Source organism: Trematomus bernacchii, unplaced genomic scaffold (genome assembly GCF_902827165.1).
Source record: "Trematomus bernacchii unplaced genomic scaffold, fTreBer1.1, whole genome shotgun sequence".
NCBI classification, from domain to species: Eukaryota; Metazoa; Chordata; class Actinopteri; order Perciformes; family Nototheniidae; genus Trematomus; species Trematomus bernacchii.
The window spans coordinates 373,685-512,811 of record NW_022987409.1 but is presented as its reverse complement, the minus strand read 5'-3'; the positions used below and the strand labels follow the sequence as shown (position 1 = coordinate 512,811).

The 139,127-nt window shown below is 40.3% G+C and overlaps 16 protein-coding genes across 27 annotated transcripts in view; 5 read left to right on the top strand and 11 right to left on the bottom strand.

The window, feature by feature from the left end:
* LOC117487462 (neuronal acetylcholine receptor subunit beta-2-like) overlaps positions 1–1,328 on the bottom strand; it is a 15,108-nt gene extending 13,780 nt beyond the window's left edge. The window contains exon 1 of the mRNA XM_034136088.1: positions 946–1,328. Coding sequence (XP_033991979.1) covers positions 946–997 — 52 coding nt within the window. The 5' untranslated portion in view covers positions 998–1,328. The remainder of the gene's footprint in view (positions 1–945) is intronic.
* A 13,446-nt stretch (positions 1,329–14,774) lies between these two features.
* Positions 14,775–26,937, bottom strand: LOC117488597 (E3 ubiquitin-protein ligase RNF38-like). 2 transcript variants are annotated; one of them, XR_004556538.1, is made up of 13 exons: positions 25,612–26,937; positions 21,810–21,862; positions 21,461–21,642; positions 20,429–20,885; positions 19,733–19,870; positions 19,447–19,635; positions 18,795–18,956; positions 18,594–18,697; positions 17,927–18,008; positions 17,704–17,825; positions 16,582–16,681; positions 15,627–15,973; positions 14,775–15,490 (listed from the first exon to the last, which is right to left on the bottom strand). XR_004556538.1 is itself a non-coding variant. In XM_034137598.1 (12 exons), exons 1-12 carry the CDS (start codon positions 25,886–25,888, stop codon positions 15,911–15,913), a joined length of 1,929 nt encoding a protein of 642 aa, XP_033993489.1. In that variant the 5' UTR covers positions 25,889–26,937; the 3' UTR covers positions 14,775–15,910. The 2 variants fall into 2 exon arrangements, 1 of the variants encoding a protein (XP_033993489.1); XM_034137598.1 differs by having other exon boundaries at positions 14,775–15,973.
* A 471-nt stretch (positions 26,938–27,408) lies between these two features.
* Positions 27,409–32,435, bottom strand: LOC117489477 (zinc finger CCHC domain-containing protein 7-like). 2 transcript variants are annotated; one of them, XM_034138782.1, is made up of 8 exons: positions 31,501–32,435; positions 31,290–31,342; positions 30,926–31,036; positions 30,380–30,553; positions 29,487–29,522; positions 29,127–29,231; positions 28,815–28,932; positions 27,409–28,357 (listed from the first exon to the last, which is right to left on the bottom strand). In XM_034138782.1, exons 1-8 carry the CDS (start codon positions 31,895–31,897, stop codon positions 27,873–27,875), a joined length of 1,479 nt encoding a protein of 492 aa, XP_033994673.1. In that variant the 5' UTR covers positions 31,898–32,435; the 3' UTR covers positions 27,409–27,872. The 2 variants fall into 2 exon arrangements, with proteins under 2 accessions (XP_033994673.1, XP_033994681.1); XM_034138790.1 differs by having other exon boundaries at positions 27,873–28,357; positions 30,380–30,550; positions 31,501–31,897.
* Positions 32,436–33,050: 615 nt separating this feature from the next.
* On the top strand, positions 33,051–35,509 carry LOC117487681 (paired box protein Pax-5-like). The gene is made up of 7 exons (XM_034136327.1): positions 33,051–33,093; positions 33,260–33,425; positions 33,910–34,107; positions 34,186–34,226; positions 34,316–34,420; positions 35,224–35,349; positions 35,425–35,509. The coding sequence occupies exons 1-7, from the start codon at positions 33,051–33,053 to the stop codon at positions 35,433–35,435; spliced, it is 690 nt and encodes a 229-aa protein (XP_033992218.1). The 3' UTR covers positions 35,436–35,509.
* Positions 35,510–37,674: 2,165 nt separating this feature from the next.
* Positions 37,675–39,306, top strand: LOC117488694. The gene is made up of 4 exons (XM_034137732.1): positions 37,675–37,909; positions 38,322–38,409; positions 38,609–38,649; positions 38,736–39,306. Exons 1-4 carry the CDS (start codon positions 37,709–37,711, stop codon positions 39,030–39,032), a joined length of 627 nt encoding a protein of 208 aa, XP_033993623.1. The 5' UTR covers positions 37,675–37,708; the 3' UTR covers positions 39,033–39,306.
* Positions 39,307–40,154: 848 nt separating this feature from the next.
* LOC117488770 (signal-transducing adaptor protein 1-like) lies at positions 40,155–46,021 on the top strand. 2 transcript variants are annotated; one of them, XM_034137868.1, is made up of 10 exons: positions 40,155–40,502; positions 40,637–40,708; positions 40,989–41,105; positions 41,230–41,286; positions 41,539–41,798; positions 42,492–42,623; positions 43,485–43,554; positions 43,627–43,729; positions 43,806–43,985; positions 45,870–46,021. In XM_034137868.1, the coding sequence occupies exons 1-10, from the start codon at positions 40,407–40,409 to the stop codon at positions 45,938–45,940; spliced, it is 1,158 nt and encodes a 385-aa protein (XP_033993759.1). In that variant the 5' UTR covers positions 40,155–40,406; the 3' UTR covers positions 45,941–46,021. The 2 variants fall into 2 exon arrangements, with proteins under 2 accessions (XP_033993759.1, XP_033993751.1); XM_034137860.1 differs by lacking the exon at positions 45,870–46,021 and adding an exon at positions 44,542–45,082.
* ankrd13d (ankyrin repeat domain 13 family, member D) lies at positions 45,307–54,686 on the bottom strand. The gene is made up of 16 exons (XM_034137848.1): positions 53,893–54,686; positions 53,657–53,792; positions 53,445–53,569; positions 53,017–53,062; positions 52,025–52,168; positions 51,745–51,934; positions 51,318–51,384; positions 50,849–50,930; positions 50,424–50,485; positions 50,194–50,324; positions 49,942–50,099; positions 49,170–49,283; positions 48,805–48,977; positions 48,625–48,704; positions 47,903–48,136; positions 45,307–46,138 (listed from the first exon to the last, which is right to left on the bottom strand). Exons 1-16 carry the CDS (start codon positions 53,974–53,976, stop codon positions 46,075–46,077), a joined length of 1,890 nt encoding a protein of 629 aa, XP_033993739.1. The 5' UTR covers positions 53,977–54,686; the 3' UTR covers positions 45,307–46,074.
* Positions 54,687–55,673: 987 nt separating this feature from the next.
* kdm2ab (lysine (K)-specific demethylase 2Ab) lies at positions 55,674–68,317 on the bottom strand. The gene is given in 24 exon segments (XM_034139114.1): positions 55,674–57,220; positions 57,423–57,638; positions 57,766–57,912; positions 58,120–58,283; positions 58,811–58,947; positions 58,949–59,854; positions 60,318–60,347; positions 60,539–60,757; positions 60,866–60,952; positions 61,093–61,221; positions 61,408–61,653; positions 61,975–62,052; positions 62,188–62,462; positions 62,589–62,715; positions 63,389–63,504; positions 63,604–63,757; positions 64,155–64,248; positions 64,441–64,547; positions 64,824–65,002; positions 65,296–65,342; positions 65,524–65,602; positions 65,730–65,868; positions 67,664–67,704; positions 68,131–68,317. Coding segments are annotated over 23 exon segments (3,894 nt in total). The 5' UTR covers positions 67,700–67,704; positions 68,131–68,317; the 3' UTR covers positions 55,674–57,038.
* A 2,677-nt stretch (positions 68,318–70,994) lies between these two features.
* Positions 70,995–90,847, bottom strand: stx3a (syntaxin 3A). Of its 2 annotated transcripts, XM_034139123.1 has the most exons (11): positions 90,457–90,847; positions 80,949–81,023; positions 80,764–80,863; positions 79,559–79,633; positions 79,348–79,418; positions 78,957–79,065; positions 78,809–78,882; positions 77,409–77,543; positions 75,526–75,636; positions 73,697–73,816; positions 70,995–73,392 (listed from the first exon to the last, which is right to left on the bottom strand). In XM_034139123.1, exons 1-10 carry the CDS (start codon positions 90,484–90,486, stop codon positions 73,727–73,729), a joined length of 870 nt encoding a protein of 289 aa, XP_033995014.1. In that variant the 5' UTR covers positions 90,487–90,847; the 3' UTR covers positions 70,995–73,392; positions 73,697–73,726. The 2 variants fall into 2 exon arrangements, with proteins under 2 accessions (XP_033995014.1, XP_033995021.1); XM_034139130.1 differs by lacking the exon at positions 73,697–73,816.
* A 2,185-nt stretch (positions 90,848–93,032) lies between these two features.
* On the bottom strand, positions 93,033–96,953 carry ran (RAN, member RAS oncogene family). Of its 2 annotated transcripts, none has more exons than XM_034138365.1 (7): positions 96,789–96,953; positions 95,850–95,907; positions 95,612–95,696; positions 94,156–94,281; positions 93,838–94,025; positions 93,554–93,724; positions 93,033–93,411 (listed from the first exon to the last, which is right to left on the bottom strand). In XM_034138365.1, the coding sequence occupies exons 2-7, from the start codon at positions 95,892–95,894 to the stop codon at positions 93,367–93,369; spliced, it is 660 nt and encodes a 219-aa protein (XP_033994256.1). In that variant the 5' UTR covers positions 95,895–95,907; positions 96,789–96,953; the 3' UTR covers positions 93,033–93,366. The 2 variants fall into 2 exon arrangements, with proteins under 2 accessions (XP_033994256.1, XP_033994264.1); XM_034138373.1 differs by lacking the exon at positions 96,789–96,953 and adding an exon at positions 96,742–96,765.
* Positions 96,954–98,289: 1,336 nt separating this feature from the next.
* ndufs8b (NADH:ubiquinone oxidoreductase core subunit S8b) lies at positions 98,290–102,887 on the bottom strand. Its single transcript, XM_034135883.1, has 7 exons — positions 102,808–102,887; positions 101,460–101,522; positions 101,306–101,371; positions 101,108–101,197; positions 99,787–99,959; positions 98,904–99,032; positions 98,290–98,713 (listed from the first exon to the last, which is right to left on the bottom strand). The coding sequence occupies exons 2-7, from the start codon at positions 101,506–101,508 to the stop codon at positions 98,582–98,584; spliced, it is 639 nt and encodes a 212-aa protein (XP_033991774.1). The 5' UTR covers positions 101,509–101,522; positions 102,808–102,887; the 3' UTR covers positions 98,290–98,581.
* Positions 102,888–103,348: 461 nt separating this feature from the next.
* tbc1d10c (TBC1 domain family, member 10C) lies at positions 103,349–112,016 on the top strand. Of its 2 annotated transcripts, XM_034135817.1 has the most exons (10): positions 103,349–103,433; positions 103,790–103,924; positions 106,030–106,129; positions 106,302–106,409; positions 106,504–106,610; positions 106,889–107,003; positions 107,287–107,352; positions 107,547–107,736; positions 108,410–108,567; positions 108,712–112,016. In XM_034135817.1, the coding sequence occupies exons 2-10, from the start codon at positions 103,794–103,796 to the stop codon at positions 111,100–111,102; spliced, it is 3,366 nt and encodes a 1,121-aa protein (XP_033991708.1). In that variant the 5' UTR covers positions 103,349–103,433; positions 103,790–103,793; the 3' UTR covers positions 111,103–112,016. The 2 variants fall into 2 exon arrangements, with proteins under 2 accessions (XP_033991708.1, XP_033991715.1); XM_034135824.1 differs by lacking the exons at positions 103,349–103,433; positions 103,790–103,924 and having other exon boundaries at positions 106,054–106,124.
* rad9a (RAD9 checkpoint clamp component A) lies at positions 111,237–117,194 on the bottom strand. Of its 3 annotated transcripts, none has more exons than XM_034135855.1 (12): positions 116,810–117,194; positions 116,637–116,707; positions 116,437–116,519; positions 116,306–116,354; positions 115,446–115,560; positions 115,170–115,269; positions 114,767–114,873; positions 114,114–114,220; positions 113,802–113,866; positions 113,623–113,721; positions 112,256–112,502; positions 111,237–111,682 (listed from the first exon to the last, which is right to left on the bottom strand). In XM_034135855.1, exons 1-12 carry the CDS (start codon positions 116,841–116,843, stop codon positions 111,572–111,574), a joined length of 1,188 nt encoding a protein of 395 aa, XP_033991746.1. In that variant the 5' UTR covers positions 116,844–117,194; the 3' UTR covers positions 111,237–111,571. The 3 variants fall into 3 exon arrangements, with proteins under 3 accessions (XP_033991746.1, XP_033991753.1, XP_033991762.1); XM_034135862.1 differs by having other exon boundaries at positions 111,398–111,682; positions 116,446–116,519; positions 116,810–117,192; XM_034135871.1 differs by lacking the exons at positions 116,306–116,354; positions 116,437–116,519 and having other exon boundaries at positions 111,398–111,682; positions 116,810–117,190.
* Positions 116,626–124,308, top strand: zgc:113229 (uncharacterized protein LOC550612 homolog). The gene is made up of 7 exons (XM_034135834.1): positions 116,626–116,714; positions 118,000–119,457; positions 119,542–119,681; positions 120,757–121,159; positions 121,300–121,435; positions 121,553–121,749; positions 122,702–124,308. Exons 2-7 carry the CDS (start codon positions 118,612–118,614, stop codon positions 122,942–122,944), a joined length of 1,965 nt encoding a protein of 654 aa, XP_033991725.1. The 5' UTR covers positions 116,626–116,714; positions 118,000–118,611; the 3' UTR covers positions 122,945–124,308.
* Positions 124,309–126,690: 2,382 nt separating this feature from the next.
* p2rx3a (purinergic receptor P2X, ligand-gated ion channel, 3a) lies at positions 126,691–132,658 on the bottom strand. Its single transcript, XM_034135843.1, has 12 exons — positions 132,537–132,658; positions 131,087–131,222; positions 130,751–130,822; positions 130,146–130,215; positions 129,450–129,552; positions 129,264–129,341; positions 129,027–129,168; positions 128,393–128,529; positions 128,215–128,308; positions 127,664–127,729; positions 127,492–127,569; positions 126,691–127,344 (listed from the first exon to the last, which is right to left on the bottom strand). The coding sequence occupies exons 1-12, from the start codon at positions 132,656–132,658 to the stop codon at positions 127,216–127,218; spliced, it is 1,227 nt and encodes a 408-aa protein (XP_033991734.1). The 3' UTR covers positions 126,691–127,215.
* Positions 132,659–137,136: 4,478 nt separating this feature from the next.
* The window catches only part of ssrp1a (structure specific recognition protein 1a), a 14,204-nt gene continuing 12,213 nt past the window's right edge, over positions 137,137–139,127 (bottom strand). For 2 of the 4 annotated variants that reach the window (XM_034137534.1, XM_034137549.1), the window contains one exon: positions 137,137–137,687. In XM_034137534.1, the coding sequence (XP_033993425.1) occupies positions 137,619–137,687 (69 nt within the window). In that variant the 3' untranslated portion in view covers positions 137,137–137,618. The remainder of the gene's footprint in view (positions 137,688–139,127) is intronic. The other 2 variants (XM_034137542.1, XM_034137555.1) reach the window with 1 other exon arrangement.

Sequence of the window (139,127 nt, the reverse complement as noted above, 5' to 3'; positions counted from 1 at the left end):
CATTGCAAACAATATGCCTTTATTACAATAAAAACAAGTCCTGTGTATTGCATTGTGGTCCACCTACCCACCTACACAATGGGTGCTGGCCTGGGGCTCTGCCTTGTTGAGCGATGCAGCAGATCATGCACTGACACATTTATTGAGATCCCATTTCATCACCCTGGACAGCTCCTGAATGGGATTCCCCTTCAGGGCCTGATTTAGGACCGTGGACAGCTCCTCAATTTAAAGAAACAGAAGTGAAAAGACGTGTACGGTACATAATCGGATATACGCGTTGACGTTCTCTGTACAGAGCCTCTTCATTATGTCCCTGTTATTATCATCACATCACCTTGGCACACACTGCAGGCCATTAACGCACGTGGTGGACACAAAATATCATCACGAGATGTCATCAAGTGTTCGCAGTCAGAGCCAAATCATCCGAGATTGAAAGAGGGAATGTGTACAAAAGCAATGCACCAGTCACCTACATCAAAACCATGTGCGTAAAAAGCAATAACATTATGACTCCGTGGGTTTGTTGTTTAAAGGATGGGCAAGTTAGTTAATTGAGGCTTTCTGTAACATCACGTGCTTAACGGTCTCAGGCAAGGAAATGCAACTATTTTCCCCACCGGCCTGCTTTCCGGTATCACGTGCTTCTGTTAAGTAAAAATGTGGCTTTAACATCTCCCCAAAACTGAAGAACTCACTTCTGAGCATTACGATTTACCTCAAATGAGCGGAGTGTTGGTGTTTCTGTCAATAAGCACATGGTATTACCTTCAAATTCATGATATTCATAACACTTCCCAGACCTATCATATTCATTGGCATGCTGAGAGCCCAGAGAGTGTGCTATTTTCTAATGGACAAGACCGTGATGATTAAAGTCCCATACGCAGAGAAGCCCCCCTGTCCCGTCCCGTTGTAGGAGGATTTAAAAGGATTACTTACTTGCCACGGTGAGAACCAGAAGAGCCAAAGCTGCTTTCACCGGGGCTGCCATCGCTTCCTCCCCTCCAGTGCGACACACGCGAAAACTTACAGATTGAAGAGTGCGTCTCGTGTTTCTCTTCTTTTTCTTCCCCCGTTATGAATTGAGTCAAGAGTGGGACAAAGTAGAACAGGCAGGCTGGATTATAGCTGTTTCATTGCAAAGGCTTCCGCTAATGACGGCGGGTGGCTGGGTCTCGGAGGCATGAGAGCAGCACTGACTGCGTTCAGAGAGGAGGAGGCTGGATGCTTTCTGCCAGATCGCACCGACTCCTCCGCTGCTGCTGGAGCTGAGATTGCGCGCAGTGGAAAGCGGCTGTAGAGAGCACAGTCTCCGTTAATTCTTCTGTAAACAACGTTTTCTTTTGGGAATATGGGTCAGGAGCTAGTGGGGATACGCCAATCCTGTTATCGCCGAACCGGCCATTCTTGAGATAAAAGATTTAAGCACCCGGGTCCTCACTTCGCCCTGCCCGCCCTGTGCGCTCCCCCAACGGGCGTCAGTTTCACTCCCAGCCCCCTTGATCGACACAGTGTGACATGATAACAAACAGGAAGCAATTACAGTGAGAAAAACCCCCTAGGGAAAACATTTATTCTCAGAAGCCGATGAAACTAACCTTATCTTCAACAATCAGGTGAAAAAATGAAATTTGAGTTAATTAAAACACACTTTTAAGAAGCTCAGAAGGGAGCAGCAACAGGAAACCAAATCAGTGTTTTGGGGGTTGGGCCATGGCAAGAAAACATTGATCTCTTTAAATTATGCACATTAACTTATGAGAAAATAAAAGAATCAAACCCAGGGACTGAAGTCTTTTTCCAAACAGGCTGCCACCAAGGTTTTATCTGCATTAAGCATTTAGTTGTTTGTTCCTTCACCGAGGCTGCAGGAGGGAGTGTGGAGGTCATGGCGTTTTATATGAAGACCTTAAGGTGTTAGCAGCTGCTGTATGAAATAGAAAAAATCAGCGAAGGTGATGTTTCATTGATCCTCGTGGGGCATTGGTCCACTGTGTTTCCTAACCACCATCATCGAGGTCAAAGGTCAGGGTTAGCTAGAGGACAACCATGGAGCTGGTGAAAATCATTGTCTTGACACTGCAGCAGCAAAGACAGAAACAGTCTTGTAATCAAGAGGATACCAAAAGCTGATAGCTGCAATCTCCACTAGTCATTGCACAACAGATATATATTGTTTAAATTCATCAGAACACAAAAGAAGGCAGGGTAAAAACAATAAATGGAGAAAGACAATAAATGCTTGGAAATCTGCACTTCTGACGCAGACCAATATCAGTTTTCCTTTTCTCTCCATATGAGCCGTGACAGGTGGGAGGTAGGGGAGCCATGACAGGCATGACTTTTTATTGCACACCCATAAAAAGGAGGGATCAGCCTCAGCTGTTGGATCATTGGTCTCATTCATTAGTGTGTGTGTGTGTGTGTGTGTGTGTGTGTGTGTGTGTGTGGTGTGTGTGTGTGTGTGTGTGTGTGTGTGTGTGTGTGTGTGTGTGTGTGTGTGTGTGTGTGTGTGTGTGTGTGTGTGTGTGTGTGTGTGTGTGTGTGTGTGTGCGTGCGTGCGTGCGTGCGTGCGTGCGTGTGTGCGTGTGTGTGTGGTGCTGTGAGCAGAAGAGAGAGGGAAGGAGGGAGACATGGCCTTAGATGGGCTCCAAAAGGAGGAGGAAGCAAAGAGGAATTAAGCACAAAGCTGAAATAACATGAGGTTGCCCATCAATGATTTGAAAAATTGACTTCAAACATTTCGTGAGACTGTGGTCCTTTTTTGGGAAAGTAGATAATACATAATACATGTGGAAAAAAGGATGAAGAGACTGAGGAGGAAAAGATCATTACTAAAAAAATAATAATGCTTTCACTGCGTTACCAAGACTTATGAGGAGATGGATAGCTTATCTTATTCCCAAAAGTATGTACGGGTATTTCCATAACTCCTCCGAAATGAGTCATTTAAACCTCACACAGGCATTGTTACTGAGAGTTGGAAAAATAAATAGACTAACCGACTTCTAAACAATCGCACACACACACACACACACACACACATTGCGTAATATGTGACTTTTCAAAAGTGCAATTAAGAGAAGACGCAGGAACGTGATGTCTAACTTTTCCTGAACGTTTGCCTCACTTCCCTTCAACAGAGGCATGTCACGGTTCATCCATTCAGGCACACACATGCTCTTTAAAATTAGCCTCTGGTCACAGCTCCAAATGCGACCAAATTGTATTACCCTCCCATCACTTCCCATTAAAGCCACACTTTCGCAACATGCGAACATCCGCCTCCCAAAGTCTCCGCTAATGACCATTATCTCTGCATCCTAAAAGCAATGGAGAGGAGCAGAGGGAGTCCAAATGTAATCAAAGCTACTTAGAGCTCGCTGTGGGGTCTGCTGGAGATCTGAAGAGCAGGCAAACACACATACACACATTCAAAGGATAACATCTATGAACACTTTGTTCCTGTGTTTGTAACTGATAGCTGTATGATTAGCAACATGATTTTATGAACACCCGCAAACACACCAAAAGACACATACATAAACATGGTCTCATAGAAGGGCTTTACATTTCTCTCTTTTAATAATATGGGCGAGTCAACAACACATGCCCTATGTCAGTCAAGTCCAAATGTAATGTATATAACACTACATTGTTGGTGTACAATATCATAAACCGTCGCACAATGACCTCTGCGATGACACACACATATTGAATTGTCTCGTGATGTAAACCCTCAAGTCATAATAAAGGAAATATTGTTCACCTTTACCATGCATCAAACGAGACAATGTTTTAAAGACCTCAGACTAAATCAAAGTAAGGGGAAACACCTGTGAGTGTGTAGGGCATTTGTGTAAAATCCAATAAAATCTGTACATAATAATGATATCTGCTATCCTTACCAATCCTCTACACATACAGTAGATCACACTCAGATACAGGTTCCCTATGAAAGATAAGATATTCAAATCTATTTGTAGATAAACCACAATTAAATCCTTGAGCCAAACTTTAAAAACACGCATAGACCATAAAAACATGAGATGTTTTTTGTAATTTGGTCACATTTGTTCCTCGTGAAATGCATACTGTTAGTTCAGTGTTTCATTTCAATAATCATTCATGAATTCACTTTCTGCATCATATTAGTCTGAAACCAACCAAAGCCAGAGCTCAATCTAATCAACCTCATATTGTACACAGCTCCTTATGTGTGTGTAACACACTCCCACACACAAACACACACATCAGACTTCTCCTCCTCCACACACTCTGCATCACAACAAACTCACAACATCTGCATATGTGTCCCAACAGCTGCAGCATCTCATTGCATATCATTTCAGTGGGTTAACATTGTTTTCTTTCCTCCTCTCCAAAGAGCCTCCTCACCAGCCTCCCGCCCATCTAACATTGTGTTTGTTTGCCTCCAGGCAGCAGTCACAGACATTGCGCCCCAATGAAGTGGACGATTCCAGGTCGGCATTATTGTGTTCATAAATTCATATCATTGGGGGACATTTGTGTCTCAGGCTGACGGTATGAGATTTGGCTTTCTCAATTCCAGACTAGTAGCCTGTCACAGCTGGTCATTGTCTGCCGTGCTCTGTTGGAGCAATGACAACACCCTGATGGGAAGTCCCGGATGTGCAGTGATGAACGCATCTCATCCTCTATCTATTTCGGATTCTTTCTTTATCGGTGCCTTCAGTCTTTGTCTCCTTTATTTGTAATCTAACTCCCCTTAAAAGGTCCCCTATTATACTCTTTTTCATCAATATCGGTCTCAGTTTTATACAAAACATGTCTCTGAAGTGTTTGGCTCCAAATACCAAACAGAACACCCATTGCAGCATCCCATAAACCCCTCTGTTTCAGCCCTGTTCCAAAAGTGCTGATTCTCTGTCTTTTACTTTAGATGAAATTAAGGAGCCACTCCCCACGCCCAGGGCTCCAGGGCTGGTTTGGAGCTAGAGCCTGAAAAGCACCGTTTTGTCCTGTTCACACCGCAGCGGAGCAGCCTCTAAGCTCCGGAATCCGGTTCGTTTCAAGCACCAAAGAATTGTCCGTCTAGAAGCAAGAACCGCATACGTCACGCTTGCGTCGGAGGGGGGCGAGATTAACCTGAGCTAACAGTTAAAGGCCAGTACAGCAAATACAAGTTGTAACAAGCAGTAGCGCTGAGCAAAGTGACTAGAACGCAACCACACCTATAAAAAAAAAAACACTTTATAAAGTCAGGCAACACTAACCAGTAACCAGGCTTCGTGTGATTCTGTTTATTTGTACCATCCGTTTGCTGTTATTGATCATTGTGGAGAGCAGGCAGACATTTTGTTTGGTATTATAGCAGCTATCGGATGGAATCAATACATGGGCTGCACAGGTTATCATGTCCGACTATCACAAGTAGAATCATAATAAAAAATACGTAGTCAAGATAGTCAGTTTAGCTTCGGTTGCTATGCTAACATCACCCATTTTATACCAGAGAAACTTTCATAACAGCGTTGTGATGCCAAACAGCGTCAGTTCAGACGGACACACATTCACTTAAGGGGAATTGGGGATATGTATCAGCTGCTTGTGTGACAGTCAGACAGTGAATACTTTAGAGCGGCCGCTGCCGTGTGAGCTAACCCGGAGCTAACGGGAGAATAAACTCAGGTGGAAGAGCAGCACTGCAGCGGTCGGTAAATGCCGCTGAAACACATTAATAAACAATGAACCACGGCACTCTGGAGAAAAGTATAAGGTTGGAGAAGTAGTTATTTAATTTAATCTGGCTTCGTATGATTAAAAGCAACACGATCATCGACCCGACGCAGTCCCCCATTGTTGTTGTAGTGAGCGCCATTGGGGAGAAAATCAGCGACGTAAACGGTGACGTCATGACGCAGCAGCGGCAGCACCAGCCGGGCTCTGGGCGGTGTGAACAAAACGGGGGCTGAAAAGAAAAACCGGTTCCGAACCAGAAAAGCTCTAGCACGGAGCTAGAACGGGAACCGCGTTGGTGTGAAAGGGGCATGAGAGATATTTGGTTAAGAAGAACACAATGGTGCTCTAGGAGGAGATTCAGGTGATAAAGTGGGGGGGGGGGGGGTTACCTTGGTTGGTGATTGGCTAATGGTTACACAACCCAAAAAAATCGTTATGACATCATAAAGTGGCCAATTTCTGATCAGCTCATTTTCAGACAGGTTTTTATTTAAATGGATCAAAAAAGTGAGCGAATCTTTAGTCCTGAAACTTTCAGAATCTCTTTACACATAGGGGACACATGTTGATGTGTAAAATACAGGTGACCTTTAAGTTCTTTTTTTCCATTCATGTGCTCCTTTTTTCACCTTCTCTTATCTGCTCCCAGTTCTTCTCTTTCTGCTTTTGCTCTTGCTGCTTGAGTCCTCCTCATACCCTATCGCTCTCCTCTCCTCTCTCTTGAACCAAACAGGGATATAAACCCTGATGGGCTCCCAGTGGGTGGGATGGAAATGTTAGGGAAATGGCAGGATTCTTATCAAAGGCTGAACTCAATTAAATGTTCTGTCGGAGCCCACAGCCTCAGAGCATGTCTCCCTGCTGCTCTGCTACATCCTGGCTGATTTGGTTTTCTGTAACATTGGAAGGAAGGTGGGTTTTTGTGGAAGCCCCAAGTTTGCCCTCTAAATCATTTCTGGAAGTCGAGGAAGTGAGCAAACTCAAGTATGTTCTAATGTTCAGGATTTCACATGAACGTGTGTGCAGGGCGGTGTGTACATGCATGGCTGTGCTGTCTTTATGTTAGCCCCTCTCCACATAAAGCCTTGGTCACGTCATCTTAGCTGCAGGCCAAGAAGATTCAGCTCATAATCCTGAGGCAACAGCAAGCTGACAGCCGGGACCCAACACACATGTTCTGTTGAGGAAATATGACAGCGTTACACAATCCAGCATGTTGCTGTGACACAGTCACGTTTCCTGTTCAGAGAGGAAGATGAGGAGGAGGAGGAGGAGGAGGAGGAGACTTTAGGGGGAAATAGTTGGCGGTGAACGTTGAAATTAATAAAGACAATGTTATTTAATGGATTTTATAAAAAACATTAAACTGCAAATATTTACAAAAAGACTAATTTAAAGCTACGATTCCAGCTGGCGATTTTAGAAAATAAGTCACTTACAGGTTTTGAGTGATGTGTATAACAATGTGATTCCCTTCACACATAACTCCTTTCATTCACCTGTGTTCTCCTCAACTCTGAAAGTTACCTGTAAAGGACACAGAAGTGCAATTTACACACTGACATTTAAAAGAGTTCTCAAATAATCAGCAATTATAAACCACAAATAAGACTGTTGAGAAAGAAAAACACAACTTTTGTGACTTTACATTTTAAATGAAAGGGGCAAATCTTGTGTGTACATCACTGTTACTTAGAAAATAAGCGGTGGCCAGTGGAACATTAATAGGACCCCGTAAATATCAGAGAACGCTGACTGACAGCGTGCCCATGAAACCAGCAAATATCTGACACTGACATCCGAACAATTGAACTCTTTTGATATCATATTCAGTTTCCATGCTTTAATTGATTACTATAATGTTATTCAGCCCTTATGCAGGTCAGTGTTTTGTGTTCAGTGATCGGTGAAAAGGTTGCAAAACAAATTCATAAACTGAGTAAGTCTGTATTTCATTTGACAGATGAAATATGGTATGGAAGAAGATTAATGCACAAAAGCTTGAAAACACTATTTCCACTCACACACATTTGTGTCTATCTGTCTATATGCACTTGTAGTTGGCTTGAAAGGCAGGTCTGGCTTTACATTTTATATTTCGAGGTGCACTCCCATGAACATGAACACTCATGAATAATAAAATGGTTTATACTATAGCGTTTCTCCTGGAATGACTTTCGTCCCTCTCACTTTCAACAGATGGAACCAAGGTGAAGCTGGATCTGTCTTCACTGGTAGGTTTGTTATTCACACGTTAATAATTTGCTTAAATAGAAGATGACAGTATAGAAATAGCTTCAAGCAACATTTCACCTCTCATTTGCAATGCTTGGATTGTAAATGAGCAACAGCTGTTACAACAGGAAAGAGATCCTTGACGTTAGTATAACACATTTTAAACAGTCTGAATGTGAACTTAATAAAGAGTTTATTGGCATTCATGTTAAGAAATTATTTTTGTCTTGAGAAAATAGTTTTTATCAAAATGTGGTTAAAACTCTCCCTGCATTTGAATGAAAATCTGACTAGTGTCATTAATAATTAATTGGCAAAGCCATTCACTACTGAAGAGGATTTTATACCACGAAATGCTCCAAAACAGATAGTTAATCGACCTGGAGGCAAGTTGTTTTGTCAAGTTCAAATGTTCTTGTGTTTGCTTCTGCAGAATAAAGTAATTGAATTGGCTGCCACACTCAACAGAGCTCACTTCAATCCACTGTGTCAACAGTTTGGATTAAGTTATACATTGCACTATATCACTAGCCAGTCTTCTCTCATTGATTGAACAGAAGGGGAATGAAAAACAAACAAAGACATGGCCTAATTCAAACCTTCTGTTACCCCACAGTCCCTATAGGGTGGACTAAGCTTGCATCGCAGCGTAAAGAACAAGATGTGAAGTACTTATCTGGGGCAGAACATACAATGTGTTGTTGAACACATGAGCCCTATGGGATAGGTAAGATCTGGAGCATGAAAAGGTTGCTGCAGCCCAAAGCATCAGGGAGACTTATGGTGCTTCGCTTTGGGGTTTTATGATACTGGGAATGATAACCGATCTCATATTTACAGTATCAGCCGACTGTTGCCCCTTTAGTACAGTTGTAAGAAGCTTTTTTATAAAATACAATAATAAATGAATAAATAATAATAATGACAGTCGAAATATAAATGCACTTCGACTACTTTGTATCTAAGAATATGGTTAAACTACAACTTTTTTCCATACCAAGGAACGACTGACAAACATTGTACAGTAGAGGAAAAAACAGAAGCATTCGGGCGGCTGTGGCGCAGTGGACTATTGCATTGGTGTTCGGATCAGGGGAGTACAGGTTCAAACCCCACTGCAGTCAGCATGTCGTCATGTCCCTGGGCAAGACACTTCACCCCAAATTGCTCCTGTGGGGATTGCCCACAGTATTGAGTATGTAAGTCGCTTTGGATAAAAGCGTCTAACAAGTAACATGTAATGTAATGTAATTCGACAGAGATTGAGCTCCAACCCTCAAAGGAGACTGCAACCGAGGGCAAATTAGTTCTTTTTTGGCCAACAAATCAGACACAAGTCAGTGAACAGACAGCAGTGTGTGTGATTGTGTGTGTGACTGAGAGCACTCCATTAAGTGTTATGTCACCATGACTCAGTCCATGACTGACCTCACACCTGACTCAGGCTGCTGCACAGGCGGCAGTCAACACCTCATCCTGAATCACCACATAAACAAATAGATAAACAAGCATTGCACACACATCATACACACACACATAAAGAAAGAGTACAACAATATGGACACAAAAAGCTGTTTTGTTTTTTTAAATGGGCATTTATATGGTAGCATTTCTTATATAAATACGTGGTAGAAAGCAGAAGTGTTTCCTGTAAATAAAAATGTAAATACTGCAATGTCCCTGGTTAATCTACCCAGGGAACTTTCTTACATGAAATCACCTCTAACCCATTTTGTGCCTGTAATTCTTAATTAGCTACCATTAATATGTGAGTAAGTGACATCTTGTTGAAGACGTCACTCAACAAAACATACAGTTTGAGAGCATTCATAGACTTAGGAAGCCATGCCATACCACCAACCATATTACAATTTACTAAATCAATACCTTTTCAAAGGTCCATCAGTGCTACTCGTACACACTCTATTTTCCTCTTCAAATTAAAATATAATTTTGTGTAAAGTGCAACATATTTCTTAGTCATCCTTAGTTGTGTTTTGGCAAAGAACGGTTTTAAAGTGGTACCAGTTGAGATTTATTTAGGTAAATAATCACATTTGATTATTCATTTCTGAATATTAAAATCACAATCTATAAATAATGTTTTAACTGCTTTGGAGGTAAAAAGAAAAAAAGCTGAAAAGCTTAGTCTATCACTCCTTTTCGTGTAACTTTTCATGACCCGACTTCATTATGGATGTGCATTTTGTGAGTTTACTGCATCAGATAATACAAAATAGCAGTTGGACCAAACATCTCACAGACCACTGGTAAGTTATGGCACATGACTGTCAAAGGGTGACTTATGTGACTCATATTCACCCATTTATACTCTGACCTGTTGGTCAACCCTTATTTCAAACAGAAAGCAATACTTTGCAATTGTCTTTGTTTAGAAACAGTCACCTGGATACAGCAATGAATCTTATTCCCATGACCTGACCTGTCCGACTGGCAAAGGCTGACATTAAACGCCTGAATAAAAAATTGCCCCCTCAAGGAAAATCACCAAGTCAGCTGCCATCAGTGGCATCAGTGGAGAAAACTGATGTAACACCATCACCATAGTGGATATAATATAATAACCAAAGGGAGGGAGAAGGGAACAACACAATAAAGCGATGGCAAATATGGCCAATGTTGTTTATATCGAAACATAATCCGTCTATTTGAACATCAGTCATATGTATTGCACCACTAAAAGTCTACTTCATGGGTCTGCAAGTCCAATTTTGTGTCGTCAAAATATTTATCAAAAACTATATTCCTTTTTCTATGACTTTGGGACAGGCCAGTTTTGCAAAGAAAGGTGATTTGAGTCCCCATAAGTACAACGTTAATTGTCAGGAGTGAAGAACAATCCTGGAGAAAAGTTAGATAGTCCAAATCTGACTTCCAACCCTTAACTGCATGTGTCCTCTCTCTCCTTCCCTGTTCTATCAATTAAACACAAATAGCTTCCTAAAACACGGACACATCAAAACTGAAAACCTTTAAACGTACAATGTAGTCCCCCTCCAAGCTCGCCTCTCCTCAACGACTCAGTGTATCAAGTGGAAAGCCTTCGTCCTGACGCTCCCACTGAGCCCCCAGTATGCACTATTTCCATTTCACACACACACACCTACACACACATCATGACAGTGATGTCTGCCGACAGCTCAGAACATGATGACATGGCCAGCAGCAGCTATCCTGTATGCAGTGGGGGAAATCCCTATGAAGTAAATGTTACACACACACTTCACTGCAGAGATGAGCAGGGAACAACATGCCCCGTCGATGCTTCCACATTTATTAACCCTCACACTGCTGAGTGCCTCGTGGAGAGGGAAGGATACGAGAGTGAGGGAAGAGAGGGAACATGGGAGAAAAAAAGATAGAGTGTCTGCAAGTGTGTGAGCCTTTGTGTGTGTGAGTGTGAATATAAGTGAAGCAGGCTGATCTCAGTGCCCTCGTTTTCTTTTTATATACCAGCAGGATGGAGAATCCATGTACCCTGTCAGCTTGGGACAGTGCACAACACACACACATTCTTGCAACTGCATATTAAAAGTGTGGGCTGCCTGAAGAAGAGCGCTGGAGGCAGCAGAGGTGTAAAAGCCTTTCCTCTCTTCCTCTAGGCATCAGAGATAGGAAAGAATGAAAATGAATGAAGAAGACATTTGTTTTGTCCTAGGATGAAAACACTGGGGAAAAGCACAGATGGCCAAAATGTCCTAACAACTTAAAACGTCAACTAGCTTCAGCTGGACGCCACATACAACGCTGCTTTTCAATGTCACAATGTGTATTTGCAGTGTCCTTTATAAATAATCTAAAAAACTAAAAATCAATATTACTTTGTCCTTGCAAGAGGACAGACACACACATTCAAACACTAACATGCACAGATGGCTCAGTTTGAGGCAGCAAGTGATGTCTTCAAGCTCTGATTCTTTTAGAGGAACTACTGCATCCTAAATGCACACTCACATGCAACCATGTATTGTGAACACACGTTTTCAGGAGGCTATGTGTACATAATATAAATTCAATAAGTTGAAAAATGAATCTTTTTTTTGCTTTACCTTCTTCTTGCAAGTTGTTTTCTTCTTCCACTCTTATTGACCTGCAACTGACAGACTCCAATTAAAGATTGTCTTCTTCACAGCCACTCGGTAGGATTAAGCTGTCTTGTCAACAGTCTGGGGACAGGTGAAAGACGGGACAGCCAGTCACAAACAAGTGACTGGAGTGTAAATAAAGAGGACATTCACACTCAAATGTAACCACTGGACTCCTCTTGAGCAGCTATAATGACACTCCAAGAGCTATCTGACTTACAAAGCAGTCACGAAGTAAATGTGAGATAAAAAAAGCCACTGCAGCTTCCTTTATGCGTTCGATCTCAATGTGAATTTACAATATCAATATGGCTCACCTGCCATAAAAAAGGGCAACTTGTGGCCTCGTAAAACCCTGGTTATGAAATGTGAAATACTCCCGAGTTAAGTAACTGGGCCGACAGTTTTAGGCAGAAATCCCCCATCCCTTCCACCTCACTGCTCTGCAGCGGAAGCGGGTTAAAGGAGTGGGTGGTGATCAACGCAGAGGCAAAGAGGAAGAGGAGGAGAGTGGAAGAGGAGATGCAAAGTAAAAAAGACAGGAAGAGAGGATGGACAGAGCGGTGAGACAGTAGAGAACGGAAAGAGGGAGTAAACAGAGGAGAGTGCACAAGGAGGGTAGGTGAACAAAGAGAAGCAAAGTCACTGAAGGACAAAAGTTGCAGAGGACAGGACAAATGTAAAAAAAAAGGCAGGTGATAGACTTCAGGTCAGGGGACTGAGATGCGTATTACAGAGAAAAGGGAGGGGGTAACGCAGTGAGTTAGTGGATGGGGTAGAAAACAAAAAAAACAGTAGAAGCAAACATTGGACAGCACAAGAGACAAGGATGGAGGTAAAGTGCGTCATCAGGCCTCTGCCAGGAGGTTTTTCATTTAATTAAATATGAACTCCAAACATGAATACATCCTCTCTGCCCGTAAAAGGGAAGCCGTTATTGGAGGTTTTAGATGGAATAACCCTGCATCACATGTGTGGTTTTCTACAGCTTTTTTGTCTACAATCAACACTTTAACTCAGAAAGGATCAAACTGTTCTTTAAGATGTGTTGGGAGCATATTTTTGAACTGGTTATACTTACATGGCATGTTTCCTCTAATCTATTGGTCGGATCAACACACACTGCAAACCTCCAACATGCAGTTTCATGTTAAAAGCAAATGTGAGGTTTTTAAGGTTGAGAGGCTAAGAGGGAAAGAGGAAATAAACAGCATGGTATTGTAACGATTAAAGTCAGTATTCAATGAGCCTTTTATAGCTTTTCATCGTCTTGGACAATGATGATCGAATGGCCTGCTTCAACACAAACAGTGAAGCGTTAATTAGAAGTCCTTCCAAAACCATTTCACAATGTCCCATAAAGTTGAAGAATATGAAAACTGTCCTCAGGGGTTTGTTCCCTCTTCGTCCCATTCTTTGTGAACAGGCTGTGTGAACTTTCTCCGGTGAAAAACAAAGACATGTTTTGTTCTCTGCACCTCAAGCAGCTCCATGAAGAGGATCGCTAAAACCATTTGAGCGGCAAACCATAAGTGACGTTTGCCTTTGAACCTTCAAACATGGATACTGTGTTAGCATGTACAGTAACAGACGGCGCTAGACAACAGGCGTGTGCTGCTAGGGAAACAGATGAGTGCAGAGAGGGAAACAGACGTGTGCTAAAAGGGGGGGGGGGCAACCAGGCACCCGTCTGTACACTAGCTGTATGCAGACATGTATTTAAATTGCATTGTAGGTGTAAAGTTCACTGATTAATTATTGGTTCATTTAATTACTTTGGTCTTTATCTGATTGGATTGCTAGTTCTTATAACTTAAGTTATCTCAGTTTCAGATTTATATTCAAACCTCAGTTCCAGCACTCATTACGTCTTTGTTTATCTTAATATACCTGCACCTATATGTGGTATTTTTAGTTTGAAGGTTTCCACTACATTGTTTTGGACTGCTGTAGAATAGTTTTTTATTTCATGACTTAATTTATGGGGTTATAATTACTTTTTCAGTGTTATTACATCAATCATCCATGCTCTTTTGCTTCAGAGTCATTTTAGCACCTACTTGTCCTTGTTTTAGAGGAGATAGTTGTTTGTTTGGCCTTTTCGTCAGCAGCATTTCAGGTAGGTGGATAGAGGAAGAACCCATTACATTTCGGAGCTGAACTGAATGACATGGGGAATACATCCATTATCTTTCTCTTAGGGAAACAGCCTTGGCCGGTGACCTTCGATTGAGTGTGACAGAACAATAACAGGTGTATCAGCAGAGTCCAGAATCTGAGGGGAACCCATGAGAGCGAAGTTGCGTTTCTTTACTGTCTTACCATGTTGGCAGTGATTCAAGGAAATCACACTTTTGACACACAGCCCAGAGTGACTGAAAAATGCTACACATTAAGAATTTAGAGTTACAGGAAGTTAGCGTTTTGAGTAACAGTCACTCAAGAGTTGCTGACGATTCTGTTATGTGCATGATTTGTTAAACATTATAAAAATATGTAGTGAAATGTCTTGGTTGCATTTGTCTACCCATGAACCAAAGAGTAGGTTACGGTAGAAATAATATAAGGGCGGACCGCAACCTGGAGATGTGGAGGGAGGGGTGGTGGTCTACAGAAGAACAGTAAGGCCGCCTAGTGGCAGCTTGTAGTCATTGCACCTCCAGACCAAAATCTGAAAAGATGGAGCCACCCAAAGCAGCACTCGGCAGTCAGTGTCATTTTTAATAATACCACCACTTCAAACCTAACACAGAGCACAACCAAACCTTATTATCACTAGCTCTTAATGTGCTGTTTAAAAAAAGAAAAGAAAAGAAAAAATATATATACAAAAAGCTAAGTTTAAAAAGTTCATATCAAGCCTTTTATTTGGTATACAGATATTCATAGATTTATACAGTATATATAGATATATGTATATATGTAACACATGTGCCACCGCAAAGTCACAGACAAACTTATTTCCACTAAGAAAAGAAAAATATATAATGTGCTTAATTTCAAAAGGAGTGCCGTGAAGCGCTTTAATGAAAGATGATCAAAACCGGAATGATGAGGTAACTGCCAGGCAGGAAAACAATCACTTATAATGGTAGAGTAATAATAATAACAACAATAATAATCTACTGAAACAAATGGATCAAAGAGGCAACCGAGAAAATATAGTGGCAGCATGGACCCTTAGTGTCAAACTAGAGAAAAAAGATTTAAGTCTATAACATACATACACACAGAGTATGCATACAGACAGACAGTGCATTAACATACAAACAGGAAGTAGAGTCAGTCACTGAGAGCAAAAACTCTCCCATGTCGTTACTCAATACACAACAGCAACTCAGGCATGCTCCAAGACAGCTAAAAATCTCTCTCTCTCTCTCTCTCTCTCTCTATCATACACACACACACACACACACACACTAAACACACACACACACTCACTCTCTCTCTCTCTCACTCAGACACACAGTCATGTACCACAGCCCGGCATTACAGGGCTGACCGAACAACGCTTGCACAGTCGTGGTGCATGCACGTGTACACACACACACACACCACAGCAGTATAGTGGTCAGGCGTGGTGAAAAGAACGGGCCTGAATTAATGTGAACAGACAGTAAAATGAAGAGGGAATCTGATGAAAGTCAGATAAAAATGTCAGGGAGAAGGGATGAATATTGAAAGGTTATCAAACGAGCAGATCGTGCTGCACAGAAACACAAGGAAGTGGTGTGTGTGAGTGTGTGTGTGTAAGCACGTACATGTGTATCAATACATCAGGAGCAGGTAGTGCTGAACGAGTTTAACAGACAATAAGAGCATGTGGCTCCCTCATGTGGTCACTCCGAGTCTCTCTGGACCTCCGAGGCGTCCGCCCGACAAATGGGACACGTCCTGTTGGCCTGAGGACGGGAGAGGAAACAGAAAGATCTGGTTAGGGTTTCAAAGGCAGTCACATCTTCAGGCAGCCTATCAATCGCACAGAACTGACAATTCTAAAGCTGCATATTAGGACAGTAATTAAACCCACCACTACACTCTTTCATGTCTTTGTTAGATTTGTTTCAATCTGTAAACACTATAACTCGATTTAGACTAAGGCTTTGGGCAATGCTGCCATGCCTCTAAATCATAAGACTATATTGTGATTAATGCAAGAACTTGGTGATCGAGAGCCTTTTTTTTTTGCATTGTGGGAAATAAAATGTTGAAGTATGTGTACAGCTCCTCAGATGTTCCAGTCTTTGGGTTTGCTGTGGTGTACTGACTGTTCTGTGCTGGATTTACATGTAGACACAAGCCCGGTGCTTCTTTCTGTTATCAAACAGGTGTCTTCTCACTACACTTCTATAATTAAGAGGTGCCAGAGTGGGTCTATAAAAGCTGCATCAGCAGAGCGCTTACAGCTAGGGGTGTCAAGGTAACGGATACTTCTGTACAAAGTCGATACCAAAATTCTGGATTTGTGATAGCACCAAAAGTACAGTAGACTAATGGCAAGTGTACTTACCCTCAGCCACTTGTCGACACACTTCCCGTGGAACTCGTGGCTGCAGGGCAGGACTCGTAGCAGTTGGCGGGACTCGAAATCACTCATGCACACCACACACCTGCAACACAACAGGTATCAGCATGTAATGCACAACAACACAAGAGACATGCTGTTCAAGACCCTCAACGCTGTAATCACTGATACACTCCATGTGTTTTCTCACACATCTACTCTCACGCACAATTAGGGAAACCTGTGATTGCTTTTGGATGTTTACCAAACCTTTGAATACATTTCTTACAATGGCTAACCCAAAAAAACAGAATGTATATATTTGTTGTATATGCCTTAATTTGACAATCTTTTAAAAACCTAGTTGAGCTTTTATAACTAGCCATTTAGAGTTTTGCAATTATGTTTTCACTAGATTATCGATAATGAATGACAGCTAGTTGAAAACGCTGCAGCCAGCGTCTCGACCAAAACATGGAAAATGTATCATTACCTTTCTGTTGAAGACACTGCATCTTTTAAAATAGATTTCCAAGTGATTTGACTTGTTTATAAAGCTTTTAATGACCTGACTCTGTCATTTCGGCCCGATCACTAAAGGCCTTTCCTGATGTGTCCCATAAAAGTATCAGTGAGAGAGCTTTCTGTGTTATTGTTCGTAACCTGTGGAGCCCACTTCCTCCAGATATCAGAATGGTTAGCTCTTTTGGTATTTCTAAAAGGAAATTAAATACCCATCTCATTAATCCGTCTCTTTATTTGCTATGGCTTTGGTTTTTAATGTAATACTTTGTTTAATCAATTTGATTGCTGGGTTTTTTAACATTTTCGTATCCCCGGCTATTAGATTTATTAATTGCTTATTGTAACATTAACTCTAGCAAATATCATGTATTGTTGTTTTCTTTTAAAAAGGTGCTTTATAAGTAAACCATTTGAAGTTGAGTTAAAGAAGTTTTAGGCTTTCTGTTTCTGGAAAAGCAAAAATATGATGAACAACTTCACACACTGATTAACATTAGCATCTGTCAGGTTATCCACATAAATCATTCATTTGGTGATCCTGAGGTTCCTAATTCACCGTACCAACCAGTGATGAGCTGGTGTCTGCAGAATGACGGCACTCACAGTGTTTGTTCAGACTGATGGTTGTTTGGATTGAAACGATAGGAAGGAAGCTGTTCGATGTCTCCCTTAGTCAGTCCTCGGAGTTTAGCCTCTCCCAGACGCTCAGCGAGGTTCAGGAGGGCCTGTGAGGGGAAATAGAACCATCAGTAACAATTTGAGAATCAGAGTCTGTATCTAGCAAACACACAGACAAGAGAATAAAGAAATAAAATAAAAGGCGCACCTCGTAATTTTCCACTTCTCCATCGTCTACATCCAGCTCTAGACTGATCGCAGGACCTGTGGGCTGGACTGGCAGCATTGAACTGCAGAGGGGAAGATTTAGGTTCAATTTATCGAAGAAGCAACTACATTGTGCAATCGTAGCTAACTTTCTTTTACCACAGACATATTCAAGTTAAATAGCTAACAATCCGCCCTGTTGTAGTCAGACCTTTCATGCAATATATCTCTTGCTCAAACCTTTTAAGTTTTCTTTCGAGGTTAAACTTATGTCTAAATAAGTAAGACCTCTCAAAAATCCCTCATCTTGAAGAATATATCCAATATCCTTTTCAATGTACTCTTATTCTGTAGTTTAAATGAAATAAATGTTACTGTTCTCTTCTTAATACCAGGAAATATATCATTCTTAGTGATTTAAAATGGCCGTCTCTTGCATTCTCCAGGTATAACTCATCCAAAGGGCAGGTTTCAAATAGGTCAAATGTATCCTGATGATTACAAAGGAGGTGTGGGGTTGGTTGGGGGGGGAATTCTCTTTTCTACTATGTTTGCAGTAATATGAGTGACCCATATTGAAAATAATAAATATCAGGTCATCTGTTGTGCGATTAATAAAAAGTTGAAACTGTTCTTATCTTAGTAGGTTAATGGCCTGATCTACTTACAGGAAGTAAGGCAGGAGGCTGGGGTGGTAAGGCGAAGGTGGCAGTGGCTGTTGCGAACGGTACCGTCGCCCCGGGAGACGCCGAGGAATAAAGTTTGGATAGGACTAGAGGAAAAGTACAAAGAACATACGGGAACAAATCAGTCACATATAACTTCCTCTAAAGGAAAACTAATGTTGTTGAAATATTCATATTGCTCACCACTCCGAAGAACTCCTGTGGCAGGGGGTCATGGGAGAGGAAGTGAAGCTGGGTGGAGTGTGGCGTGAGGGCGGGGTGGGTGGCGGGGGGGTAGTGGAGGCCCGCACCCAGAGACAGATGTTCTCCGAGCAGCTCCACGTCATTCTCTATCCTCTGTAACGGCTGCGAGGGTGGAGAAGAACAGGAGGACAGACACATGTTACTATCGTAAATAATCACAGCAACAATAAGGAACATTTCAAACACTAGAACAGAGAAACGTGAAGAAGAAGGCGAGGTGGAGGAAGAGAAGAGATCCAATCCTGTTAATGAGTGCTTAGGACACAGGCTAGAGAAATATTATCAAACTGTACAAATATTTTATATAATAAACAATCATTGGAATTGATTAATCCAACTTTTGTACTTCATTATCTACTTCACTTCTGGCATTTATTTTTATTTAATTCAATTCTTCAACGTCCTTGTTTAATTAGCAGTAAATATTCATCAATATCAAAACCACACACAATTACCACTCTGTACTTTTTAGAGATTCAAAGAATAAAAAAAGTATATATATTCAATTGATCAGACTTTAATTCAAGTCCACAAAAGCTGCATCAGATAGCCAATCACATTTTAAAGCAAGCATGAAATAATTGCTACTCACAGATCGGGCCTGCTGTGTCGGATAAGGTCCAAATTGTCCCGGCTGGGGCAGGTGAGGAGGGTGGTGGGAAAGGTGTGCTTGGGGGTGGGTGAGGTGAGGAGGGGGGAGCAGGAAGGCCGGGTCACTGGACAGCAGTGAGGGGAACGGGTAGGGCATGGGTAAGTGCTGCACAGAACAAGTCTGAAGGACCTGGCAGGGAAAAAGAATTCAGTATTTAATTTAGTAAGGGATGCTGCAAACTGTATTTTGAAAACTCATCAGTAACAGAAAAGTCAAACACACTCACAGGAGGAGGGACACTGCAGACGGGATAGTGCTGTCCACTGAAGACCACCGAGCATGCTGGGATCTGCTGAGGGGCGGAGCGAGGCGGCAGGCCCGGTGGTCCCGGAGGAGACAAAGGATACGATACAGGAACTGAACCCTAAACATGAACAACAGAGGGTAAGAGGCAACTCTACGAACACAGAGTGTGATTTTAAGGCGAGCAGCTGGGGACAGAAGGTGATAGTCCACATTGTCTGAAAATAAAAGCAAAATAACAGAGCAATGACTTTCTGTGTTGTATCTGGTGTTAATATGAATTGTTGTGAACTTGGTTGAGTTATTATCCAAGCTTCAATAGCCTTCTTGAAGTCTCTGTCTGAATTTTAAACATTTTTCATTTACAAGTGGTTGATTTATTTCCTTGTGAAAAGACAGGAAATTAAATAACTGCTTTCAGGATCAAACTGACTACAGTAAAAAATAAAAAGTAATTCTCTATGCATTCTGACAACTTCAACTTCAAAAATTGTAATACACCCATTAGCAGCTGGTTTTAATTTTTAAATTGCATTGCTTTAAAAAAAAAAGTGTCACACTGCCAGTCATAAAAGGTCAGTCATATTATGTTATTTAGAAAAGTCTATTGGAATCATTTCAGTCTGTTCTCGGTTTTTTTTCTGTTTCACCCCAACAACAAGGACACATAATAAGTCACCTGCTCATGGAGGTCCAGCACCATACTGCTCTGCTGGGATGGGTGTGGGTGGGGGTGGGGGTGGGGGTGTGGGTGTGGGTGCTGTGGATGGGCCGCAGGGTGCAGCATCCTGGGAGACAGGTTGGGAGACTGGTGGAGGGGCCTGGGGGACGGATTTGGGGGATGGTGACCTGGGCGCTCGTCCAGCCCGGGCCCCAGCCCTCGGGGAGGTTGCTGGCTGTAGGGGGGGTAGCCCTGGGGGGCCTGGTGACGGTAGTTCTCATCCTGGTGGCCTGGCGACGGGCCGTGGTGGGAGTGCAGGTGGTGGTGGTGATGGTGGTGTGGGTTGGGGTGGTGATGGTGGTGGTGGTGGTTGTTGTTGTTGTTGCTGTTGTAGTGGTGGTGGTTGTTGTGGGCGTGGTGGTGGTGGTGGTGGGTCGGGCGGTCTCTCCGGCCGCGCTGGCGTCTTATTGGAGGGCTGAGGGGGGACGAAGAGCAGCAAACGTGAGCCACAGGAGCATCGGTAGTACTAGCATGATGATGATGTTTTGATATATTTAAGCGTTTGTTTTTGTGTTAGCTCAGGCTGGTTTAAGACCAATGCAGGACGGATGGATTATTTATTTTCTTTATCAATTCATCTAACAATTATTTCTTGATGAATCAGTTAATCATGCGCGCTATAAAACGGCAGACAATTGTGGGATACCTGTGAGAATTTTCTAAAGCCCAATCATTAAATATCTTTTTTTGTGCAACCAATATTCCACAATCCAAATATAGTCAAAAGAATTATTTGAAAACATTGCCTCCTGTGGACCGGTCCTTTTAACACACAACTCAACTATTGCTTTTGATTAAACTAAATAAACAGCCATTTCTACAACTGATTATTTCTTCTATATGTCAATTATTTCAATAAACAAAAAAGCTACATATATAAACAAATACACTATGGCTCTTGTCATTACTTTTGACATTTTACTAGCTTCAAATAATTAATAAAGATAATGGCAATATGTTTCTGTCACACACACACACACACACATTTACCTTCGTCTGTTGCGGACAGGCGTGTGACATCTCTCTGGCATGTAGTGGGGGTGTGGTCTGCGGCTGGGGGGCAGCTCCCAGGGACGAATGGGGGAGGAAGGAGTGGAGGGAGGGGCGGAGTTTAGATCCAACATGGTCTGCTGGGAGAGACGCTGCCTCTTCGGGCTTGGGCTGTCTTCCATCTGCACAAAGAGTTAAATGAGGGGGGGGGGGGTTAGGGCGATGGTTGGTCAGGAAAATAAAGAGAAGGACTAAAAAAGGAAAGAATGGATAATAAAAGCAAACAATGACAAACAAATCCTATTCAAACCAGGAGCAAAGCAGAGCCGTGCTCATGTTTCAGACTTACTTTATCCCGATCCTCACTGCACACATTATCTGGATGAAAATGAAGCAATCCTCCTGCAGGCCACAAACAGGGGGAAAAAAGGATTAGATAAGATAGGGCGGAGGATAATATCCACATCACAAGAAACATGGACATACGCTTGCTAACCCAACAGAAACATAACAACAGCAACAACACTGGTTGCCTTTGATTTGATTTCTTTGTACCCACTGAAAGTACATTCCACCCTTTGGCTTGACTAACAAGATTTACAGATCTCCCTCCTCAGCAAGGGTCTCTCTTCTAAACCAGCTTTTGAATGTCCTGCTTTCAACAAGCGGACAAAGGATGAATACTTCCCTGGAAGACGCAACACTGAGCAAATCATTCCCTCTGATCTAAGGAGTGTCGGAGCAGACTCACAGAGCAGAGCATCTGATGCATGCACACCACAGCAAATGCCTGGTATGGGTTAACATATTTGGCAATCAACCTGTTTCTGATTCTGATTTCTGATGTTGTTAGTTTTGCACTTTGTTTGAATGACTTTCATCTCCAGTTATCAGATTACCTTCACCGTCACTTTTTTCTAAGTTACTTGTAAGGATAATAGTTAATCCACAATAGTTGAAGTCATTTGTAAAGCAATAACTGAATCTGTTGGATTGTTTCAGCTTTCAAATGTGAATATTGTTGCATTATTCTCTTATATACCCTTATAAATTGAATATCGTTTGGGTTTTGAAGTGTTGGTGGATAACACCAGATATTTGAAGAGCCCCTTGTGATCTGAGAATTTGTGAAATGCTTTATTTCTACAGTTTTCCGACATTCACTTGATGGATTCATGAAAAAATAATCAAAAGTTGATATTTTCATGAACTGGAGTGACTGTAGAGCACAAACAAACCATCATTCGAAAGACCAATTTCAAGTATTTGTGTTGACATGCATTTGTGTCCGTAATTGAGAGAGTGAACAATTATTAGCTCGGCAAAAACAGCTCAGTACCATCATTCTTCTTCCTGTTTTTTGTGGACAAGAGATACAAATCTCTAAAAAAAGATCAACAGAACAGACTCTTCAATGACAGGAGATTATTAGTGTAAAAAAAAACTAATACCATAGACATAATCTCAGAAAAACACAATGCTCTCCCAGCTGTTTATCTGACAGACCACATGTGCAATCTGGATGCAGCATGTGCTCACAGACATTTCAGCAGCTTAAGAAGGATGTCCTTGAACTCGACTGACAAGAGTTTCCTCTAAGCAGTCCCCCAAAAACCTTTAATCACAAAAAGAGGGGAGGGAAAAAAAACTCTCTTCCACTCATCCCTTTATATTTATTCTTCTATGCCTCCCTCATACAAACAGCCCTTACTGTCTACCCAGAAAAAAACAGATCTAAAGGCTACCCCCCACCCCTTTCTTGTCTTTGCGACACCACTCCAGTGCCATGTGAAGCCTGCAGATAGTGACAGCTCAAAGACGCCCTGCTAGTGGCTGTGGAGAAAAGCGGGACAGTGAGTTAACCGACTAGCTGACAGTAGGGCCAACACGCTGGCTTACATCTTTATTTATCCACCTTGCCTCTTTCTACAGACCTCATACCGTTCTGAGCCTCAGCCACCCATGTGTTTTGCAGAAAACTAGGTCTGTTAATGCTGATACACCCCGGGGGCGATAGGAGAGGGTATGGTGAGCCAGACTGGACGGGTGCTGTTGGCGAGCAGATACAACCTTGTTTCCTCCGAGCACGGCTGCTGGGGAAGACTGACACCAATTATTTTACGATTGACAAACAAGGCAGAAAGCCGGATGGTGAACTTAAGAGTATCAGCTGGAATCAAGTCGTAATTTGCTCACGTTCTTAAACAAAGACCTAAAGCATTGTTTCAGAGAGACAAGACAAAAAAGAGAGAGTTATTGTGCACTTAAACATGCACAGTACTGTTTTGCATTTTCACATACATATTATACACACAGACTCAGAAGGGGCGTGTGCAGCTGTAAAGAGGAAGGCAGACCACACAGCTGGGAGGTGTGCCGTTTAAGTCATTCACACAAACCCCTCTGTAGTCTCTCAATTTGGGAAGCATGTGTTTTTTTAGTCCCCTCTGAGCCGGTTATTTTGGCAACAGTGCTAGCATTACGACAGAGACCCATTAAAAGCCAGCTTTCATTCATTCACAGCACTTATTTAGCTTTTCAGGGAATCCAATCTGGTATTACTGAAGGTTTCTCCAGTTACTTTTCCAATACTCAGTGCTGGAAACCTGCTGAACACTAAACAGGCTGGTGTCAATTCAATGAAAGGAGGCGGGGGTGCAGCCTCACTCTGAATTTCCCCACTAGCAGTTTCATTTGCTTCTCATTTGTCTCCTTTTTTCCTCTAAAGGTTTTAGGTTGATGTTTTATTGTCTTTTTATTGAGTTTGGGTTGGCAAAAAAACTTTTGACGTTGTATGCATTAAAAGCCTACTTAACAGTGTAAATGATACTGGGGAAATCAAATAAGATTTACTTCATAAGGTGAATGAACCAACATCATGCCAACACACCGTTTTTTTTTGTTTTTTTTTCATTCCTCAGTTTCTTTGTGTTTGGAAAGTGCTGTGAAACTATTACACCTTCTCTATCTTTACTCTATCCTGAAACATTAGATAAGAAACATGTTTGACTACTTTAGGACAATATAGAGCTTTGCACAGGCTTAAATTGAAGTTGAATGAAATAGAGGCTTATGGATGAAAGGGTCGATGGGGAAATACAAGGAAGCTTGTACTATGCCAGGCTGCATTGCAGCAGTAAGCAATCTCAAACCAAAAGATAGAAATGCTATAAAGGCATTTCATTTTCAAACTATTTCAAGGCTCCAAACTGTTCTTTTAAATCAGACTCCTCTCATGCATATTGTAGGTTGTGTGAAGTCTGAAGCAGAGTGTGTAGGATGTCTAAACCACCAGGCGAATTCAGGTCTCTGATCTGATGATGAAGTGAAAACATATTCAAACTAGCCAGCAATATTACAGTTTGAATGCACAACACTTGAACTGAAATATCAGATTTGTTTTATTTCATTATTATAGAATATATCTCAACACATCGTTGTACTTCGAATAAAATAGTATTATTTTATTGAGCTACTTAAATAATTGTCTAATGTTTCTCTCCTCATGCCTTGACTACATCCACAGGAGTAACATAATATGACCGGCAGGCCCTCAGCACCACCCCGCCTGGACTATCCAAAGGAAAATTCTGCAGTGTTAAATTCCTACTGATGGCCTGTAGAATTTGCACCATGCAATGACCTACACTACATTGCATTTATTTAAATGACATTTATATTCTAAGTGCATTTTCTATTTTCGTCATGTTGAATGTAGTGTATTCTATCCCTCCACTCATTCAGTAAAAAATACAATCATACAACAGAACATTTATATTCTAAAGCGACTTGGAAGAAGTTTAACTATGTGGATGCAACCCAAAAACTGCAGGTACTATGCAAGTACTTACACATATGCAGAACTGCTTCCAGCGCTGAATACTTGTAAGAAAAAGTTAGACGACATGGCTTGTCCTATTTACCCGAGTAAATGCTATTCAAACCTCTGAAGTAGAGACACCACCCGACATGACATATAGCTGGCCTTTCAAGCAACAGCTGGCAGTGAAAGCACCAAGCCTTTTAGTTAAATATCTCAAAGCCTGTTAAGCTGCTAGTGGTCTGCCTTCAACCCTCAGGGGGTGTATCCTGTGTGTGTAATGATGCATCTAGCCCGGCTGCAGGCCCTGTTTTTACTGGAGCTCGCTTACCGGCTCCGGGGTGTCTGTGGGCTCCGTGTGCAGAGTGGCGCTGCGCCCCCGCGGACAGGTAGCTCCCCTGCGCGTGCTGCTGCTGGCTCTCCGGGTAGCTCCGACCTCCGTGGTGCGGCGCCCAGCCGGGGTTGCTCTGCGGCGGGTAGTTCACCCCTCCTCCGCTGGCGTTCATCATGCTCCCGTTTCCCACCGCGTTTCCACTGCCAACGTTACCGTTCATACCGAAATGATAGAAGCCAGACCGAGACCGCGAGCGAGTCCTCGGGGGGTCCATGGCTGGGGAGGGCGGCGCTGGATGGACGTGATGAAGCGGAGAGATGGACGTCCAGAGACGGGCAGGAGCCTCCCTCTTCACACCGCTTCTACGCGTCTCTCTATCCGCCTAGTTACCTCTGATGACCACTGGCTACTGCGAGTGTTTTCTGAGGCATTTAAAGCTGTTGTTCGGGTCTAATGAGTGGAGATACCTGAAGGTTCAGGGAAGCACAGCCCTCATATGTCGCAGCAATCTGTGCGGGTCAACTGAAGGGAAACCGCTTGTTTATTTATAACTATCGATTATAAATGTACACAAGTATAGAAAAATATTGTACTTATATTAGGATTCGGTATAACAAAGCAGTTATCAAAAATAGTATTGTCTCTAAGATAGTTATCTGTGGTTTTAGCAGAACACCAGCTGAACGAGTCTCAGGTTCTCTATTGTCTTTTCTCAGCAAAACACCCCAAGAAAATAAAGTATTTTAAGGCATTAGTCGCACGCAGTTGAGTCCTACACGAATAATAACATGCAGCTGAAGTTAATATAGCTTGCCCTGTGCCTCCAAAAGCTTGTCAAGTTTAATACTTAAATCCCCCAACACAAGCAAAGATGGCTAGCTGACGAGCGCTAGCAAACTAAAGGAAACCAGCTGCCCCGATAGCTGGCAGCTAAACAAAGTTATTAGCATAGATTTGCACATAAATTCCAACTAAATTTCCATGGGTATCCTACGGTAAGCATTAACGTCACACCCCTTTGCGTTGGTTAACTATACCTGCTCGTTCATTAGCATAATTTCGATTTTCCAGTTAGCCAAGGCTAACAGGAAGCGGGGTCTAGTGGGGAAAACAAGTCCAACAGTGTCGACATTACAAGCTAGCTAACGTCGCATTGGGTCACTGTTAGGATAGTCCGTGCACAATGCTAATAGCGGATTATCTCGGACCACATGAGAAAACAAATAGCTACCTTATCCGTCAAGTAGCGAAGACAATATTTGTCCAATTTAAATCCCCTCTCGCATTCGCTATCGAGTGTTTTCTCTGGTCAGCGGGGAGTGTGTGAAGATCAATCAATGGGAGTTTCACATCTCTGTCAAGGCCACACTAATCGATCACAGAGTAACATGGCGCTCCACACAGGCCTGATCTGCGATGTGCTTGTCAGTAAATAACACAAACAAACAGGTGTGGAAACGTTAAAAGTCGCTCAACACCTGTAAGATAAAAATGTGTTTTTATCAGCAGATAACCACAATTTTAGTAGCAGCTTGTTATCAAACTTGACTACTTTGGTCTGGCAAACCCAGGGCAGCTGCTCAGTTCATTAATAATTCAGCAGCTTCATACCAGAAATACTATAAGACAACGCATTGAAAGCCACTGGCTTCATACGGCTTTTCAGGTAGACGATCTATTCATATGTTGTTGCATACAAGCCTTCTCCGATGAAGCATATACAAATAAACCCCCATCCTTATATGGCTGTACATATCAGACGTCACACAATAATCCTCTATTTTTGAAAACAAATGATATGGAAATCCATGTTTATTGTCCTGGTATTTTCAATATAACTATCACTCTTTATAAATACCAATCACAGTTTTATTCCTTTGACCTGATTTCAAATATCTTAATGACTGAAATGATATAACAAAAAAACTAGTATCATAACATATAAGCCCCTACCACATGATATATGAGCAAAAGAAAGCAGACATAGCATGTAAATATACATAAATTACAAAATGCCATGTGTTGAAATCGATCTTTACACAAAATGTGGCCCAGCTAGTATAAAGAAGTAGCAGATGAACTTGCAAAACAAGGTTCAAGTAAAATATTACATTCATACTAGCTAAACTGAAGATAAGCACCTTTAATTTGTTTTATTTGACAATAAATACATGAAAGAAATTACAATGTTTTTTTTTTTCAGTTTCAGGAGTAACTCCTTGAGAAACATTTAAACAAAATATCAAAAGAATCACACTTTATCTACGTCTGTGGCGTACTCTTTGTTTTGGAGAAAGAAGGTTTTCAGCACCAATATCTGTGTCAGCATGAGGATATACATCCCCCCGTTTTATCCCTCCTCTCTTCTTCCACCTCTCGGTCTCTCTGCTCTTCTTGCTCCTTCCTCCTTCCTCATCCCTCCTCTTTTTTTGTGGAGAGGGTTTGGTCTGCTTGTGACTGTGGAGTGCAGCCCCGAAAGGGTTTGCAGGGCAAACTTCTTGGTCAAAGTTCCTCCCAGATGTCACCAGTAGTCCTCCTTCTCGTCTGATTTGAGCCTCTCTCCTGAGCTTCTTCACCTCCCGTCTCTCTCTGCGCCTCTCTGGCCACTTCTTACTCCCGCTCGCCCGGCCACATGCCTCCTGCCTCCCCCCCTGGACCGGCTGATTCTCCTCACTGCTCTTGCCTGTTGCTTCAGACACGGGCTGCTGGTCTGAGAGGGGCAGGGGTCCAGCGCTCAAAAGTCCTGAAAACAAGGCAATGACAAAGTTGAAGAATAAGTTAAAAGATTATGTTCTTTGCCTCCCAACAAATATATATTATTTTATATAAATGATAGGTTAAATGTAATTCAAGAGGATTTGCTTACCAAGACAAACTCACAGCAAATTATGAATTGGCTCTTCAGCTCTATGGAGCTTTTTTCAGCTCTTTGTGTTTGTTACAAAATGGTAGCTAAACAGCCAGGAATTCAGTGTCTGATGTACTCAGTTTGTATAGCTAAAACATACACTTTCTAATACATCAGTCCTGCAGTCAATTCTATTTTTATCAAAGTTATCATAATGAAACTTAATCTGTTGATTTAACAGTATAATCAATTTGCATATATGCATTTATATAACGTTAAATGATCACAGATAAACATACAGAATTATATGTGATTGTTTACATTATTGAATGTATAACAATTATTTTGTTACCTTTGGCTCTTTTCTGCTTCCTGGTATGAAGTTGGAGGACATCCTTCATGGTGTCATAGTGGCAAACATAGGGCAGGGAAGGAAAAGTCCCACTGATCATCCTCCTTTTAGCGCATTCCTGATTACAAAGAGTAGAGTATATACAATTGAAAGTAAGAATAGCAAGTACAGTAAAGTCCAAGACAAAAAACATACGAAAGCAGAGAGAAACAACAGAATGAACAGGAAGGCAGGGATACAATTTCAAAGCAGGCAAGAAGGAACGGATAGGTGGTAAAAGTAAGAACATTATTATTTGAATTGGCCACTCACATAACCATAATGTCCCCTCATGGAGCAGTTGTAACAGAAAGCGGGGCATTTCTTATGTTTGAGGGTGTGAACTGTCCATGGCCTGACAGGAAGCTCTAACCGGATCTGGAAGAAAAGCAAATAAAGAACATTTTTAAAAGTGGAAAAAAAAAGACATTAGTTGATTTAACAATAAACACCCAAGCATTCAAGTCCTATAGTTTCAACAGCCTAATAAAAGCATGATTATGATGATCCTCTACCACCTACTCCCTGTTTAAGTTATTTATAATTCTTGTTTAAAGTAGTGTAATCCATCTTGTTTTAGTATAGAAGGCCAGATGAAGAAAAACATGCATTGAAGTATAAACTTCAACTCACTGTCAGGTGGTTTTGTCTCCATGTATCAGGGCAGACCTTGGGAAACCAAGAAAACAAAAGAGAAAATTACACCTTTGAGGAAGAATGCAGAAAGATGCATTTTGCAGCTGAGGATCTGCAGAGGTCAAATAACACTTTGTAAAAGAGGCCCACACACACCTGAGGCTACAGATTATCAACACACAATGGACAAATCCTTTCAAAGTTTCCTTCAACACAGAAACTCACCAACCAAGCCTTCTGCAGGTTTCAACAAGATACATTTTAGACATTTTCAAACCACATAGAATTACATTTAATACCCGTTTGTAATGTATTGTGACTCATTTCATCAATACACATTTCCCTTAAAGGTGGGGTAGGTAATTTTGGAGAAACCAGCTCGAGATCGCTAGAATTTGAAAATACACAGCCGGAAAAAATCTGCCACTTCCTTACAGAGCCCCTCCTCCAACACACACGAACGCGCACATGACCAATGAGGGCACGAGATAAGTTTGTGCACAGATGGAAGGCTGACAGGCAGGTAGGCCATCCAGTTATTTTAGCCGGGCCGGCTAAAATGATTGGTCGTGCTTTTTACAGTACTACGGCTTCCACAGATGACATTTTTTAATGGATTTTTTGTCAAAGCACTTAAGATATTCATTGCTATCGGGATGTTAAGAGCATTCCATGGAATATAACAAAAAGTGTATCTCGAGCCGGTTTCTCAAACTTACCTACCCCACCTTTAATACAGGCATAAATTAAAAATCAGTTCTAGAACTACTTTAAGCACATCAATTATTCCCATGTTTTCAGAAAATTGAATTAAGACTTTTAAGAACTGGTAGAGACCCTGACTAACAGATTTACAGGAGCCAGACCGGTGGGCTAACGGACAAACTCACATCAGAGAGGTGACCCGACGTCCCACAGCGCTGGCAGTGTTGGTTCCACAGCGGGGGCCTTTCACAGCGCCTGAGGCCATGGGAAGGGAGTCCACAGCTGGGGCAGGGGCGGCCAGGACAGTCCCTCTGGGTGTGGCCCTGGATCCCACAAAGGATACAGGTGGGACATTTCTGCTGACACAAAGACAAAATAAATATGGGTTTTAGGATCTTTTCAGTCAACAGGTCAACAATCAACAAGTGTCTCTGGTGCAATGTTTGGCAGTTTATAAGACAAAGAAACATTAAAGACTGGATAATCTAGTTGGTTTGACCAGAAATCATCAGAAACATACAGGGAAAATTGATTATATTAATATAAAACATCCATGTTTTGATATGTATTTCGACAGCATAATTTGGTTGAAGGACACAGCAATATTTTCAACGTTTGAGCAGACGCAGGGTAAGTGGTAGGATATCAGCTGAACTCCAACTCTTACCGACAGTATAAATGTTTATTATATGTACATAAATAAAAAAGGGTGGAAGAGTGTGTTTCTTTACCCTGTGGTAGTAGCAGCTTTTGGCAAGGTGTCCCGTCCTGTTGCAGATGTTACAGGTCAGAGCACGACCAGCTCCAAAATATCGACTGGGCAGAGACTGATCCGCCCCAGACTTGATAATGTGAGAGGACAAAAACATAACAGATCATGTTTAAAAAAGCAGTCTTGTAGAATCATAATACTGATTTCAAATGCAATATTACACCAGACAGGCAAACAGAAAAAATGTATTTCCTTCTTTCGCCACAGATTTCTATATTAACACCAAGAATGTATTCCTCCGAGATTATATTCACAGTTTATTCATTCTTAACAATTAATATAATTAAAACAGTGAAAAGTTGCATTTTAATATCCCAAGTTACCTTGTCTTTCTCTGACACAGCCCAGGTATCCTTCACTGATTTCACAGTGTGATCTATGAGCGAAAAATGAGCAAGAAGAACATCAACTTTTGTAGACGTAACTGTATTCCACAATTATTTATATTTAAATTCAAGCCGTTGTAAATACTATTGAAATAGGACAATGGACAGCATCACAATATTAACACAGCGTGAGATCAAGTATCCTAACCTTCAACTCCAGAGTCATCCTGTGGGCTGTTGCAGTAGCTCAGGTTGAGATGGATGCTTGAGTCTCCCACCTGCTCCTCTCCTCCCAGCATCATCCACTCCTCGACGGGCTGATCACTGTCCTTCTCCTCCTCCTCTTCCTCCTCCTGTACATTTAAACTGGAAGCAGGACTCTGGTTTCTGGGCTTCAGGGTCCGTCCAGAGGTGATGTTGAAGAGGATGAGGGGGGGAGAGCTCTCCCTGCTGATCCGTGCAGCTTGTTTACGGCTACTGTGTTGTTTCTGGCGACTGAACTTCATCTGTTGTTCTCCATCTGAACTATTGGAGTCCTCAATAAAGAAAAAGTCGTCTTTGCTGTCTTTACCACCATTATCTCCATTTCCCTGGCTGTAGTCCATAGTGCAACAACCTCAAAACAGCTGCTGAACAGCACCACCCACGGGCGGCTCTCTGCACTGCTACAAACAGCGGTGGATAAAGGCTCATTTACCACTTCCTTTTCTTAAAAACGAATTAGCACTTGGGAGAAGTCCAACTTATTGGTTGTGTTTCTTTACTACTAAGACATGTAATGGTGATTGCAGATTGTAATCATTCTAAATACACCGACACGTGGGTTAACATCAGACTAACCGGCGCTTTGCTAAAGTGAGCTAACATTAGCTCTGTTGTAGCCCAGGCAGCTAATGTAGCTAAGTTAGCGTTCAGAACCAAGTGAAATAAAATCTATAATGGCACTTCAAATGGCGCTTACCGTTTCAATACCTAACACGTCGCTTTCGAGTTCACACAATTGCACATATGGATATTTCTCTCCATACAAATGAAAGGGTTATGACGGTTATGACTTGCATTCTTGTTTACAATTTGTTGAAGCACTTTACCGGCGTTTCCGGAATGTAAAATGTTGGACAACCAAAACTGCCTACAGCGTTAGAAAAAAAACGGAGTTTGACTACAAGTTCCCTCGTAGTGTAGTATGTATCGCCTATGTATGTAATTTTTGTCTCCATTTATCAGAAAGTACTCTATTATTTATAGACAAAACAGTTATAAATCACTAAGTTGACGATGGCAGCTTGTTAAACAGTCGGCAAGCTATAATGTATTTGTCAGATATGTGGCGTTTTTCATACTTTACATGTATGCCTTCTTCTTAGTTACAGTTGACCACTAACGCTAAAATGTTTATTTTTTACAGCAGTTTTAAGGTGAATCGATAACTGTTAGACTGGTTGACCAAAAGACAAAAAAACTCAAATCTACAGTTAAGTCCTGATCACGAGAACTGACTGTAGTTCCTTCACTACAAAAAGCAAAAAGATAATGGAGCGCGTGCACCCTTGCGTGTGTGCCCAATCAAAGGCTCGTGCAGCTATCCACCGCTCAGGTGCTGAAGGCACAGAGTCCTTGCGCACCACAGACGAAAAACCACCGGGACAAACTTCTTATCTCAGATTTCTTTTCAAATGAGTGGGAAATGTCGTCCTCGAAAACAAATACACTTTAGTCCGAACAGTTTGTAGAAGTTAGGACTACAGTCAGTCTGTGATGGACGCGCGCTTTGGACAGGTGCCCCTCAACATTACCCACAGTGAGTAACAATTTTTCATATAAATTAAAGTTGCCTCCTGTAGTCAATCACCTAGGCGTATGGACCTTCTTTTATCCACTTAGCCTACGTTCAGTACATTAAGTTGTAATGCTGTGTGTAGCCATACGTTTTGATTGGTGTTTCTCCGAACCGTACCGGTGCTCAGGGCTCGGCGGGGTGAACCAGCTCGGCGGAGTGTTCATTAACGGCCGCCCGCTGCCGCACGCGGTGAGACAGCGGATCGTGGAGCTCGCTCTGCAGGGCGTGCGTCCCTGTGAGATCTCCCGCCGCCTGCGCGTCAGCCACGGCTGTGTCAGCAAAATACTGGCCAGGTAAACTCTTTGCGGTCAATAATATAGCCTTTTCAACATTGTATTAGCTAATAGGCTATATAAATAGTTATTTGTATTGAAGCAGATTGTGTGTGCCCTTAATGATGATAACCTATATTTATTTAACAATGCAATGTACACACCACTTAAATCTACATCATTTGGAAATGTTTCGTAATATGTTGAAACTGTATTTCATTTTTATTTGCATGCCTTATATGTGCCTATCCTCACATTTTTATTAAATTCAATATTTATATGTTTTTCAACCCAGTATGCATTTTTTAGAAATAATGATTTTTCATAAAAATGCATCTCAAGACTATCCATCTGTACTTTGAGCATACTGATTTCCTGTGCTTTATCTCACTTTATTTCAAATAGAAAAGTATAGATACATAAGTCACATCAGCGCCTGTATTTATGAAACTTTCTTCTCAGGTAAAATGTTTCCCCTGCTGACAGCTCATTATTGTGAGTTTAGGTACAATGAGACAGGCAGCATTAGACCAGGATTGATTGGAGGCTCTAAGCCCAAAGTGGCCACTCCCTGCGTTGTGCAAATGATCGTGCGTCTGAAACACACCAACCCCAGCATGTTCGCCTGGGAGATCCGAGACAAGCTGCTGCTGGAGCGAGTGTGCGACCATGACAGCGTGCCCAGCATCAGCTCCATCAACAGGTAACAGAAGACCTTATGTGTGCTTGACTACGCAGATCATCAGAACAAGAATTGAGTGAAGTCCCTCTGTCTTTACAGGATCATCAGAAACAAAGTCAACTCGGAGTCTTGTGAAGTTGGTAAGTCATTTGTGTCTTAGTAATCTTTTCTCTCTTAGCCTAACTTGTGCATCTCTGATGTTTCCTGACGATGACCTCTGACCCTGCAGTGTCATCAGCTTCATCTGTTTCCACGGGAACCGCCTATTCCTCTGAGTCCGCCTATTCCATCAGTGGGATTCTGGGAATCAGGAAGTGCAGCAAACACAAAGAAGGTAACAGCAGTGGTGTAAGAGTACATTTACTTGTGAGGTATTTTCATTTTAGAGGAAAATGTTGTTCATTTTATTCAACTAACTTTTTTTCATAACTTTTGTCAGATGTTATGTTGCAGATTTACAAAATAAAAATATTGAAGCTTTTTATTTTCTAAATTAACATAATGAACAGATTTAAAATTACTTGTTCCGCCTAGTGGTTACTTAAACTTTTAAGTATATTTTGATGTCAATATTTTTTCTTTTACTTTTACAGTATTTCTATACTGTTATTTTTTTATTTTTTTTATATAAATAACAAGATCAGTGTAGGTTTCTTCTTCTAACTCTGGTGATACGTTTATTTCTTTTTGCTTAATAGGCCTTTTTCACATAAGATGTTACCATGCCACTGTAAAAGAAGCACAAGTGTAGATGGATGTTTTTGCAGAGCAGACACAGACATTGGTTCCAGACCACACAATGATGAGTAAAGCCGGTGTAAACATTACTCTGACTGAAACAACCTCCGCAGCAGGAGATCCACCCCCCTCCCCAGGCTTCTGTCCTCTCAGCCAGCAGGCTCTCTGCTCCCCCCCGCCTCCCCCTCACCTCCACCTCTCATTACAAGCCCGCTTACTCCTCTACTCCTCCATCACTTCAACCATTAGAATAGGAGATTACATAGATATACATGCATACTTATGTATGCTAGGAACACAGACATGCATGTCATTTTTCAATTCACTAATTAGAACAAGTGACAATTGCATTGAAGACAAATTAAAGTGATCCTGGACAGAAACTGGTTTGTTTCCAAGGAGGTGACGCCCCCTGCGGCGTTTACCACAAGCAGCCACGATCCTGTAATGATGCCTGGGGATGGTCCGACCCCTGCCTCACCTTTTACCCTGGCCTGCCAGCTAACCATAATCCAGACCACTTAGGTGAGTTTGCATCAAAATATGATGACTTTTGTCTGATATGAGTTCAGTTTTAATGTGTTCTGTCCTCTCTTTTAGGGCCTCCGTGACGAAAGAACATCATCCTTTAATCCCACAAATAGGATGATTTCAAAACTGAATTCACTGAAATTGTAAGATTACAAAATGAATGACAAGATAGAAACATAATTTACAAACATTTTGAAATAAATATGAAATTACTTCACGTGTCATGCTTTATTTACATTATTTAGAGTCAAATTACATATGCTGTTGTTTCAGAGGCTTCATCAGTCCAACATATTATCCCCCTTCTCTGTCACCCCTGTGGCCATTTTCTCCTCAGTGAGTGGTTGAGGGGGGCATCATTAGGGGCCCCATGATGGAGAAGGCTGAATCTTTTCTCTCCTTAGTGAGCGTCTCCCTGGCCTCCTCGCCAGCATGAGGGATTTAGGGAGGAGGTGGGAGATGCCACAGGCAGCAGCGGGGTCAAAGCACACCGCTGAGAAAGAAATCTGTGGCCAGCAGTGGGCATCAGTCTGAAGGAAGCATCTAGAGAGCAGATGCATGGTGGGGGCACATTGTTTTTACTGTGTTTATATACATACTGGATATAATCAGCAAACCTACTATTTATTACATTCAAAGCACGGCTTTGGTTGACGTTGCAATGGTTTGAATCATGTAAGGATCAAAATTCAAGTTTACCTTAGAGGATTCAAGGTTTCAAAAGAGAGTAATCAGAATGTTCAAGAAACTATTAGTGAGGTCCAATTCAAAAAATCTTTTCATTTTGAAAACAGTAATACAATGATAACATGTAGAACATTTTGTAAGTATTAACACATTTTTAAAAACACAAGATTAAATGGATCTGAAATGGATGAAGAGGGGAACTGACAGTAAAACAGGGTAGCATTTGTGGCTTGTTTTTTTATCTGTATTGTTTGTTTTTTATTCTGATTGAATTGTTCTTATTTTGTTTTGAATACTTCATTTTTGTTTGATTTGGTTGAGTGTGGTCTTTCTGGGGAGGAGAGTTAGAATAGGTAGGTTTAACATTAGTGATTTGAATGTTATGATGTTCAAAATAAATCTGATTAATCTAATCTACAACTACTAGGGTAGTGTTTTATGTTCAAACTTCTTAAAGTAAAGTCCAACACCTTTTACGAGGGCCTTTACAGTCCATTAACACGTGTAGTAGAGAATTGCATCATTAGGGGGCAGTAGTTGTCAGTGCTTTGCTTGGTTATAGGAAATAATATCAGCAAGTTTGTACAGAGCTGACACTTGCTTAAACTAATTAAAAGAAAACAAGGTCCCCTGATTCACTTTTATCTAAAACACCACTTGACTGGCTGCTCACCACCTCCAACAGTCTCACAGTAATGAGCTGTTTTGAGGCATCAGTTTTCCTGCAGCCAACTCTCTGGTGTACTTTATGAGACAAGCTGTGGTTGCTAAGTGAACAGTGACACAAGTGTGAAGGGGTTATTTTTGGTCTAGACAACAAAACACAGAGGGTACTAAAGACTTCAGGCTCTGTTCTGTGATATGAGCTAGGCCTGTGGAAGTCTAAGTTTAATTACCATGTGTACAGTATATGCAAAGGCATTCAAAAGTTGATATCATGTTCTTTTCATTTTCTTTCACATGGCTTCCGAAGATGCTTGAATCCTTAACTGTATGAATTAGTCCTAAGAGGGAGACATACATATATGGTTGGCACACAGAGAGACTTTCAGTATCATTTTATTTAATGAGAAAATATTCGTCGTACTGAGTCCTTCCTCCACACAGGAGTTATTTACTGAATGCTGTTACAGGAAGAGGAGAGATTTAAATGTTTTCACTCAGTGTTGGTATGTTGGTGTTGTAGGTGCAGCAGCAAAAGGCGTGAAAACCACATCTTGAATTGATTAACAGCATTTAGCTTTACTCACCTCAGGGCATCACCTTTAAAAAAAGGGAAATGATGGCCTTAGATGGCGAGCTATTTATTTGAAAATTGGATAATGTATAAAATATGAACTTACCAAAATTACCAGCAACTAAAGCTGTCTAATATCAGTTAAATAACAAAAAGCATTTGACACAGATGACATTAAGTTGGAAAGGATTTATAAGTAATTTTGATAATTTGTATGACAAACATTAGAATAGAAAGAAGAAATGGCTTTTAAATCTTTTATTCATGTATAAAAGTGAATAAATGTTGACACAATTGAACAAAAGCAGCATGTTGAGGTTTGGTACAGCAGTGTGTCTGCGAGCCGGCAGTTATTTTCACCGTCACACCCTGTTGGCACACACGGGACAAACTTGCTCAGTGACTCCTGGACGATCCACAGCAGGAACCATGAGCAGCCGCTCTCTATCCTCCATCAGCCGTCTCAGCCACCTGAGGGGCTCCGATGGCAGTGAGGGTGATGATGTTTGGCACTCGGCATCACCATCACTCAGAGGCTCTGAAGAGTTGAAAGACCACCACTCTCTTCCAAACATGATTCTCATCTGCAGGAATCAGAAGCAGGCAGCAGAGGGCCTCTTCTGCTCACAGGTGAGCTAACGTAAAGGGGCTTCTACTGCTGCTGAGATTATATGTATTGTTAGATATTGTAGCTGGTGATGCAACAAATACACTTTTTTTATTTTATTTTACCTTTATTTAACCAGGATAGGTCTCATTGAGATTAAAAATCGCTTTCTCAAGAGAGTCCTTTTTAATACTGATGTTAGTTTCATTGCATGACAACAGTAGTTTTGCATTAGTATGTGACTTGAACTATGTGACTTGGGATAAAACCATATCAAAGAAAGTAGGCAGTCTATATATAACCAATAACAAAATCACAATATACGAGTTATATTACAATTAATATTTATTTTACAATTTGACAACAGATCACTTGTTGTGTATGAGGTAAAAAGTACACAGTAAGAGAAGTCTTTTTTTCTTTTGCTATAAATAGGTTGGAGCACAGAGAAGGAGCCGAGAGAAAGTGAAAATGCTGACAATTATCTGTGTGCTACTTGCCTTACTGGCTTTCACATTCCTCAGTAAGTGACATAAAGGTTGATCATGCATGTGCTGAATGAATGAAGTGTACAGCCAAATGTCCTAATGTACCAACATATAGTAGAGTTTGTGAAGGGGATCTTTTATTAGATAAATTAATTATTAATGCCACTGTTATATCCACATTTTCTCTCCCTTGCATTGTCATATTTCTACTTGTTTGTCTCTTTCTTTCTCAAGTGGGATCAGTGGGCCGAGAAGACAACAATACACAAGACTATGTAAGCCTACATTAACCCCATCCCTCTGTAAAACATCCACAACTTCCTGATACAAGACAAAAAGACTCTCTCTTGCTGTTTTTTAGGATGCTGATGTCTTCCTCCCGTCCAAAGCTCTGTGGCTGTTCGGCTGTCTGCTGTCCTGGACTCTTTGGTTACTCCTCCGTCTCCTCCAGATGTTCCTCTTGTTGATCAAAGGCCTGCTGTGGTTCATCTCTGTTACTGCGTCCCCGCTGTGTCGCTGCGCCTCCTTCCTCCTGTCCTGCGTTCTGCTGCTGCTGCATTACACATGTGAGGCTGTGTTTTATACAACCACCAGTCCTGTGTATGTGTATGGCATGCTTCTCAGTGTTGCCATTTCGCTGTACTTTTTCACCAGGTGAAAGCTGAAATCAATGTTTTAAAATCTGAAGTGGATCATCTTTATACATCATATATATGTAATTTATATACTATCATATGCATATATTTTTTTACATTTTTTCTGCTACTGCAAAATATTGTAGTACCATCTAAAATGTCTAACCTTTTAGATTGAGTATTCTTGTGGTTCATGTCCCTTCTACTGTAGTTATGTATGTAGACTTTTTGCTGTTTATTATTTTTATTTTATTCCACTTTATTTTATTATATTTATAAATGTATAAATATTTTAAAGATTGTAATGCCTGAACACACTGCTGCTACTGTAACTAAATCATTTCCCAATTTGGGATCAATAAATGACCTATCGATCTATCTATCTATCTCTCTATCTCTCGAATAGATAGCATGTGGTTGCTAATGTTAGCAAACATTGGAGAGGTTTTGCTGAGTCAAACAAACAGTGAGTCAGTTTGATAACTTGATGGCTCCTCTCACCTTGGGCTAGCCTCACACAACTTCAATAGGTTTAAGCAATTCAAATAATCGTCACTTGTGACCACAGTGGCATCTATTCAGAAAAAGCTACATTTGGAGACAGATAAATTAATAATGTAGGCTATATCAGTATATTAGGTAATACTTTACATACAAGAATATTCTTAATTATTTTACGTATTTACAAGATATATGCAATAACCTTTTTACCGCACAACTTCTTATCTAATGCACTTTAGATGTGTGTGTTTTTTTTATTCATGTGACTTAATGTAAATACACACTATTTATGATTACATAAATACGTTAAAACATCAACAATAATAATAGAAAGTAAGCAATATGCTAATATCTAATTTTCTGCTCTGTTTCTGACGGAAACAAAGACACCTCGTACATTTTAAAACTATAACAAAGGGTATTTAATATCACATTTTTAGAAATGTCCCAGAATGCATCACGCTGACATTGAGCCTCCTGTCTGCACCATGTTTTAAATGGAAATCATTAATCTGGCTTGCACATTAACACTGATTTTTAATTTAGTTCCGCCTCGGTTCAAAGTACAAAAGTGAATATATCATTGGAATATTTTATACATCTACTTCCTTCTTCATAAATCACTGCAGTGTTTCCTTATTTTCAGAGTCAAATCAGGACAAAGATTATAGGTTAGAAGATCTTATCAGTGCAGGTTTATAGACCAATAACAGTCTGAGATATACTGAATACTCATCGTGAATCCATCACTGCTTTGAGAGCTGCACGAGGAAACAACCAGGACCTTTATCAGGACCCAACTGAGCTGTTTATTCAACACTGATGACAAACAGAGGTACAGTGAGCCCGACCTGAAGAAAACCAGGCCAGGATAAGCAAACAGACTTCTATGGACGATGTCTAACAGAGTCGTCCACAAGAGGAGGGCGACCATCACAGATCTGCCTCTCTACTACTCCGGACACCTGAGGAAGAAACTCACCAAAGAGAAGGTGAGAGCGAGGGGGGGGGGGGATTCAGGCAGGCAAATGTGTGTGTGAGAAGAGAGGACTAATAAATGATAATGTTTTACATCTGTGTTAAATTCTGCTGCCGCATATTCAAAACGCTGTTTTTTGATTTTCAGGATTTCAAGAAATACTACGGAGAGCTCCGAGGAGCCACTCTGTTTCTGTACAAAGATGACACTCAGGATACAGTAAGCAAAATGTAGATTTGACAAGTGGAAGCAGAATCGTGATGTACATAACAACAATTAAATAAACAGTAGTTCATCAAACTGTGAATTTAACAATTATTAGAGAATAGATTGTTAAGGTTTACAATCAAATTCAAAGAAGGAGACACAGAGGCCAGGGTGCAAACATTAGTTTTTCTTATATTCACATCATAACTCACTCCTATTTTAGATCAATTTATTCATGTGTTGTTGATTATTATGTGTCTCACAACAAGTAATAGTTTGTGTACTTTGTCAGTACACAGAGAAGCTGGACCTGGGGCAGCTGAAGTCCATGCAGTTACATTCTCCGTATCAGAATAAGACCCCAACCATCTTCACACTCACGCTGCAGACAGAGGACGTGCAACTACAGGTGGGATTTTGTTATCTCCTTGCAAGTCAAAAACTCAATTGAATACATACAAACATTTCAATTAACAAAGAGATATGGACTGTGACATATTACCAAAATGTTGGCTGTTTGTGTGACTGTACAGATGGACAACTCTGACACAGGAGAGGAGTGGAGAGGCTACATCCTGACTGTGGTTAAAGTAAGAAAACATACAAACCTAACGACACACTCTGGTGGGTTTACATTCACAATTTGGCATCAATGAAGTATTTCTAATCTGATCTAATTGGACATAAATATTTAAAATATGAATACATATTAAGTAAATACTAGGAACACTCCCCCCTCAAGACTTATAGTGAGGGTAAGGATAAATAGAAGGAAGAAGCAATGTCTGCAGACCGAAAAATAAAAGTTATTGTTCTTACAGATAATCTCTGTTTCTCTGCAGAAAGAGATTCCCAGTAAACTGCAGCTGCTGCCTGGCCAGATGTTGCAGCTGCAGGATGCTCTGGATCAGGAGAGGCGAAGGAATCCCACCACGCAGCGGCCAGAACTTCCCCCCCGCCCACTCTTCCTCCGCACACCCTCCCCCTTCCAATCCCCCCCGGCATCTGCCTCCCCCTCCCCCTCCACCTCTGTCCCCCCCTCTGCTTCCCCCTCCTCCACACCGCCCAAAGACAAGACTGACAACAGCCCTGAGATTCCTGCGTAAGTTTCAGTCTTTCTCCAGAAACAGTTAGCAGTCCGCATGGGGACACAACAGTGAGACTCAGACTAGTGAATACGTATTAGTTCAAGTTCTTTAATAGACTTAGCCAAAAGTTACCACTTCAGCAGCACCACACTTTCTTTCCTATCTACATTTTTGAGTTTTTAACACAGGGGTATGTTTATATACCATTTATAGTGTCATTTATGGAACATTTTACTACTAAAAACAAGGCAAATAGTTGTTTTTTTATATAATTTATGGCTGTTGAAAGTATATTGTGATTAATGGAGTCATATAAAGAAATGTCCAAAAGTGAATATTTTTGAAACTTTGACTGTGATAATTCAACATAAATAACAAGTATGTATGTATGTAAATTAATTGTTTACCTAATTTGCATATTTATACATTGAATTTAGGAAAACTTGTATTACACATTTAAGGAATCATCTGGGGGAAGTTTGCTTGTTCAAACATTAAAATGTTGAACCTTTTTCACACGTTTTAAAACATATGCAACAGGGTTTGGTGCATTGTTGATGGCCCAGAGTAAATCCCTTCCTGTTACTGCTAATCTTAAACTGATAAACAACTTATCGTCCCTTGCCCTCTAATAGCTCACACGGGGACCTTTGTAACCTTCACTGGAAATAAGGAAGTGTGTATGTTTTTTTCTTTGGTATCGGCAGGTGTTTTTTCCATGTGTCTCGAAAAGAGGCTGAGCACATGTTGAAGGTGAACCCCGAGTGTGGAAGCATCATCCTCCGCCCGTCCACCCTGGCCAACAACTACGCCCTGACCCTCAGACAACAGACGCCCAGGTCCGAAATGTACCTCACACTACAGGAATATACAGGAATTTCCTCTATTCTATTCTCACAAAATGACTCAAATTATCACATTTTCTTTTCTCGACTTATGGAAAGCTTAAAAGAGAACATGAATATTTGGTTTTATATTTCGTATAACAGTACTGTATCACTTGTATTATGCTTGTGTGAGTCAAATTACATATGTACAGGAAGAGAAGTGTCTACCAGGAAATAATTACAACTCAACTTTACAACATTGTAAAATAAGTCTTAATTACGTGTTTTTCTACACAACTAAATGTTACTAGAATCAACAGTGTCTTCTTAACAAAGACCCGCAATAGCATATGGATCTTTCTCACTACTTTTATGTTATTATCATGATAATATTTAACCATGAGATGCTACAGCTGATAAAAGGATGAATACATGTACAAGTGGTTGTTGATTTTGTCATGTTCTCTGCGTAAGCCTGAAGGGAGGTCCTGTACGATGTCTGTTCGCAGAAACAGACCCTTTAGCATTATTATTTGTGTGATAAACTGTCTATGGCTGCTGACCTTTCACTCAGTGATCAGCAGCTGCGTCATTAGCCAAAGGCATTTACAACAATCAGCTCAAATCAAGCCTTTCATAATGCCTTTCAGGCCACATTTTAGCTTTTAAACGTACAACCATAGAAAGTTTGGTCTTGTGTTGAACCTGGATCATCTGCAGATTAATAATGCCATACCTGATTTGTTAGGCACAATATGAGATGAATGAATCCCTGTTTTTGTCATATTTGCTGCCAAATATACAAAGAATCCATGTGTTGTTGTTTATTAAAGGCACCATTAAGCAAATGCTCCTCCACTTGTTGTCTTTCAGTGGACCCATCCTGAAGAACTTCAGAGTGACCTCCACAAACGTGGGGTTTGTCATTGAACTGGACACAGCAGTAAGTACCAAACTTTATAAAATTACGTTTTTCTTTTTCGTGGCTTGTCTTCATGTGTCCTCTCCTCTGTAGGTGACAGTCTCCTCCTTGAATGAGGTTCTGAAATACTTCCTTGAAAAGACAGAGTACCGGCTTCACCCCTTCATGGCATCTCAGCCCTACGACACTCTCATCGGTGAGTGGAACTCTGCTGTGAGAAGACTTCAGTGACAAGTACACAACCCCTAACGGTGTTTATCTGTGTTCAACAGACATGTCTCCTGTCCCAAAGTGTGTCAGCATCTCCTCAGCTATACTTAAAACAGTACCCAAAGCACAAGTGGCCCCTATGCTGCGTTCAGAGACCAAAGAAGAACTTCCGCCACCTCCAACAAACCAAGACGGGGGAGATTACGTGATGCCAGATGATCATGATCCCAACCTAAAGTCAGGTGAGAATGAATGAATATTGGTTTTAACATTAGTAATATAAAAGCACTTAAAGTGTACATATGACCAAGAAATGCAGTCTAAATCCCACAACAGGTGAGCTGGTAGCACTATAGGAACGCCTTTGGCATACACTTCCACATTGATGATTAACTAATTCTTGGAGTCAAATTGTAAAAGTCATGTCACTCTGACCTCCCATCCGTCCCTTTCTTGTGAATGAGACATCTCAGGAACGGTTTGAATTTCTGTTGAATCCTGTTAGACTCAAGGATGAACTGCTTAGGATTTTTTGGTCAAAAGTCAAAATCACTCTGACCTCAAAAACACATTTTTGGCCATAACTCAGAATTCATCAGCTTATTTAGACAGTTTCAAGTAAATGTCTTATAGGATAAAATGATGAAGTGATGACTTCATCAGACATGGATGTAAACAAGACTGTTATTCCTGTTACTTTATATTTGTGATTTTCTTTTCTACGCTGTATATGGAAATGTTTTTTATAGCTTGAAAAGTGGTAAAACATTTTTTTGTAATGTTTTCTATCTAAAACAGTTCAGATGGGTAGAGAGCTGGAGGCGGTTTTAAAGTTACGGAGAGAAAACCTGTACACTGAGACTGAGGAAGTCAACACGTTCGAGAATCAGAGCAGTGAGAAACCTCCGTCAGCCACTGTGCAGTGGAGCGGAAACAGTTCAACCTCCTGAGGAATGTAGTCCGCTCGGCTCATAAACCTCATAAAATGCTCATTTAATGTTTAACCTGTAACGTCAGCTGGGAGAATGCACGCTCCTGCCACCTTTAGTCACTTTCAGAAATTGTACCATACAAAATAAAAAATTACAGAAGTTCTCAATCTCTTAACGCACGGGTCTCAAACTCAAATGTTGGCACTAAACACGCAAGTACAACATTGGCCGATGGGAATTACATTAGTTTTGCTTTGGTCATAAGTAAAAGTGGTAATAGTAGTTTCTAAAACATGTGATTGCGCTATATAGAAACAGGGAAACAACATTATTACAACTTGTGCTTTGGAGTAGATGAACATACCAAATGTTTTATAGATAGATACTTTTTTATCATCTCTCCAGTATTGTAGAGATATTGCAATACAAACATTTTAAACCAATCCAAATGATTTGTTTATTTGTTATCCAAATGTCTGGATAACAAATAAACAAATCATTCTAAACACATGTATTTTGAATCTGGACCTCGAGCCATTCGTTTGAGACCCCCGCTGTTTCAGTACAGTAGTTGCGTATATGCGAGAAAATAGCAAACAGATTTGTAAAGATGAGAATAGGAGTTCAAGGCTAACGATTAATTGTTATATTTATTATTAACAACTCAAATCAATCGATCAGTTACATGTGATACGGATGTTTTTTTGTCTCACAGTTTGGAAGGTTATCATGCTTTCTTTTTTGCTCATTAATTGTGTTTGAAAAGTGTAAAAATGAACATTACATCAAAATTGCATGAGACAATACTTGTACAGATCAGAACGATTGTACATCTTTTATATGAAAGAATGATCAAACTGTAAAATACAAAACTGCACATACCGGTGAATCTTACGTTTCTTTCTTTTGTTCAAAAGCACAGAATTAAAAAAAACATGATCCAGGATGATCATTATTCTTTATTTGTCCACACATAGGAGTAAGCCAACATAACTGTTTTGAATAATATAATCATATATTTGTATAAGTTATTCCATTTAGATTGAGATTCTTATTTTTAATAATTATCATGGAACATGTTATAGTTTAAAGTCTTAAAGGAAGCATTCATCACTGAGTAAAGACAGCAAGACTGTGAAAAATATTCAATAACAAAAGAAAGGAAACTCCCTTTTGTCTCCTCTTTCACTGCAGTGTGTTTCAGAGAATCCACCTCTCCTCATTCATCTCACACGTCTCACACTATCGCAGCAGCCTCCGTGTGAGAAAGACACATCAAATATCTGTAATAACTTAACATCTTAGGATTTAAAAGATAAAAACTGAATAAATAAAGAAGATTGTTCCCCAATGAAGAAACGCCTCCATTGTTGTTGTTGTTGTTGTTGTTGTTGTGACATTACTTCTCGGTGAGTGACAGCTGCAGGATCCTCTCCAGCTCAGTCTCCTCCTCCTTCTGCTCCCTGTGACACAAATAAGAAAAATATATACTTGTGGTTATACTTATGTGTCACTCCCATGTACTTTTACTAGTCTTTTGTCGCTCCTGCCAACGTTTTGCACATGTTTGACTTGTATTTTATCATTATTTTATTTTACAATCTGCCTAAATTATATTTTATAAAATAGTTTTATTCAAATTCATTATTTTAAGCTGACGCAACTGCAATTATGTTCTGCTTGTATAATGGCAATATGGCCACTGGCTACACCGTAACCGTCAACATTTCGGTTGTTGCTGCTGAGATCGGGTTTCAGTAAACAGACACAAGAACAGATGGTTGTAAACATTGGGTTTCAAGAGAAAAAGGAGTAGATGTTTTAAAAGAACTCCCTGTAGATACAACAGTCTCAGTTTAAAACTTAAAAATGAACTCTGGTCACAGATTAAAAGTGTGCTAAGGCAAAACTATCATGAATGTAGAAGGGTGGGGTCAAAATATCCATGAAGGTGTTTTTAAATGTTAAGTTTATAAAACATCTAAAGTGTACTTTCTTCAAGCAGACAGTAATAAGTCAGCCAAGGCTGTGTTCACGTATGAGCGTCAAACAGCAATAACAAAAGGACTGTTCCCACTATACAACCTTGTCTTAACAATATTTGTTACTATTTTGCCATCTCTGTATTAATGTGCACAACTTTGAACATGGGACAGATGAAAAGAACAGATTTGGACACCCCGCTGAGTCGCAGACGCTGTTTGCCACCATATGAGCCAAGGTGGGAGTCTGAGATGGAAGAGCAGATTGCTGCACTCTCTATGTGGGAACACTCGTTTGTAGTTAGTTTTCAGAGTGGCTTTGATTAGTTTTACAGTCGTTTTAGTTGCTTTTCAGTTATGGTATTGTATAATGTCTCAAAGAATGAAAATACACATAGACAAAAAATATACTCATTGGACATCTGAACGACTTTTACATCATGTTTGTGCATATACAAGACCAGACTGCATGTGAACTAAAAGGAATGAACTGGGAAACAATTGTGACACATGCTGATCTCCTGAAATGTCTGTTCAGCTTCTGTTATTCAACAGGCAAGGTGACAGATATTCATGCTTACTCATGTTTCAGTAGTGATTATAGCTTTAAAAACTTAAACAAATATTACATTTATGTTTATTTTAAATTGGTTTATATCTCTTCACCCTTCAATAAAGGGAACTTCCACACCACCACTATGTGCAATATAAATACCATTGCCATCATTACAAAACACTCTCTGCTATATAACATGTGCAATATTACTATTATTATTAGTAATAATGTTCGATAAATAACGTGCAATTACGTAACGACCACTACGGTCTTTGCACTACTAAATGCTGTTAATATTTACATTAATTATGTGACCATTTATGTTTCCTGTAGTTATTGAATTGCTATTTTTACTGCACTGTTAGTGTACAGTTTTATTATTATTATTATTCTGCTGTGTTTATTGTATTTTTGTAACTCTGGCAGAACAATTTCCTTCGGGATGAATAAAGTCCTATCATATCTGTTCTTATCGTATCTTAACACGGATATATTGTTGTAGTTTTTCTTAAAAGACATTGTTTGTATCTATTTGGTTTACGAAGAAAAACTGCTTATTTGTGTTACCCCGGTCCACATACTGTACACGCTAGTCCTGTGATGGACCGGTAAATGTCCAGCATGAAGGTGTGCTTTATCTCAGGTAATATGATGCACATGCCCTTCTCTTTGTTTCCCTCCTGCCTCACCTGTCTATCTCCTCCTGTTCCCGGCACGATATCTCCATGGCGAGGCGCAGCTGCTCGTCGAAGCTGGTTGCCATGCCGAAGTGTCCGGACAGCCGTGGGTTGGTCACTGCGCTGTAGGAGAGGGGGGAGTCGGCGGGGGGGTCGGACGGGGAGACGGAGGGGGGCTGGCTGGGCTCTGCCGTGTCCTCTCCCTCTCTGCTGGACAGTGAGATGGACAGAGACTCCTGGATCGCCCTGAGAAAAGAAATAAAGATATAAAGACTTGAACTGAAGTGTAATTAAACAAGGAACAAAGATATCTTAACAGGGAAGGTTCACTGCGGAGCTCCATTACAGTATGAATGGGAGGTACGGTTCCCAAGAGAAGGAGGAAGAAAGAATTAATCACCGACCTCTATTTAGAGACGTTTAATTAAATGACTCCACCAGCAAGGGGCTTCCAATAATACGAAGGAATTATGAACAGACATGAGTTCAGTAACAAATACAAATGTTCATATTTACACTTAAAGACCAAAGAAAGTAGATATCTGTACTGAGCTGATAAATTAAGTTACCTGGATTATAGCACAGACTCTGTTGAATAATTAACACCTATCCACATATTCACTAGCTATCAATCATTTGAAAAAAGTCTAAATATCTTTTCATTGTTTTTGTGCTTGAGGCATACAAAATGAATCGTGGCTATATCAAATGATAGAGTTGAATTCTCAGCTCACCTCTCCAGCTGAGAGTCGCCTTCGTACAGCGGAGACGGGGGCACAGGGCGGCTGTTGGTCAGGGCCTCCCAGATGGTCACCTAAGAAGCACACTTAGATACTGAAAAACTGCCTTTAAATATAAAAAGGGAAGAATCAATCCCCCGTCACACACGTAACTCTGAGTCTGATCATTCTAACCTGGTCGCTCTCTGTGCCGGCGTCCAGCAGGCTCTGCTGGATGGCAAACTGCAGCAGGTTATCATCCTCGTCCCTCATTGGCTCGCTGCGGCCGGGACCAAGAGTAGCGTAGTCTGCGGGGGGCTCAAACACTGAGGGGTCCACCTCGCATTGGAAGGGAGGGGTAGCCTGACCTGGGGGAAGACGGGTTACAACATCACTGCACGTGCAAGTACAAATATGTCCAATTTATAAAAGTACTTTCAAGCCTGTGCTATGTTTTGGAAACAACTACAACCTTATTTTTTTAAGTCGTTTATTTGCAAAAAACGAAGAAAAAGAAAGTCATCGTTTTTTTAATGAGATCATAACTAGTGTGTATTTACCAGCTTCTTCAGGGGCCTCCGGTGTGTGAAGCGTCACAGAGCTGACCGGCTCGTCGCAGCCACACAGGTTACTGAACGTCACTCTGGCATTCAACACGTGAAACAGGGGAATCTCTGGAGGACAGACAGAAATCGACGAAAGATTTCAATGGCTGATTATTCCAGTAGCACAAGAGGGGAGTGAAAATAAAAACACACAGTTATAATCATGAATGAGGAGGCGTCAGATGGCACACACAAAAGCATGAACCACGCTAAGAAATGAGTCCAGAATTAAGATCTAGTTCTCACCATTTTAGTTCTCACGTGTCGAGAGCTACACCTGGAACAGCGCTGTCCAAAGTGTGGAGATAAGGCTGGCTATGCGAAACTACATATACTTAAATAGGAGACTGCTCAGACTAACTGGAGCATCACAAAGAAGCACGAAGAGGCCAGAGACAGGCAGCAAGGGAAAACAGTATTTATAGCTAGCATATGTTTGTATTGAATTTGGTGAATTATGTATTTTTTTGTTTATTTTGCAAGTTCTGTCTACTTGATGAGTTAACAAGATAATAAAGACCATCCTAGTTCTGTGAAAGAGAAAAACGTTAATTCAGAAGATTAATTTAATTGTTCTGATTTCTGTGAATAAATATTCTCTTTTGATAATTTGTGAGTTTATTTTATTTATTTATTTCACTTAAAAATCGAAGAGAGCTTAAGAAATGCAACAAACTTAGCGTTCAAACACATCTCCTAACCCTACTGTGTGACCTCTCATACCCACCTATCTTGACAGGGAAGCCTGGCGGCAGGCGCAGGGTGATGAAGTCACGGAGTTTGGCGAAGTGGGCGTTGGAGATGGCCATGAGGTCGATGATGGGTGTCACCTGCTCGGCCAGGGACAGAGGGTGACTCTCACTCAGCCACAGCGTCGCTTTAAATCTGGAGAGGACACGGAGACACACAGAGAGCTTTAAGGGCTGCTTGCTATTGGTGATGAACATTACTGCCGCGCGTTTCCAGGGTTGCATAGTACCGCTGGACTTTGCTGGTGAGCTCGACGGGACGTCCGATGTCGCGGTCGTTCAGGTTGAACTCCGGGTCGAAGTACTCCTCGGCTGTGATGGCGGTGGGGTTGTGGGGACTGGCACACTGCAACACATTACTCTGACAGAAACACAGAGAGAGTTATAAGTGACGTTGTGTTCATCAAAGAAGACTGCAGGAGGTGTGTGTGAGATGCACAGGTGCAGTCGAGACTCTTACCCCATTTTGAGCTGTATGTTGTTCAGCAATCCCCAGGAAGGACTGCAGAGGAGTCTTTGAGCCTGAGTGGGAATAAAGAAGGGGAAGCATCCTCACTCTGCTCTGCTTATTCACTATTGACTCTACAAGGAAGGCAAGGGGTACGCCTAGAATAAAATGATCATTCACGAAGAGAACATTTCATTTGTTCTATGAGTCAAATAGAAATACTCAGTCATCGATTTTAATGTACAGTGTGATTTTAAGTCCAAGAGAAGCTATGGAGCAGAGAGTTCTTTGCCAGCCAGAGGTGATTTGTTATAGAGAGTTATTGCAGTGGGCAGGAATGTTTTCCACGTTACCTTACATTTACTGAGGCTTAGTTTGATTTTCTCTGCACTTAGTTTGGGACCTGATAACACTAATTTGACACAGTGCGTGTTCACCTTTGCTCCTCGACTTATCCTGGTCTGATAGATGCTCTGTCCTGGACCGAGTCACCAGCTCCACATTGGTGGCACTGTACACCTGGACACAAAGATAGAAAACACATTTTCTTTTACATATTGTTCAAGTTAAGTTCATATTAACATATTTGTGTGAGTAAGGGTAAATGAGACTACTATTCTGGCCAAAATGTATTACTTTGTTTCCTTCTCCCTTTGTGATATTTTCCTCCCTTTTATGTCAAGGAAAATAGATTAAGATAATGGTGAAGTTTAATTTTTTTGAATGCATTTTAATTGAGTGTTTTTTTGTCTACAATGCTGACGAATTAATGTTGACAGTCAATGTTATTGTTTAATAACTAGGGTGCAGTGAGTCTTGTCGTCATCCTGGATAAAATGGTTGCTGGCGAACATACAGTATCAAGCTTAAGCAAGTTTTCATCAAATTGTCTCTGCAGTGACTTACCTTGGCTTCGTACCCGCTGACCGCCTCACTCTTCTCAGAACGCCAGCCCCAGATCCCAGACTTGTTCCTAAATCAAATCAAATCAAAGTTTATTTATAAAGCACATTTATAAAGCACATTTAAAAGCGATTTTTGGTCGGGCCAAAGTGCTGTACATGTAATAAATACTACAAACACATAACTACAATCACAATAAAAGACAATAAATTACAACAGATATATAAAAAACACAGGGAAAAGTCAGGAGTCGTGCTCCGCTCTGACTAAAACAAGCAAAGAGATCATAGTAAGGGCTCACTGCACAAAGTCAATATTTGTGGGGACATGGTGTAATGTGGACGATAATGGGGTGTTTCCAGGCTGATATCAGGTGTTGTGGCTGTAACAATTCTAGTTTGTAGATGTGAACACAGTTTGATCTTGTTACCGTTCAAAGGCAATGTTGCGAGTGTTGAGGTGCGTGGAGACGATGGGCGATGTGATTCTCTGGGCTGTGTTCTCCTGCGACGGCTGCATGGCTGCCAGGAGGGAGGAGGCGTCACGGGGAGACAACACCAGCGGCTCAGTGTACACCACCTGCTTCTCATGGTCCACCTCCATCACCACGGCACCTTCATCTAAGAGGAGCACACGACAGACACATTTAAACCTCCAACAGGTTTGTTTCTACAGCTTTCAGGATGGCAAGTTTCCATGAAGGAGGGCACCTTCTCCCTTGAAGATGTAGCTGCGTCGTCCTTTCAGCCAGGTCATGTGTTCAAAGCCCAGGAGAGTGGTGTCCACTCGGAGGCACGAGCCGCTCTTCCACACCCGGTACACGTCACTAGGACACACCTTCGACACCAAAGGCACTGAGAGGGAGATCAAAGAAGAGGCGAAGCGGTTTAGAAACAAGAAACAAAGAGGCAAACAGAATGAGGTAACAACAGGGAATGGGTGAAGTACAGTGCAAAAGAAAACAGATTTACATGCCAACGTTTTCTGGAAATTGTATGGTGTAAAAACATTATGCTTTTATATTGTAAGACGCCCTTTTTAAGTCCTTCACCCTTGGCTTGCTTTGTGTTGGGAACTCTGGGTTTCTAGCGGTTACCATAAGAGGTAGACCTTCATTCTTGTTTCTGAGTGCCATGGATACACAAAGTATTTAACAACCTATAATGATTCAAAACACATAAAAGTAAGCAAAGATAAAATGTAGAACTGAAATTCTTTGTCATTTAATGGATTTGTATGTCAACTAGCTCTATACTGCTTTATTAAAGCAAACTGACTGGGACTTGAGTATGGTGAAATCATCAACAGTACAGTCTTTAAATGTCTTGCTCTAATTTATTAAAGAATATATGTGTAGTAAAATACCACATTGCATATATGTATGATCTTTCTTGCAATTACTGAATCACAATAGTACTACAATGTAAGAATTGTAACTGCTGCATCTTCTGCAGATTAGAAGAGGCAAAGTTAACAAACTCGACAAAACACATTACTTAATAATGCTGGTAAATATCCCTATAATAAAAACTAATTTCAGATAACACTTTAGAAAAGGTATCAGTCATCTGTATTGTTTTAAAGCTTCAAATGATCCTGCCCAGTCTCGTGTGTACCAATGTTTCAAAGTGACTGACAGCTGCTGTCTCGGAGCTGTCCCTGCACTGTGGTGCTGAACCTGACCTCTGTGAAACACACTCACCCCAACTGGTGAATTCCCACTTCATCTCCACATAGAAGTCTCTCGCCTGGAAAAGAAGAAATGTTAATGCTTTCTGGTTTAGTTGTGAACATGATGGAACAGTGCCTCAGTTTAAAGAGATTTTTAAAAACCCACCTGTACAGAGTGGCACTTGTATAAAATAATATAATAACATATAATGATGTTATTTGTTTTTATCTCACCATGTTTAACCACCTCCTTAACTCTATATTTTAATGCATTTACTTTGTAAATATTAAGTGTGTCTTTGTTTTGTTTGATGATTCAATATTATTATATACATTATTGTTTTAGAATTATACAAATACAGCTCTAAGGCGTGGTTTATGTGCTCTGTGCAACAGGCAAGACTTCAAGACCTGGAGGCTTACATATTTGAAAGAAATTGCCAAATGAAAGCGGTTTACCTGTCTTAGTTTGCTGAGCAGCTCTGGGATGCCCGCCAGTCTCTCAGTGGCCCGTTTGTAGTCTCGGTACTGAAGCATCAGCTGGACCAGCTCTGGGTCTCCGGTGCTCACCGCCTCCTGCAGAACTGAAACACACATCCACATGTAATTGCAGTAGGTGCTTCTTAAATATTAGCAACCTGAGGACATGAATCCAGCAGCCACACACTCACTGGTCCAGCCCTGTGAGTTGTGGTGTGTGGGGTCTGCAGAACCTCCCAGCAGCACCCGGGCAGACTCCAGGTGGCCCAGACACACCGCCAGCTCCAGCGGGGTGCGCCCTCTCGGATCCAGGCGCTCCACATCCTGCTGCAGAACCAAACACACAAGCAGCCTCAGCGCAATGCAGTGCATACTATAACAATAGCATCCGTGCACACACATCAGCTGCAGAAATACACCTCCTTACCTCTTTCTTCTGCAGCTCTCGATCGAGCTCCAGGTACTGATTGTTCCACACCAGAGCATGCAGAGGAAACCCTTCTTGTGCCATGGTTGACAGTTAACACAGTATAAAAGCTATGTGTGCAATATGACTCCTGCAGCCGACAGATTGCACTGACACCACAGCAGACCAGCTGATCGCCACAACTGGCTGGCTAGCTGGCTAGAAAATGGGTGAAGGCTGAAATACTTTACAGGAAAGACTGTCACTAGGCAGTTTATCCAATAACGTTGGGCATCAACAAAGTAGAGTTATGTGCGTGCCTATTTAAATGAGTGGGCTGAGTTAGCTCACCTAACTCAGCCCACTAATTTGCTGTAGTTAACTGACAGCTAGCTGAGCTAACGGTGGCTAACTGGCTAATAACAACATTGTTTCCTGCTCCACTTGACACCTGCTTTCCATTATTCACAAAGCAAGACAACTAATGCAGCCGAGCAGAAATGTACCTCCCAAGTCCGTCCATCTCTCTTTCACGCTGGGTTTAAGAAATAAATATGGGTGAAATCGCCGGCTGATAAAGTTAGCTAGCTCCCCCGCTGTCACTGCAACCACCCCTGTTTATATCGCAGGCATGTCACGCACGGTGTGTCAAAAATAAATCCAGATTCGGCCTTTATTCCACTTTCACATCCAGGTCAGCCGAGCTGAAGCCATCCCATATTGTGCAGGTGACAGTAGCTGCAGATAGAGACCAGTCCCGATCACTAACTCATCTAGCTGCATCGATGAAGTCTATTTACAGCTGCAGCAGCGTTATTTATTTATTTATGTACGTGGGCGTCGCTTTATTTCCAGGTTATGGAGAGACGCTGGGTGGAGCAGGGGAGGAGCTCATTCTGATCTGACAGGGCAAATAAATCAGTGAAAATCGAGCAAGAATTGGAGTATAATTTTACATTTCAATCGTGAAAAAGCTACTTTTATTTTTACTCATGTACTTAGCTGGAGGAATGATGCCATGTTATGCTAGCCTACTTCTACTCCACTACATCCCAGAAGGGCCTAAGAAATAGTCCTTACATTTACACATTATTGCATCAATAATTATTCAAAAATATAACATACCATTATCTTCAAATCAACATTATGCATGAGTACTTTACTACATGAAGTGTTTGAAGTATATTTGGATGCAAACACTTTGGAACTTTTACTTAAGATTTTTGGGTACCACTTTAGAATAAGACTACCCTTATAAAGGGTTTACGAATAGTTTGTCATTCATTTATTAATTAGGTTGTGAACACTTTATAAATAATTAATAAGCTTTTATAAGACATGAGAAACAGGGCAACTGTGACCGGTTGCTTGCCAAATAGTGAGCCCACATTTATCTGTACTGCTAAGTCTTATATTGGCAACTTAGCTTACTTCTTCATCAGCCAGCATCCTCGGTATCTGTTGTCCACTGAGTTGATTCTCGCTAAGTAGCCAAGATAAGGCTTAGTCATCTTGCCAAATAGTGAGCCTGTGTTGATGTATGAAAACTATGTTAGAACTGATTTATAAATGGTTCTTAATGATTAATAAAGTGTTTACAAACTAATTCACAACCTAATTATAAACCGTTTATGAATCCTTTATAAGGGTAGTCTTATTGTAAAGTGGTACCGATTTTTGAATGCAGGACGTTGAGTTGTAACAACTTCTACACTGTTATTACTTTTTATCTAAGAAAAATATAGTTGTTCTTCTTCCACCACCGCATTTTTGTGATAATAAGTCCGTGACCAGTTGTTTCTTTTTTTTTTTTTTATTGAAAAATAACACATAACATAAAGTGAAAAAAAGTATTCTGAAAATAATTACAATGCTACAGGAATCCCGTTTTGATAATCGAAAAGAGGAAAACACATTTACACAAAAGTATATTTTGATATACTTATTTTCATTTGAAGGGATATGGCCTGGAGAGCAGTCTGGAAAGAGGCCTTTTGATACAGAACCACTACACTTTATAACGGAACCAAAAAATGAGCAACCCAAGCCCCCAAACTAAATTGTACATCCCTACACTGAATTGGACAAGGTCATGAAGTTCAGAGAAAAGTAGATACTTGCACATTTTCATCAATGAAAGAAAATAAATGTATCAAAGAGGGATGGGGAGCAGTTTTATCTAGAATAATAACATTTTACTGTAAAGGTTGTCTCTGTACAAAAACAAAGCAAGTTTGGAAATAATAGCACCTGAAGTCTAACGTTTGTTTGAAAATGCACCGTTTATCCGACACCTAACCCTTGGCTCACTATTTAATGCAACCTGCCCTTTGCTGGGGGGAGGTGTTGTTGCCATGTCGATTGCCTTCTCACAGTCTTTTTACCCTTTTTACACAACCACATCCACTCAATGTCCATGTACACTCACCATGTATACCACTGAACTCCTGCTGCACCCAAATGCCTTTCTAAGCTGAACATACAAACACAAGGCATTGCAGTCACTCACTTTATAAATCACAAAGACCTGTCACCTTAAGTCGTCTTGAAAATAAAAACTCTCAACGCATAGTGGCTGTGCATGAAGCAGACGTCATACAACTTCTAAACATTTGCTCTCTTTGAATCTGACAAAAATAACCATCTATTTAGAGCACCCAGATGCAGCTGATGAGTTAAAATGATAAATGACATCATAAATAAGACTTAATGGGCATCATCCAAACGTAACAATGCGGTTATACCCCAAAGGTGAAACAAAAAAGTATTTCCCAAATAGGAATCAAGATGGCATCTGTCCAAAGAAGAGTTAAACTCTTGGTTATGAGCAATTCAATACAGAAAATTAATTGTCATCCCACTCCTGGCAAAAATAGACATTTTACTTTTCCAACACGACATTATTTCCAAAAATAACTGAAAAAAGCTGAGTTTACTGTTAAGGGTATATGGAACAAATGTATAGAAAGTTAAAGAAACTTTGTTTCAGCTTTGACGACCCTCTCACCAACACCAGTTTAGTGACTTTAGACCCCAGCCCTCCTCTGATGTGAAACAGGTGCTTGGTAACTTCCCTGCATGTCTGTGTCCTTTCTGTCAAACAGAATCACATCAGGATCTGCTGCCTGTGCAACTCGTATTGCCTCTGCAGTCACAGGACGCAGAGCCTAGGATATCCTCTGGATCAGTTTATCATCCGATAGGCAGTAGAGCATGTTGACTGACAGCTCGGCGATGAAGGCCTCACAGGCCTTTCGGGAGACGCCGTTACAGCCTCGCAGGTCGAGCAGCGAGATGCAGGCGAGGCGGCGGAGATACTTTAGACACGTATCGGACAGTTTACTGCAACCTGGGGAAGAGACAAGAACACAGGACCATTACAAATGATGCATGTGCGTCATCAACAGTCTCATATATCTGACTTTTCACTTGACTAAAGCGGAGACTTGTAAACAAAATTGTAGTTGGCCAAGAAAATTACAATTGGTGCATCTGTAGTTTAGTTCATAGTTTTGCATCTTCAATATGATCTATCCTCATGAATCTCTCACCTCCCAGGTTGAGTTCTGTGACGGTGTTCCGGGTGGAGGAGCCCACTGCAGTCAGCAGGTTGATGGAGTTGTCCGTGAGGTTGTTGCAGTGGGAGATGTCCAGTTTGGTTAAATGTGGCATGTGGCGGATCACCAGGCGCAGGGTGGAGTCGCTGATGTCCAGGCCGGCTAGACGCAGACACTGCATGCTGCGCAACTGACTGCGATTGTCACAACCTGGAAGAAGAGAAGAAGAAAGGCTGAGTTTTTGTCTTAAGATTTTGATAAAGAAAAGGGAAAAATTAGAAGAAAGAGTATAACGTAGGGGATAATAGGATGCAAGAGTTTCAGAGGCTTTCCTCACCTGGAGGGGTGACTAGATCCCTGATCTGAGAGTCTTTGACTCCGTCTGCATACCGCAGGTCAAGAGAGCGGAGGAGAGGGCACCCAGAGGAGCAGAGAGCGGAAATAGATAACCATGAACACCCGGCCAGCATCAGATCCTTCAGCCCTGCAAAACAAAGGAAATGTTCAAATACGGTGGAGGTAGGGCTAACACAAATTGGTAGAAAAATAAACTAATTCAAAATGCATCTGGTTGCAAACCAGATTTTATAAAATAAAAAAGTAAATATGTGATTTAAAAAAAAGTGTTGTAAGAAATATAAAGGATTTTTAACCATTGGTTGAAAATCAAGAGAGAGTGTATTTGACGTACCAGGAAGTCGGCCAACGAGCCAGTTGAGCTGTTTTTTAGAGATGTTGGTCCAAGAGAGATCGAGTGTGATTGGCTGTCTCTTTATGATGCCCGTCAGAGCCTGAGGAGTCACGGTGCGTTTGATGCTCAGGTCAATCCGGGCCCATAGCCGCTTGTCTAAACACCTACGAACAAGCACACACAGATTTAGGACACATCCATTTCAAGTTCTTTATCTGCAAAGCAATATGACCTACTGACACTACTTGGTTATTAATGCGGATAAACACCATGTCACCACGGAGTTTGCATTAGAAAAGATATTGAAAACAATTAAGAATGAAGTTTGTGACAACTGAAATCCACTTATCTAATTAAAATACTTAAAAAAAAATTTTTGACTTTCAACGTCTGCATGAAACTAACGGTAAAAATAACCGCAACTCAGAACAATCTGATCCCCTTTAGATGGCTGTTTTAATGACAGCCATCTAAACCTCAAACTACGACCTGAAGAAGAAATAAACATGACGAGTCTGTGAAATGATGTTTCCATTGTTCCATTTCTCATGAAAAAGATGATAAAATAATAAAAATATGTTAGCATTGAAGCTTAACGAATATGGATATTTTGCAAAACAGGAGCACGATACAGTGGAATCAGATATTATAACCCCTTCCGAATAAACCCCTATCATCTAACAGGTCTTACCATTTGTACCAGTTCTTGCAGACGGCCATGCAGACGCAGAGATCTGCTCGACTCAAGTAACGGAAGACAGAGACCCAGACCTCCCTCTCGCAGCCCGGCCCGCTGGCTCCGTTCTCCCTCTCCGCCTCGCCCCCCCCCCTCCTGCAGGGCGGACAGAGGGATGCGCAGATGTGGAAGATCGGGGGTCGACGAAGAGGAGGCGCCGTTGCTCAGTTTAGCCGGCCTGGTTTTCTGAGAGTCCTCCAGCCTCTCTTGAGTGTCTGTGTGTCCGCTCGGTGTGTGTGGGCGTGCGTGCTTACTGGAGTGTGGATCAGGACCGCGGTTCCTAATGGGGGGTCTGGCGAGGACTCTGCTCTGGTTGTGTATTGTGGAAGGGGGAGTTTGAGGGGAGATGGCTTCCAATTTGGGGACGATGGCCGACGGGTCCCGCTGGGCTCTGGTTGGCTTTTGGAGTGTAACTTTATGATTTGAGCCAGCTTTTCTCCCGATCTCACCGTCCTGCTCGCTCTCCTCCTCGTCCTCTTCTGCTCCGTTTTGGTTGGCCGCCTCGCTCAGGTCCTCCTCTCTCTCTTTGGCTGCCTCTCGCCTCGACTGTGGCTGGTTCTCCTTATCCAGCCCCCTCCCGCTGTTCTGCCCCTCTTCCTCGTCGCTGCTGGAGCTGCTGCTGTTGGTGCTGCTGCTGGTGCTGCTGTCCTCCGTCTCCTCCTCCAACTCTTCATGGCTTCTACCACTTCTCATGCCTCTCCCTGCTCCTCCCCCCCGCAGCCTCACCCCTCTCCCCCTCCCTCGGCGAGCCTCTCCCTTGGGCTCAAGTGCCAGACCGAGGGAAGACTGCTGCTGCTGCTGCTGCTGCTGCTGCTGCTGCTGCTGCTGCTGCTGCTGCTGGAAAGACCCCGTCCCCCCTGGAGAGCTGGGGTGAGGAGGCGCTCCGGCCCAGGTGGAGCCCCGGCCTCGGCCCTGAGAGAGTCTGCTGGTGGCGGTGCGCAGCCTGGACGGCAGCCTGGAGCACAGCGAGCGGGGGGAACGCTCCTGAGACGACTGCTTCTGTTGGGGAAACCAAAAAGGACAACAGATGAGAACAAGATAGTATATGCTTCAAACACCTAATTCAATAATAGAATCTGCTCAGCAGTATTGTCTCTGTTCACAATGACCCACAGCACCTGGAAATAACTAAGTGCCACATCGCAGCTGCAATGATGTTCAATTTCACAGTGCTAACTGCAGAGTTGACGAAGCAGACAAATAATCTAAAACTATTTTGATAATCAAATCATCTTTAAAATAGCTTGTCATGCAATACTGGCAGACAATCACCACATGTTCACCGACGAAGAACCCAGAGATTTCCTGCTTAACTCGGATTGAAATCTTATTCAACTGAAAATCTTTAGGACATTTAAAGAAACTTCTTGGACAAAGGATTTTATTTTGATGTAACAAGGAACAACAGTACTGTGGAATTAAAATATAATACGCAACATGACAATAGAAGTGCACTGCTTACCGTTAAGATTTTGCTGCGCTCTAGTTTTATCTGCAGTAAACAAAAAAGGGGTTGGGACAAAGAAAATAAACACACATTCACATATTTGTAACTGCTGTTAAGTCAAAGGAGGTGACTTGTATCTGCAGCATCTGTCCACCCAGCTTCAGGGTTAAACCACATTTTTAAAAATATGACTCGATAGATTTAGCTAGCTTTTGATCATTAAAACACCAACTTACCCTCTTCTTCAGTCTGAGCTCCAGTGCATTTGCTCTTTTCCGGTTCTGTTGATGCTGCAGGAGCAGCTTCTGAGACGGTGGGAGAGCTGTGGGTCGGGAGGAGGAACCGCTACGTGTCCCTCGTCTCGCCCCTACGCCGATGCCTTCCCGGAAGGCGCGTTTGATCGGTGGCAGAGCGGTTGAGCCCTCCGACTCTCCACTCTCCTCATCGCTGGTAGACTGGAGTGGGGGGGCAGGGAGAGAAGATAGGTGAGTATGGACATGAAACATATGAACACATGGTGTGGGAGAGTGAGTGAGTGAGTGAGTGAGTGAGGATATGCTTACCTCTGAGCCTGAGTCTTTTCCATGGTAACATTTGGGACATTCCCAGCAGCTGGGCAGATCGATATTGATTTTCCCTTCACCAGGCTCCTGAAACAGCAAACAGTTCAAATGTCTGAATCAGCACTTCAGACATGCGCATGCAGCTTTATAGGGAGCAAAACAGATCATGCTATAATTAGGCAGTGCATTCATATCAGTTTATAGCCTCACTGTTAGAAGCAGATTACCTTATTGCATTGACGATGGACTATCTGCGAGCACACAGAGCACTCCATCAGGGAGTGAGTGCTGGGATTTGATTCGTCAGATTCCCCTTCTGCACATATGGCACATCGCGCTGTGTTCGGTAAGGCAGGCTGAGGAGGAGATAAACGTTATTTACTCCAAGGTTAAAAATAATATAGTCCTTTTAGATATGATGTTGATAAACATTACTATGAATTCAAATTCTGAAATCCAATTAGGATTACCATTACTTTTGACATCATTTAATTTACTGTATTTAACTAGCCTGACATTGAACATACACACAGACAACTCACCGCTAGACACCGTCTCATGATGCAGCCCTTCTTCATGCGCCCCGGACCACCAAACTTCCTCATGTCGTGGCAGAACTGGCAGGTGCCGCACTCCTTCCTGCAGCAGGCGGCGCAGCGCTTACACCTGACCCGCCTGCGCCGCAGGGCGGAGATGGAGGAGCGCTTGATGGACCTCAGGGGCTTGGGGCCCAAGCGAGGACGGTAAATGACGGGGGGAGGGGGAGTGGGGGGCTGGTACCATGAAGGCTGAATGAGGGACATCAGTGAGAAAGTAAGGAAGGTAGGTTAGAATTATGGAAGCACTATACAAGGGAAATATGGACTTTCAGAACACCAATACTTTAATAAATATAAAGATGGTTTCAGTTGTGCTTTATACTGCTTTCAGAATTTAAAAAAAGTGAACTGCAATTTTCTCCTGACTCATTTGATAACAAATAGCAGGTGGGAATATATTATTCAACAATTTAGACTTATAATTGAATGTGGAAAAAGAAACAATATATGATGACATACTTCGTACTTCCAGCTACCTTCGAAGTGTGTAAACGTGTGTTCTGTACTCACCCTTTTGGGCCACTTGACGATGGGCTCTCCAGTGTAGGACAGTTTGGCGTCATCATTGACATGCCCCTTTAGAAGAGTCTGAAAAAGTGCAAAGGAGAAAAGACAAGTTTTAAGACGAAAAAATCAAATATATCTAAAGGTCCACATTAGCAAAGCCCCATGAAAGCAGTAGCATCCAGCGTGAGTTGATTGTGAGAGGAACACGGCTCTCACCTTCATGTCATCGAGCAGGGCGTCGGGGTTCATGATGCCCACAGGGACGCACTTCTTCTGCTCCGGCAGCCCCTCCAGCTTCCCCAAGAGGTTCCACAGCCCCTCCAGCTCAAAGGGAGTCAGCAGGTGTTGAGCTTCTGTCTCTTTAGCTTCCTCTTCGTCCTGTTCTTTGACCGCCTCTTCCTTTATCTCCTTGTTCTCAGTGTCGCTGTCGACTCCATTAGAGGTGCCATTCCTGTTGGAGTCAATGTTTTCCATGTCAGCCTTGGTCAGTCCTGAAAACAGAGAGGACACAATCGTTGAAGTTTATGTCATACTGTTACTATGTTCATTACTAGGTCTGTGTGCAAAAGAGAACAAAATGAGGGTAGTTGTGTTTTCTTGTGTTCATCCGTCCTCACCTACGCCCAGGGAGTATTTTTTGAACTCAGGAGTGAGATGGGAGATGTTGGTCTGACAGTAGAGGTATCTCTCCAGGACGTACCAGCACATCTCATAGTAAAAAGGGTAGCGGAACTTTGCTGGCACCTAGAGGAGGAGGAGAGAAACAGAAATGTCTCAAATGTTTTTCATGTGAATGTTTCGTGAAATACCAATGACAGAAATGTAAATGTAAACTATGTTTGTTAGCTGCTATATACCTACAAATCAAGTTACTCTTAAGAAGCTCTGAACCACGGGTGGTGCTCCAGCTGATTATTTTAGTTGTCGATCACAAAAAACTTGTGTTCTAACCCAATTCTGAAAATATTCTTGTTTCGTCTCCCACCATTGTCAACATGCATGACAAATCCACATGTTTCCTGAGTGTCATTCTTCATTTTTATCAGCTATATTAAGTCTTAGTAACTTACTCTAATTATTGTAATGAGTTCTACTTACCAAAGTATAAAGATTGTGAAATTGTGTGTTAGTGCTACTGCTATCGGATTGTTACTCAGTGTTGGCAGATGTCCTAAACTTATGATTTAAAATGTGTAGAGGTGAGAAATAAGTACAAATCTGTTCATGTTGTGTAGCTTGATTGGTGATATAATTCTTTCAACATGACTAGGTTTTCATCACCCGTGTTTTTCTATTCCGAGTAATTCCACAGAATAAGACTCTGAATCACGTCTTGCATAATCACAAGATGTGTGGCAAGATGTTGTGTATCCACAGCAGAATAAAAAGACCACAGCTGATGTGAGGCGCTGCTCACCCGTGTGCGATCCTCGATGCTGTAGATGTTGAGCTGCATGGGGATGTTAAAGCTGTGGAGGAAATTCCCCCCAAACACCAACGTGTCCTCTGGGGTGTACACAGCATGGATCCACCCTGCAACAAACAAGACACGAGACGCTGTAGCTGTGTAGTGCTCAAGTGTGCGTTTGGTTTTCGGGGTCTGTATGCGGCTCCCGTATTTTCTTTACATACCTGATGGGATTATGAAGGTGTTTCCTTGCTTGAGTTCTATCCTCTGACAGTCAAAGCACTTGTCCCCCAAGAAGATGTCTCCCTGTTTTCCTGATAACACCCAGTTCTCGTACATCTCCAGGTTCTGGGGTGTGGGTGGAATCAGCCAGAACACCTGTAGGGGTCCCAGGTAAAAAGGTCACGTTGATTGTCTTAGGTCAACATTTACATAAAGACACCGCCAGGGCACTCGTGTGCATTTAAAATCTGTGTAACAGAGACTAAATGTAATATAGAGTGAAACGAAATGTAGATGCTAAATACTACTAGACTAGGATTATTTTGCATCATAATTCTGAGCAGGGTGACTGGTAAATGGCTTTTTTCCTAGTGTGTGAAAAGCTCAGAAAAATTGACGTCATTCAGGAGTAAAAAAAACATTGCTTCCTTTCACCATGTAATATTCAAGTCGTGTGCGACAGTATTTATCCGAAAACTCAAAAGGCCGTTGGGTCACCACAGGCAGCCAAAACTGAAATGTATGATTTGTGTGCCGTGACACCTGGACTGACCTTTCCGCCTCGCAGGATGTGGTACCAGACGGAAGTGCCTCCAAAGTCGATGTGGAAATCTGTGAAGCAGCCCTGCACACTCATGAGACAGTACCTGAGAGGAGTGGAGGAAGCAAGGACACACAAGGTGGATTTGAATAACAGGATAAAGTGTTGAAAATAAAAACAGGCATTAAGAGACTATGAATTGAATCAAGACTATGCCTGCTGGAGGATATGATACGAGTAATGTATCCCAACTAAAGCAGAGCACATGTTGTATGTTTTAAGCCTCTGGTTTACTCACTTCTGCACTTTGGGATAATGCATGTCTATGATGGCGTTAGTGGAGTCTCTCTGTCTCTCCTTGAGATGGCGAGGCCACATGTTGTCCACCCAGTCAATGAGGTCCACCTGGACAAAAGGGAAAAAGGAAAGTTGTACAAAACATACATGAAATGTGTGCACTAAACTCAGACTGTGATAAGTGACTCTGCTTTATGCATGTAGGCTTTAAAACAGAGGAGAAATGATTGGGATAAATAGCTCTACTTTCTTAACTGAGAGAGAATTTTCTGGTAAATCATCTTGTTGTGACTTAAAGGCGTCAGAGTTCCAAAACGACATTGTCAAATGTGCACAACGGGGATGTTGTAAAACACTAACAAGTTCATATGTGTGTATTCTCACCGAAGCCGGCCGTTTGACCAGATTCTCCAGCTTGGTGTGGCTGAACTCCAGACTGATGACGTTGTAGAGTTTTTCTCTCTCTGATGGCGGCGTCTCATAGTAGCGTCTCCACTGAGCCATCGACATCTCGATTCCTTTCTGGGTGTTCACATCCATCACGTCAACAATTCGTCGACTTCCTGCAAAATAATTCATTGGAGTTCAGTAACAGTGCAAAAATGTATTATCCTAAAATATACAAAATACTCATTGCTATTGTGTGTATTACTTTTATATTGATTTGAATGTCTAGAAATTACAGCCTGAATATTGGGAGTTGTGATTGCCACTTTACAGTTAGTTTAGCATTTCCTTCATTTATATCTTGATACTTGCTCAAAGATATATATAAAAAGTGTTCAAATTGTTCTATAGGTCCAGCCCGTTGTGTACAAAGATGAAAGCCAATAAAGGGCATAAAATGGGAACTTACCGACAAACAACTTGACATCACTCACACTGAAATCAGAGTCTGGCATTCTGCAAGAGAGGCAAATCAAAAACCGTGTTATTAAAAAATAAATAAAAGAATCTCCAAACACAAACAGGTTAAGTGGGTTATTAGTATTAGCTTTGAAATAACTCACAATCAGCTAGAATACCTTTATATAAGAAAACTAATAACAAAGATATAGTTTTAGAGACAAGTAATGTGGCTTACTGTATGCCAAGGCCATTGGCTGCCTCAAAGATAATGGGCTCCCTGAGCCCTTCCCTCTGGATGTACTCAAATGTGAAATCTAGAAAAATCAAGCAACAGAGTATGTAAAACAAACAGTTAGCATGCATCATCTTTACATTGCATCAGACATGTTTTTTATTGAAATGATATCCCAAGAATATCTTGGATTAGTTTGAACCTCTCACCTTTTCCCTCCATGTGTTTGATCAATTCAGAGTTAAACCTGCTGCACTGCAGCTTCTCGTCCAGGTCGAACATCCGCTTCCCTTCAATTTCATCGTCTGAGATTCCATCGTCTTGGTAGCGGCGTCGCGTCCCTGTACGCTGAGGACAAAACACAGATTCTGTTAACCTCTAGATTAGACATGAGAAACAATAGTGAGCAACAGAAAGATAACAAGATAAGAGGACAGGAATAACTGGCAGGGAGACATGTTGGATGTTTTATTGCAAAAAAGATCATTCAGGGCCAGCTTGGTTAAAGAAGACAATCAGACACAGCAATGCTGATATGTAGATCACAAATATTTGAAGTAACAGACTAAAGACGTAATGATTTTCTTGGGAAGGAAAACAAACAACTAATATCAACCAGTATTCAATGAAAAACTAATGAGTGACTGTTCTTTTGTGATATCTAAGCCTCATAAATGGCTTACTTTTCACTAGATTGGGCTATTTTTACTGAACATCCTAACTGAGAAAATAATGTTGAACATGTATTTTGGTTAATAGAAGCTTACAGTAATTATAATATATAGTTACATAACTAAATAATACAAATAAATTATTCTAACCCGAACAATGGATTCTTCATTTAAAAGTATTCACTTTCTAGAAAGATTATTTGGAATTAAATTAAAAAATTAAAAGGTAGGTTTGAGCTGCAGGTTTTTTAACAAGATATTTGTAAACATTTTCCTAAAAAGGACTATTAAATGTCCTTGAATTTTTTTGTGTGGAAATGTGTTAAAATTCATTGCATGGGTTAGCTGCTTTTAATTAATATATGATATGACTCGGTCGTCATTAAATAATTCATTACAAAAAACCAAAATGGTATGGAATGACCCTTAATGCATTTAAAAAATGTTCTTGTTTAATTGGTTAGATATGAGGTGACACCCAAGGGAGCTGACCTCAATATCTCAGTGGTAAAAGGGATCTCAAATTAGTGATAAACTAATGCTTTCACAAGTCACAAATAATACATCCAAACAGATCATTCAGCCAGAATACCAAATCAGTTCATGTGGTAACTAAACAATACAGCATCACAATAGCACGGGTTAATCTTCCACACACTGACCCCCCTCTTCTGCCCGCCTGCCATTCAACCTATGCAGCACTGCTTGGCTAGACAGATGGATAAAGGACAACACCCCCGCTCTCACATCTCCCCACCCCCATAGCACAAATGTGGTATTATCTAAACTCAAGATACTCCTCACTATCATAACTGAGTTTAAAGACAATAAGATGCAACTGAAAACTATTTTATAAGATTAAAGCCACCAATGCTGATGTTTCCATATAAAGTAATAAAACTGTCAAAGGAAATCAAAAAAATGCAATTAAAGGAACACTTTATGTGGGCTTTTATTAGGCTTCTGTGTGTTCAACAAATAAGCCTAGACATGATTTCCATAACTAAATCCACACTGGTAGAATTAGCTTTATTATATTTAGATATGCATCATTTTACCCCCCCCCACACCACTACAATCAATCATATTTCTCAGAGTACACAGTAGGTAATTTTAAAGCACTGACTTAATGACTTTACAACCATGGAAAAAGATAGTAAGGAGGTGAAACAGGGTATCACAGCACAGTTAAACAGTGAACTTGACCTTCTGTTGAACTCTTTAGACAGGTTCATTACTGTTGTTATTAGGGTGGCACACAAAACAAAAAAGGGACCACTACTGTCATTACCCAATGTGCCAAAATAAATTAGTCCACACAATCAAATACAATGGTTTACATCCACTAGACTTACTTCATGTAGGCATATTAAATAGGGTATCCTTTCACACATGATGATGAAAACCACACACAACATTGTAAACACAGAACAAGTGTTCCGGTAAGCTAACAGTTTGGTTAAGTTACTCACCAGGCGTTTGCTATACCGTGTATGAGGGTCCTCCATGATCTCTAGAAGAGAAACATAATGACGTTAAATTACACCGATGGTCAATCAGCGTTCAAAAGTTTTCCTGTGTTTTACGTTTTGTCGGACAGAAACACACACCTCTCTCTCTCTCTCTCTCTCTCTCTCTCTCTCTCTGAGAAGCTAGTTAGCCGTTAGCCGAGAGAGATGCTAAGCTAATGGTAGCAGCACAACATATTTACGTTAAACTTGCATTTCAGTATGAAGACAAGTGCCAAATATAGCAACTACCTTTAAACTGGGATATTCTCCACCAATGTGTCCATGTAAATAATAACGTTATTCCACTGTCGTTATCGGCTAACATAAACTACAACAGTTGACAAGCCCTTTCTTAAGTCCTCGGCTAACGATAGCTAGCTAGCTGACGTTAGCCTCTATACGGCAGTTGGTGGCTTCTTTATCGTTACCTCTGCGTTCCAACTCCCGTTAGTGGTGAAAGTAATGTCTCCCAGCTAAAGGGTCCGCAGCCCTTCAGCAAAGTCTCTCCCCATGTTATGCGATAACAGCTGAGTATACTGTTGTGTTTATTATTGTGTGATAAAGTTAGAACGATTCGACGCTTCGAGCCGCCATTTTCAGCTGGTCAGAAAACACACATACACATACACATTAAGTAAAAAAAAAAGCTCAAGGCCCACCCCCCTATTTGCCTCACTGCTACAGAAATTAGCATAGGGACACTCTCATTGGACAGAACATGTGCTATTTAAACATGATTATAATATGTTTATACAAGTGTACTCGTTTTATCTTCCACTGTCTGGCGGTTCAAGAGTGGGGTGATATCTATTAAATTATAACTCCGTTAAAGGTGGGGTAGGTAAGTTTGAGAAACCGGCTCGAGATACACTTTTTGTTATATTCCATGGAATGCTCTTAACATGGAATACATATTCACTATAATAACTATGAATATACTCCACTTCAAGGTACTGCATTCAGTAGGCTAGGCCTTCAGATCGTATTTGCAATATAATGTAGGCTACATGAAATATCAGAACTTCCTTTTCTTTTTCTGTGTTATTGGATAGTTAAAAATAGCCATTGTAAGCAATTAAGCAATTTCTTGCTTGTACCCTGTGAATTTTTTTTATCATGTAGGCCTAGGCCTATTTATTTTTCTAGAAAAATGCTTCACACCATGTGTGTATTAAAATAATGGGTGCTATTGTACTGTACTGAACCTCCATTATTAACATATCTATATGAAACGTTTTATAGTGTATATTTTTTTGATTGTATCATGTTTAATCTTATTTCATTTTAATTGATCACTGTCAATGTTTTTTCTTCGCTTTTTTTTTTACCCTTGAGCTGCTTTTCTACAGTGTATTTCTACAGTGGATAAATACAGATGTTGGCTTATCTGAATGTTGTACCTGGCTGCTATTTCTTTACATTTATATTGACAAATATAGCCTAATTGTAGATTTTTGCTTAGGTTCAATGTGTAATTATGTCATTAGAAGATAATATTATTTCTTCGTATTTGTTCATGTATTTCCACATATTATTTCTGGGTACATAAATGCATAATAAAAACAAATGCATATTTCACAAAATTAATGTACTAGGATTCATATGTGCACTGTGGTGTTTTTAATTATAACCTGCTACCCTTCTTGTCTGTTCATGTCCTGATGTAATGCTTATGTTCCTTCTGTGGATCACCGTGGATGATTTAATCTAAATGTATCACTGTTTTCCAATCCTAGTTATCCTCCACACGAGAAGCAAGAAAACAAGCGCACCCTGGAGTAGACCCCGCCCCCACGGTGCACCGAGCCTGCATCTGGTTTGGAGGAACAGTGAGATGGGGGATGAAATGAGGTCAGGGAAGCCGTTCATGCACGTTATGTCTTGCATCGCCATACATTTCCTGTAGCTTATCAGATCAAGTAAAATATGCTCTGAATGGTTTTGGGGGAGAGGAAGCCATGCATAAAGGCTGAATGCAAACCAACAGAAGAAGTGAAGCAGACACCGACACTTGGTACAACGCACGGAAATCTTTTATTACATAACAGGCTTTACTGGGTTTACACACTAGCCAGTGAGCGAGTGGCAGACGCTGTTACAGAAACACAATCAGTACAAGCATGTCAGCAGCACAGATTCATACAGACAGATCACACACACAACGAAATCACACACAATTTATTCAAATTATGACAACAATAATTCAGATAATACTACCTAATTGGATTTTTTTTTTTTGACCAGAGCATGATTATGCATAAGCATTAATGACATTTTGGTGCCAAATAAAGCCACTACAAAAAAAAATGTGGACTAAATCCTGCAAATTTGACTGAATCCTTATAAATAACTTTCAGATAATATATAAATATTGTGCACCACCAGGAGGCGACAGACTAAAGTCAACCATAATGGTCCAAAATGTCACATGTTCAGCCATCTGGTTATAAACAGGCAGACTTGAGAAAATTCTACACATTTACCACACGTTTTCAAACACTTCATACAGCGAGAAAATTATTTAAATTCAAATGATTAAGAAAAAAGGTAAGTGCACAGGGCTGGTATGGTTCAATTTCTCTTTTTTTCTAATACTTTATTTGATTTTTAGAGAGATTCAAATAATGGACGGGGTAAAAAAATAGGGGACCACCTCAGGAAACTTGCTTTTTCTTGACAATCTCTTACCTAGAAACACTTCACAAAGAACAAAGAAAACACTTCAATTTCAACTTTTAGTGTGACTTTATAGGGTAAATGCTGATGTAAGTTGGTTACCTGTGTACAAGCTTTTATGAGAAGAAGCTGTAGAGATAGGAGAACCCAACGATTCCAATGATGGTACAGCACAATGTTATCATCATCTTTTTCTGTAGAGTTAATAAGAAATACACAATTATCAGACAGCTGCAGCCCCAAGAATAAGGTTTTAAATAACATTCATTGTTCACATTCATGGGACAACTGGTTTGAAAAAATGATTGAGCCAAAGGAGAACAAAGGGGCACAGATATTTGGGTATGTGTGTGTTTGTGTGTAGAGAGAGGAAGGGTGAAAAACTTACCTCCTGTTGGAGACTTGTTGTGCACCTTTAAAAACTGTACTTTGCATCAAAATGGTTAACATGCTGCATCAACAATCTGCTGACAACAGCGACTACAACTCATCATAAACATACACTGCTCTTCTATAACATGCAATCATCAAAAAGTTTAAACATTGTTAAATATTAACCTTCTATCAACCACAAAGGGACATGCATGATATAGCAAGGAAACACAAGTCAACCAAGTCATTAAAAAACATAAAATCTTTAATTTTGAATAAAATCTGTGGCACTTTAATTTAACACAGTGAACAACGGCTTTAGTTTTCTCCTCCTGCTCTTATTGCAGCCCATGCCGATGGGTAAAGTGGTGTGGGAATAAAAAGGCTTGAGCAGTCGGAGCAGTAGGATTTAACAGTCGAGGGCAGAAGCCAAAAGAGCAGACTGCTCGGTCAAAAGACCAAGCTGGGGAGGCCTCTCACTCTCAAGAGCTACCTCCCTGCACAACCAGAATTAAAAGGAACCATTCAGGCAACAGAAACAAAGACTTCCCTCATGAATGCCAGCCCTCATAATGCGTCGGACATTTACCCCTGCATGTGGTCAATACCTGTTGATAGTGAGTGGAAACTGTGTCTCTGATAGTCTGTGTGCACAGCCTGAATCACCTGCTTTAACTGCCATATTAAAGCTCTGGGTGATTACATGCGCATGGTGGTTCAATAAACTCTCCTTTAGACACTCTACCGAGATAAAAACACCTAATGAAACGATTGTGACAAACCAGAAATAAAATATGTTGCCAGTTTTAAGGTACACTCAGCTAAAAGTAATGCATTCGACAGCCCTGTAATAAATCTCAACTTCATTTGGTTTAGATTAAGATATATAAGTACTCATTTTCATAATTTCACCAAGCTTGTTTGTCTGTTTGTCAGTAAGACAATGGAAAAAGTGCTGGTTCAGGAAACTTAATGAAAGGCTTGGACATTGGTAAAAAAAGAAATATAAAATTATAAAAATCAGACATACAAATAATTTTCTTTTTTGTTAACATTGCGAGGTAGGACATTTGGCCTTGGCAGAGGTCTGTGTTCTCCAAATGCCCTTCTAGTTATATATAGGTTTGGTTTAAACTGTTGCAGATATGTGTGGATTCAACCTAATGGTCTCTTTCAAGGTTGGGTTCAGTTCCTCAGAAATGTAGTTTAGTCTCTTTGTATCAATGAAGTCAGACTTGTTTAAAAGTTCATGAGAATAGGATTGATCACAGGGCTGTTGTGGAATGCAATAGTTTTAAATGTTGGCAACTGACGTGTGGTTTTACAGTAGAAATATATGGACACCTAAAATATGCCAGGAAATGCTAATCCCACTGGTGAAGTGCGACCAGTCAGGGAGGCCTCACTGACCATTCACACCATTAAAAAAAGTATAATAAATATATTACTATGACTTACTTATAAGACTATTCTGCACTGAAATGGAAATATCTAGGGTCACTATAAGTCTCATTGGCATTAAAACATAAATGTTTTTACAGCTCTTCAACAGGAGAGAATCAGCTCTCTCTATGTAGGAGGTCAAGATGGTCAACATTGTAGCGGGTTAACAAAAATAAACGAATATTCAGGCATTTCTCCAAGACGTAGCAGGGTTTGGATAAGTCTTAAAGCACTGGATGCGTGTTTATCTACCTAAACTGTCTTTTATTTGCTCATCTTAGCTTCACCTAACCATTACATTTGTTTGCATAAGCATCATCCTTCATTTAAAAACACCAGAACCACTGGGCTCTACAAACTCAAGAATCACAAGTGAGCACACCGATCCTCTTCAAGTTAAAGAAACTAGCCAAAGAAAGGGTTACATATAAACAACACAAATAATAATAATATTATTATTCACATGATCATCCGAGCTTCATTACAGAAAAATAAACAAATGTTGACATGTGAAAGTGCTGGAACTCCCCCCAAACCCAATAAATCCAAATACAGTGAACATACAGTAGCTAGCTTTTAAATCACAAAATGTGTCAAGGCTCATAAAAAGGCAAGGAATAATGATAAGGGAGGTGATGTGCTTCTACAGGGCTTCACATGGGTCCAACCTACTGGATGTTTAAAATCAATTTCAGATGAGGAACACGTCCGGGCTGATTCTTTGGTATCAAATGTTGGACAATGACATGTTTAGTTACGCTAAAGTGATCAGTTAATTTTCAATTCTCCTTTCTCTCCTCCATAGAAGTACAACAGCTATTGCACCTCATGTCAGCGTCAGTCTTATTTCCTCATTTGCAGCAGAGCATCCTCAAACTGCCAAAGCAGAGTGGGGTCAAACAGACCCTCACTGACAGGCAGTTCTGATTGGCTAAAAAGTCTGCGTAATTATAACAAGTCTCGTAGGTCTTCTTTCTTTTTTTTTCCAGAGGTCAAATATAACACTTGTCCTTCTGTTTTTATAAATATTATCTTATCCATATAGAGTGATCAGCATTAGCTTTCTCTTTGTGGGGCCAGTTGATGGGAGGACGAATGAACTGATGATGGCAGAAGTCCTTTTACACTGTCTGTGTGAGGATGATGATGAGGAGGATGACAAGGACCACAGCACAGACAACACCAATTATGATCATCTTCTACAGAGAGGGAGACAATAAAAGAGAGACTGATGTTAATGGCGGGGAACATGAGCATTGAAAGAAGCCCGCAAACCAATGAAACTCATTTCTAGCTCTGCTTTATTTGTTCAGCGGTAACCAGAGGCAAGTGCTGCAGAAATGAGAAAGATACACACCCAGGAACTTTGAAAACACACAAACACACCTCAAGTAAGCCCTGTGGATAAAAAGAAAACACACAGAGCCAGAGGAAAAGAGCATGCAAACCCTTTTCCAAAGCGCGCTACACCCAACAGAGCTTATTTGCTCCAGAGTTACTCACCCTCAGCTCTCCTCTTACTCAAACAGCTCATCAGCTTGTCTTCAATCCAACTGACAACCCAATTATGAGAGCTAGTATGGCCAGCAAGACCACCACAACCACCACTATAATCACCATTTTCTGTTGGGAACAACCAAATAACAGACAGTACCATCAGGGCTCAGTGGGAAACAACAATAAGTGTATCCCTACTTTGTTATAAAATATACTACTGCAACGTAAATATAATATATAGAAGAAGTACTTCCAAATCATTTAAGAGGAAGTAGTAATACCACAGAATGTGTAAAACAGGAAGTAAATGTTATTACTTAATATACAAGTTGATTCAATGTTGTACTTTTATGAGAGCAGAAGTATAAAGTTGCATAAAATGGAGATACTTAGGTAAAGCAAACAACTTTGTACAATGCTTGAGTAAATGCACTTATTTCCTTTCCACCACCGGGTCGAATTGTGGAATATGTACAGTACAATATATGTTAACAATGGCCATATCAAATATCACAAATGCACACTGTAGTGTTAGGTAACCTCTCAGAGTTTCAATCTAGCTGAAGTCTGACAAACCAGTTTTGTTTTAGTGCAACAGTGTTTACTTTTCTGTTAACTTGGCAAAAGTTATTTTCACACATATACTTTAAAAGCCTGAGGAAGAAGAGGAACATCTTCAAACACACACAAAACGAAAGAGTAATGCAGCAACTGTAAACAAAGACAACGTTAAGGTTAAAGCTGTAGAAAGAGAACAGAGAGAGAGAAGAGTGTCGAAGCTGTGAGGTTGAGTATGTGTGTGAGTGTGAGTGTGCGTTTGTATATGCAGGTGGGAGGGGTGGTCTGGTGTTGGGCTGGTCACTGGTTTTAAAAGCACAAGGGGTCCACAGGCGACAGGGTGGAGGCTCAGAACAGAGCCGGTAGGATGGTGAGGGGCAAATTATCACAGGTGAAGATCAGGGTCTTGATGGTGGGGGGTGGTCTTCATGTTGTCAGGCAGGCTTCCCAAAAGCAAAAAAACTATTGGGCATTTAAATAACAAAAAATCCCTGGGTTAGAAATCCTGTTGTTTTTTTTTAGGTACCAATTACATAATAAAATGTGATCCAGGACGACGGGTTTGAATTAAGGTCTATAGGTTTGGGGAATTATCAGATGCTTCAACATTGCACACGGTTCACATTGGTGCAAGGTCATATGAACAACACAGATTAAATGACTAAATCATATTCTGATACAAGGGCATGGAACTTGAATCTGACTCAGTCTTTGGCCTGGCTGTAGCAATACATCACGTTATTTGTATTATCTCTCTTTTCTCTGTACAGCATTATAGAGCAACAAATACATCCTTAGCTTGTATTTAAATTCCAATAGCATTTATCTCATGATGTTGTATTGTAAATCGGTAAACTAAAACTATTTCCGTTGCTTTTGGGGAACCTGACCGCTCCTCCTGACTGCGGTCACTCACACGGCGAGCCTCTTGCTGAAACTTTGCAGCTTTCTTTGTGTCCGCTACGGCTCGCTCCACAAAGCCCACTGACTGGTCCATGTTGTTCTCAATCCTTTCAATCATCCCACCCTAACATGGGGCACGGTGTCAGAGGTGACGAAAAGCAACAAAAAAAGATGAATTAAACCCACGAGAGAGAGAAACAAAAAGCGAAGCACACAGATTGCAACAGTCGTGTGTGAGCGGCTCTGCAGGACGAGGGAGTGTGATGTGTACGTACTGTTTGTGGTTTAAATGTTTCAAAATGTGTCTAGGCAGAAGAAACAGGGAAGAGGTCACCGGCAGCAGACTGGTGCAGCGGTCGGTTAAATGACATTACCTTGCGTGCTTTGCCCTGATGCCTTATAGCCTTCTTGGTCTGTTCCCTAGCCTCTGTTATATGGTCCTCTGACTTGGATACATTCTGCTCTATGTTGTCAATACTGTCACCCTGAAAAACACAAAACAATCAATAAGTTACAGAGCAACACTTCACAGGCAGAACAACTGCACAGTACATTGGTTTAAATACATACAGTAATACATCTGGTATCACACCTTACAAGACTGATTATACTGTTAAAAACATATACTGTTAGTTGTGACTCCATAAGGATTTTTGTTTTAAATATCGAGGAGAAAGATTCAGTTAAAGGTGGGGTAGGTAAGTTTGAGAAACCGGCTCGAGATACACTTTTTGTTATATTCCATGGAATGCTCTTAACATCCCGATAGCAATGAATATCTTAAGTGCTTTGACAAAAAAAAATCCATAAAAAAAATGTCATCTGTGGAAGCCGTAGTACTGTAAAAAGCACGACCAATTATTTTAGCCGGCCCGGCTAAAGTAACTGGATGGCCTACCTGCCTGTCAGCCTTCCATCTGTGCACAAACTTATCTCATGCCTTCATTGGTCATGTGCGCGTTCGTGTGTGTTGGAGGAGGGGCTCTGTAAGGAAGTGGCAGATTTTCTCCGGTTGTGTATTTTCAAATTCTAGCGATCTCGAGCCGGTTTCTCAAACTTACCTACCCCACCTTTAATGCTGAATTTATTTTAAAAACAAACAATAACCTTCAAATAAAATGTGTTAAATTCAGCTTCCAGCCTTGTTTTACAGTTCAATTGAAGTACGCTGCTATCAATTAATATTTTGCATAATAGTTTTTTCCCCACATCACAAGGGTCTGGATGCACATTTAATAATTGTTCCCTCATTGGGAGAGAATCAGCCATACATGTTTTACTCAGATGGAGAGTCTGTTGTTCTCCATATTCAGCGACTAGCAGACATATCAGCATGGTAAGAGTAGTTAGCATCTTTTATTTGTAGACTGTTAGGCTGTTACTGGCAGTGGCTGATAAAGCGGTAGCACGTGTGATTCACACATCAAATGGGAGATCTTCAAGTGGGTAGATATAGATGAAGTTGCGGGTTTCAGTTTACTTCCAAACACCCTACCATGTATGCTGTCAAAACATAAACTATGCTAATCAAAACTCTTGCTCTGCACTGGCAATTTGGCCAGTGATGTGAGGAAGACTGTTTCCCTGTCTATTTGTGTCAAGAGTTTGCATAGACAGTGTTTAGCATTTCCAAATGCGTGATGTATTTCATCTAGCTTGCCCCGGGTACGCTTGAATCTCATATTTTAGTGAAGTGCACAGACAAGATCCAATATAAACATAACAAAAACACATTTTTGAGTTCAACGTATCTTACAAAATACACAAAACAAACAGCAGGAGGGAAGCCCTTACCTCAAACAAGCTTTTCCCTCAGAAAGCATGGTTCAAGCAGTAAGAGATATGTGGTTAGACGTATTAATCCATATGCATACAGTGACTGACCAATCAACAATATGTGTTTGTTTCCATTATAGTGTGAAGTATGCTCTGATGACGTGTACAATGATGCTTTATTTGTACATCTTACTAAATGCATTCAGGTAGATTCCATCAATGTTTGGTGATGAGATGAGGTGGCAGAAGAGAATAAAGAGAGGAGTAAGAGAGGCATGGAGCTGGAAAAGAGGAAACGGATGGAGATTGATAGTAAGACCACAGAAGAGACAGGAAGATGGAGTTGAATACAGTCAGGACTGAACATAAAGATAAGGGGAAAGATTCAGAATGAGTGAACAAAGAATGAAATGGAGGAGAAGTTCCTAAAGTACTTGATGGGTGGATGAAATGATGGGCAGGTGGATTTTGAGGAGTGTACCTGGCTCTCCACCAGCATGGCGATGTCTACAAACATATCGTGCAGCTCCTTGATGCTACTTTCTAGACGGACAATGTCTTTGTGTCTGGCTTCAATCTCACTCAGAGCTTGTTTAGAGACCCCAGCATCCACAATCTGTGAGAGGAGAGGTTTATTGTTAATAGCAAACAAACAGCACAATAATCTGCCTAAATTAAGATCTGTATTTGTGTTTTTTTCTGAACATTCTGGCTGATAGAGGTTTGCTGTAAAGGCAGCTCGTTAAAACAGGAAGAGTTCAAATGAGTGACTCATGGTGATTCAGAGAAATATTTAAAAGAGGTGACACTACTTCCTTTAAATTGAAACGACAATTCATTTCTTTCAAACCTGGCAACCTGTGTTAGCTCAAGAAGATTTAGACTAAAGGGGCTGGCTGTGGCTCAGCAGGTACAATGTAAAACCACTGCATGTTAAGTGAGTAAGTGAAGTTAACTTGAGAAAGACACTGGACATTCAGAGAGCTAACAATAAAGGTGCGACATTGGTGAATAATGAGAAACTAAACCTAATGAAATGTTTTAAATGTATGGATTAAATTATTTAGGAATATGTTAATTGAAACGGATTAATTATGTATTACGGTGTTCCTTTCTTTTCATACAAAGTTGCCGTTCAGTTCGGATTCAGGTCAGGTTATGTTTTTTTATCATTTGTTTCTATAATGTCATTAACAATAACAAATTAGTGTATCTCATACATTTCACCTCACCATATATTATTATTGTACCCAATGCAGTAGAAAATGCCACACTTTATTATTGATGTTATAAACCTCCATTTTGAGATGGTTAGCATTATTACTCACTTGACTGCAGTAGAAAAAAAAGACAATCTCTTAGGTTACGACATAAAGATTTTGTACCGTCATTATAAAAACTACAGCATGTGATCAGGTTTGTGAGGTTTGAAAGGTATGTAGGAAATACAAGTTGTTTATCCTTGTGAAAAAAAAAAATCTTCCCAAACTGCACGGGACATCAACCACCTTCTCAGCAGAGCAGACACAGAGAGGAACCCCCAGCTGATGAAGTGCATAGAGCACAGGCCGTTGTCTGATCAGTAGCTACACACTGGTGCTTAATATCTCAGATGTTTCATTCATCTTAATAAGGCCTCAGTCTTTGCCCATTGGCTGTAAGTTAGCATGTTTGGAGTCAATAAGGCCCAAGAGAGCAAACTGACTGTGCAGCAGGCTAAATCACATGAACAGCTAATCTTTAACTAGGTGATCTGAGGCTTCAGGTTTTACTGAACTCCTGAGTGCTAGCTTCAACCGCATTATGATCATGTCAAGGCCAAGTGGACGTTATGATACTGTATAACAAAATGGAGATGCACATGCACACACACATACTTACCCCTGCAGTAAACACAGCAGCATTGCCGCTCTCCAACATCTCCTCCAGTTCGTCATCTGTTGTTGCTTTTCCAGCTGGAGGGGAAAGGTAAATGTTACTGACGAATCAGATCTCTGGTCCATCACATGACTTTAGAGCCGACACTCACTGATCTCTAGTTGTCTCTGAATACGTCCTTTACTCCTCTCCCTGAAGTCCACCTGGGCTTCATTATACTTTGTCATTACCTCCACAAACTTCCTGGACAGCACTGCATGCTGGGGGACAACAAGCCAAAGAAAATTAGCATAGAAGTAGCCTTGGTCGATAGCTGTTGCCACGGTTTTAAAAGCTCTATTTTCCGATTTTTGTAATATTACATGCATGTTGGTTCATTTTTGTTTTCTCTTAGTCTTTTCTTTATCTTAAAAATGTGCAGTTTTATTTGTAAAAAACTACATTATATATTCATTGAGTATTGATTCAGTGCTTTAGCAGTGCATCATCTGAATGTACAGTAGACATGCCTGTGGAGGAAACTTCAGATGGATATAATCTACCTGTGATTTACGTATCCGAATGTCAGCCGACACCCTCTCCTGCTCCTCTGACTCCAGATTCCTCTCGATGCCTGAGAAGCAATCCAAACAACTCATTTATGATTCAGCTTTCAAATCAACTTCACATCAGCAGAAATTCTCATTAAATCCAAAAAACATCCCCATGTTATTACACACTGATAATGGATGTGTGTGTGGTGGGCAGACTCACTCTTAAGTTTGTTTCTTGCATTGTTGGCCATCTTCTTTATGTCATTGGTGATTGCCTCCAAGTCATCCTGCGTTTCTAAGAAGGGAGAGACATGTTACAATAAACAGCTAGAGCGTAGAGAAAAGTTAAAGGAACCACTAGAGGTTAAGGTTTCTACTTGTGAACTCAGGGCAAATACATTTGACTCGACTTCATGAAAAAGCAGTGATCTGATATCTCACAACAATAAAAGTGCAATTTGTAAATGCATTCATGCCTACTATGCATGGAAGTTGATGTACAAATATGTTATTAGGCAGCTGGTTACGGTTAAAGACAGCTTTTCTTTTACCGTTTATTTAAAAAAAAGCTCCACTGCTGACAGCTTAGTTGTGTGCTTGAACTTGAAAGAAACATCAGTTTGTCATGGTCAGCCATTTTTGCATTTGTCAATAGAGAACCGCAGTCCTAAAACCCGGAAGTAAACTCCTTCCGGTTCCTTCGTCAAAAACGCAATGCAATTTCTCCATAGGATTTTGGAAAATAGCTCGAATTAAAGTCTGTGGTTGACACACATTTAAGAGACGGATCACGTTTTGTTCAGCCGGATAATATCCACATGTCTACCCTACTTTTATAATTTTCGAATCATAAATCTAGTCGCCAGAAGCAAAATGCTAATGTTATGCTATAAACGAACTACAGCAGGGTCGCTGCTTCAACGTCACGCCAACTTAAGATCCATATTCAAACATACCGATTCTAAATGGTACAAGTTGAAGCGTTTGTTTGAACAGTTTGCAGGAGGCAGGTACTTGCTTTCAAGCAGAACAGGGCAAACAAACTTAGCGAGAGTGTTTTACGTGTTCGGTGTAATGACGTAAAACGGCCTGGACAACTTCTGTAGTCCTATTCAGCCACATGTTAACAACCATCGTTTTTCAGACACGTAAACGCTTCAAAAATCACCAGCTGATGTATTTAATGCCGTAGAACAAAACGTGATCTGTCTCTTCAATTTGTGTCAAACACAGACCTTATTTCGAGCTATTTTCCAAAATCCTATGGAGAAATTGCATTGCTTTTTGTCGAAGGAACCGGACATGGTAAAAATGCTAACTTACTTCCGGGTTTTAGGACGCGTCACTGCGGTTCTCTATGTAAATGCATCTTACAATGAAGAAACAGTAAGGGTTATGGTTCAGGTACAGGAAGGGTTATCTTACTCTGATCTGATGTGGGAGCAGACAGGATGACCGAGTAAAGCTTTTTGACTTCAGCCACGTTCTCATCAATTTTGTCGATACTACTCCTGATGTCTTCAATCTGAAACAAACACAAAAACCTTAAATGTCAAGAAGGCGACCAATAATAGTAGTGCGTCCCGACACACACCGATAGTAACACTGACCTGACCGAAGAACTCATCCATGAAGGCTGCATTGTCCATAGAGATCTCCACCTCGTCGTCATCTTGATCACACGTCTAACAGAATGAAGCAAAGGGTGCATCAGAGAAGTAGCAGTTTCCAGCTGGCCAGAGAACGTGTGGACTCGGAGGGTATTACATGTTGTCCTACAGCTCAAAGTATAAAGCATCTCATCAACACTTTGGGATTAAAGGTTTATTCAAATGTTCAACAACAAACATTTTATTTCACTCCTCTTTGTCATGTGTGTCTTCTCACTGTACATGACCTTGTGTTGTATGCCCTTTTTGAGGCAATATGGACAGCACTTAATCATATGGTTGGTTTAAATGAGCTCTACACACAAATTGCATGGCCTAAAGAGAGAAACAGATAACACGCTATCAGCTGGACTGAAGTTGTTACTTTCAGTGCCCAGATAAACCCACCCTATGTTGTTAGCAATTATGGATACATACAAAATCACCTGAGGCCAAAACACGCCTCCAAACCATCTCTGCCATTCAAAACCCTCTGCGTACACCAGATAGCATGCAATCCTGATGTCTTCTGTGGATTGTAATGCTTTGTGAAAGCCCTATTTTCCATTATAGGGCTAGGTATAAATTAAAGTTGTGTTGGGGTGTGTTGATTGACCAAATCCATGGCTCGGTTCAAATCATAGAGCAAGAGTAATTCAAAGAACAAGTAAACTAAGACTCTGACAAACCATTTAAATGCAAGCGCTGGACACTTTTTGCCTCAACAGTGGCCATCTTGGGGATGTGTTTTGGGTTCATTTAGCAGTCTGTATTGATTTGGTACTGATAAAAGGTAATCCGATTGCTGGATCATCATTTTATGCAAGTGATAACAGACGTCTTTCGTTTGAGACAACGCTACCCTTTCCAAATTCACGCACTATGCAATAAAGTACATAGTGTAAAGGAGAAGTCTACTAATGAAAGTATCCATTTTGAGATAAAGCATGAGTTTTATATGCCAATACCAATATTTGGGATGCTGTGAATTATGACAGATATTTTGTGAAAATAGTGCAATTGTTTTAATCTAATTTAATAACTAAATATTACAGAGGTATGCTCCATAGATGTTTTTTGTCAGAGTAAAAGACCCTGAACAGCATTTAGACCTTGATCTAATAATAATAATTCACTAATTTAATTGCTTCCTGGTGAGTAGGTCAGCGTGATATACGAGCCAGAAATATCCGTCTGACCCTAATCAGCAGGCACCCAATACTCAGAAAGTTTCCCTCTCCTGGAGCCATAAATACGTCACACGGTGCAATCAGTAAACACAGGGAGGTGCCGCAGGTTACCCGCAGATCGCTGAGCACTGCTGCTGAATATTTACACGGTGAGGGACTAGGGCCGGGCTCCAGGAACTCAACCTGTTTTTAACTGACTCAAAAGAAACCACAGCTGAGGAACAGAGTAAACAGACATCACAGGGCCGTGCTATGACGGAGATAGGTGGAGGAAATAGGAGTGAAACAATTAATTAGGAAGCTCACTTTGTTCCTTGTCTTTCATTAGCTTCTGCATTTTACAGTCAAATGTGTTTTCACAGAGCACCTACAGACTGGTGCTGTCAAACTTAACTTTTTACACATGTGGTTTGTGTTTGGTAATGGGTGACAGAGAGTCTGAAGTCTGGACACTTGACTTTCCCTGAGAAAGTCAGCCTGGATCAAAGTCAAGGCTTGGAAAATGTTAGCCAACACAGCTGTGGACTTCCCTGCTCGCTCGTGTCACTCTGCCTCAATCTCTTATCTAGTTATCTGAATAGATATAACACATTATTAATGCTGTACTTGAATGACTCTAACATATATTATTTTAGACTTCCACATGAAGTAATATTCATTCATATGTTCGAGTTTATACGATGCGCAATACAATATTTGATGAAAGGAACTTGGCGCTAGCTGTCAAAATAAGTAATAACTTGAGTTGTCTGTTTGCAGTAGATTTATCGTAATTTATTTCTATCATTATTTTGGCAAAACGGTTAGCATTTTCTGCTTGTCTTTATCATTTAATAGTTAACTTATTTGTTTTAGAGTTTTTACACAAACATACGGCTGTGGAACTCATAATAGCCGTGTTTCTCTTTATACCCATTTTACTGTATTCAGACATTTTATAAACTTAATTATTAACAGAGAAAAACATATAGCAGATGAATCCATGATTCAAAGCAACACATCGTTGGTCTTTCTGTTCAAATACTGAGTTTCAGCCTTTAACCTTCTACCCCTCATGAAATTTGAATTGCAAATGTAGCTATTTGGTTTAGCCGGATGTACTGTAACTAACAACAACTGTGAACGCAGAGATCCCTGGACACACACTCTTGCACACACTGATTGTTGTTTTTAGACCTGCTCTCTGCAAGTTATTCATCCTACACACAGCCCTCTGCAAGTTATTCATCCTACACACAGCCCTCTGCTCTACACATTATGCTCCCTCACAGCCTTTCTGCAGCAGCAAGATAAGAACGCACTCACTTCCTTCCAGTGTCTCTCATTCAGCAAAAATCAAGAGGAAAGGGACAGACGTGTGCAACAAAGGCTTAAACAAACCGAACAGACCAAGGCCACAGCAGCACTCACATCAATATGACAACAGTTTGATACTGAAGAAAATGTAGCCAAGTCAGGGAGAAAACTTTTACAACATTCCTCGTTAAACACACTTGCTCATCATATGATTCAACCTGGAGACAGCTGTTACAGTGAGAGTTCATGAGACATGCTGTAACCCTGCATTGTTTCTGACCACCACATTAGGGTTAGAAGTTCAATGCACAGTGCAACCCTCCATGAGTAGTTGATGTCTTGAAAAAGAAGTGTGAGAGCCAATATAAAAGTAGGGCTGAAGCAAGAAATTATTTTAATATCGATTAATCTGGTTGTCAGTACAAAACACAAATATATTCAATACAATTGGATACAAAAAAAAGCAGGAAAGCAGAAAATATCCATATTTGAGGGATCAAACACATCATGCCATTCATTTAACAATTAATTGACTATCCAAATAATTTGCGATTTGTCTAACAAATAAATGCTTAGTCGCCTTATAGCTGGAGCTGCAACTTTAATTAGCTATTTGTGTACTGTGGAAATAGATTCACGTTAACCACTATTTTAAAACATTTCCGACAACATTTGTCTAATGCTCATGGAAAATAACACCCATCCACTATTCATTTCTATAAGAGAAATAAATGAATAGTGAATCAACTACATGTATTGCCATTCTGTGCCGCTGTGCCAAAATGCTGACTGACAGAGTGAACCATGCAGCAACACATTTAAATTTTCTCTCCGTTTTTGTGAACGAAGTCCAAAAAAATGCTATAATCTCGTGCTTAGTTGCATCAAGATTGTGTAATACATTAGATTTAAGCAATAGCTCACGACAGGCCGTGGACCCCCTTAACTGTGATATAATGACCATATATCACGGCCTGAAGTGAGCTATTGCTTTTATAAAACGGTTACCAAGTGTGGCAATATGAAAGAAAAATACACACTCTAATTTAAATAGTTTTTATTAGTAAATAATGATGTTCAAAATAAAATAGTCCCTCTGTTGCCTTCTACATGAAACATAGTGCGAGGTGGTTGCTATGCAACAACACTAACAGCTAGCGAACATATTAGACAGAGAGCGTTGATCCATTATTTGGCTATTTATTTACATTGATTTGTATGTTGCGATGTATTGTGCAGCCACTGAAAAACTCCAGCATCAGTAGCATGGCTTACGTGGTTACTTGTATAGGTGAGGTTGTTCTAGGCTGTTGCTTGGCGTGGCGAGAATATTGCTCCACTTTCTCCGGTCCCCGAGATTCGGCTTCCAGTAGCTCTGGAGAGAGCTTTCGCACCTGTGGCCACTAACGGTCGTCATTTCTCTGCTTTGTTTCACGACCCGCATCAGAAAGCTTTTGAATGGTGATACTTTTCCAGCTACCTGCTCTTCACGTAGCTCTGCATGTCGTCGTTTAGGTGCTTTTTTTTAGTGCTGGAGATAGGCACTGCTCAATCCACTCCTCCATAGTAAGGCCACCCCTGAGGTCGAAGTTAACCTTAAATGTTTCCATCTTAAGCTTTGTTAGTTAGTTAGTATCGTAACGGACGTAATGTAACAGTTGTAACTGTTGTAGCTTTTCTCAGACGCGGAGGGATACATGACTTGTGAAAAGTAACTACAATTCTACCTGTGATATACGCTCATTATATCACGGCTAAGAACCAATCAGATTGCTTGATTTGACTTGTCCGTTTTATAAAGAACAATAGAGCACACGCTGCACATCATGAGTGATTGACATGTTAGCTTGGATGCTTTCATGTTATTTCTATTCAAATCACTTCATTATGCTTGTTGTGTATTCAAAGCACCATATGTCATGTTGCATAACTCAGCTCAATAAGGCTATTACAGACAGAGGTTTTACTCTGACAATATGATCCTCTCTCTGCCTCTTGAACAGAACAAACAGCCCGGCTCTTTAACACAATTTCAATGGAGCCTCAATTATGACTGTATTTGTTTAGCTCTTTCTGAAAGTCAGATTAAATGTGCAACAGAGTAAAGAATAATCAAACCGACTGCAATGACAACAAAGGGCTCCCTCATAAGAAACTGGGAGGTAATTAACTTTCAGACTTTGTCCTCTAAGATTATAAATGACGTAATAGTAGCAGACAATAAACCTAACTTTGAGGTGGAAAAATAAGATAGTTCAGGAATATGAGGGCGTTCAGAGACTAAACTGAGCTGAATAGACAGATATATAGAATAATAATAGTGTTGTACAGCTGCAAAAACAAGACAATTAATCAATAACAAATAATCCGCATCAGCGATTGGGATCATTCTTAATAATTAAATCATTAAACAAAAACTAAAACGCAGGTTTGAGCAAGTCATATCTGAGAATTTGTTGCATCGTATGTCAGTATTTTTGGAATGTGTAATACAAAACAAGAAGATTTCCTGTTTTCTGGATATTGTATATACCGGTTTGACACAAAAAGGTTGTTCCCTTACAAAGAATTATCCTTGGTGTTTAGGGCATACAATAAACATATTTAGAGGAAATACAAATGCAGGCAAAGTACTGCCATGGTAAACACCATAAATATAGAATAGACAAATTGCAAAACAACTATCCAAAAATAATCTGGAAATGTATCAATTGTTCAATTTATTGTTAGTTGAAACCCAATGCACTAGATTTGAGTATGGGACGATTTAGTCAATGAGCCACTAATAACCCCCACAGCAGCAGGACGGGGGCCGGGGGTCAGATTTACAAACAGCACGGTGACAGAAGCCAAATAGCTCCCACAGGACTTAATTCAACGCTAAAATCTGACAAGGGATTTAAATACTCTACATGCCACAAAAGAAGCCATGTTAGTACTGAAGTACATTTCCCCATTCATCATGCTGGTATCTGAGCGTATCTGAGCCCGGTGGGGAAGTCACGTGACAGAGGCACACCGGGCCTGTAGGACAGTCAGTTTAGAGAAACATTGCTCAGAGCTGAAGAGGATATGGCTTTCACTGAAGGCAAATACCAGGAGGGGAATGGAACAGAAAGACTACAATTCTAATCATTCTGCCACATTAACATCAGCCTTTAATGAAACGTGGGAAACATGGCTACAAAAATCCAAATCCAAATATTTTGTATTATTGGTTAATCTGAAGATGATTTTTAGATTGTTCTGTTGGATGTTTGGTCTTTAAAATGTCAGAAAATGATCCATCCTAGTCTTTTTAAAAGCCCAAGGTTATGCATTTAAAATGTATTTTTGGCAGTCCAAAAAACATATATATTTAGTTTGATATAAAATAAATCAGAGAGAGGAGATAATCCCTGTTTTTGAGAGGATGAAAACAAAAAAAATAACAATACTATTATCAAAACAGTTGTCAAAAATGTTTTCAGACAATCCAATTATCAATTACTCTACTGATTGCATTCCCTCTCGCCTTCTCAGAGATGTTTTCGAATCAGTTGGAGCAAGTATTTTATTACTTATAAACACCTCTCTTAGCTCAGGATGTGTCCCAGCTGCCTTCAAACATGCCGTGGTCCAGCCACTACTTAAAAAGAAAAATCTCGACCCCTCCATTCTCGCATATTTTAGGCCCATCTCCCAGCTACCTTTTTTTATCTAAAGTCCTGGAGCGAGTAGTTTACGCCCAGCTGCAGTCTTTCTTAACCACGCATGGCATCCATGAAAAGTTTCAGTCTGGCTTCAAACCCATGCACAGCACTGAAACAGACCTTTTAATAGTTTTGAATGATCTGCTCCTAGCCGCCGACTCAGGTAGCCCAACTGTACTGTGCCGTTAGACCTGACAGCTGCCTTCAACACTATGGACCATAGCATCCTGTTGTCGCGGCTCGAACAGTCCGCAGGCATCACAGGCTCTGCCCTTGCATGGTTCAGGTCCTACCTGACAGACCGTAGCTTCTCAGTGCAGCTAGGTGCCTTCTCCTCTGCTAAAGCCCCTCTTACCTGTGGGGTTCCCCAAGGCTCGATTCTGGGCCCCATCCTTTTTCTACTGTACATACTGCCCCTAGGTTCAATTCTCACAAAACACAACATCCCCTTCCATTGTTACGCCGATGATGTACAGATCTATCTGCCTCTCAATTCAAATGTCAACTCATTACAGCCGTTGATGGACTGCTTAACAGAGATAAAATCCTGGCTGAGCCAAAATGTCCTCAACCTCAACGAGAGCAAGACCGAGGTCATCTTTTTTGGACCCCAACCTCCAGCCTCCCCGGTTGAAATTCTGGGCTCCCTCAATAAAAACATCCTCCCCTCTGTCATGAACCTTGGAGTGACCTTCAATAGCGCTTTTACATTTGATAAGCAGGTCAGCACCGTAGTCAAGACCTGCTTTTTTTAAATATGACTATTGGCCAAGACCAAGTCGTTTTTATCTTTTAAAGACCTAGAAAGGGTTATGAACGCCTTTGTTAACTCAAGACTGGATTACTGCAACGCTCTGTATGTGGGTATGGACCAGGCGTCAATTAGACGTCTGCAGCTAGTCCAAAACGCAGCTGCACGTCTTCTCACTGGCCATAAAAAGCGTGACCACATCACCCCAATTCTGGCCTCATTGCACTGGCTTCCAATTCGGTTCCGAATTGATTTTAAACTCCTTTTATTTGTTGGCTCCGGCTTATTTAGCATAACTCATCCATCGCTACACCCCAGCCAGAGCTTTACGGTCGGCTGACCAGCTGCAGCTGATAGTGCCCAAGACCAGGCTCAAAACCCGAGGGCACCGAGCATTCGCAGCAGCTGGCCCTAGGCTCTGGAACACTCTGCCCCTCCATGTGAGGTCGGCCCAGACCCTAGGGGGTTATAAATCTACACTTAAAACTCACTTCTTCTCTCTGGCCTTCTAGTCAAAGCGGAGCACGACTCCTGACTTTTCCCTGTGTGTGATTTTTTTTATTTTTGCTGTTGTATTTGTTGTAACGTGTTTTTATTGTAAAGTGTTTTTATTGTATGTACAGCACTTTGGCTCGACCAAAAATCGTTTTAAAAATGTGCTATATAAATAAAACTTGATTTGATTTGATATACATTGCTAAAGTATTTACTTATGTTGTTGCCATTTGTTTTATAGCTTGAGCAAGCAAAGGTACTCCAAGCTCTCTTACAGTGTGCAGTATAATCTATCACCTGTCAACATAGCTCCAGGTGAAACTACAACGCAGCGTTTTCTTGTTGCTCCTCTTTTCCAAAAGGCTACAGTCATCAGGTGATGTGATCATGCCTGTAATGAGGCCACATGATCATATGCTCACACAAACACGCAGGCTATAGGAAGTTACACATTGGATAGGAAACACAGTGATTGAATGTGGATACAAAATCATTTTAATGTAAGAAAGGGAAAAGAGATTGGACAGGAGCTAACATACAGTATATTGTCATCTACCCAAGTGACTTGCCTACTTCACCTGCTACCTGTACTTCCTTTCCCTGAAAAGGAGCCAGCTGTGGGAGATTAGAGACGCCTGGGGGGGGTGGGGATGCCGCAGCTTTAAAAACAACAAATATTTGGCCAGCAGTTTTAGGTAGCTATGGCAACACATCCAGACTTGGGTTACAATTTGGATCATGGCCCGACTCCCATGAGCAGAAACTGTATTTAGTGTCATTAACTCAACGATGGATGTCAACTAACTGCTGTGTAGGTTTGTAATCTGGCTGTGACAGCTAAATATAAAAAAGGTAACAAGGATTTTGGTTAAATCCATCCCAACTGAACCTTCATCAATATTACAACTAGGGATGGGAAGATATAGGATTTTATCGCAGCTGTAAAATACAGGTATTATTATGCAAGACTGAAAAGACTCACCTGCTATTTTTTATTTCTTTATACATGCAGGTAGACCTTATAATGTTTAATGACTTTGTTAAAAAGAGATACTTGTACTATTTGTGATGCATTACAAATATTTGTTTCTTTAAAAAAGTGATTCCAGTTTGTTTAAATGCAAATGTAGGCATATTCTGATGATTATGATGATTATATTGTGATTTTCAGATAGAAAAAATCATGACATGGTTTTTTTCTATACTATATTTGTTACAGCTTAACATGTTTTTAGAATGACTGCTAACTATGACTGCAAGTAACAAACAAATGTAGGGTGTTAGCCTATTTATCCACTGTATAATAATCAACAGTTTCAAGAACAATTTTGAGATCCATCCCAAATCCAAGATTGCATATTTGTCTCCCAAACATTTCTTAAACCAGAAGATTTCCACTTAACGTTCAGGCTACATAGATAAAAGCCACACATTTTCTGCTGGGACCAGAGTATTTTGACCGTTTTGCATGAACGATTGATTGGTTACCAATTAGTCGATGAATTTTTGACCAAATGAATAATCCACTAAACATTTCATCTTTAATGGCGACAGTCAATGAAAACAGAAAGATTACTTCTGCCCATGTCTGTTTTGATTACCTAAATGTCAAGGACAACATCATATTGTGGGAATTAAGCTCACCTATTGAGCTATACGACTTGTAAAATGACATCTGGTGATGCAGTTCAATTAATAACAATTACACTATGAATTCCTCTACATTGCAGTAAATACTTCAGCTGCACAGCATACAACATGGCTGAATATAGAGAAGGCAATATGTTTTACATATCTTCCACTTATTTTAAAATAGCTTTTTCAACCAACAGTGTTCCTTCATAATAGTTATGTCATCACATGGTACACAGTTGGTTCAAATGTATCAATTATCAAAGTTAAAGTAGAAATGGAAAGAAGACAACATGTCTTTCATAACCTAACATTTACATATTTTTCTCAGAAGCCTTTTTCCGGTGTAGTCAAGTGTACAGAGAGTATACTGAAGAGAAAAGGACACTTAACATTTCCTGGACACTACTTACCGCTTTGAGTTGCTCCAATCGATCCTTCATGTTTTAGACGGTATATTTAACACCTTTAGACCAAAGAGAGGACCACAGTAGTGTGTCAAATGGCTCAAAAACTAGTCCCAGTCTCTGAATTCTTCAACCAGCTGGCAAACTAGCTGCCGACAGAAACCCACCGCCAGTAAGAAAAACACTTAAAACTCCCCAGAAGTCTTGACAGAGGAGTCTGGGAAAAAATGACTTTTTCAGATAAGAGGAGTCTTTCCGTCGTTTTTCCATACAATATGGCTGCTGGGTTTAAAACCAGTGTTTTTTTCCTCAGCTAAATCTCCTCGCCCAGGGGATTAAAACAACAGTTGTGTAGAGCCGTATAATCTGCCTCTCCGCTGGCAACTAATCATTCTGAAACGCACTTTTCTGGTTGACGCATGCGCATACAAATCCATGTCCTCTGAGATGAAGCCACGCCCTGGGCCACCTGCAGCAGTGATGCATTCAGGTGTGGTAGGAATTACACCTCTCTTAAACCACCTCATACTTTGGAAACAATAACCAATCATTTAATCCACTGATTTAAATGTTTCATTTTTTACATCAATAAACCAAGTATGTTCTGGTACCACCTGTAATGTCTTCCTTATTTTTTAACAGCCTAACTATGTCTAATGTGTTCTGCTTTGTCTTGTTAAGTATTGACTTCTGTATGTACTCTCTGCAAACAGATTAACATCTATGAATGTATGTATTTACGTTTTTTAATACTTGGGCAAGACCTCTGGGCTCTCCACAATATAGACTTGTTGCACTACTTTATTTTGTATTTTTGTATTTTATTATATATGTTGGAGGAGCTCAGGTCATAAGATTTGAATTGCCATTTCTACACTGTAGCTTTGTGCATATGACAATAAAACCTTTGAATCTGAAAAAGGTATAATTTAAATCTATGACTTCTGATTCTCTCTCAACAATTGTAACATTTGAGGAATATTCGCTGGGATCTCAAGGATCTATCACGTAGAGGCTTTATAACCCTGTTCAGGTAGTAATAGCCAGGTAGAAGACACAAATCCCAATGAACGTGCACAATAACTCTCTGTAGACGGTCTCAATCATGTCGAGATCTTCGCCTGTGCCCTGAATGAAAGAAGGTGACTGACACCTGGTGGCCATGGACACGTTATAGAAAGTCAAATTATTCGAAACACCGTTGGAAATATTTTTAATTAAAAGCCTCGTTGTTGTGTCCTACACCCCACTTGTGTGTCTACACCGTCTTTCAAAATCTCCATCTAAAATAGTGACACAGCAGACTACACATAGCATGCTTCGTGTTTACATACCCACCCAGTGGTCCTTAGGCCTACCTGGATTATTACATCCTGTCCCTAAGGCAGTGGCTCTCAAACTTTTTCTGTCAGGCCCCCCCTTTGGAGAAAAAAAAAAGTCGGGCAACCCCAACACAAATAGTCACGTAATGGGCCAAGTTAACATTTATTAAAATACAACATGAACGTGAGCATTCCATTCAAAAAAATCAAAAAATCACTTTGCTAGAACAGTGATAATAAAACAATGCTCCATAAGTCTGTGTGATCAAAAAATAAATACATAATACAATTGTGGCTATGCTAGAACAATAAGTTATAATACTTTGCCACTTTGCAATCTGTGCAAAAAAATGAAAAGAAAGAAAATGCTGATATTTGCCAAGAAAGTGTGTCTTATCACAGGTTGCTGCAATGAGCCTGTTTTGCACAGCACATTTCTTCAAAGCGTGGTTGCAGGCTCAGTGGCGGCGCCAGAGATTTCTTCTGGGGGTGCTGTGGGGTAGCTTGACGTTTCATAGAGGGTGCTCAAACATTTAGGGTTTCCCATTAATGTGGTCATAACAGTGGCATTTTCTACAGCAACAATCCCCACGCAAATACACAGTGTACCTGTGACGATGAAGGCTCGATAATCAGCTCGCCGCATATAGGTGTAAGCAGGGCTAAAGTGCTATTTGTATAAGTGGGGAGTGGACCTAACATAGGAGGGTCCGGGGGAATGGTCCCCCGGGAAGACTTTTTTTTTAAATATTGAAAGTTAAAAGCATCAATCTGGTGCACTTTGAGAGCAAAATGAAGAGATGTATGGATACATCTCTCAACACCCATTTGAAACAGAACTGTAAACAGATTTACTATATGTTAAATGGATATTTTACAAATCACTCCCCTTTTAAACTTTATTCTTTTTTTACTGTCATATAGTATTTCATTCCTGTTTTTCATTTATTCTTTTATTTTTTTATAACTATGATCATATAAACGCGTGCCTCGGAAATAATTGTTTACATTAATCGTGACCAAAACGTTTGAGACCCTGCCACTAGCACCAGAAGCTAACAACGATCTCCGGTACGCGCTCTCAAAATGGGACTTCCTGCTAGTTTCTTTTAACCGATTGCTTACTAGCTCTGACACTTTGTTTGTCTTTATTTACAACACCTCTTTCTTCTACTATAACACATTAAATATGTTATTATCGTGTTCCCCTTTGACTCTAGGGTCACTATTGTCCAAGAAAAGAAAATACAAACCAACATGTTATATTGAGAATGTTTTTATTCAAAGTTTACTCCCCTAAGTGTTTCCAGTACACCTTACAACAGCATTATGAGAGCCAGGTCAGTGCAGCGGAGGGTGCTCGATGATGAAGAGTAGCACGTTGCCATGCCAACAACACTAGGGTGGTTGTGTCTCATACAGTGAATTTAGAACCACGACTTTTCCATCAAGTTTTTTCTTTTCTTAGTTTTCAAACAAACAAAAAAATTCAAAAATAAAAAATCTGAAAAGGGATTTTACAGTTAAGGGGGCAAAACTCCAACAACTTTCTGTCCACATTGGGGGGTGAGAGAGGGAAAATGCAGGTAACAGGTTAAAGGTCATCTTCTTCGTCTGGGAGTGCCGTTTGTGATGCAACCTGGACAGAAGACATATAGACTTTTAGATTGACGGTGCAATTAAGAGTGTTTTTTTTTATTATTCAGTTTTCTTGTGTTAAGAGGTAGCTGGATTAGAATATCAGTCGACAATCTAAACAGACACTGCACATTTATACTTACTTGAAGCTCTTCTTCGTACTTCGCAGCAAGGTTGGGGTCCATTTGGACCTCTGGGGGAGCGAGGGCGGGCATTGCCACAAACTCCAGGTTGGGGTCACCGATCAACTTCCTTGCTAACCACAGGAACGGTTTCTCGAAGTTGTAGTTACTCTTGGCCGAAATATCGTAGTACTGGGGACAGAAGAGTTGTGGCAATTAGAAATGATAGTTTCCACCAAAGACTCAAACCAATCATTCTTCAATTCCAACACAAGTGATGATCATTTTGTGAGCTCAGTTATTACCTGCAGGTTCTTCTTACGGTGAAACACAATGCTCTTGGCTTTGACTTTCCTGTCTTTGATGTCAACTTTGTTGCCGCAAAGGACGATGGGAATGTTCTCACAGACACGGACCAGATCACGATGCCAGTTGGGCACGTTCTTATAGGTGACTCGTGAGGTGACGTCAAACATTATGATAGCACACTGAGCTGTTGAGGTAGCAGAGAAGTTTTAACACACTGTTCAATTTAACTGTTTAAATGCAAGTCTATGGGGATTTAGTAGTGACTGTTGTAGGTATAATAACCAGAACAGCAAGTTAAAGATTTTGAAAAGCACCTTGAATGTAATAGCCGTCTCTCAGGCCTCCGAACTTCTCCTGACCAGCTGTGTCCCACACATTGTACTTGATGGGTCCTCTGTTGGTGTGGAACATCAGTGGGTGAACCTCTACTCCCAGAGTTGCTGTAAAACAAGCAAAGACAAGATGGGTTTAGGAAAGTTGAAAAGGATGCACTCGAACTAGGGATGGGTATCGTTTGAAATGTATCGATTCCGATTCTTATCGATTCCCCGTTTCGATTCCAAAATTGTAAAAGAAAGAGGTCAAACGTTTAATAACAAAAATATCTTTATTCATTTAAGCTTTAACTGACATTTTTACAAATAAAATATATACATGCAATACAAATGTATTGCACAATAGCTGTGCTTTATTTTAACTGAGCTATGCCTGTGGCAAGCTATTAACAGGCATTACACTGTGCCTTGTCTTTTTATTTTTCTCACTCAAGAGCGTTTACCGCGATCCATCTTTGGTGTTATGAAGTGACTGAGCTCGTGAACTGTCTACGGGAGGGGCAACTGTGGACCTCTGTCGCCTGTCAGCGCAACTTACATGATGCCGTTTAAAAAAAATTAAGGGCGGTGCCGGCCGTCAACGGCCCGCTGACGACCGGCCGTTCTGTGATTCTCCAGAACACAGATGGCCAGTCCGCCGCTGAATTCCGCCACGGTGCAGACGGACCCAGTGGAATACAGGGTCTACCGCGTTTAGGAACCGTTAAGCAGAACCAAAATTGTGTATTTTGTATGGGTACACGGTACCCGGCATTTTCTTATCGGTTCTCATCTGGAACCAAGTTTCGGTTCCCAACCCTAACTGAGAACATATTTTTATTATTATATTGGGGGGGTGGAAGGCAATGCAAGTGTTAAGGCAATTGGAGGATTAATATATCATAAAGGATAGAACTGTTGACAATTTCTTGATGGCACTTGCCAATTTCAAATCATAATCTGCAGAAATTAGAATTTTTGGATTGCCTTAGATTAGATTTCCAAAAATATTTGCTACATTATATAGATTGGAACAATGTACTGCAAAACCTTCCCAAACCAGAATTGGGAGGAAAAAAGAATCCCCATTCATAGCGTGACCAAGAAACATACTAAGCAGGACATTTATGAATGGAAAAGTTGACTTTGTAGTGCTCCCTGGTGGATACATGATGCAACAAACTTGATGAACACAAACCTAGTTTGGCCTCTGTACTGCAATTTATTGTAACTTACATGGTGAATATTACTAATATATAAGAAGAATAGGCCCAATAGAGGCCTAAAGGTCATGGTTTAACCCAAAGCCCACTATTATGACCCTGCGTATTGATGCACAAGCTGTTTACTGCAATTGAGGCAGCAAACTCGAGATTCAAAGTTAGTTCTACATATTTAACTCTTCACCTGTAAACATACTGATGTGTGCCTAACATTTTAGCATGGAGGTACTCACCAACATATTTCTTCTCAAACTCTCCTGTGATGTGCCTTTTCACAAAAGTCGTTTTTCCTGTGCCTCCATCTCCTACCAGGACGAGCTGAAGAAACAGAGAGTACATTAAGTTTAGACTGGATTGTACTGGTTCGACACACTGGAAGTTAGCACAGCTGGCCTAATATCACCAGTACAATAGTCTACACAGTTAGAAGACAAACTAGCACACATTAGAAGGTATATAGTGAGCACTCACCTTAAACGTGGCCACTGGAACACACTGTGCCATTGAGTCCGCCATGGTTGCGATGTATCTAAGTTAAACAAGACAAGGCGGGATGGTTAGCACGTTATACTCTCTGCTAACGTTGCACTTTGTTAGATAGTAATCAGTTACGTAAAACTAGCAGTGGTAGCCGTTTTCAGGTTAAATTAGGGGGATACAGTTGCGGTTTGTTACAACGCTATTTTGACGCAGTTTAAAAACGTGAATACTATACCGCCTGTAACCAAGCGACACCCTATTCTAGCATTTTCGATCCAGGCTAAGGTTCCAAACCGTTAACACGCAACGTCTGAATAGGCTCACATTTTAATGCAGTTGAAACGAATACATGCATCATAGCATACTGACTTTAGATGTTAAACACGATATGCGCGCTTCTCCCACCCGTATTTCAGCGCAGACGGTTGCTAGCTTGCGAGCTAACAAGCTAATGACGTTAGTTAGAGTGCGCCATACGGATACGACCGCACTTTTTCTTGTTCGACTGGAACAATCAGACGGCAAGACCAGCCAATGTGTTCCGATGGGCAACTTAAAATAAAAACACAGATAAAACAGACTTAAAGACTTCTTTATTGTCTGTTATTTAATCAATAACAGTGACCACACGTTATATGACTAATTAAAGTGGCTCTCAAAAACAAAGCAGTGAAATGAGGGAGCGCAGAGCGGTGCTTGCTAGCCTGTTAGCTAGCACAGCATGGAAGCCATTCTTCTCACCGAGCTAACGGCTAAGTTAGCACGCGAAATCAAAGGGCCTTATGTAGTTACTCAAGCCTCGCAGGTTCATACTCGACACGCCAAATGAGGCCAAATCACAACGTTCCCCGTTGCTTTAACTTACTTTCCCAAAAACACATACTTGAAATATGGGATCGCCCGCAAAGAGAGAAGATTGTAGAGACTCACCGGTGTCACTGCCTAGAGAGAAAGGAGGTAAATGACTGCGTTCGCGGGAGATTCAGCGTGCACATATGAGTCAGTTTCCGCCCATGTCATGTGATCAACGCAGCGGTAAAAATGCTTTGAGCAGTGGCGAGCGGTGACTTTTATACCAGGCCCTCTGACCCCCCTTCCCTCGTCGGAAAAAAACAAAAACAAAGAAACTCCAGCCGCTAGTCGAGCCTTATCAATACAAATAATCATATCATAACACAAACTGCGTGTGTATCATTGTATGTAGGCCAATGATTCAGCATGTCTGTTAATACGAAAAATACCGAAATATATACAAATGTTTAAAAACGTAGCTGTTCACCCAGTAGTAAAGATAGTAATAAAGTACCGTTTCATACAATGGACTAATAGACTATATGTGTGTACACACGTTTCAAGTTTTTATCATTATCATATGCAGAAATACAGAGAAGCCGTTTTAGGCAATGAAAATAATAGATAATAGGCTCCCATCAACAAGTCTCATTCTGAAATATAAATAAAATCAATATGACCAACTAATAGCAAATGCAAGTGCTAGTTATCATGTTAATTTATAGGTTTTGAACCGAGTCATTCAAATTGATGCAAATTCAGAAACAGGTTTATTGCCAGGTAGGTTCACACATACGAGGAATTTGACTTGATGTCATGGTGCATACATGAAATATAAAACAAGAAATCTAATATAAAACAAAAAATCTTTAAGGACACCGTAATAAAATATAGTTAAATAGCAATAAAATAAAGCAGTAATTTACATGGAAATAGAATGCTATGAATGAATCATAGGATATAACATATTAAATATGAAACAAGAAATATGTGCAGTAAGCAGTATGAACATTGTGTGCATTAATGTAATGCATATAGAGACTACGTTGTGGCTGAGGTAAGTGTCAGTGGGGGGGCCGGGCCTTGTTTAAGAGGCTGGTAGCGGAGGGGAAGAAACTGTTCAGGTGGCGAGAGGTTTTGGTCCTGATGGAGCGCAGCCTCCTGCCAGAGGGGATCGGGGGTGAACAGTTTGTGTCCAGGGTGGGAGGGGTCGGCCACTATTAAATTAATGATTATTTTATCATTGTTATGTGTTATGCTAATTGATTAATTAAATACTTATTAAAAAATAGTGAAAAACGATAATTAAAAGTTCCTAGAGCCCAATATATTGTTTTTTATATTAATTTGGTTTGTCTTATAAATTGCACTGCTAAGGAACCTTCAATCTAAGTTTTTCATACATTACATAATTACACCGTTGTTTTGTATATGTTATGACATAAAACCTTTTAATCTGAATCTTTAATAACCAAAACTTTGTTTTATCATGTTGTGTGTTATTTTCATGGTTTTGTTCACATACAATTACCCTGAAAATGCTAACTGTGATCCAAACACTTTCAGCATCAGCTCTAATGCAACTGCAAAAGGAACACTTAAAGGTTTAAAATATGATTTATTTCAGTATATTAAATGTTAGTACATAACTAAACTCTTTCAGAAAACTCCTACTTACATCAAATAAAGTGCAACAGAAAATAGTCCATCACGGACTGTGGAGGCTACTAAGGATACACACTATAAAGTCAACATCATAAAGTACATTATCATCCATCTTTACAACGCAAGACATATGATTTGTGCATGTTTACATTTTCTTCACTGTTTGTTTGTAACTCACATGAATATCTTAAAGCTAAAAAATTGTCTTTATTGCACAGGAGGACTTTATCCTTTTCATGTAACACATTTGCGTGCAGTGTACAGATCTATCTGTACAGGTAGTCTGCCTGTATGTTGGCTGCTATCTCCGCCTCCCAGCGGTCTCCATTGTTGAGCAGCTTCTCTTTGTTGTACAGCAGCTCCTCATGAGTCTCTGTGGAGAACTCAAAGTTTGGGCCCTGAGGGAATGATTGATGAAAAAAACATGTTAAATCTGAAACAGATAATGATCTTATTTTCCAAAATGATTCCCTTAAACAATGGTCTAAACAATCCTGTTAATTAGATACTTTCCAAGTGACTAAATACAGTTTTACTTCACATTGGTTCTGCCCTTTTCAGTATACAGGATAAGCAGCATATTCTTACCTCAACAATGGCATCAACAGGGCAGGCTTCCTGGCAGAAGCCGCAGTAGATACATTTGGTCATATCAATGTCATAGCGTGTAGTTCTCCTGCTACCATCAGCTCGAGTCTCAGCTTCAATGGTAATGGCCTGTGTTCCGTATACGGAGAGAAGGAAAGAGACAAAACGTAGGTCAAACAGTCAAGGGGCATACACCATGGCAACCATTTTTTATATTTAATTAGTATGGCTGACTAGTAGCAAGAACAATTTCACTATAGTGGAAGGGTTAGATAAAATAAACTATTATAGACATGTTGGCTTGGAATTCTAACTAGTCAACAAACAATAATTGATACCATCGCTATTACCGCTGTTGATAAAGGTCTTTCCATATAGACACATATTTTTTAATTGACACAGCCAAAGCAGCAGGTATTGTGATATTAATTGAGCATGGGCATTGAGAATACATGTGCTAAGTCTGTAGAAATCAAATCACACCATTAACAGAATGCAGGATGTACTATGATGAGAATAGTGTGTAGCATTCAAGTACTTGATGGGTCCTCTTCAACAATATACATTTAGCCAAACAACGATTTTAAGTTTTGTTCATTACAGTAAACTAACAAGGTTTTTATAAGGAAAGAAAATTCAGCCCAAAAACACCGAAACATAGATTACTTCAGGAGGGGATTTCCCTAAATGTGCCTTCAAGTATCCCACGTTTGTTGAGCTGCTGCTGCTGCTGCTTGAGGACACTGATAGATGATGTATCCCCTAACAGAGAGTAAATACTAAAAAGAAGCAAGAAAACACCAAAGAGCTGCTAATAAGGAATGATAGTCCCTATAATACTGCTTTCTTTCTTTTAGCAGGTCCTGAGTGTGCTGGTGCTCACCTGAGCAGGGCAGACGGCCTCACACAACTTGCAGGCGATGCAGCGCTCCTCTCCATTGGGGTAGCGACGGAGGGCGTGCTCTCCACGGAAGCGGGGGGACAGAGGGCCCTTCTCAAACGGGTAGTTGATGGTGGCAGGTTCACGGAACAGGTAACTCATGGTCATCCCCAAACCTGCAGGAAGGTGAGGGTTATGACTCACTTAACTATTATTGTTGATGTTATCGTCAATAAATTCCATTAAAGGACTGCCAAAGCACTTGTATGTTTCTTGATACATTCTGACTTCCCCTGTCTGTGGCACAAAGCACTAAGCTCATTCCTTCATATGTTGCTCCATTTAAAAAGGAGCTAGGGGCTACACATTTTTAACAATTGTGCTCAAACTGAAGGAAACGTGCATGTATTAGAGACTTTTATGTTAAATTTATGTGGATTTTTATTACGTTTTTACAATTTTGGAGTATTATTCATCATAGCAGTCCAGGTATTTACTGCAATTGCTTTGTGGTTACAGTAATTGTTGCTACCAATTAACATGGACTTCTCCTTAACTCTCTTTACATTGATGTAAATACTGACTTGGATTTTACTGTGTTATTATTGACATTTAGTAGTTTTGCGATTTGATTGTCTCTCTCATAAAATCAAATAAACTATAACAACTATTTTCAGCCTTAAATTAATACATATTGTGTATGTTGAACTGACTCATGCTAGACTGTGCTGTGCAACAAGTAATCCAATTGTTGGACTCATTTATGTATTTTGATAAATAGTTTGAGAACTATAAGCTGTATCAGGCAATTAATGAATGGTTGGTTGACACTAGGGGTGGCGCCATATACCAGTATTGATGATTTGAACATATATATATAATCACGTTAAAACTACACATATGATAATATTGTGTAAATATACCAGACTCTCTCTCCACCTTTCTATTTTGAGTGTATTTGACAATAAACAAAGTTAAAGATGACAACTGATAACATTGTTTTTTTGTTCTTTCATTTTTCTGAAGACATCACATAACCTCATAATCGGGAATTATTTAGGCAATGATTATTAATGCAGGGAAAATCTGATAATGTGACAGCACTTCTTCAATAAAAAAAATGTAGAATAACATTAAGTCTTCAACCAAATGCACTATATTGATTTCATAGCCTGAGTCTGTCTTTTTATTTTCTTCCTCCCAACCCCCATCCCCTCAGGAAGCCTTTTGCCTCCTGTCAGGTCATCATTGAAAATAAGAATTTGTTCTTAATTGATTTTCCTGGCTAAATAAAGGTTCTACTACTACATAGCAATCCCAGTACCTCTAAAGAGTTCTGTCCACAGGAGGGTGGTGGCGGCCCGGTCAGTGATGGACTTCATGTCTGTTGGCAGTTCCTGAGCATTTACGAACTCTATCTACAAGGAGAATAAATGGAGACAGAATGGTTGGATAATTTCAAATATCAGTCACAAATGGTTATTCTGCCACATTTGAGTTTATGACTTGTAGAAATACTTACTGTAGCCCTCTCTCAGCACACTGAGACTGAATTGGCGAATGGCACCAGGCCCATATCCAAAGGTGCCTGGAGATACATACAAATGTGATAAAATGATGTTGATGATGCCAAATGTTATGTTATTGTTTCATTGATACCAGGTTCAGTATAGTACCTGGCTTAGAGTAACATTGGAGAAGACGCAGACTCTGAGCAGTAGACATCTGAGAAGAGAAGACTGAGGAAAGAATATTGAAATATTTTTGAACAGGAGGAACTAAACATGTTGTAGACCTCCATTAATGCAACCCAGACAAAAGCTCCCCTCTGAAACAAGGGAGGAGTGAGTGAAGGAGACTGGATGCTGACTGAGAACATTCAACTTTTATTTTTTTTATTAAACAAAAGAACATCTAACAGTTTAAGTATAAAGGGGATAGTGAACAAATATAACAAAACACGTGGCATTGTCAAACTATAGACCACAATTTGATAAAACACAAGTATTCAGTGTCTTGAGAATGTTGTTGTAGGTTGAATTGGATAGTAATATATCAGAAAAACCGTCATATAAGTGATTACCTTGTTGACATTTTTTTTTTCTTAGCCCTGGGGTTGTTTTGTTACAAAATGGGTTAGACACTGACTGTATAGAACAAATCAAGTCGTTTCTTACAAAACAAATAATTGACTTGTTCATGTAAATAAAACGATTTTGCCAGCAATATAATTATAATCATATGTAATTAAAATATGTATGAGTCTCTCTTCAAGACTCTTTTCTTAACCAAATGCCCATTTGCCATTCAAATGTAAAGTTAATGTTCCACATGTAGTGACTGGAAAGTGCATACTCTAATCTGGCGCCCCAAATCCCTGCTGTTATGTAAACGATGTGCCACATTCATGGCAGTCCGGCATAATCGGAAGAATAGGAACTAATTTACTCCATACGATTTAATTTGGAGCATTTGAAGATAAAATTCAAAAATTGTTACACATATTGCTAAATCAGCGATCAGGCCATATACAAGGTAAAAGTAGCATCAATTACAATGTAATGTAACATATTGGTAAGCGTTTGTTCACATGTGAAATTAAATTAACGAACTGTAGACACGTGAATCCCCACACTTGTCTACTATCTATCAGTTTTGCGACTGCTTTGAATCCACTTAGGCAAACGTTTCCCCTAAAAGGTCTACTTAAACCGCGTGTATGGTATTTACGATACTACATGAACGCCTCATTACAAAGTAAAATAACGTTAGCAAAAATTCGTAACAGGTCGATGCAGTTTAATTTATTACGTTTTTGTAATTTACTTCCACCTATTCTAGCGTTACATGTTGTTTAGCCTAGCAATTATTAATCCCTGATTTGATATTACACTGAAATTACGTCGTTCCCCAACTCCAATGTCATAATATCTACTAAATTTAGCAGGGTACTTAACATTGTCTCTATCCCGAAAGCCTTATTATAGTAGTCAACTGTTACCAGTCCGCACGTATAATACTAACCTTTTGCTCAGTGACGTTTTAGTTGAACAACCGGTGGGCAACAGCAAACAGACAGCGGTCCCTGAACTGCGCAAGTGTAGCCTATAATTAAAGCTACATTCAAGTGCTCCTCGTTAGATTCCCATACTCGATTAGTAGGCCTACTCTTGGTAAATGTTATAATACATTTGAACACGATTAATTGCAGAATTACCTTATACAGTATGTGAGCAGCATATTGTGCAGTAAAGATGGCGCATTTTAAATCATATAATAATATGAGCATATTTATCACTCTGATGTCATGTTTGAATAATCATATTTGTCAAACTAAATATAGGCCTAACTTCCTTAAATGTCATCTTAACAAATAATGTATTCCATATACAGCCAATTTTAGTGCTTTAATAGCCAAAGGGGAAGTTGGTTAGGGGCATCATGGATTAGTCATTCAGAGAGAGACATAGCGAGTGACAGAGAGAGAGAGAGAGAGAGAGAGAGAGAGAGAGAGAGAGAGAGAGAGAGAGAGAGAGAGAGAGAGAGAGAGAGAGAGAGAGAGAGAGGAGGAAGTTTTTCCTTCCTTGTCACTGGAGGATCTCACACTTCACCTCTTCTACCGAGTGACAAACATGACCGAAATACAAAAGGTAAGTACTTTAAAATGCATATTCTAAGATACTCAACAACAGTCCTTGCGTGTTTTTGTTTAGAAACAAGGAAGTAGACCTAAACTGCTCTACGCTGATGCTAAAGAAAATGCCATAAACAAGTCGTGGCTTGAAAGGAAGGGATGTTGTAAAGCTTGTAAAATGTTCTTAAGTGTAGCAAGAAGGCACGTTCTTCAAATAATAACAACCTGGACATACCCTATCCAGAGCAGAGATTTTGTGCTGAACGTCTTTGATACATCCACATGTAGGAGGCAGTTTAAAACCACTTCAGCTTCACATAGTCATGATGATGAAATAAGGTCAGATGAATTATGAGATATTTCTTTCTTCAGTAAGATGCTGAGTCCAAAGAGTCAGAAGAACGTCAGTGAAGAGGACAGCTCTGGATCTGATGCAGGGTCAGAGGTCGGCCCTGAACCTGAGACTGACCGCTTTGGCTTCATTCTGACTAATGGATCCACAGCTGGGTGAGCACTTCCACATTTGTGCTGTATACTAGTTCTCTGTTTTAATTCTCTTATCAGGAATACTTTTTGTACATTCAAAACAAGTTGTTCCCCTGGATGCTGAGAAACTATCCCTTAAGTATATCGCAGGTTAATTCGTTTTTAAGAGGTCGTGGGATGTATGCTGAAGAGATTTTCACAAACTAAGTAATCTTCTTACAAAGCAAGACCACATATCTCTATTGAGACCAAGCATCTGACAACCAGCATTTTAATCCAACGCTTTTATACGACAGAAGTGGCTCTGCATCTAAGACACATCCAACTGGGCTAATAAAATAGTGCTCCAATAAGTTAAATGCTCAAGTTCAAGCACTATACAACAAGAAAGGGAGATCATTAGTTTATAATTAAAAAAAAGACCTGCTAGATATTGGCTATATTCAAAAGTTAAATGTCCTCTAAAAATTCATCAAGTCTAATATTTAAATGACCTGTTCCAATCCTATTATTCCACAATTGTTCTAGTGCATTATGGCTTAAGGGAGCACCACCAAATATCTGTATGCGGACTTTGGAATCAGTTGAAGCAGCTATGAGAATCTAATGAGCTTTAAAATCAAGGTAAAAATCTGAAATGACATTTGATTTTTAGTTGTGGACAGTGTGTTATAAGTAGGGTACATCAAAAATGTTCTGCTAATACATTTGTATACAGAAAGTAACATTTTAACTTTATAGAGAGCATAAATGAGGGACAGCCACATGAAAGGTGCAACCAGTGCATAAAACCTAAATATAAATATTTAGTGGTCATTTTTACATGCTCATCTACAAAAATACTACTCTTTTTGCAGGAGCATGTTAGACTTTAATTGGTGAGGAAAAGGATTAATTTTGATGCCTGACTTTAAAAACCAGCTGTCAGCCAGTTTGACGTGCAGGAAGTCCAAATCTCCAGTTGTCAGAGTTAAACACAATTGAACATCATGAAGGCAGACAAATACCTAATCTTACTTACAGGGGTGCTGCAATAATGCTGATAATTATAATTCTGTATAAAGGTGCAAAATCCATGTATGAAAGAGTTCATATCATAAAAGGTGAACATGAAGTATAGTGAAAAATGTTTTATATTTCAGATTCATTTAATTAAGAATACATTGACTACATATTTACATCACATCAACAATGAAACTTCACATATTGGCAGTGGACCAGATGAAGAATGTAGCTTCAGGATCAGTAAAGCTGAACAAACTGCTACCTGCCGACTTGACGCTTTCCTCATTCATAACATCCTGAGCTGTTGCCATGGAGACATCACACTGCTACCGTGTGGTTTTCCTGTTTCCTGTCTTGTTTTTTGGTGCACAGTCTCTCTATAATGACAACACAAAAAGGTGCATGCAGTAGCAGCTCTGCACTCTGACTTAAAGGCCTGCAGTTTAAGGAGAGCCTTAGTGCTGTCCAGTCACTGAATGAGACACATACAAGGCTCTAGTTCTTATGGTGAATAGTAAGTGTTTGGAAATATTTTCCAAAGATCCAAACAAACTTCTGCACACTGCAAAAATTATATTAAAAAGTATTTATTATGAGGGTTTATATTTATGTATTGATGCAGATGTGTTATGTGCCATGTGAATGTTTCCATACAGGTTACTTTACAAATGTAAGCTGCAGTTTTTGGGCATGTACCTTAATCAAAATGCTGTTTAGCCTTTGGGACTTTAAGCATTCATCTGATAAGACATCACTTATTCTTTCTGAGCATTTAGGAGCACATTAAGGATTGTTAATATTTACTGGCTTGATTTATGATGCTGGTGACTGTTAGTAAAGTAAACTAATGTTTGGTATTTATGCATTCTTATTGCATGTGGTGAATGTAATGTGTGTTTGGTTGCAGAGCCACTCCCTATTTAAAATAGCTTCTCATTGTCACAAACCGTTTGCATGATGAAGGGCTATTTTTTAAACATCACAGCTAAATCTATCTGTGAAAATAAGATAGTGTGCAAAACAATGCCCTTGTCTTATTAAATAGATGTTTGAAGTATTGTTCCTTCCTGATGTTGAAAACACTTACTGGATGTGTTATCTTATACACTTTTTTGTGTCAGGACTGTGGGCCCACCCCCTGAGTTGGTCCGGCAGAGGGAGACCAAGTGGATAAATATCATCAGCCAATGGGATCGCATCTTGTTGAAGAAGACCAGTAAGGTGCGTCCTTTCTAAGAGCCATTGTTCATGTTATTAGTCACACCAGTCCTTTTCCTGCTATGATTGAAAATGTATTGCTGTTAAAAAATGCCGGTGTACATTTACCTTGATAAAAAATGATTGTAGTAATTGGTTTTTGCTGTTCCTGTGTCTGTTACCACCGTCCCTGCAGGTCAAAGTGCAGTGTCAGAAAGGCATCCCAGCCTCACTCAGAGCTAAGTGCTGGCCTCTGTTGTGTGGAGCCACTGACAAGATGAAACAAACCGAAAACCTCTACCAGGCAAGAACATTAAACACTCTCACAAGGGTTAATGAGTTTGCCATTTGAAGTGGAAACATATGTTTGAATTAAACCCTCCATGTCTCTGTGGCAGACCCTGGACTCGCAGCCGGCTCTGCAGAGCTGGGTGGATGTGATCGAGAGAGACCTGGACCGACAGTTCCCTTTCCATGAAATGTTCCTCTCCAAGGATGGACACGGGTAAGAAACATTCCCACTTCTAATTGTTTCTGTTGACAAGCATTTAGCTTCTGAAAATTCATATTTTTCAATCAGCCTTAGCTGTTACCACTTCATATTTAAAGTCCTTCCTTGTTGGTCTTTCTGTTGCACAAAGTTAAGAAATTAGATAGTGATGTTGACCTGTCTACATTTTTACTTTGTCAATTTATCTAAACAACATAATGATGAGATTAACATTTTGTTTGAATACCGGTGATTGTTTGTGTGGCTGATTGCTGTGGTGTGTTTGTGTGCAGGCAGCGTGGTTTGTTCCGGGTGTTGAAAGCCTACACTCAGCACAAACCAGAGGAGGGTTACTGCCAAGCTCAGGGGCCTGTGGCTGCGGTGCTGCTGATGAACATGCCTGCTGAGGTAACAGTCAATAACACAGTATACCCTTATGTCCAAAGAAGTTGTACATGCATCTCAAAAAACATTACAGGAATTATTTTTAGAGTCTGTACTAATTTAAGTTTGATCGTTTTTAACATACTAGCTTTTTAGCATTCTGTCCCACAAAGAGATGCTTGACAAAATGATGTATACTTTATTAAAGATATATAAGTATTGTCCTAACTATATAGGGGCTATTGTGGCATCTGATGTTGACTTATTATGATTTTATATTCCATTTCACCTGATGTGACCCCTGCAGGAGGCCTTCTGGTGTCTGGTGCAGATCAGTGATGAGTACCTGCCTGGATACTACAGCCCTCTGCTGGTGAGGTCTTGCACGCATGCACACAGTACATAATGTCCCTGGCACTGCACTTATGTATGTCACACACAACATATTACTCTACTGTAACGTTCTGTAGATAGTTTTTCAAGAAAACTTCCACTTATCATGAAATTACTAACAGGTATTACTCAGATCTGTATTCCTGAACGGTCTAAACATGTGCACCTTTGTAGGAGGGAGTCCTGTTTGATGCGGCCATGCTGACCTGGGTGTTGAAGAGGACGTGTCCAGCTGCTCACAAACACCTGCAGCACCACGGGGTGGAGCCCCTCATGTTCGCCACGGACTGGCTGATGTGTCTCTTTACACGTCACCTGCCCTTCAACACACTGCTCCGAGTCTGGGACCTTTTCTTCTGCCATGGTACGTCCTCCATATAGGCTGCTATGGGTCAAAACAACTCAAATGATGTCCTGAAAGTAAGGCAATGTTAACAAAATAGTAATATCTTAGACACAATAATCATCATATTATATTTTATGGTACATTTCAATGTGTCTCAATTGTTTTTCAATGAAGGATCTCCAACAAGATTAGCGACTGGTACCATCAAACGTTTGTCTCCTCAGATAATTGGACAGAGCCTGTTTTCTTATGTTTCTGTTGTCTTAGTTATGTAAAAAAACAACACAAAAGAAATGCCATCCTAAAGATATTAAACATGTATTAATATTGACCTCATCTCAACATAGAATATCCATAAAACAATGCAACTTACACTAATGCAATTAGCTGCAAGTAACACTTCACACATCAAGACATGTGAAATGTGTGTGATTTAAAGAGTGATATGTGAAATGATCCTACCTATTTCTGGTATTATTACAATTAATTTATTATTTCTTTTCGGATTTGTCATCTGTTATGTAGTTAATCTATGTACCTAGATGTGTTTATTTTGTTATGCTTCGTGAATATTTTCTTAAAATGCAAATAAAAAAAAATAAAAAAAAAGATATGTAAAATGATAAAGTGTGCAGTAAATATTTACAGCATATGTTGTGATAAACTCCTCCCTCTCCTCTCTTCTGAGCAGGGGTGCGGGTGCTGCTCCAGGTGGCGGTGGTCCTGGTGCGGCGGGTGCTGGGCCGGGCCGAGCAGAGGAAGCAGTGCCCGGGTCAGATGGAGACCCTGGAGAGGCTGAGGGGCGTCAAGGAGGAGGTCCAGGAGGAAGATGATCCTTTCATTGCAGAGGTAAGTCACCTGATTTCATCCCAACTAAACACCTGTGAAGAAAGTATTAATATCCACACAAAATGACGCAATATCTTATCGAACATTTCGAACATTTCGAAAATAAACATAAAAGTGAGACCAGTGTTTTCTTGACTTCCTCAGGTGTGCTCGGTGCAGCTCTCAGCAAGAGATCTGGAGAAGCAGACGGAGAAGGAGTTGAAAAAGTGGAGGACTGACAGACCCTCATCCACTTTTGACCCCAGAGGTCGCTGCCAGGGATACAGGATGGCGTGGGCGAGTGGGCGACAGAGCGAGGAAGAGCGGGACATGAAAGAGAGAGCGAAAGGAAACCTGTCCGTCCCTCTTGCTCGCTCTGCCTCCACTCTCTCGCTCTCTCCCGCCCTCCTTAGCAAGAGGTGGGGTAGAGGGGCAAAGACGAACACACGTGAATGGGAAAGTGGGGGCAAAGTTGTGAGGCATCTCTCAATGGGAGCAAAGGAGGACTGCAGGAGCTGGGCTGGGCTCAATTTCAAAAAGGTGCAGGGCGTACAGGAAGAGGAGGACACTGTGTTCGAGGAACCAAACAAACTGACAGGAAGTACTGAACAGGAAAAACTCCCAGAAGAGCCTGAAAAGATAGAAATCAGAAACATGCCAACAGAGCATGTTGAAGAAACAGTCATAAAAGAACAAGTGGAAATCGCTGAAAAGGAGGAAACACAAATCAAAGAGACAGAGGAGAGCGAAATGTTTTCTGAACAGACGGAAGAAACAACAGATCAAACCAAAGATCAGACTGTTGAAAATATTCTTCATCCAGCTGAACAGAAACAGGGAGAAGAGCTGGACTCTGACAGCCAATCACAAGTCCTGGAGCAGCAGAGTCGTGAAAGCAAGCAGCTGGAAATTGAGGTGAAGGAAACAAATGAGGAGACAGAAAAACCAGTGGAAGAAATCGAACAAACAGCTGCTGCTGCTGCAGAGGAAAGTCTGACTGAGATACAGAAAGATGCTGATGAAGACACAATCACAGAGGAAGAGACGCAAGGAAGTCTGTACCCAGGTGAGGAACAGATGATTCAGGCTGACGTGAAACCACAGGAGAGCACAGAATCTGAGCACCAGATGCAGGAGGACACAGAGATAACGAGTGAAGATGAAGCTTCAACAGAGACAGTGACACAACAACAAGAAGTGATCACAGAGACAGACATCAGCTCACAGGGAGATGCATGTGAAGGAAAATACCACAGCACCGAGTCATTAGCAGAGACACACAATCAAGAAGAGTCCCACACCCAAACAGAGACACACACTGAAGAACAGGTGCAGAGTCTAGAGGGAAATGCAGCCACACAGGAATTAGAGGCTGAAGAAGAAACAGTAATATCATGTTCCCCTGAATGCATGCAACCAACAGAAGGCACTGACGTATTAGCTGAAACAGACACTGAGGAAGAAATAGCAGGTGCCAACGAAATAGTGATGGAGTCAAGTGAAGGATTGGAGAAAGAGTGTGATGCAGAATGTACACAAGAGGAAGAGGAAAGCTGTTTGATGGCAAACTCAGAGGCACAGGTTGACAATGATCAAGCAGGAGAAACACAAACAGAGACTACTGACTCTAAAGAACCTTTTGAGGCTGAGACTCTCACCGTTGAGCCTGATTGGAAGTTGAGTCCAGAAGAAACGAGTCCCTCAGAGGAACCTGCACCTGAACAGCCAGAGATCCAGGTCGCTATGGGCGCTGTGGAGGAGGAAGGAAGTCCAGAATCTGTCCATGAAAACACTGTAGGAGAGGACGAAGTCTTCCTTTCTACTGAACCTATGGACTCTTCTAATATCAAGAGCATCTCACAAGTCCAAGATTCTCACCTCGTGAAAGAGCAGACTGAGTCGGGTAATAGTGGCGGCACAGAAGTGTCGGGGAATCGCAGCAGCAGGTCTTCTGGGGATTTCTGCGTCCGCAAGGCGTCGAGCTCTCGAGGTTCCAGGTTAGCCCGAAGGCTCTCTGAAGATCTCTTCATCATGCCAGAGAAAACGAGCCAATCAAAGCTTACTCCTCATCAACCAGAAGCAAAAGACAGTGCTGCAAACACAACCCAAAATACTCTGTCTGCAGTGACCGAGAGGGTAGTGGTACAGCCGCTGCCCGACCCCCCTAAACGCTTTGGTCTCTTCCGCAGACTGAGAGGAGAGCAGCCAAAAAAGGCACCCAAACTGCAAGTCCCCAAAATCTTGATCCAGGACTTCAGTGATGGAGCAGGGCTGGAGAAACCTGTCGAGGAAGAAGAGGGGGATACACTGAGCTCCAGGGAGAGGAGGAGGAGGCGGAGGGAGCAAGAGAGAAGGGAGAAAGACGAGGAGAGGTCGAGGAAGAAGAGAGAGAAGGAGCTGGCGAAGGAGAGAGAGCGAGAGAAGAGGAAACCGCAGACGAGGGGGAAAGGTTTCCAGGTGCAAAGAGAGAAAGAGAGTAGTGAGGTGACTCAACCTGCAAACACTGGATCACAGACTCATAGACATTCTGTTTCTTACGCTGAGTCTTACTTCTGACAAGACAAAACAAATCGTAACTAGATCTGGAGGCAAGATTTCCGAGTGCTTCAGAAACCCTCTTTTTGTGTGTGCAGAGATCATATTTCTTATACTTGAACCTTTTGACATGTAAATAAGTAATGTAAACATACTTCAAAAATATGATTCTTTTATTTAGAGGAGCTCTTTGTTGCACTTTGATCACAAACAGAACAGACATTGAATGAAAATGTTTTACTGAGAAGTGCTTCATGTTCATTGTCACATAATCTTCTAATTTGAAGTCCACCATTAACGTTATAGTCCGTTAGTCTTTGGATATTTTTGCACAAAAGAAATCCAAGTAGAACTCTTGTACGGGCCAGAGAAAACAGCAAATAAAGGTTCATGGTTTCCATTTCGTTTCAAGCGCTGCAGGTGGTTTGTGGGTTAAATTAAAAGTCCATCTCTTTCCTCTTGGTCTCTTTTCCATCAGTCCAGTGTGGCTCTATTGTACGTCATCCTCACTGTCACTGGCTAACACTTCCTGACCTGTCAGCGGCTGAGTGGTCATCTGAGAGGAGGGGGAAAGCACCGAGCCGAAGAACAAGGAACAGAACTACGAGAGGAAAGAAAGTGATGAATATTATTTCTAAGTGAACTGTAAAATGTGAGCTTCTGACAGTAAACAGGCTTTAAACAGCTTCTAGGAGTAACATTTAAGCAATTTCAAAGTAGCTTAAAACATGTATTTCCAAATTATCTTAGTAAAGAAAGACGTTAGGATACAAATTGTTCCAATAAATGTAATTTATGTTACAAAGAAATCAAAAAAGGTTGACAGAATTCCTTTGTATCCACAGCAATCAATGTATTTGGACACTGTTTATTTCAACCACTGTTTTGATCATGATATCATAAAGTATGACGATGGGATCGTTTCATGTCAAAGACTTGAAGATTTTGCTTTTCATGAGGGATTGTCCAGATAAAACATCACATAATGTTGAAGAGCAAGTATTTTTAAGGAATATATTTGAAACTCATATTCTTAAGCTTAAAACAAATATTTTAAATCAAGCACTTTCCAAACTCTTCATGACTTTGTAAGGACCCTGCTTATACATTTATCTACCAGTCATTTGATTGTGAGCCTAATAGTTAATGTATTCATTTGAAAACCAAACTATACCTTCTTGTTTGGGGGTCCGCTTGAATCGACTGCTTCTTCTTCCTCTTCCTCCTCCTCTTCCTCACTGGGAAGCCTTGTCCTGTGATTGGCTGCGGCAGTCTGTTTTAAACTTGTGGAATTAGTTAACGGGGGTGAGGGTGGACTTGAAGCTGAGGGACCTGGCATTACACTGGTATCCATGGCGATGAGGTAGGAGTCCATGTCGTCATTCATGAAGTCATCAGGAGGCGGTGGAGGTGTGCACGCTCTGAGGAGACACAATGGAGGGAAATATGCCATGAATGAGGAAGTGAGAGCTACGCCTCTCCCTGGATTCATTCTGACATTCAGTGACACTGACAGACAGCACACTGAGATGTAAGGTCATAGTAGTCATGACTGAAGAGAGTATATCTTATGATCTTGTTACTGTATTGTGAAGATTAAGGTTTCACTTTTTATCCAATTGCTTCTTTAGACATGATATTAGGCAGAAAATCTAATGTTTTTATCTTGTATATAAGAAAATGGGGGTTCTACAAGTTATGTCCCTCTTACCCAGGAAGAGAAATGTATGTTGCAGAAGAGGCTTTAAATTGCCAAGTTGAAGAAACATGAAAATGCCAATCAGCCCAGTGCGAGATTTCTATCTCTATCTAAGAGGCTGCTCCCTCTTTGACTATTTGTATACTAACTGGTAAATGTGATCTTATTTGATAACCATTTATTGTAGGTTTCTGGTAGGATGAGTCATTTATTTTCATACTGAATGACCTATTGTTAAGAAACTCATGGGCAGATCTCTGGTAAACCCAAGACCAAAACTATAATAACAATAATAATAATAATTCAATTTTTTAATTTAGGCGCCTTTCAAGGCTCTCAAGGTTGCCGTACAAATACATAAAAAACAAGATACACAATAGATAACACCAGCATAAGAAACATAAACATATGAGTATGAATATATTACTAAACTGTGCTGCATTAATGGCAAGGTAAAAAAGTGTTACAATTCCTCTCACTCATGTCCAAATGCATTACACATGCTACATTAATGGCACCTGTTTATTGTTAGATTTCATCTTATTATACATTTTGAAGACAACATAGCTTTTTTTGGCAATTCATTGAGACTTTTATTAGACTCTACTATTTGTTGTCTACAACACCTGCAGATTTGAGTCAGCTGACTTTGATACCAAAGTAAGGCATCTCTTGAAACAGTTGTTGTGGCATCTCTGCAGAGTAAATGCTGAAAATTCCCCAGCCGTAAGAACCAAATGGCAACACAGTTTGATTTTTAATTAGTTCTGCCTTTGAAAATTGCAGTCTAGTAAAAGGTTTTCACCACTGTTTTTTAAGCACTAATTTAGTTTCAGCATTACCGTTTTGTGTTGTTTTTACGTAGGTTGGAGTCATCAGAAAGCGTTGCCAGCACAAAATTCCCCTCCAGGACACTGTCTGTTACCGAAAGCACTACAGGGCTGACACACACAAAAAGCAATTGTAAGTAAATTGGAGTTACACAAAGGATTAATGAACATATGTGTGCAAGTTTGTTTACCTGCCAGGTTCATCAAAGTACATAGAAATTGGGAGACCAGTCGACTCTGCAAACACTAACAAACCCTGGAGGAAAGATGAAAAAAAACTCACTTAGAAAATCTTGATTAAAAAACATCAATGCAATAAGTTTTTATTTTAAAAGAAAAAATTATCATATTTTTTATTCCTGGCGTATCCACATAGCTAAAGGAACTGTAGTTTGCTTAGGATAGAAGAGTCAGCTAAATAAATATAAGAATTGCCCTCTGCAACCTTTTCCACTGACTAATTCTCCTATTCTGTTACTCCATCACTCCTCCATTTGTCTCACCCGTAACTCCTTTAGACAAAAGGTGACGCTGTTTTGAACTTTGACGGAAAAATGGTCAAACTCGTCTGAAGCCAGACACAGCTCCGTCAGCATGGCCTTGGACCGGTCTGGGAGGGAAACGGGCAAAAAGAGAAACATAAAGAAAGACAGGAGTTCATTGAGGACAAGAAACGTTACAAAACTAAACATATTTTATAGTTCTGTAATATTACTATGTTTCTTATATTCTAAAGCTGTAATGTTGCAGAGTTGAATGGCTCATAACAGCCAAGACCACACACTGTAATACTGCTGTTCTGCCTTTCTACCACAGGAGGGCACTACTGGGTTAAATATATTTGTTGCATTATTTCGTATAATTGATAGCAACCTTAAAAGACACAATGACAGATTGGGGCTGTGGGTTAGTATATAATATCAAGTTATGTTTATTTTCTATCATTCTTGTATCATCTAAAGTGTTTTTGTTACTGTAGTATTCACTGAAAACACCAATTGAAACTCGTACTCATCACTTCAAACATACAGTACCTATGTAAGGTTACAAAGAGAAGTATAAATAAACAGTGTGTTGTGACTTTGTAAAACACAGTTGACGAGTTTTATTCAGTTATTTAAGTACATTTGTAACCTTTGGGTGAAAATGTATTCACCTGTTTCGTCCTCCACATGGTTTTTGACCCACATTCGATCATCACTCACTGACACGGTCACTTCTTCCAGAGACGGGGGAAAGTGCACGACTGTGTCCACCAGCAGCCTGAGAGCAAGGGACGACAGAGTGAGCAGTGAATCAGGAACAAAAAAGAAGAAGGGAGGCAAAGAAAGGTGCTATTGGTAGGGCTAGGTCAATGTAACCGTTTTCTAATGTGGTGAGTCAACATGTGTCTTAATGCAGGTTCTTCTTTGACAGCAACATTAGTTCACTTTATTGTGATATATATATATAACAAGACAAGAGGAAATGTAAACATCACAAAGGCGTTCGAGGCATACGTAAACATGAAAATGTGATGTCTGTTATTTTTAATAAGAAAAAAAGGAGATTTGACAGACCTGGGATGGGATCTGAATACATTGGAGTAGCTGTCTTTATCGAACACTGCCTGTAAGCTTTCACTGTCCTGGAAAGACAGGTTATGTGTCTTCATGAGGCCTGCAGAGAAAATACCAACACAAACACGTTAAGTACATAAGCACGTAGAATACTATGTGATGAATGCATGAGATGCTGAGTAAAATATGTGTCAGTATAAATCAGATGTAATCCCTTTGGAATCGTCCACGTAGAACAATGTGAGTCACTGTATGAGCAGGAGTGGAATCAGATACCGTGTTTGCAGTGCAGGGTGAAGGTGAGGCGGTTCTTCTGCTCGTCCAGCTCAATGTGACACTTTTCCACGGTCTTCTCCAACGTGGCAATAGACCTGAATACGGCCTGCACACTCTGACTCACACAGATGAACATAAGAAGGGGAAACACGTATATAAACAAGGGGACAGGATGCTTGCTTATGTTCATATGCACAGGAATATTCTGCTATTAACCCAAATAAGCTCATATTCATAATTGTATTTTATAACAATTACAACTGCTGTTTATTCAAGGAAAAAATAGGCTATACCTAATTATCAAGATGACAGGAAAGATAGTGTTGGTAGCCAAGCCCAGAAAGGAGACTCTAATTTTATAGAAGGTACAGTCTGCAATTCTTATTCTAACCACCTTTTGTCAATATCAGTGAATATGTCCTCATGGTCCCCTGGCTAAATGTTTAAATGTGTGCACTGCAAACATATCTGGTGTAAAACCTGGCAGTGTGAATGGGAAACAAACAAAGCAGCAGCGAGAGGGACGGTAAATCTGAAACATTCTAACATTCTGAAGCAGCACTGACAGGGGGGGGGGTATTTGTTCCACCTTTGAGCTGGCTCAGATCTGATTCATGTAATGGGATCAGTGATTCCCAACCATAGGCAAACCTAGACCAGGACTAAACATTGACTCATCCAGGATCACTATGTCTGTGTTAATATTATGAATGCTTTTTTTCTATGCCAACATTACTAAGCTACGCTCATCTGAAAGGGCTTTTAAGAGGTGTATGTTATACAAAAGAAGTGTGGGAATCACTGAAATGGTGACTAAAAGCATTTAATTAAAGTAAGCTCATCTCTTTCTCACACCACACCTTAATTGCCATCTTGCAGCGGAAGGCGAGCCCAATGGGGATGGTATACCTGCACAAGAAATGGGAGGTTTAAAGCTCCTTTTAACGACACTCACAAATGTGTTCACTCTCTCACACACACAAACACACACATTCTGCACCTGCTGAAGAAGAGTGGTGCGAACAGGAAGCAAGCATATGCCGACCGAGAGGAGTTCACAGACCGCAGAGCCAGCTACAAGAGAAAAAAAAACAAATCATCACCAGTCATCGACGCAAACAGTGCACCAACAGGAAGCTGCATGTAAGGAGGAAGTGTTGTTGTATAAGACAGTTTATCAGAGCAGCTCACCCCATCTTCCTGAGGCTCCACATAGAGCTCATCACCGATCCTGGACAGAGAGTGGATGGCTTTGGCCAGCACTGGACGGTACATACACACACATACACAACATATATATTACTATAAACAACAACCTAGCGTCCTGTAGTAATACTCTAGCTATGGTTCAAATTGTGTGGTACCTTTGACGTTGCCTCCCGTCACGACGCAGTCCATCTCTGCAAATCAGGCTTTTCTGTTTAGTTAGCAGAGTTGGCTAAAAGTTAGCCAAAACACCACCAAGTAGTCACTAAACGAGGGTTTATTGGTTTGCACACCGAGTAGTAATCCTGGTAGTGCCGAAAACATTCCGTTTAGTTGTAGCTTTATTTTTTACTTTCAGCCGCGGTTTGACAATCCTGCACAGATCTGTGGGTTGTTTACGCCGCCATTACCCGCTTCCTGACGGTTGACCAATCAGAGAGGCTGAAACTCAAAGGAGCGTGGTTGACTTAGCGCATGCGCAATGTGCTTCTAAGTTGATCATAAATAATAATAATTGAATTGAATTATTAATAATAATAATAATAATAATGATAATAATAATAATAGTAGTAAGGCGTAGGTAGGTTCTTAGGTAGGCCAACTTGTACCTGACTAAATCATTTTTACATTACATTACAGACATTTATCTGACATATTTAGTTATATGTTGTAGAGGTTACTTTGCAGAACAATAATATTATTATAACAAAATCAAACATTAACAATAATGTTTGTATTTTACTTACACCTGAAATGTAAATATAGTATAATAATAAGAGTAAGAAATACATTAAATGATTTAGTCAGGTACAAGTAGGCCTAACTAAAAAAGGATCCTTTAATATTATTATTAATATTATTAATATTATTATTATGCATATCTGTTCTTTCGTAATATAATCAATAATTATTTAAATGGGAAATGTACTAATGGAAAAACAAAACAACACAACTCAGAGTATCATGTTATGGGATTCCACTCAAACTATTATACTTTGTTCCTACAATGAAAGTACAGGCCTGCTTTTTATATTTTAGGTTCACAGAAAAGTCAATACAGTTTGTTTCAAAAGGGAAAGTCCAAAGGTCAAGCTTGCATTTTCTTATTTCTTTCATTCTGAAGACACATAAATAGCAGCGGCTCACTAAAAATGCCCTGTAATTACGACTCAAGGGTCATGGTGGGAAGAAAGCGGGAGTGTGCACATGTGTGGAGCTAGAGATCCAGGAAGGGAAATGGGAAGGAAGGAAGGGCAAACAGAAAGATGGGCAGAGACAGAGAGAGGGAGAGTCACTGTCAATGCGTAATTATCTCACCTCACTGGTCTTTCTCGTTTGTCTGCTTCAGTGTGTGAGGAACGCTGCTCTGCTCCGTATCTCCTCCCATCCCAGTTGATATGGCTGTTGCTGAAAAGGTGTGACTAAAACATTTGTGTAGTGAAACCACGGACGTTTGGAGAAAGAGAGAGACTTTTAAAAGACACCAGAGGACGAAAGTCAGGAATAGTTTTGAGTCTGGTTCAGCTTTTTGCCAAAATAACACAAAAAGAGAGACTGCTGCTGAAACTTTTTTTGCATTATGGAGGAGTGGATGCAGTATGACAGTGAAACGTCCATGAGGATAAGCAGCCGCAGAGAAAAAGATGAATTTCTAACCTAGCTGAGGAAGTTGAACCGTAAGGGATGGACCTATCTTGAATTTTGGACTGAGAAAGAAGGTTATAAAAAAGATTGGATTATAAAAAAACAGAGAAACAACCAACACAGGAATCTCAAGAGGTGACGTGATTCACACACAGCTAACTTCTTATGTCATGGTCTTCAGTCTGTTATTGAACACATTACATAAGTCTGTGGAATCCATTATTTTAGTGGACTATATTGTTGTGATAACATGCACTCATTGTTGAGATACTTTTGGGGGATTTCTGGATTTGATGCACAGCAGTACTGTTTCTAGATGTCTCAGTCACCTAATCCCAAAGACAGTCAGGCCCTGCTGCAGTCCATGCTGCAGAAACTGAAGCTCCAGCCGGGAAAAGAGGGTCAGGCATACCTGCACACACCGGTACCCACCACAGCTGCTGCATCATGGAGGCCAGACGGAGAGAGAGGAGCGTTCAACCTCCAGAAAGTGAACAGCAGTCCTGGAAATGGCTTTCAGTTCAGTCCCAATGGTATCCCCTCAAAGGAGTGTGGGAACTCTGCTGCAGGCAGTCACTTTGGATTCAAAGGTGAAATACAGAGTCCAGGTCATGGCTGTGCAGTGGACAGTGCTCTCATTTCCTTACCCTCCCAAAAAGATAACATTGATGGTGACACGGGTGAGGACAGTCAGCCTGCGGTTACCCCGACAGGAACAGGGCAGCTGTTTCCTGCTGGATCACTTAAGGATGCTGATATCGCTTCCTTTGAGAGGACTGACGGGCCGTGGGAGGGTAGTTTTGCAGCGACAATGCCTTGCAATAAAGATGCTTTCACCAGCATGGGACAGAATCAAAACCAGGACCAGAGTTTTAAACCCAAAGTGTATGTCTGGTCTTCGAAGCCAACAGATGCAGATGTTAAAAGTCAAGAGAATGAAGTGCTGCATACAGGAAATGGAGGATTAGGAGATTTGGCACAAAGTAAAGACTTGCAGATTGTGCCGCTCAACAGCAGCTCGAGAAGGAACCCGCGATTATCGGAGAATAAAACGAGGAGATGGACTCAGAAGATCAAGGAGAAATGGGTCCGGTCGGGGAGTTTTGGCAGAAAGAGAAAAGAAGGAGTGAGAGTAGACTTGCATAGTGAGGAAGGAACTGAAGTGAGTAGAGCATTTTCATATCTTCTTATTTCTAAATTCAAATCTATGAACTAAAAAGTGAAACTGCAGCTGTTTACTTCACAGATTTCACCTCAAAGCCAGCTGCCGACAGCAGTAAATCTCATCCCTTCAAATAAGGAGGAAGAAAGGACCCTCTTTCCACTTGACAGCAGAGATCCAAGTAACCCCCCTCCCACACACACAGAAGACGAAGAATATATGAGGTAATCTACCAACAAACTGTACTCAGAATCTAGAATAAATACACTGCAACCAGTACTGAAGACAGCATGACACAGGCAAACGTTTTCAAGGTCAGGTTTTATTTCTTTGTCTCTGCTACGACACTAGTAAGATATGTAAGGTATTCCTGAGACGTTTCCAAACATAGAAGTTATATTAGTTTGGGCAGATATGTATTGTGTGATGTGCCAAACATACCTCTGTCACTGATAACATCTGTCATCAGCCACTTCGATCACTCTCATGATGCGATAAATCTCTTGTCTTATGTTCATAACACCTCGAAAAGAAACATCATGAAACAGATAAATGTTTACATACACACAGACTTTCTCAATCTCCTTGAAAAGATGGTTCTTGACAGTGGATAAATGATGAGACCGGAGTTGTTCTGTGTTTTTCTTGCTGTTGTCGGTCTTTCAATATGTCTTTTTTCCTACCCTGTCTGTTTTGCTCCATGGTGCACCAAGGCCTTTCATTCCAACTCAAGACATAAATCTTTAAAATGTAGTCACAGATGTATAGTTTATTTTTTGTGACTATTTTCAGCTGTTGATTAAAACACATGTTGTACACTATTGAGTATTTACAGCAGCTTTAATGTTGTATGTTGGATTGACTCTAAACAAAGCACAGTCCCAATGTTTATTCTAAAGAAGAAACATGTCCGGCAGTGCAACAGTGGGGCTAGATTATACAATTAAACAATAAGGGTTTATGACACAGAGGAAAAAAGCTTTGTCAGGCTTGGGATGCAAAGATAATACTTGTTAAAACAGGTAAAAACATAGTTTATTATTTTAAAAGAGTCATTCATTTTGTCTGGACATTGTAGATTTTTAGGAAACATGACTTAAAACGGATTAAATAGAGCATCTGTTTGGGACTATTTTATATGGCAGAGTGGTTTGGTTTGATTATTTCATAACCTGCACATTACACACTTGTCATTGGTTGATACATTGGTGGGATTGATTAGATGGTAATTCCTGATTTTGAGTCTGAGGTAGATGCATGTGCAGGATCTAATTTACCAGATCTCTTCTCTTATTCCAGGTCGAACAGAGACTTTGAGTTTGGCCTGGGCTCCTTTAGCTTGCTGGACGAAATTGTTACGGGTCAAGAGTGGGCCAAGTTCCTAAACCCCAACCAATCAGCAGCCTCGACCAATCAGAGACCAACAGAACTCAAAATCCTATCAAATTCTCATGATAATGGTCAATCGACTCTGATTTTGAACCAACAAGGAGGAGTGAACAGCCCGTGGAGCTTCCAGGGAACTGAGACATCACCAGGTTTAGATTTCAGCATGGCACAAATATCACCTGACGCTTCCCACCCAGTCAGCATGGACGTTTCAGAAGGAAAACAGGCTGCAGCACTGGAGTTCCACAGTGCACCTGATCAACTAATACCAATGGAACATGGACAAACCCGTCGACCTGCTGCGTTTTTAGAGGTTTGATATACATTATAATGCATATTTAGCTGTTTTTAATCATTTGATTGCAAATTTGTTTCTCTTGAAAATGAAATTCCTTAACTTTGAAGAGTTTTACTTTCACATGTTAGTCGTTCAACCTGTGTTTTTATTTGCAGGCTGCAGATATTACAGACAACTCAGCACAGAAGATCAGAGCCCACCTCAACAGAAAGAGACAGCACGAGTCGACAGAAATAGGAAATGAGAGGTTTCAAACAGAGAATAGACATGATGAAAATCAGACGGGCAAAGGTCAGAGCAACTGTTCACTCTTTTGAGTTGAAAGAGGTTAGATGTTGTCAGTTGTAGCTGAATTTCTGTTTTTAAGAAGTTGGAAACTCAATTATCTTCTTGTCTACCATCTCACAGAGGGAGGCCTCACAAGCAGCCACGTGATGGAGGAGACGGGAGAGTTCCAACATGATGACAACATGATGCCTTCACACACCATGAAGTCTCCTGCTCCACCTCTCTCTCCGTTTACTCCTTTTGCTCCTGTGCCCCGCGGTGTTCTCAAACACTCAATATCCCAGGATTCACAGTCAACAGAAACGCTGACAAAAAGGGTAAGTGAAAATAGTGATTGTGTATCACACTGCCTCCCTGTGGTGAAGAATACATGATACATCTAAGCAGGCTTGATTATGGACTGTGATATAATATAGTACACTCAAAATAGTCACTGTGTTGATTTAAAAATACAGCCTTTAGTGTGCTGTTCTCCCACAATGCATTGCACAAAGCAAATTGAGAATCTGCTCAGAGCTGGAAAACACCAGTAATCATAAAATAAAATAAAAGTATTTGGGATATTATGTTGTTGTTTCTTTTGTTAAGTTACAAAGAGACAAAGTTGTAGTTTGATTGCCTTTGCATGGTGATTGTACTGTATGTTGATTTATTTTATTATAACCTCAGAAAACAGTATACTATATATACATTTTTACTTGACAGTAAGAAGTGTAGGTACTGTGAGTTTTCATATGTTGAAGCTGGATGAAATTGAAGAGGTCATGGACTGTTGATCTTAAAGATTTATTTGGGAAAAGCTTTGTTGATACACAACGCATATAGGACACTTCATAGACATTTTCATATCTTTGTCTGTGAAACAGCAAGTATTTATAGATGAAATGTTCTTTTACGTTGGCAACAGCTCAGTAGTACTTTCTGATTTAAAAAAAAATCATTTTCCAAGACATTTCTTGTAAAGAACAATGTACCTTTGTAAAATAAAAAGGAAAGAATTATCCCTAATTAAACCCACCCACTCACTGTTTGCCTTTAGACATTTTTTTTTTTAAATGTGTAGCTTACTTGAATTGAGACAATAACTCTTTATTTATTAATTTACAATGTACCCACTTAACACTGCTGTAAATCTTCTTATATTACACATTTTTTATTGACACTATTAGAACTAACTTTACTTTAAAAGTGAATATGAAATGTCATCCAACTACTTCTTTCTTTACACATTTTTGTTCATACTTCCTTTTCCCCTATTCTATTGATCAGAGGCGAGTCGAGGAAGACAGGCGGGTTCGTTTCTCAGAGGAGGTTGTGATCATCGAGCCCCCGGAGCCGGGCCCGGACGCTTCAGACTCCGAGGAGGATTCAGGAGCCGAGGAGGACTCTGTGACCGACCAGGAGTGTGAGGAGGAGCCGGCAGCAGCAGAGGAGGAGGCACCCGCACGACGACATGCTCTCCCTGCCTGGATACTGGCTCTGAAGAGGAACTCAGGGAGGAAGCACAGATAGGGCCTGGAAAACTGCCAGTCTATGAAACTAAAATAATTTCTTGAGTTATCGCTGGACATTGAAAGCACCTCTGTGTGCCTACTTCTTGTCCCCCTCCCCAAACAAACAATGCTCAAAATGATGTTTGATTGTGTGATAAGATAAGCTTCTTTCAAGGCTTTTCAACTAAACCAGAATGTTCTTTTTGTACCTTGCACCAAGGGATATTTTGAAGTGTTGAGTTGTGTGAGGTACTTTCTAATATACAGTTAGTGTATTACCTATAGTATAAACTAAGCATTGTTCTGCTATAAAGGGGGGCAGTAGCTAAACCAAATTCAGTCCATTACACAAACTAAATAACCAATCGAGGCAACACTAGACCTGCATCTGTCATGTGTTGAAGGCAAAATTATGATTTAATTTTTAGTCTGGTGACTTTGAAGAGAGTATAGATAATGGTTTCAGATCCACATTGGACAGCAAGTCAAAGAAGTCAATACATTTTAAATATAGCGTATTCTTAAATTGATATTAGGTTTTCTGTTGGTGGCCAATAAATGTTAGGCTGCTGCCTTCTCCAACATCAGTAAGCGTACAGTGATTTGCTCCTGTGCCGTAACTGCTGTTGTCTTCTCCAAACTAGGGGCAGGCTGATCATCATCTATAGTAGGTAATACACTGACTATGGATCAGTCCATATCAGTTCCCTCATATAACCACACTTGAAACAATACAAAATATCCCTGTTTACCCAGGCCCTCTTCTCTGTCTCAGACACTGTGTCACATCATCTGCAAAAGTGTTTCTTGGATTTGGTTGCTGAAATGAATATTCTTTGAAAGCTTTTCTGAGAAATGCTGCATTGTCCTCACCGCTCCTTCAGTCTTGCACTGACTAGCACCAGACTGTCTCTGGGTAATGGCTCCCTGTCCAGCTATCTAGGGTAATTAACCCCAGAGGAGGAAGTGCACTGCGTGAAGTACAAAGTGTACTGCATGGAGATGCTGTGGTTTCAATATGTTTATCAGTTCTGTTTATTATTTTGTTTATGATTATTTAATGTACAAACGTGGAATATACATTTCCCACTCAGTGTCAGATAGATTGTACAGATACAAGTATATAAACATACTGCGTTGGGCTAATGGACACACAGAAAACATACAGCAGTCTCTGCAGCAAAGGCCACGTCACTGTTAGTGTCCAGAGCATCTAAGGGAGCATCAGTCTTCTGAATAGGACCAGCTGTACCGGAAATAACTGAACATGAATAACAATAAAATGTTCTTGTTGCCTTTACCTACACAACAACTCACACAATCTAATGAGGAATATTCAGGACCTATAATCATTATGAATAAAATGTAAATGTCAAAAATGTGTATCATTGGTTTAAGTTTGATTGTTTCCATGTACTATTCATTGATTTGATTCACTCATTAGTGTCTGAAGAATTAGGATTTTCAAAATATCTCCTGACCCTGATTTGACTGCTTCCTGCTTTATCTTGGCCTTGCATAGATTTGGTCGCCATCAAGATCCCTCTTTTTCTACCTCACAGTTGGTTCAGTTGTCTTCCACGGGGCTGCTGCCTCCTCATCCTGCAGCTCATCAACACTTCTGATCACAACTTCTTACTCATCCACCAGATCATCTAAGCACATCTTGGAGCTCTGAATCATTCATGGTGACGGTCAGAAACACAACGAAAACAACAGAGATACAAACACAGAGGTAACACAGACAGCAGAGATAAAGACAAGCAAAAGGGCTGTTGGGATTCATTGCTAATTTATCCAAATAGTCCGCTAATAAACCCCCATAAATGATTGATACACATGTTTTTGTATGCTTAAAAAAAGTGACATATAATATGATATTTAGTGAACTTTAGATGTTAGCTTTGGTCAGAGCCATGGTAGCTGTTTTCTCATTTACAGTTTGTGTGCTAGGTAAGCTGCAAGCAGTAATTTAGCTTTATATTTACTTTACATATAAGAATGGTATCTTTCTTATGTTCTACCATCCAAATATCTTAGTATCCTGGAGAGGGGTGCTGGAAATGCGTGAAAGAATATATTTAACAAGAAAACACCCTTAGTTACCTGATTATCCAAGTTAGCCTATACATTACATATTATTTATCATCTTATCATTATTTGCTTTTTTCAAGTTTAATCAAAGCAGAACTAGGATTGACACACTTCTCCTGTAAGTGCTGTTGTAATAGTCAGAACGTTAGTAGTTAATTCTGTCTGAGCGTTGCTTCAAAGAGTGACCACATTGAGAAGATAGAGTACTTTATTGCACTGTGTATCATATTCTGTCATTTCCATTCCATGCATTAAATTGATTTGTGTGATTAAATTAGTACATCAAAGTTTGTGGCTAACTGCTGTCAATTCCTCTGCGGCATCTGTTCACAGCTATCTTCTCTCGTACATCTCTGTCAGAGCCATTAAGAGGCTCTTTAGCTCATCGATCACTTCCCTGGCCACAGCTTATAGTGAGACAAGGGGGGGGGCTCAGAGAACTTAAATGTACAGTAAGTGTGTGACAAGGAGAGTTTCATGAATGTCTGACACGAAATGTAGGATTAAACAGAATTAAATGGAATCATAATGTAATTTTGGTTTGGAAAAAGGAAAAATATGAATTACATTAGTCCATTAGTCTGAACAATAACATCTACTGTGCGTCATCACCCAGAAGTGGACTAATAATGGACCATTTGTAAACCTCACACACACACACACACACACACACACACACACACACACACACACACACACACACACACACACACACACACACACACACACACACACACACACACACACACACACACACACACACACACACACACACACACACACACACACACACACACACACACACACACACTATGACAACAGCTCACAACTCCCTACCAACCAGCGTATTAGCTTGTTTGCATATCTTTCTTGTTTGTAGGGCACTCCTTTTGGTCAACGTGAAAGGTTCTAAGTGACTGCTGCTGTAACACGCAGCACAGAATAGGCGGGAAACAGAGCGAAGGAATCTGGGTAACCATAATAGAAAAGGAGGCATATGGTTTTCTTTACTTGCATGACTTGTGTGTCGTACATCAGTCCAGGTGGGGAATAAAACATGAGCTGAAATACACACCAAGGAGCAGCTGATACCTTTCATGCGGACCAATGCTCTGTTGTTGTGACACCAAGTAGCCATTGCTCCATGTTGAATTTGTTATATGTTGACTCTCTGTGCTATATGTGGCAGCATCAGACATTTTAATGCTATATATCTCTTGCAGTTTTCTGACTGATGCATCTTCTGTGGCTTGTTTTCTGCTTCAGGCCTCCAAGCGTTTGATTTCAGCCGTGGGACCTTTGTTGCATGTCATGTCTCTCTTTACATTACTACACTTCTGCACTTTTCTACAATTTACTATTTATGAAATGCTCAAAAAGCAATCTCAAAAGCTATAGAATAAATTCACTTTTTTTTTACAATTTTCATAGTCACTTAGTCTCTGATATTCTGCCATTTGTCAAGGTTTTCTGATGTATTATAGGCCAAACATTTATTTGAGAATTTGAATCCATCATGAAGACAATCGTTACTTGTCCTTATCGGACACTGTCATTATGAACTATGTCTTTACACCATTAGCAGTCTCTTTAGTGCTTGTATTTGTGCAGGACAGAGAAGAAGGGTAATGAGTTTGTGAAGAGGACAAGAAAGAGAAATTCTCCAAAATGTACACATTTTTGTTTGTTTATTTTCAGTACTGATTTTATTTTGTGACAAATGTGTTTTTCAAATAAAAGCTCATACAAACAATGCCAGCAATAAATGTGAAGTGTGTTTAATCATTTTGCATTTAAGTGTAGCTGTAAAATGTTTGGTAAAAGCAAAACTGTTTACAATTAAATAACATGTTTACTACTGTGTGTTTTCCTCTGAGTTTAATGGCTGTAGTTTTAACCAAGCTTTTTCTAAATTCTAAAAGTAAGCCATTCATATTGAATTTTTGCTTGAGTTTTGCCATCCAGGTAGTTAAAGTTATTGTTATGAGGTAAAGGCAATCATTATTATATTCTGACTTTTTATGATGCAAAATGACACAGATGTTAGCAACATTGTCCTTCTTAACCCAATTCCATAAACATTTCAAACTCAAACTGCAAGCCTACTAAAGAAAGGCATAATGAGTCCTTTGTAATATGTTTATAAAGGAGAAAGAGAGGGGAAAGTCTTCAGATAGTTGCTGTTGTTGTCGTCAGTCACATAGCGTGGTCAGAAGTAGCGAGGGAAATGGCTCCAGAGTCATAGGAGCTCTTGATGCCTTCTTTGAGTGACAGCTGGCTTACTGGACTTTGAGCAAGGGAAGCTTCTATCTGAGCGTCCGACACCTGGATGAAGAAAACAATGAAGAAAGTCTGTGATGGTGCTCTTACACGACAGCTCACCTGGACTCAATGCTTTGGGGAAAGTCACACAGCCTATACGTATTTGATAGTCAAATTGCTTGCACATGTTTTTATAGAAACGTGCATTACCTCTTCAAACTTCTTGGCTTTGTACTGCTTTGCCCCTTTCAAACAGTTCAGCAAGATAATGTCACAAAGAACCGTACCCTGTCGACAAAGACAAAGAAAGAAATGTCATCATATCTTAAAGCAACAAGAAAAATGCATTTTAATCATCTTTTGCCTGATCTGATATTCCTACCAGTCCAACAGAGGTGAAGGCAGCAACCAGGTTGATCAGCGTTGGGATTGTGTCAAACTTTCCTGCCTGCAAGAGATGGAGTCAGTTTGCGGGACGTTATGTACAAACATTCCCAGAGAGTGCTCTCTCTAGAATATTTACAGTTAAATGTTAATTAAAAGTTATTAAACACATTTTTGGGTGAAAAGTGCATATGTTCTTAAAGATGACAGTTAACAGTACTTATTGACAGTCATCAATGGAGATTTTAAAGCAATTAGCCTTGCATAAAGTAATCTGTTATGTTGCTGTTTGAAACAATTATATAACTTTAAAGGACATTCCCCTCCCCCAAAGATGTTATGTTTTCTTGATTTGGTTTGTTGGTTTGATGGTCAGCAGGATTATGGTTAAACTACTTTATCGTAGAAGATAACTACGTACCACGTGCCAAGGAAAACCACATTAAATGTTGGAAGAGATCTGATAAAGGGTGCCCTTACATGTTTTCAGTGAAAAATGTTGCAGTAAATGTCAAGGGAGATCTATAAAAGAAATACATTCAAACTTACTTTGCCAGTGACCATAACATCAAAACGGATGGCATATGCTTTGTGAAGTGTCCGGAACTCAGTTCCATTTTCTGTCATGTAATATTTGGCAAATCTGCATTAGAGAAAAGAAACAGAAGTGACCAAAGGATGTAAAGGAATAGAAAGCAGTCATCAAGAGTAAAATCAGCCTTATTACCTGAAGTTGTAGCCATTGGAGATGGCATTCTTCTCAAATGGTTTGTCCAGTCGGGTGAACGAGTACCTCGGTACACAGTTTTCAATGTCATAGTCCAGATTACACTTCCACTGAATGTTTATTCCTATTTCTCCACCCTGAAAGAGAAAGATGAGTAAAGGAGATACACTATTTAAGGCTCTACACCTGTAAGTCTGTGGTTCATAAAAGGGTAACCTCAGTTGAATTACTCGATAAAGTATATCTTAATCTTAGTGTTCAGAATTTAACATGACTTTTATTGGGTCAACCCTAACCCTCTGGCTTTTAATAAGCAGGGTTCGGTCACACCAGAAAGTACAAATAATCTGTACATCTTAAGAAAATCTGTTTCTACAAGCTCTGTGGTGTATCAACTAATCACATGACCAGTACTAAAATAAAAACACAGACTTCTTAGCTTGAAAAATGGAACCATCCTTAGAGCGCATTAATGCTCAATTGACCTTCACTAATTTTCCTTTTTTTTTATGTTAATTGGGTTTATCTTACACAAAACTGTCACTTTGTGTGAAGTTCTCCCGTGCCATTTCAACATTTTAGCTTTGAGAATAAAGAGTCAAGATCATTTTGGAGGGAAGGAGAAATGTACGACCTTGTTTGCCAGGGTTGCCAGGTCCTGGTTGGTGTAGTTCAGAATGTCTCCCACTTTAAAGATGGGGCAGAAGGGGCTATCCACCGGGTGGTAGTTGCATTTCATGATTTCCTCGCGACTCATTGTGGAGAGAAAGTTCCCTCTGAGAGAAAAGTGTTTCAAACTTGTGTTAAGAAACAAAATGTCCCACACATTTGTTTTCAGCTGTATGTGTGTGTGTATGCCTGTGTTACCCACCTGGTGACATCGAAGAGAGGAAAGCGAACACTGTTTTTGATGAAGATGGTGAAGTTTATCACGTCTAGCAACGGTGTACTGGTCAAGATGTTAACAGAGAAAGAAGCGAAAGGATCACAATCAAGTCATTTAATAAAGGGTCTTCGACTACACAAGCGTGTGTGAATGTGTGTGTGTAAATCTTACATTTCCACATGGTCATTCTCGGCTGGACACCATCCTTCACTCTCACACCGACCCACTATCTTATCTCCAATGGTCGAATTTAGGCAAACACCTGTTATTACTCCTGGTGTGTGAAACAGACAGAGAGACCTCAGCTAAAGCTTCAGTTGGTATCTTTATTGCTGAACCTGTCACGATATCCTGATAGTAGTGCATCAGACAGATAATCACTGAGAATGATGTTCCTCTACCTCTTACAGCATTCCCAAAGGAAAATATCCAATCAGAGCACAGTTACCAACTTCTGATTCAAAGGTAGACTTAATGGTTTAGTTTTGGTAACTACTCTACCTGCCGTTATTATCAGTCATTTGTGCATCACTAACATAATCTTGAAAGATTTTATTTGTGCTGTTACTAGATAATCCTCTTGTTTTCAATTTTTTCATCACTATCACTATCCAATGTAACAGAAATGTCTAAAAAGATACATGAAAGGTTGCTATACAGTTAAAGAAACCCTAACCCTACCCCTAACACTATGTTTAGGATTTTACACATTTCTTGATCATTGAATTATACAGAAGGTTTAACAATAGCATATAAGTCTCTGCACATATCAAGACAGGTTGTCTGGGTATTCTGGGAGTCGTTGTAGTCTTTTTGCACATTAGGTAAAAAATGAATTAAACGGTATCTATAAGAAGTTAGACCTACCATTGCTGAGGATCTTGTCAATGTGCTGGACGCAGTCTTCATCTTCGACACAGCTATACTGTTTACTATACTGAAACACACACACACACACACACACACACACACACACACACACACACACACACACACACACACACACACACACACACACACACACACACACCACACACACACACACACACACACACACACACACACACACACACACACACACACACACACACACACACAAAAAGTCAATGTACTATCATTGTCCAAACACTTAACCTTAATACATTTAAATGATTTCAGGATCGGGGTCTAATCGCCAAAGACTTTTAACATTTATCATATGGCACGTGTCAATAAATGTTCTTTAAAAAAAAAAAAAATTGAGTCTTTCCTGATTGAACTGTCTATGGACTCTATTTCTAGGATTGACTGTGGATTTGAAACTCAAGGAGGCAGTTTGTCGAATTTCAATCTTTATTAGTTAACAGCTTTAAAAAGATGTCCCGAGACGGCAAGCCAAGGGCTCTGACTGCAAAATACACATTGTGTCCTCAGCGGGGATAAAGAAAGCTTTATAATGCGGATGGTAATGGATGTTTTGAATGTGTCCTCACCTCTGGACATTTTCCTTGAAACTGATTTTCTGTGATGATGACTTTGGTCAAGATGCAGAAGATAGCTGCACCCTGAAACACAGAAGAACATTTATGGTTTACTGCTGTGTTATGCATTACACTGGTCAAAATGTGCCGCAGATAGAAAATAACCATAACAACATATTTTCCTTAGCAATAATGGCAAAATAGAGTTATTTACATGCATCTGAAACCACCACCAAACCATCATTATGTGTGTGTGTGCTCTGTCTGATGGGGGAAGTTGAAGTTATTTGAAAGAATACTTAAATGTCAAAGATCAGGTGTGTTTCACGTATGATCAGGTTCACACACCTGTTGGGGTATGACATAGTCAGCCACATCCATAACATAGTTGTTATGGTAACCAAATCCTTTCACTTTGGTCATCACGGAGGACTCGACGCTGTTTTCCGTCACCTGATAAGCTTTCTCGTGGATGAAAACCCATCTGCAAAAAACAAAAGATTTAACAGCAGGTCAAGAGTTAATTCCAGGAGGTCTGGGACACAATGAACTGGCTTTGTAGATCAAATTCAGCTTATAACATATAATCAAATACAATTGCCTTTTATAATGTGTGATCAGGGAACAAAGACATGTTTTTATAAATAAGTGAGCAAGTCTAAATGTCATGTTATATCTGGTTTACTCACCTCTGTATAATGCATACTTCATGCTTTGGCAGTAGGTGGCAGAACAGAAGATCATAAGTCTAAAATCTCTCCTGTGTGATACAACAACTTTCAAATCTCTATTGCTGGTTTCACTGTTTTTTTATTGCTTGTGCTCTTTTTACTTTTTTAAACAATAAAATAGCTACATTTTGGGCCTCATGCATTACATTCGAGGGACAGCGCTAAGCATCCAAGTTTTCCAAAAATTAAAATACCCGTTTTTTTGAAGATGTTTCTTTAAACAAGACAGCTGATCCATATTTGTGTTTCCATAAGACTAAAAACTCCAAACATCTGAAATAAATATTCAGTTTGTTTCTCGAGTTTCAACTGTACCCCTATCCAGTGAGCTAAAACTACGTATGTTCTCTCTTTTAAGTAGGCCTACAAGTCAAGTATAAAAGCATGGATAGCAGCACGTACTCTGGTAGAAACAAGTAAAAGTGATATTTAACTTCTCTGATTCACTTATGGGGATATGTCATTTCCTGGCTACCCTCTTTAGCTGAAAAAACATTTGATAATAGTTTTTCAAATGTCCACTTCAGTAAGATTATACTACCTAATTACTAAATACATTTTTTTTTAATGATCTCTTTTAACCAGATTCAAGAATAAAATGCAGCATCATGCATCAACAATTGTCCTCAAATAATTCAATGTAACCTAATGCAACACTGATATAGGCCATGTTGCTGCACAATGATTTTTAATTGTGATGCTTTAATAGCATTTTGTTGGTAATTTTTGTTGACAACTTATAAGGCTGGAATTTACTTGTCACGGAGTATTTTAACATTGTTGTATTGCTTCTCTTAATTAAGCTGTTCTGTGGATTAGAGGGGGTGTTTGGAGTTGGACATGATACAAACAAATGTTGGAAGCTGTAGTTCCAGGGAAAACAGTTATATCTCATAACTTGACTAAATGCAAGCAAAATGATCTGCACGGGTATCACATATCAAGAGGTGAATGATAATGTATGCCTTTTTGTAATCAGGGTAAACCAATTGTTTAATCAAGCTTTTCATTTCCCACAGAATGCAACATGAGTATGACAGATACTGAGAAAATCACACATTACTGACCCGACAAAATATGAGAAGATGAAAATCTGCACGACCCGGTTGATGATGCCCACAGTCCAGCTCTTCACCACCACAGACTTGGTGGTCTCGTAGGTGAAGAAGTCAGTGACGCAGCCCCACATCATGGTTGAAGAAAGAGAGCAACAGAAGATTGGTCGGGGTCCGAGAGGAAAGTGCCACTCCTGTCCCGTCTCAACAGGTGCCTTCAGAGAAGTGAGGTGGTGGATCTGTAGCTCACACCTGACTCCAGTGAGAGAAATGTGGTTTTAATGTTCAAGCTGCTCCTGTCCTTCACTCACTTGGTGTGGCCTTTGTTCATCTGTGTCATTGCATACATGATCATTAAACCTCACTGCCTCTCTCCTCTTATTTCATTGGTTTATGACACAAACAAGACCTCCCTTCCCTTTAGTCAAATGAGCGAGAGGAAATGTGTAAGTGTCCTGCTGTCCCTCCCTCTTTCTCTGTCTCCCTTCACCACAAATCCCCATCTCCCATGCCTCTTTCGCCTCAGCATCTCATCTAATTCCACACACACACACACACACACACACACACACACACACACACACACACACACACACACACACACACACACACACACACACACACACACACACACACACACACACACACACACACACACACACACACACACACACACACACACACACTCTACATTCATTTTAATTTGCTCGAGCCACATTTCTGTCATCCTTTCAGTGAGTTTTTCAAATTCACTACAGTCACTAAGTTGATATCTTGGTAGAAGTGGTTCAGACGGAAAATAACCACCAAACCTACACATTTCACTCACAGATCCATAAATAAAGGATGTAAAATACATTAAAAAAAGGCAACATTTCTGCAGTGCGTCTATTGTGTTGGTTTAATAGGAGTGAAGCTCTATAAAAAGCAATACATATAAATTGGAATAAGTTAGTGAAATCTGTCAAGACTGTCAGATGTTACCCAGGCTTTCAAAGACAGGACTCAAGAAAATAAGGTTACGTTTTACTACGCGAGGTGTCCATCTGAGATCAAGCTGTTCTGTTGTTGGCTGCAGGAGACTGAAACTGATGTCCTATACTGCAGGTAAACTGAAAGCTCAACAGTAAAACGGAAGATGAACAATACAAGCAAATACAAGTATGCAGTCACAAGTATGCAGTCACACGTAAGGCTTTACAGAGGGTGGTGAAAACTGCACAGCACATCACCAGGACGGAGCTGCCATCCATGGAGGACCTTTACTCCCAGCGGCTCACGAAGAAATCACTACGGATTATCAAAGACCCCCATCACCCCAGCCACAAACTGTTCTTTCTGTTGCCGTCTGGCAGACGTTACCGCAGCATCCTGGCAAGGACAAGAAGATTCGGAGACAGTTTCTTCCCGCGGGCAGTGAGACTGTTAAACAATTGAACTGTTGAAACAACTTCAAACATTCAACTGCTACTCAGTAGTATGTATCTAATACCTAATATATATATATCATTCCAATAACTTGTATATAGACTCATACTGCACTATTCCACATCATAACTTTATTTCATTTTTATAACTATTATTATTTTTGTATTGCTCATGCTCTTATTGTTATTATGTTATGTTATTATGTTGCATTGTTGGAGAAGCCTGTGACATAAGATTTTCAACTGCATAATTACTCTGTAGCTATGTCAGATTGACAATAAAGAACCTTGAACCTTGAACCTTGAACATTGTACGCCACCATCCACTTTCAAGAACGACCATTCCTTCCACATCCCGAACTGAGCATGCAATCTTTATCTAAAGATGACTGATTTCGAAGGCTTAGAAAAACAGCCGTACCTCACTGTCTCTGACGTTTGTCTAGAGACGTTCTGACCCCTGCCTCTTAAAGTACACTTGTTATTAATGAGAGTGCTTTGTTTATGACTCGGCTCTAACAGGAGAAGAATCCTGCCGCCTGCGACCCTCAGCTAAGGACAGTCTAACATCAACCTATGTATGAAATTGTTTGTATATATTAATTAATGTATAAACTCATAGAAAGTAATAAACTCAAAAACGATTTAGAAATGTTAATCTGTCAAATAAATCTGTATAGTCCTAGATGAGAAAATGTTTCTGACTGATTATGTTTTTTAAAAAGTGCCATGTTTTACAAATACATGGAAATACTGGAGGGACAGGACAGAAATTGATCAGTTCAAGTGTATCCAAGATGCATTCACTGCGCCTTGAAAGTAACTCTAAACACTTCTGAAAGTGCCAGAACTTTAAATGTAATCACTCAAATCCAAATGTTCTCCATTAAATATCATTCCTAATTCCTTTTCTTCGACAGAATACAAAAAACGGACGTATTCAATACTTACAGACTCCTATAGGAGGCTTGATGTACTGTAATAAATTACAAACAGTGTTATTGACAACTGTGCAATAATTGGGACATATGATACGACCACTTCTCAATACACTCACGAGCACCAGCAGCATTATTGGCACTCACATCAGGGAGATAATGTAATGATTCAAGGACAGTGTGCGTGTGTGTGAGTGTGTGTAGATGTATGTGCAAGGAGACATTGTCATTTCTTAAGTGGGTCCATTATGTTTGTGGTCAATTAATGGTAACAGAATACAAGCTAGGATAAACACACATGCACAGGCTCTCAGGCTGCATGTGACTGTACCGTTTATCACCAAGACTCTAAGCATTCGTGTAATGGACGACAACACTGTGAAACATATACTGCATCTACAAATATGAGACACCATTTGTCAGATCGTAGGCGCGGACACAGATGAGTATGATTGGTCGATGGATTTCTTCGTGAAAGAGGAAACCATAATGAAAGTGACAACTCAACAGGAAGGGATCTATGCAAACACATTCACATTTGTGTTTAACCGCAACTATTTTACATGCCAGCACACAAACATCCCAAAGTCTCGTGAAAAACACCTTAGAAATGAACTTGGACATTACTTATTTTCAACTCTCGGGATGGCAAAGATGGTCAGTCCATCACTTTGGTCCAAACTGAAATAACTCTTTGTTAATGGATCTTCATGTATGTACAGACATGTTTCCCAATGGAAGAATGGACCACATGTTGGTGACTTAGTTCAATGTGTTAATGACTTAACATCTAATGAATCTTAATGACTGTAATCCATTGATTCTTCTTTAAGCGCCACCACTGACATTTAAAATGTTGAGTGAAATATCCATGTAACCCGGTTTTGATATGTCTGCTTAGTGATCGCGACTTCTCATCAACCACCATGCTTCAAACTGCTAATACGAGGATTGGGTTAATTGCAAAGTATACAATTCACTGTGTGAGCGGTGCTTCGTACATGTGTGTGACGATGAGGAGGATTTCATTTGAATCCTCTGATTTCACTACCGAAGAATAAGACATGAAGGTGCAGCGAAATTAACAGAAACTATGATTTGAAGCGACAAAAATGTAGAAAACAAAGTGAAGTTTTTGCAAAACTGATTTAAAGAAGCTCAGTGGATAAGGAGTTTAGCAAAAACATATTTCAACATGTAACTGATAAACATGGGGGGGGGGGGTATTTTGTGGACATCCAGTCAGTGTTACTGCAGCAGGATGTGCAGGAAGAGTATCTTATCAAAACCAAGACTGTCCCAAGTGGAGGTGAACCACGCATCCGGGAATGTTTGGCTTTTAAAAACCACCCCGTTAGACCCTGATATAGCAGACCTTTTACAAACCGCCATGTACTTAGGCTCTAGCCCTCCGTTTCTGACCACTCTCTCCCCAACATTTAAGAGGGTCGCCTTTTGACTTTACGGAATAACACACAGCCAGCCTGGTTAAATGGTTCTGCACCGCAGCGGATAGAAATCCTTTTGATAATTGGCTGAGTACAGTAAGAGCCAAGATGTCTCTAAACCACAGTGCCTTGTCTTCAATGGATAGGTGGAAACAAAAACAAATTCTGAACTATATCAAGGAATTTAAATGGGCCTTTTAAAGACTTCTGATCCATGTTGGCTGAACATGTTAGGTTTAAAGTTGTTGTTTTTTAGTACTGTAGATACCATGTGGTCATTTGGAGATATTTTAATAGATAACATTTTCTATTACTTTGCCGTTAACAGGCATACCAATATGTGCACATAATGATAGGTTTGTTGGTTATAAGTGGCTCAATAAAAAGTGCACAGTTACTTAATTGGTTACGTTTTGTCAAAAAATATTTGACCAGAAACTAATTTGAGTTAATTGTCATTTTATCAATTTTCACCCATTTTATTTATGAGTTATTAGGCTGTTGTACATTTATAAGATAAGAACTCCAACACGAGGAATCAGCTCAAGAAGAAAAGGGGAAAAAGTGTTTGGGTTGCAGGGGTTCAGCACAAACCTCCTTGCCTATTTGGATGACTTTTCCTCCAACGAGCTGCCATATTGGAAAGAGAAAGCATCGACAGTGAGTTGTGAACAGACCTACAGGGAAAACAACATGTGGATGAACACTGGTTATGCAGGGCCCTAAACTCAAATTGGATGTATTTAAAGCACTTTGTTTGTATTACCACCTAGCAGCATGATAGAAAAAAAAACGTGTGTACAACCAAGTGCAGGTTTATTACAAATGGTTTATTTATTTAAGCCAGAAAACATGACAGTGAAACACAAAAAAAAGAAACACTTAACTGCTGTATTTAAATGCTCTACACACAGGAAAGACAAAAAGGCGTTGCATCTGCTCCCTCTGCCCGATCCAAATCAAAAGGATAACTATCTCCTCGGCGCTAATAAAACTAAAACCATCCCAGTGGGTGAGATGAAACAAACCCTTCTTTGAAAAATGGTTCACCTGTACACCACCGTTGAGCTGTCAGAAGGCAAACCTGCTCGAATATCAAATATTACATGAGCTTTGAGAGTCACAAGAAGAGTTGGTACTCTTCAGTAAAACATGTAAAAGAGAAAAAAATACAACTCAAGTCTGTTGATTTGTCGGTCTGTCCTTTTGGGTGAGATTATCATGACGAGTATAAATCCTTGGTCCTTGGTTTGTGTGTTGGATGGGTAGAAATGTGCACGTTTAATCAGAGTCTGCCTCAGAGCTGGCAGGTGTGGACGCAGCCGCTTCCTCCTCTTCCTCAGATTCCTCCTTAACGAATAAAAACAAAAGGGTGGGTTCATTTGCGTGTGTAATAAAGACAAAATGTTGAATATTGTATTCTTGTACCATGGCTACCTACCAATGAAATGCCAGGTGCAATCAAATATATGTCACTCACTGACTTGTATAAATACTTTCGATCTCACTTCTTCATTTAAAATATGAAAAACATAAAGAGGAAGCTATGTTATTGATTTTCTGTTTTGACAAGGTTTCAAATCAGGCTGGCGTTAGACTGAGGAAATCAGCTCATCACAGACATATTGAGTATTTGTTAGCCGATGAGCCGCAGAAAGCGTTCATGCAGACATGCCACAAAATGTCTGTGTTCATTTATAAACTGTGTCTCAATGAGTGTTTCTCCCAACAGAGGTGACTAACTAATTGCTTTATTCATTGGCAGATTTCCCATCTAACTAAGGAAATCATTGTAATATTGTATATACATATATAAGATTGTATTTTCAACCTCAGTATCAGCCTGGTTAGGGCTGCATTCCACATATGAAGAACCTTCAATTCCCCTAACTACGATATACAAACAGTGCATTTGTTTGCAACATAGCGTAAATACCTAGCACTCACCCTGGTCTATCCAGGGTTCATACACTTTTTTACAAATTATTTTCAATGACTTCTCCATTACCTTTACCTAATTTTCCATGACCAAATAAATTACGGTACCACTGAAAATGGTTTATTTTAACATGGAACAGGAAAAAAATCCAAAACAAATCAAATAGTAGGCTTAGTAGCTTCTACACGCTAAAGCAACTAAAATCTCTCACCAGCAAAATACCTCGTCAGTTAAATGCCATTTTACGTTTCATTACTATACAGTATTTATTATCATTATAGTATTACTATTTTGGCGATTAGATAAAATATAAATTATATTTGATGCAACTTTAGTTACATTTCCATTACTTTTCCAAAACTTTGGGAAAAATATTGTTTTCCAAAACTTTTCCAGGGCCTGGAATTAGCTTTTTGAATTTCCATGACTTTACCAGGTTTTTAATGACCGTAAGAACCCTGTATATCACATGATGAACGACTTAAACCGCTTTTTCTCGCTCTAGCTCTTACCTGCCACTTCCTGTCTGGTCCTTTCCTCTTCCTCTGCAGCTGACACCCGTTAACACTCCTGCCTTATTTAAAAATAAATGTGTCTAGCTCTCACTTCTCACTGAAAGCTATTCTAATCGGTGTTTGAAAAATAACACGCAGATAATTCCATGATGTATAGCCATTGTTTTCCTTAACTGGATCTAGTAATGCCTTTGGATATAAGGTCCAGTATCTAGAAACTAATACACCTGCTAGTCAAACAGAATAAAGAGGTTTCAGTGGCCATGGTATAACAGCAACTGTAACTATGTCATCTCCTCAACTCAAAACAATCTGCATTACATTTGAATGCTCACT

Coding starts and splice junctions, on each gene's coding strand:
- LOC117488597 (XM_034137598.1), bottom strand. CDS start 25,888: ATGGACCCCCCGAGGACTCGCTCGCGGTCTCGGTCTGGCTTCTATCAT. Junction 18,009..18,593: donor AGCCTCCTGCCTTACTTCCT/GTAAGTAGATCA, acceptor TCCCCTCTGCAG/TTCAATGCTGCCAGTCCAGC. Junction 16,682..17,703: donor CATCAGTCTGAACAAACACT/GTGAGTGCCGTC, acceptor GTTGTGTTGCAG/GTGTGTGGTGTGCATGAGTG.
- LOC117489477 (XM_034138782.1), bottom strand. CDS start 31,897: ATGGACTACAGCCAGGGAAATGGAGATAATGGTGGTAAAGACAGCAAA. Junction 30,554..30,925: donor AAAGCTGCTACTACCACAGG/GTAAAGAAACAC, acceptor TCTTTGTGTCAG/CAGAAATGTCCCACCTGTAT. Junction 29,232..29,486: donor GGAGACAAAACCACCTGACA/GTGAGTTGAAGT, acceptor CTTTTCTTCCAG/ATCCGGTTAGAGCTTCCTGT.
- LOC117487681 (XM_034136327.1), top strand. CDS start 33,051: ATGGACGCGCGCTTTGGACAGGTGCCCCTCAACATTACCCACA. Junction 33,094..33,259: donor GCCCCTCAACATTACCCACA/GTGAGTAACAAT, acceptor ACCGGTGCTCAG/GGCTCGGCGGGGTGAACCAG. Junction 34,108..34,185: donor AGCATCAGCTCCATCAACAG/GTAACAGAAGAC, acceptor CTGTCTTTACAG/GATCATCAGAAACAAAGTCA.
- LOC117488694 (XM_034137732.1), top strand. CDS start 37,709: ATGAGCAGCCGCTCTCTATCCTCCATCAGCCGTCTCAGCCACCTGAGG. Junction 37,910..38,321: donor AGGGCCTCTTCTGCTCACAG/GTGAGCTAACGT, acceptor TGCTATAAATAG/GTTGGAGCACAGAGAAGGAG. Junction 38,650..38,735: donor ACAACAATACACAAGACTAT/GTAAGCCTACAT, acceptor GCTGTTTTTTAG/GATGCTGATGTCTTCCTCCC.
- LOC117488770 (XM_034137860.1), top strand. CDS start 40,407: ATGTCTAACAGAGTCGTCCACAAGAGGAGGGCGACCATCACAGATCTG. Junction 40,503..40,636: donor AGAAACTCACCAAAGAGAAG/GTGAGAGCGAGG, acceptor TTTGATTTTCAG/GATTTCAAGAAATACTACGG. Junction 43,555..43,626: donor TCATTGAACTGGACACAGCA/GTAAGTACCAAA, acceptor TCTCCTCTGTAG/GTGACAGTCTCCTCCTTGAA.
- ankrd13d (XM_034137848.1), bottom strand. CDS start 53,976: ATGGCACAAGAAGGGTTTCCTCTGCATGCTCTGGTGTGGAACAATCAG. Junction 51,935..52,024: donor CTACATCTTCAAGGGAGAAG/GTGCCCTCCTTC, acceptor TGCTCCTCTTAG/ATGAAGGTGCCGTGGTGATG. Junction 51,385..51,744: donor CGCAACATTGCCTTTGAACG/GTAACAAGATCA, acceptor GATTTGATTTAG/GAACAAGTCTGGGATCTGGG.
- stx3a (XM_034139123.1), bottom strand. CDS start 90,486: ATGAAGGATCGATTGGAGCAACTCAAAGCG. Junction 77,544..78,808: donor CTGCTGTGTTTACTGCAGGG/GTAAGTATGTGT, acceptor CTCCTCTCACAG/ATTGTGGATGCTGGGGTCTC. Junction 75,637..77,408: donor CCATGCTGGTGGAGAGCCAG/GTACACTCCTCA, acceptor TGTGTTTTTCAG/GGTGACAGTATTGACAACAT.
- ran (XM_034138365.1), bottom strand. CDS start 95,894: ATGGCGGACTCAATGGCACAGTGTGTTCCAGTGGCCACGTTTAAG. Junction 94,282..95,611: donor GTTTGAGAAGAAATATGTTG/GTGAGTACCTCC, acceptor CTTGTTTTACAG/CAACTCTGGGAGTAGAGGTT. Junction 94,026..94,155: donor AGACGGCTATTACATTCAAG/GTGCTTTTCAAA, acceptor CTACCTCAACAG/CTCAGTGTGCTATCATAATG.
- ndufs8b (XM_034135883.1), bottom strand. CDS start 101,508: ATGTCTACTGCTCAGAGTCTGCGTCTTCTCCAATGTTACTCTAAGCCA. Junction 101,372..101,459: donor CCAATGTTACTCTAAGCCAG/GTACTATACTGA, acceptor ATGTATCTCCAG/GCACCTTTGGATATGGGCCT. Junction 99,033..99,786: donor AGGCCGTCTGCCCTGCTCAG/GTGAGCACCAGC, acceptor TACGGAACACAG/GCCATTACCATTGAAGCTGA.
- tbc1d10c (XM_034135817.1), top strand. CDS start 103,794: ATGCTGAGTCCAAAGAGTCAGAAGAACGTCAGTGAAGAGGACAGCTCT. Junction 103,925..106,029: donor ACTAATGGATCCACAGCTGG/GTGAGCACTTCC, acceptor TTTTTGTGTCAG/GACTGTGGGCCCACCCCCTG. Junction 107,353..107,546: donor GATACTACAGCCCTCTGCTG/GTGAGGTCTTGC, acceptor GCACCTTTGTAG/GAGGGAGTCCTGTTTGATGC.
- rad9a (XM_034135855.1), bottom strand. CDS start 116,843: ATGGACTGCGTCGTGACGGGAGGCAACGTCAAAG. Junction 116,708..116,809: donor GACGGGAGGCAACGTCAAAG/GTACCACACAAT, acceptor TGTACCGTCCAG/TGCTGGCCAAAGCCATCCAC. Junction 112,503..113,622: donor CGTAAAAACAACACAAAACG/GTAATGCTGAAA, acceptor GTGTCTCCTCAG/AGCGTGCACACCTCCACCGC.
- zgc:113229 (XM_034135834.1), top strand. CDS start 118,612: ATGTCTCAGTCACCTAATCCCAAAGACAGTCAGGCCCTGCTGCAGTCC. Junction 119,682..120,756: donor GAAGACGAAGAATATATGAG/GTAATCTACCAA, acceptor CTCTTATTCCAG/GTCGAACAGAGACTTTGAGT. Junction 121,160..121,299: donor GACCTGCTGCGTTTTTAGAG/GTTTGATATACA, acceptor TTTTATTTGCAG/GCTGCAGATATTACAGACAA.
- p2rx3a (XM_034135843.1), bottom strand. CDS start 132,658: ATGTGGGGCTGCGTCACTGACTTCTTCACCTACGAGACCACCAAGTCT. Junction 130,823..131,086: donor ACTATGTCATACCCCAACAG/GTGTGTGAACCT, acceptor TCTGTGTTTCAG/GGTGCAGCTATCTTCTGCAT. Junction 130,216..130,750: donor TTCAAGGAAAATGTCCAGAG/GTGAGGACACAT, acceptor TGTGTGTTTCAG/TATAGTAAACAGTATAGCTG.